At 38.9% G+C, this 144,179-nt stretch overlaps 7 protein-coding genes across 10 annotated transcripts in view; 4 read left to right on the top strand and 3 right to left on the bottom strand.

The window, feature by feature from the left end:
• Window positions 1-10,791, bottom strand: part of LOC106085737 (alpha-ketoglutarate-dependent dioxygenase alkB homolog 7, mitochondrial) — a 43,034-nt gene extending 32,243 nt beyond the window's left edge. The window contains exons 1-5 of one of the 2 annotated variants that reach the window (XM_013250126.2): window positions 10,627-10,791; window positions 9,970-10,142; window positions 9,739-9,906; window positions 9,504-9,679; window positions 9,255-9,429 (exon numbers count right to left, since the gene is read on the bottom strand). In XM_013250126.2, the coding sequence (XP_013105580.2) occupies window positions 9,312-9,429; window positions 9,504-9,679; window positions 9,739-9,906; window positions 9,970-10,142; window positions 10,627-10,774 (783 nt within the window). In that variant the 5' untranslated portion in view covers window positions 10,775-10,791 and the 3' untranslated portion in view covers window positions 9,255-9,311. Of the gene's footprint in view, window positions 1-9,254; window positions 9,430-9,503; window positions 9,680-9,738; window positions 9,907-9,969; window positions 10,143-10,626 lie in introns of those variants that run through there. The other variant, XM_013250128.2, reaches the window with a different exon arrangement.
• A 972-nt stretch (window positions 10,792-11,763) lies between these two features.
• LOC106085746 (pyruvate dehydrogenase phosphatase regulatory subunit, mitochondrial) lies at window positions 11,764-15,386 on the top strand. Its single transcript, XM_013250150.2, has 5 exons — window positions 11,764-12,848; window positions 12,906-13,478; window positions 13,543-13,840; window positions 13,917-14,400; window positions 14,470-15,386. Exons 1-5 carry the CDS (start codon window positions 11,861-11,863, stop codon window positions 14,926-14,928), a joined length of 2,802 nt encoding a protein of 933 aa, XP_013105604.2. The 5' UTR covers window positions 11,764-11,860; the 3' UTR covers window positions 14,929-15,386.
• Window positions 15,387-31,627: 16,241 nt separating this feature from the next.
• Window positions 31,628-60,057, top strand: LOC106085742 (interferon regulatory factor 2-binding protein 1). Of its 2 annotated transcripts, none has more exons than XM_013250141.2 (4): window positions 31,628-34,164; window positions 56,072-56,362; window positions 56,460-56,902; window positions 56,984-60,057. In XM_013250141.2, exons 1-4 carry the CDS (start codon window positions 33,390-33,392, stop codon window positions 57,122-57,124), a joined length of 1,650 nt encoding a protein of 549 aa, XP_013105595.1. In that variant the 5' UTR covers window positions 31,628-33,389; the 3' UTR covers window positions 57,125-60,057. The 2 variants fall into 2 exon arrangements, with proteins under 2 accessions (XP_013105595.1, XP_013105596.1); XM_013250142.2 differs by having other exon boundaries at window positions 31,629-34,164; window positions 56,261-56,362.
• An 8,346-nt stretch (window positions 60,058-68,403) lies between these two features.
• LOC106085733 (N-acetylglucosamine-6-sulfatase) lies at window positions 68,404-70,230 on the top strand. The gene is made up of 4 exons (XM_013250121.2): window positions 68,404-68,670; window positions 68,726-69,236; window positions 69,308-69,960; window positions 70,026-70,230. The coding sequence occupies exons 1-4, from the start codon at window positions 68,470-68,472 to the stop codon at window positions 70,179-70,181; spliced, it is 1,521 nt and encodes a 506-aa protein (XP_013105575.2). The 5' UTR covers window positions 68,404-68,469; the 3' UTR covers window positions 70,182-70,230.
• Window positions 70,231-73,561: 3,331 nt separating this feature from the next.
• Window positions 73,562-75,307, bottom strand: LOC106085732 (chromobox protein homolog 1). Its single transcript, XM_013250120.2, has 4 exons — window positions 75,169-75,307; window positions 74,777-75,027; window positions 74,592-74,712; window positions 73,562-74,520 (listed from the first exon to the last, which is right to left on the bottom strand). Exons 2-4 carry the CDS (start codon window positions 74,861-74,863, stop codon window positions 74,186-74,188), a joined length of 543 nt encoding a protein of 180 aa, XP_013105574.1. The 5' UTR covers window positions 74,864-75,027; window positions 75,169-75,307; the 3' UTR covers window positions 73,562-74,185.
• A 932-nt stretch (window positions 75,308-76,239) lies between these two features.
• Window positions 76,240-79,882, top strand: LOC106085740 (eukaryotic translation initiation factor 3 subunit C). Its single transcript, XM_013250138.2, has 3 exons — window positions 76,240-76,319; window positions 76,589-76,722; window positions 76,783-79,882. The coding sequence occupies exons 2-3, from the start codon at window positions 76,630-76,632 to the stop codon at window positions 79,462-79,464; spliced, it is 2,775 nt and encodes a 924-aa protein (XP_013105592.2). The 5' UTR covers window positions 76,240-76,319; window positions 76,589-76,629; the 3' UTR covers window positions 79,465-79,882.
• A 3,669-nt stretch (window positions 79,883-83,551) lies between these two features.
• On the bottom strand, window positions 83,552-101,170 carry LOC106085741 (uncharacterized protein CG3556). 2 transcript variants are annotated; one of them, XM_013250140.2, is made up of 8 exons: window positions 100,782-101,170; window positions 100,576-100,716; window positions 96,800-97,622; window positions 96,343-96,736; window positions 96,070-96,265; window positions 95,923-96,000; window positions 91,895-91,977; window positions 83,552-91,818 (listed from the first exon to the last, which is right to left on the bottom strand). In XM_013250140.2, the coding sequence occupies exons 3-8, from the start codon at window positions 97,616-97,618 to the stop codon at window positions 91,757-91,759; spliced, it is 1,632 nt and encodes a 543-aa protein (XP_013105594.1). In that variant the 5' UTR covers window positions 97,619-97,622; window positions 100,576-100,716; window positions 100,782-101,170; the 3' UTR covers window positions 83,552-91,756. The 2 variants fall into 2 exon arrangements, with proteins under 2 accessions (XP_013105594.1, XP_013105593.1); XM_013250139.2 differs by having other exon boundaries at window positions 100,576-101,170.
• Window positions 101,171-144,179: the final 43,009 nt, after the last annotated feature.

The following is a 144,179-nucleotide window of genomic DNA, read 5'->3' as shown; positions in this document are numbered from 1 at the left end:
TGTTTACAATTTAAATTTTATAGGAACTACTGTAACTGTCATTCATCAGCACTGGCATACAGACAGGAAGATCAGGACATAGCAATTATTTTAAGAAAAACTTAAATATGTTTGCGATTTAGATATTTTAAGGGAATTCAAGGGCTATGCTATACTTAGGCCATGCCTTAAATCTTTTTTATACCAAGGGAAAAAATTTACATATTTTCATTTTAAAGTTAAACCCCCGTTTACACTGCTTATTAAATCCGGATTTAAGGCTCTCGTCAGCTAATTTTATAAAACGAAAACAGATGATCGAGTCATTAAATGCGGATTTAAACGGGCTTTAAGCAACAGCCTTAAAGATTTATATATTTTAATTTTCCGAAAAGTAAACCAAATTTTGCTTTTAATAATTTTTTTTCATTGGTATCCAATCACCTTTTAATTTTAATTTAATCTATTAATCTTTAATTTGCTCTCCTTGTTTTTATGCCCATTGCTGCTTAACATAAACAACAACTAACAGCACACCTAAGCCTAGACAACATACGGCAACTCTTTCTCTCTCTCTCTCTCTCTTCAGTCATAAAGTCATTGCAAGCCTAAACAGTAGATGTAAAAATGTTACCTTCACATTTAACTAATACAAACACAATGAATGTATGAATGAGCTTAAATCATAAAGAGCAAAACAGGAGTTACGATCCAGGAGTTACGCTCCTCTTAACTCCTCAGTCATATTTTTCTCTTATCAAATGTAACCTTTCGTTTACGTGTTAAAACAAAATCCCCATAAAGTAAAATGAGACAGGTGGCAACGCTAACATCATATGGGTGACCATTCACAATAAGATAAGTCAGCTGAAATACTCAATGGCTATAGACATAAGGTCCCGTTAATAAACCATTTGTTTGGACCAGAAAAAGCAACTTCTTTTGGTTATGGCTAACAGACTTGGACTTGTAGTCAATCTGTAGCAGAGATAATAAAAAATCTTGTAAACATTTTGCCGGAGCAAGTTTTGTCAGTGGAGTCTACCGTGGCGCAGAGGTGGACATGGTGACCCGGCGTCAACATCAGAAAATTTTTCAGTGGTGCTTATCCCCTTACTAATGGTGGCTACATTTGTGAGGTATCCCACAAGTGGTGTCGCTATGCGACACGTCGTTCTGCATCGGCATAAAAAAGGAAGCCCCTTATCAATGGGCTTAAACTTTAATCGGACTCCACTCATTGATATGAGAGAAGTATCCCCCGTTTCTTAGTGAAATGTTCGTAGTATCTTGTGTCAGTGAAATTCTCATTAACAGGCAATAGATTTTCTTTCAAGATTACAAAGGTCTCGAGGTAATAGTATATGTAATTGTTTGCTTATTACAACAGAAGTTGGTTGTATCTTAAATTATACTTTGTGCGTGATTTCCTAAGGTACAGTGGGCTGCGTTTATGATGGGAGGATTGCCTATATGTCTCTTTATTGCAAAAAAAAGTTTCTTGTTGATTTCTACTTTTCACAGTGAACTAACTTAATACCTACATTAATAGACAACAAGAGGCTAAAAGCGACAAAAAGTGAATGCCAATCCACTTCGTAACTTTGATGTTTATTTACTAACCTTCCTTACGCCCTAGAGAATATCCTTTTGTCTTAAGACATTTAATTTTGTATTTGCTTCGTAAGCTTGTCAAACTGGTTGTTATTTACGTTTTTTAATTGCAGCTTATTGCATTTTTCCAGAAAAAAAATTATACTGACATTTGTTAACATTCACAATAGGCAGATTTTGACAATCCTTATGATGTTCATGGGGCCTACCCACTTTATGTTTTGGCAACCCTGTCCCAAACAAAGCTATAAAGCCACAAGTACTCAGATTAAGAATTTGTTGTTTGTGTTGGCATATCCCCGGAAGTCACCATAGTACATGGCCTATTTCAATCCGGTTTGGCGTAGTCTGTAATCTGATATTGTTGTAGTAGGCACATTCATACCAGAGAAGTGCATAAGACCCAAAATTTAGCATTCAATAGCCACATTGGCCAAAGCAATTGTCTGCTACGCATGCCACCTAAAAACAAAGTTGGCTAGAAACACTAGTGCTTATACTATTAAGTGTGAGATGCCTGATCGTTTTAGTATTCGTTCTGTGGGTGTGTTGCCAAAGCAAGCAGAGCAATAAGATATCAAGTTTTGTTAAGCGGCATAGATATACTCCGATGTTTTTTTGCACTCGTCAAATTCCATAGGTAAGCAAGATCGTTCTGGCCCATAGGACCGATCGCCGGGGAACGACAAAAATCCTTTTGAGAGGTTAAGGAGATTATGCGGTTAAGGAGATTTGCTGCAAATCTCCTCAAATAAGTAGATTTGCTCTCATTGAAAATGTATGGAAAACCTCGTTGTAAAACACGAGATTTCCGAAATCTCGTCGCAAATCTAGATTTGCTCCATTTTCGCCAGTACAGGTTGTATGTGGAATCGACTTCCGACTAGGGATGTTGTCGTAACAGTGTGTATTACACTGAGGCGGCAGTCCTTGCCGATGAAGGATTTCATCGGGTTAATCCGGTTCGTCTAACCGGCTACCATGAGATTGCCGACTAGGGATCTTTTACCAATTGTGGCGTCCAGAAGTCGAATTTCAATAAACACTATCGCCACTTGCTCTCCCATTGCTGACTTTCTACCAACGCATGTAAAGGAGACTAGGGGACGTCGCCTGCATATTGGTTGCGTAAAAAAATACTACCTCAGTTGATGGGTATACAAAAACTTTCAAAATTCTATTAATTCTAGGTTTAAGACGTTATTGACTGAATTGGACTTTGCTGTCCCAAAAATTCAGTCTTAACAGTCTGTTCGAGTGAGTTGAGTTAGCGAACTTGGGCAGGTTAACATTTACATTAAAACATTTAAAGTATCGACAAATCTAAGGGTTTCCAAGACTTTAAAAGCCATCCTTTCCCCAGTATGGAGGCCACCGTAGTGCAGAGGTTATCCCCTCCTAAGGGCGCCCCTGTAGTTGAATTGGTAGCGTACTTGGATTACCAGTGCAGGGGTCGTGGGTTCGATTCCCGCCAAAAGCCTTGATCTGTCGCTACTGTGGTATCAAAATGGACTTTAAATTGTCTAAGCGAGTCTATTAAGGACTGCCACTCTTTCCTAACCTAACCTATCCCCTCCTAATGCAGGCGACATTTGTGAGGTATCGTGCCATGTAAAAACATCTCCCCAAAGAGGTGTCGCACTGAGGCACGTCGTTCGGACTGGGCTATAAAAAAGAGGCCCCTTATCATTGAGCTTAAATTTGAATCGGACAGCACTCATTGATATGTGAAAAGTTTGCCCTTGTTCCTTAAAGGTATATACATGGGCAAATTTGCCTTTACTCTAGGTTTATTGCTAAAGTTGTTCAGCTTGAAAACCTTTATTGTTTTAAGAAGTCTTTACAAATTTTAAGACTAGGCCTGTGTTGCCCCCTGTATAAACCCGTTTTTTGTTCTTTCCTTACAAAAACTAGTTTTTTTAAATTTTGTTTTTTTTTTTTGTAATTAAAAAATATTCCATCAATAATTGCTATGTCTTGTAGTTTTTTCTTAAGTCACTGATGTACTCGAGAAGTCCATACTCTCGGCACCCAGTGTAGCCAGTGTTAATAAATATGTATATAAAATAGGAAAATTTCTTCTGTGCCTTCTTTTCCTTATCAAAAAATAAAACAAACAAAGCAAAAAACACAAAACTAAATTTTTATAAACCATTTAAATAAAAAAAAAACCATAAAAATCGAAACTATTTAAAAATCTTTCACTCTCTCTCTCTCTCTAAACTCACAATACTTCCAAATTTCCCTAACTTCTTCCCATTTTCTGCAGAGAAAATAAAAAAACGGCCGAAATTCCGTTGAGAAACTGTTGGTAGACTAATTCATAGGTTTTTCGCAGTGTCATTTTTGTCATTAACATTTAACTGCTACCTAAGATATTTTTAATTAGGAAACAAAAAATCATTGAACTTAAACATTAAATGTTTCCATTGATTACGTTTTTAAATATTACCCTACCTACCTACCTACATGGCATAGATACAACACCATATATGGTACGCATAGTTATTCATATGTATATCAGAAGCAATCATAAAACATCCCTGTTATATTTACATTTGAAGTTGAACACACCATAAATAAGTTTAAAGGCCTATTGTTGAATTGTTAACTAGATAACTATTAGGGGCCAGTGTACTATATCTAACTAACATACCTAACCAGCTGCATAGAAATGAACACACATACACACACACACATATGCTCATGCATATATCATTCACAATAAAGTTATTAAACTCAGGTTTTAACTTTCAATGTAAATATAACAAGAGGACAAGCCATCACATGTCACACCGACACCCCCACCACCACATTACAGACACTGTCTATCATTCGAACACATACATACACACATATGTAAATCGCTTAGTCTTGTTGATTATTTATTAGGATTATAACAAAACAAAACAAAACAAAAGCAAAGAGACCCGAATAATTATTAACAAAACAAAAAACCATAAAATTATTATTATTATTATAAACATAAAGCGAAACCACAAGAGCAAACATTTTAATAAACTAGTGACGAACAAAGTTGTATGTTTAAGTGATTAATTTAATATAATTTTTTAGTTTAGTAAATGAAATTGTTTAATTAGGAAGAAGAAGAAAACAAAACAAAAATTAAAAAAAATTGAACTACAAAAGAGACCCAAAAAAACAGAAACCAATTTCACAAATGAAAAGTATATACACATACATACATACTACATATAATCAATATTGAAGAGAACTTGTTAAATAAACCCAATAAACACAAAAAAAAGAAAAACAAATTAGAAGAAAACTTAAAATTTAGTAAATATTTTAGAATTGTACAAAAACCAAACCAAAAAAAATTAATATGTATTTCAAAAACTGAAAATGTCGAAATAAAATTATAAATGAAAAAAAAAATATAAAAAAAATAATAATTTGAACTTTGTTTGAATTTCAATGAAGCGAAGCAACAAAAGGTTACAACCCTAAATCTCCATGATTTAATATTGTGGTAAAAAAGGGAAAGCTTGGCCAAAAGAGGGTTTGAATATTCTGAAATTTCCTTTATGGCCTTAAGTTCAAAACTTAACCACCTAAACCGCCATGAGTTGTATTAAAAGATTTGAATCTCAATTCGCAATCGCCTAAAACGTAGGCCTATAGGTAACCAGTAACACTGAGCTGGCACCGAGATATGGAAAATAGTTCATGTGGTTTCTGTTGTTGTAGCCACATTTTTATGGGGAGGAAGCAATTCTCGTCATGCTCCATAGATAAGCAAGTTCGTTCAGGTCCATAGGACCGATTGCCGCGAGAACGTTATGGTCTTAGGTTATGTTAAGGCGCCAATAACTCGCCTTGTCACTCAGTATTAAAGCAAGAGCCGGTGCCACCCGGCTTTTTAGTGAAACTCTCCACTTGATATAGCTGATTGTCCGCGACTGCAATTGCAGTAACTACGAATTCGAAGCATTGCACTATCCTGTACCTGTGGACACGCCCGATATCTCCCAGCTGAGCTTCTCGTAAGACGATGAACACCACACAAATTGGAGATCAGAGTTCCAACCCGCCTGGTGCTCATAGTCATTCCATGCCGTGGGTACATGCACGCTTCTGGTCCGTGCCGGGACTGAAAAGAACCCGCGGCCCTGGTTCTGTCTGGGTTGCCAGAACCGCCTCCATCATCGGTCCCCCGACCTCTCCCGCGCGACAATATATGCAAAGGCAGCATCCTAGCCCCAATATTGCCAGGCCAGTGTCGGGAAGTGTATCATTTTTGCAACTAAACTGCAACGGTCTCTGTGGTTTTATGAGTCGGGAGAACATATTGGTCGCACCAAAACAGGATGTATGTCCCGATTGTATCCAGGGTCCGCACGATACACGCCACCTGTTTAACTGCCCAGCCAAACCCACTCAACTCAGACCTAGATCGCTGTGGACGCACCCCATCTTAGGCGCAAAGTTCCTGGGTCTTGACATTCAACAGAATCAAGCAGATGAAATATAGAACACAACAAACTGCTACAATAACAACCGGACGTGTCCAAAAAAGGTGGATAGTAGAACGCTCCATATATGGAGTAGCTGCAACTGAAGTTGCGGACAATCAGCGATATCGAGTGAGAGTGAAGAGTGGCAACAACAATATCATCATCACACATATCAGCTGCGGTTAGAACTATGCTCGTGGCCCTTCTTTCAAAGCAAATTGGTACGATGAATCACACACCACATTTTTCCAATCCTCCACCCATCTCCGCATATGAATATGTGACTAATACAACAACAACAACACAGACTCGACGAATAAGCTCACAAAAGTGCTCGAGAACAGTAAAACACCAAAAAATTGTGGACGTGATTCTCGACAATTCTTCTCAATGTCAGCCCAGGATAGTGCGGTTTAAAATAACACAAGAAACAAAAACAAGGTCCTCAAACCTTTTTCCGACAGCACTTAGGAAATTGATAAGGAAACCCTATTGACAACCTAGAAGGTCATTGACCGTCCGGTGATGATAACGCAGTTACAGTTTAGGCCGCAATACGAAGCGAGACACAATGGAAAAACCTACAGTCCTGTCATAACGCGGACATAAGTATCATCATAGGATGCCATAAGACGACAATCCCATGGCAAAAATGCAAATTTGCTTTCCATTAAGGAATAAGGGCAAACTTTTCACACATCAAGAGTGCTGTCCGATTTAAGTATAAGCTCATAGATAAGAGGCCTCGTTTTTATAGCTGAGTCCGAACGGCAGTCCGAACGGCAGTGCGGCACCTCTTTGGGAAGAAGTTTTAACATGACTGCTATACCATTTTTTCAAATGGCATAGTCCCTTACAAATTTCGCCAGCGCTAGGAGGGAATAACCACCGCTGAAAATTTATTTCTGATGTTCTCGGCAGGATTCGAACTCAGGCGTCATAGGCCGATATGATAACCTCTGCACTGGTGGCCTGCCAGTGCAGCCAGTTGTGCCTACCGGATATAACCGATGGAGTCCTTCATCAGCAAGGGCTGCCGCTTCAGTGTACAACAAGATGAAAAACATTGACCATCTACGCAAGAAGAACAAGATTCTTAAGGATCATTGTGAAAATCTGACCAAACAAAATTTCCTTAGAATCGCTCCACTCCCAGGGATAACAAGGTTTGGATGTTTAGTAGAAAATTCGTCAACACCGACCAAATAAAGTTCTTTGCGCAATCTCATGGCAGCTGGCTGTACGTACCGGATTGACCCGATGGAATCCTTGATCGGTAAGGACTGCCGCCTCGGTGTACAACACACTGTTACAACCACAACAACATAGTTATTTGCGGATGACCACCGCCCACTGCAGATAACGAAACTGGTGTAGCAAACTGAACTTGTATAGTTCCACGCTAGGCGATACTATCCATAACATCTGCCCTCCATGCAACAAAGGACCTCTGACACCAATCAATTATTTGCCCTCCCCGCGTAAGGCCTAATCGAACTACAGCGTTCTCCCAGCGATCGGGTCTATGCACCCTCACATACAAGTATATGGCAGAATCCCACGGCAGCCGGTTATACGTACCAGATTGACCCGATAGGGTTCTTCATCGGCAAGGGCTGCCGCCTCAGTGTATAACACACTGTAGACCGCTCCAATCAACCTTATACTTACAGCGATCAAGGCTTAAACAACAATAACTGATAGAGGCCACCGTAGCGCAGAGGTTAGCATGTCCGCCTATGACGCTAAACGCCTGGGTTCGAATCCTGGCGAAACCATCAGAAAAAATTTTCAGCGGTGGTTTTCCCCTCCTAATGCTGGCAACATTTGTGAGGTACTATGCCATGTAAGACTTCTCTCCAAAGAGGTGTCGCACTGCGGCACGCCGTTCGGAATCGGCTATAAAAAGGAGGCCCCTTGTCATTGAGATTTAACTTGAATCGGACTGCACTCATTGATATGTGAGAAGTTTGCCCCTGTTCCTTAGTGGAATGTTCATGGGCAAAATTTGCAATTTGCAACTGATGGGCCCAATGGCTGATGAAGTTACATTGGGTTAATCCGGTGGATAAAACAAGCTGTCGTGAGATAAATAGGGAAACAAGACCCAGCATCTCATTTTTTTCTTTAACACTTTGATATGTCTGGGAAATGGTCAAAGTGATTGTACTACTGAAGACAAATATTCGAGTAAAGTGGAATCGTACAAAACCAATTTCCCTTGTCTGACCAGTAGTTAAAACATTGGCAGCGCTACTTCTCCCCAGGAAGCTTTTTAACTGAAAACTATCAACAAAGATTTCATTTCCATTCATTTAAAAAAAGGAAGGAATGCCACCATTAAAAAAAGGAAGGAAGCTTAAGAACCTATACATGTTGCCACCATTACTGAAAAATAGCCACTGTTAATTTCGGTTTTTTTTTTTTTGGATGTACTATTCGGTGTAGTTTGAATCAAGGTATTGGATGCACTTAGGGAAGGCATACAACATGAGCCCTACCATGATGATATAGTTTAACTTAAAATACCTATATCTCCATAAGCAACTCACAATATATGTTGTTGTTAAGTGGAGCATTCCAAAATTGCCAATTTCTTTTTTTTTTTTTGTAAGGTCTCAAGTCAAATCGAAAAATCGGTTTATATGGGACCTTAATAAAGTGATAGATTGAGTTGGTCCATATTTGAAATGGATATTGGAAGACGTAAAGTATTTAATCGGGCCTCCAAATTGGATACGAATTACGCTTTTTAGAGGCTCAAGAAGTTAAATTGGTAGAAAGGTTGATATGGGTGCTGTATATGTAAAAACATGGAGTGATTTGGGTTTCTTATCCGAAAGTGGGCGTGCTTTCGACAAACGGACGGACGGACATATGAATAGATTTCACCAGACCGTCTTTACAAGTCTAGATGATCAAGAAACTACACACTTTATAGGGTCTAAGAACAATATTTCGATTTCTTACAAACGGATTGTTTCAATTTCAAATTGTTGGTAAAAATGTTTTTTTAAATCATAATAAATGAAAATTTTTTTTTGTAAAGCAGGCAGTTGGAAACCAAAGTCTTCCTAACCCTCGTTATGCAAGATGTTAGTATTATCTTGACTTGTCCATGATAAGTTGATTCTCTTTTATATAAACAATAATTTTATTTTTTTTATATTTACATTGTTTTTTTTTTTTTTTCATTCAACCAGGCACACCTGTTAACAATACACCGCCCTCGACACTATGTTAGGGCTCATTTCGGCAAATAATCGATAGGCGTCGGTCTTTTTTCACCGGCTGTCCCATAAAACACGACTGTTGGTTGGCCAAAATCTCATGGGTGAAGTCATAACGGGCATAGTGACTTTAGTTGCATATGTTTACATATATTAAAGGATATAATTCAAATTAGATAATAATAAAACCTTTAATACTTACCTCATTATATATAAAGATCTACGCGGCAGAAGAATATCTGCATAGAAGTTATTTTCTAATATGGCTTTGGGCTGGCTGCGATAATCGTCGGATTGCTCGACTTTATGGGTGGCATAGACCAAACGCATTACCGAGTCAGAGAGTAGACTTATGCCGGCTATAGTATGGCCACAATACTAAAAATTTAGAGAATTATGTAGAAAAAATCAAAGAAACTGAAATGTGTTAAACTCACCCTTGTACTGTCTATGTGAGGTTTTATTACACCTTCAGCAGCCAAATCCAATATGTGTATGTAAGGCATAATTTCCTCTTGGAAACCCTCTACTCGCACTCTTTCCAAAACCTGTCGATTGTGAGGATACCAATGTTTGCGTTCAGTTTCTCTAAAGCCATGAATGGCCTTAAAATACCAAAAAGGTAGACATTAAACTACATCTATAAATTATAGCTATGATTTACTTACATCATCCCAATGATCAAACTCATAACGCAAACGTTTCATATAGGGCTCAATTTCCTCTAGAAGTTTGGTTTCTTCTTCTACGGTTATGAAGTCAACCAAAACTTTCATATCACATTGGAACTTCTCTTTGTCTGCAGCTAGCCATTCGCCTCGAAAATCCAATAAACTGGGAACTGCAAAAATAAAATGGTCAAGATAGTGAATAGAAGACAAAACTGTTATGAACAGAAGGGCTTTCATGAAACAAGATCACCCTCTGCAAATAATATGCGGCGTAAAAAAACAGAACAAATCTTAACAACTCCCATTAGCTAGGAACAAATTCCAAATGGCTTTTTATTCTTGTTACAAGTTATTATTGTTGTTATGGCCTCACACTTGCATGTGAGAACAGTAAATCTTGGCGAACCTGTTGTCCTTAGAATCGACCGCTGGGAAAACGGTACAAGCTGTTCATTTTTGTTGCTAGAGTACACAATTAAGAAGTTACACGGAAGCCATACACATTTACAGGTATATACTACCAAATATTTGTCCAAGAAATGATATAAAAGTTGTAACTATGGATTTTAGAGCTTTCCAAAATTGTTCTAATCTTCCTGCAGAGTAGTGCTGCAAGCGGTTACGAAATCATGACAGTATTTCATCTTGACTCACCTATGGGACTTTTTTCCGGTCTATTGCTAAATCCGCGCAAAACATTATTCAGGCTTGGAACGGAAACCAAGCTTTTTCCGCCAATTCTCGCGAAACCGCTTCCATTTTTAACAAATACAAATAAAGAACTACGAGAAAGTGCCGCCATTTCAGCGAAGTCATATGAAAAATACACAACAAACATATGGCCTAATGTTCAGAGTCCAATTGTCAAAAACCAACGCCGTTGTCACAAAAGTATCAATTAGTAAAGAAGCAACGTTATAACGTAATAATGGGAACATAGTGAACGTAATGATTTTTTACAGAAAATGATTGCTAGAATAGAAATTGTTTCATTTTTCACTTTTATTAACCATTCTTTGTAATAGGAAACCTACAAAAAAAAATGCAAATTTTACCCACGAACATTCCACTAAGGAACAGGGACAAACTTCTCACATATCAATGAGTGCAGTCCGATTCAAGTTTAAGCTCAATGACAATGGGCCTCCTTTTTCTAGCCGAGTCCGAACGGCGTGCCGCAGTGCGACACCTCTATGGAGAGAAGAAAACCGACAAGGCTCACGAAAATAGTTAAATCTAAATCTAATATAAAAAAAATATTGTATTATGTTAACTATAGCCTTTACAAATTTGATACTTCTGTGCCCTGCCAGAGGAGATGTTGATTGTAGCCACTTGTTTGCTAAAACGACCAAGCTCGCTGGTTCAAAAATATCGCAACATCTTAAAGGCTTAAGACAGTGGCTGTAGGGTGTGAAAACAGTTATGCTGTAGCCGAATGGTTGTCAATTTACGGCATTTGCAACTCAAGGTAGTTTCGTTGGGTGTAGATTATTGTTGTTGTGCAAATGACACTACCTCTTAATTTTACGGTGAATTATGCATTGGCTAGCAATCGTGGCTTGTTTTTTGTTGCTCCAAATTGCCAATAAAAATTGCGCAGAACTAGTAATATATTTCTGGTTTTTCAGTTAATTGTTTCTGCCCTTGATTCCGAATTTAACGGTAAGAACTTTTGACATAAAAACAACCGCCTGTTTATGCCGCATAGCCGCCGCTTGATGGCAATTTTGTCACGGCGTCGGCAAATTCTTGCCGCCTTGACCCTCTTGCTAGCAACATATGTTTTTAGAAAAGTTATTTTTAATTGATCGAACGTAACAATCAATTGAAGTTACTTCTTACCATGATAATATAATATAAATTATATCATCAGAGCCTCGTTACAATGTACAAATATGGGAGCACACAAAGCGCTAGTGTACTGCGGAAACATGTCGCACGTAAACATTGGTTGGAAGCGGCAGCTGCATCATCAGCAAGGTATTTGCACAACACGGATGGAAATCAGGCAGAATCGAAACCAGTAGTCTTTCGAAAGCGAAAGTTCATACCACAAGAACCCTCAAAAGTGTCAGATGGCTGCCTTCCCCCACAAGTTGGGGTTATCATATGCGGTGGTGGCATTATGGGGGCTTCGGTGGCATATCACTTGGCCTTGCTGGGATGGGGAAAAAATACATTGCTTATAGAACAGGAAAGTATAGCAGCTAAGAAGCCTTGGAGTGGCAGCGGTTTGGTGGGACGTTTTGAATCTGGCTACACCGAGTTGAAATTATCCGAATATACAACGCAGCTAATCAAAGAGTTTACGAAAAAAGGCCTACGCACCGGATGGCGACAAGTTGGCAGCCTTAATTTGGCTCGCACTTATGATAGGATGATTTCATTTAAGCGTATGAAGACACAAGGCGTTGCATGGAATATACCATGGGAAATGTTGAGTCCGGAAGAATGTAAAGAGAAATGTCCTCTCATAAAAGTGGACGACATATTGGGTGGCTTATGGATTCCCGATGATGGCGTTTGCGAACCCCACCTGGTATGTGACTCATTCCTTGAGGAAGCCAAACGCATGGGCGTACAAGTTGTGGAACATTGTGCAGTGAAAAAGATACGCGCTACAGACGGCAAAGTGTCACAGGTGGACACTACATCAGGCGATGTGAAATGTGATTTCTTTGTCAATTGTACCGGATTTTGGGCTCGAGAAGTGGGCACACTTTCAAAACCAAAAATTAAAATACCACTGAGAGCGGTAGAACATCATTATTTGCGTACAAAACCATTCGAAGGTATAAGTCCCATGAATCCGTTTGTAAGGGATTTTGATGGGCGAGTTTATTTCCGAGAAAAGGAAGGTGGCGTATTGGCAGGTGAGTATTGGACGTTTATAGCTTTGAAAAATTATGCAAATAATATTCTCGTGACAGGAGGTTTTGAACGTGAAGCCAAAGTTTCTCTGGAAGATGGTGTTATACCTCTGTCACAAAAAGAACGTGTCTTCCCGCCCGACTGGGATCATTTTCACGATATACTCGATGAACTCCTAAAGAGAGTGCCTATATTGAAGACAGTTAATTTAGATAAATTGACAAATGTATTGCAAGCTGTTTCGCCCGACTGCAAGTGGATTATGGGGGAATCGCCAGAAATAGAAAATTATTACGTCTCAGCCGGCATGAAGACTATTGGCGTTTCCTCAGCTGGCGGTATTGGACGAGCTTTGGCTGATCTTATAGTAAATGGCTCTACCTCGCTGGACATACATATACTGGATGTTAGCCGCTTTCTGGGTTTGCACAATAATCGTAAATTTTTGACTGATCGTTGCAAAGAAGTGCCCGGAAAACATTACCAAATTGCCTATCCCTTTGATGAATTTAAAACGGGTCGCAATTTGCGAATGTCTCCCATATACCCAGCGCTGAAAGAAGCGGGAGCTGTATTCGGCCAAACCATGGGCTATGAGAGGCCAAGTTATTTTGATCAAAAAGATAAAAGAGGTGAGTAAAGCAGAGAGTACAGTTGGTACAGATGCACTTTTTTTAACCCCTGTTCTCTACTTAGACGAATTCGGTATGCCCAGCTTCCGCATTGCGGAGACTAATACCTTTGGAAAACCCCCTTGGTTTGATATCGTTGCTTCCGAGTACAATGCCTGCCGCGAACGTGTCGGATTGGCTGACTATAGTTCCTTTACCAAATACGATTTATGGTCCAAAGACAATGAAGTTGTGGATTTATTGCAGTATCTCTGCTCAAACGATGTTGATGTGCCAGTGGGTTCGATCATTCATACGGGAATGCAAAACGAATATGGTGGCTACGAAAATGATTGCTCATTGGCTCGCTTAACAGACACACAGTATGTTCGTTCTTTTGATGTTGTAGTAGTGCTCAATGTATTCAAAACATATTATGATGAAGTAAATCTTCTACAGCTATATGATGATTGCTCCAACTATTCAACAAACCCGCTCCATGAGCTGGATACGCAAGAAAATGCCAAGCCATTTACGATCTGGAGTTAGTATTTCCGATGTGACTTCCATGTACACTGCTATATGCATTATGGGGCCCTATAGTCGTGTTTTACTCTCGGAGCTTACAGACACTGACCTCTCACCCAATAACTTTCCCTTTTTCACCTACACGGAGCTGGATGTGGGCTTGGCAAATGGAATACGTGCCCTTAATATTACCCATACGGGAGAATTGGGCTACGTACTCTATATACCCAATGAGTATGCCCTGCACGTTTACGAGCGTCTCTATCAGTCTGGCCATAAGTATGGCATACAACATGCCGGCTACTATGCAACCAGAAGTCTGCGCATAGAGAAATTCTATGCCTTCTGGGGACAAGATTTGGATACCAATACCACACCCTTGGAATGTGGACGCAGTTGGCGAGTCAAGTTCAATGTTTGTATTTAGCTGTGTGTTAGGACACTTTTGCTATGTTAGTAAACCACTTTTCTTCTCTCCCCTCAGAAACCCATTGATTTCATAGGACGCGCAGCTTTGCAAAAGCAACGTGAAGAGGGTGTAAAACGCATGTACGTACAATTACTGCTCAACGATCATGATCACGAAGTCGATGTCTGGTGCTGGGGAAATGAACCAATATATCGTGATGGCAAATACTGTGGCATGACCACCACCACAGGATATGGATTCACGCTTGAAAAACAAGTTTGCTTAGGATTTGTACGCAATGTGGACGCAGAAGGCAACGAATTGCCAGTGACAAACGAATTTGTTCTTTCTGGCCACTATGAAGTGGAGGTAGCCGGTATGCGTTTCGAGGCCAAAGTGAATCTGCATTCACCCAATTTACCCACCAAATTCCCTGACAAGGAGCGCGAAGCGTATCATGCTACCCGTGATAAACCTGTACAGGCTGATCTGCTGTCATATACAAAACCTGTGGGCAGACACACGAATCAATGATCATATATTTAAGTTATTTATTTTTAGTTTTTGTTTGTTGTAGTATTAGTTTGTAGAATTTTTTGTTTGTTATTTTTCTCATTGGCTCATTGGAAAGAACGAATTGGTCTCACAATTGGCATTTAAATTCAAAAAAAATCTCATGTCCTCCATATAGCTGCTTGTGTTGCGTCAGCCAGCATAAGCGTCGCTCAAATTACCATCCATTTTAAATTGAATAACTTCTTAAGTTTGAGCATAGAATTGTTAATTTGAAGTGTCCTTGGATTATATATAGGTGATTTATTTAAAGTGTATGCATGTAGGGAACATTCATCATACTATGTAAATATATGAACCATCAATGTGATTCATATGCTCTTTCTTACTCAATTAAACAACAAATGACTGGTTTATACAAAAGTTGATATAAATAAAAAAAAAACAAAACATTTTACAGTTTACTAAAGTTGAACGAATTCTCTTTCTTAGTTTATTTTAACCCTAAAGTAGGGAAGGGAGTGGGCGTTAGGTTAGCATGCCCATCTATGTTGTTGGATCCACATATGTGCAAGTTAGCGATCCTCGTCGAGCACCAATAGACAAACTTACGACGAAAAGACCTTGCCTTGTGGCAGAGGGTATTACAGGCGCTGAGTACTTGAGCATGAGCCGGTATGGGCCATCCTCTCACTCAGACTCTTCAGTAGATATCGCTGATTTTAAGTGAGTGCAGTTGCAGATATTCCTACGGAGCATTCCACTGTCCACAACCTGTGTTTGGATTCAGAGGTTGTTTTTAAGTAGCATTTTGACCAAATTTGAAGAAAAATTGTACAATTTTACACAAGGGTTCAAGGTGACCGGTTGGTCTATTTAGGTACACGACTCGCATATCTCCGTTAAAAAAAAAAAACTATAAATGTGTTAAACATAAAGATTCCATCAATTTAGTAATGTGCGACATAATTTTTGAAACAAAAAAAACTATTGGAAAGTGAATTTAAAATGAATTTTAACAAGTAAAAGTGTGCTAAGTTCGGCCGAGCCGAATCTTGGGAACCCACCACCATGGATTCTGCTAAAAATTTATACAAAACTAGCCGAACCGTGCCCGTGCTCCGTTGCGCCTTCTTTAACTGTCTAATGTCTTTTTAGGGTGGGGACACTTCGCCCTGAATGCGGATATCGAATTCGTGTCATTGTAGCCTATGACGCTGAACGCTTTCGAATCCTGGCGAGAACATCGGACAAAGCGGTGTTTATCACCTCTTAATGTTGGCGACATTTGCGTGGTTCAATGACATGCATGGTCAAATAAAAAATTTCAACAAAGAGGTGTCGCACTGCGCACTGCACTCGGCTATAAAAAGAGGTCCCTTATCACTGAATCGGAAATCTCTCATTGCTGTGTGAGAATTTGTCCCTTCTCGGTTCCTGGTGGTAATATTCTCATTCGGGGAGGGATGGATCCTCCGGAATTTCGATTCAAATTCGTGCTGCACTTCTAAATCCCTTTAATTTGAGCCCAATATTTCCATGGCCGGTAAATATGAACCGTTTAAGTGGTGTTTTGGGTCTGGGGCGGACATCGGCACTTTGCACTGAAAATAGATATCAAATTCGTTCTTTATTCCCAACGGAATTGAAGTTCAGTTTAGGGGGTGCTTTAGGGCGTACCCCAAAAGACTTGGGGTACGCCCTTGGGGTACTCCAAAACTGGATATCAAATTAGTTTTCTACCCTCAAATACCTTCCATTTGAGTCCCATATTGTCATAATGGGTCAAATAACCCATTTGACGTATCTTAAGGAGGAAAAGCGCCACCTAGACTTGAACGCAAATTTTAATGTCATATTCGCAATCTACTCCCTAATACCTTTCACTTGGAGTCCCTTATAGCCTTGGTCGGCAAATTGGGAGATCGGTTTATATGGGAGCTATACCAGGTTATGGACCGATATGGACCGTTCTTGGCACAGTTGTTGGAAGTCATAACAGAACATCAAGAAGTCAAATCGTGAGATCGGTTTATATGGGAGCTGAATCTGGTTACAGTCCGATGTGGACCGTAGTTGACACAGTTCTTGGAAGTCATGACAAAACACTACATGGAAAATTTCAGCCAAATCGGACAAAAACTGCCACTTGTAGGGGCTCAGAAGTCAAATTGGGAGATTGGTATATATGGGAACTGAATGTGGTTATAGTCCGATGTGGGCCGTAGTTGACACAGTTGTTGGAAGTCAGCCAAATCGGACAAAAATTGCGATTTACAGGGGCCCAAGAAGTCAAATTAGGAGATTGGTTCAAATGAGAGCTATATCTAAATCTGAACTGATATGGCCCATTTGCAATCCCCAATGACCTAAATAAAATTTTAAGCGGCTAAATTTACGCGTTTGACCTCTACTGTGATTTCGACAGACGGACGGACGGACGGACATGGCTAGATCGATTCAAAACGATGAGAAGATCAAGAATATATATATGGGGTCTTAGAAGAATATTTCGAGGTGTTACAAACGGAGTGACTAGATTAGTATACTACCCTCCTATGGTGGTGGGTATTAAAATCTGTCAAAATGACCGATTGATCCTTCTAGTGTTAAAACGCTATCAACTTGGCAAACTACGCCCATGGCGCAGTCAAGTGGAGCACTGTTGAGTGCAGTTCTGTTATATCCTTTTGCAAGCCAACAGCCAGTTAAAATAATGCCTGGACATTTCTAATCAAACGTTGAACCAGCAATAACAATGTATCCCCATGGGTATGTATGTATGTGTTCTACATTTGCTTCTTCAACCATTACTGCACCAAATTTGCTTTAGCTGTCAGTAAACGGACATGCGCTCTGCTTAATAACTGCTTTTCCTGGTTCCTTGAAAGAAAAAAAAGCACGCTTTCCTATGTATCCATGTATAGATATACACACACAAAAAATGACTGCCTGCAGTCAGTGATACACATTACACAATTACATATAGACTCAGGGGAGAGAATGTGTAAAGGAACTACATTTGTGTGTAGTATCAGCAAAAGCTTTCAACTCTCTGCTAAGGTTAAATTCCCCATACCTCATGGCAATGCAGCTCAAAGCTTTTTTGGGATCACAGAAAATCCCGTTAAACTAGAGCAATGCATTCGCACAATTCTGCACGAAGCAGCACACACTGCACACATACACACCCATACGCAAGCATAAAAGTACATGTGTAAATAACAAAACAAAAAATGTGTAATAAAACCCTAACCTAAGCAAGAGAGTGTGAGAGAGAGAGAGAGAGAGAGAAAGAGCTCGGAAGGATGGCAGCATAATACCTAGAGAGAGATTGTGTCCTAAATAGTGACTCTGTAATGGCAACAAAACAAAAAGTATAGTGAGGTGGTTGAACTTGTAATGCCAAGATATAATAACAACACTAACCCATGTACACATGGATGCGGTATGTATACAATAAACAAAATAGCGACCTCTTCCCAAGATTTTGGCGCAATTTCCTCATCATTCTCTTCTTGTTTTTTTTTGTGTGTTTTTGCTTGCAGATAGTTAGGTATTTGATGGATATGATGTATTTGAGCTTACAGGAAGCCAAGAAAGGACAATTATTGTATATGTAGTATATGCATACACACATATATGGGGTGTGTGTAGGTACAAATTTTATATGGAAATGTGTATGTGTGGGCTAAAATATACTATAGACTTTTTTCTAAGGTTATGATAGCTATGTAGTCATGTACTTAGGCACTCATTGTATCATGACCCAAGATTCATGCATACATACGTATGATATGTAAAAACAAGGCATCTATTTGTGGCTGTATGTATGTATGTGCATACATACATATGTCAGTACGAACAAACATTTTTCGATCCTGACCCCTTTTTTGTAATAAAAAACAATTAACATGCCATTGCTATTGAGGGAGTGCAGCTTCAAAAACGATTTGAACGAAATGGGACACCAGATAAACACTCGCTTAGCGCATTAAGGAACTTCTCTTAAAATTAAGCAAAGTTAAACAAGTAAGAAGGCGTTAAGTTCGGCCGGGCCGAACTTTGGATACCCACCACCTCGGGTATATATGTGAACCACATTACGTCAAAATCCAGTGAAAAATGTATACCTTATGACCCATAGCAGCTCTATAGATATCATCCGATTTGGACCAAATGTTTATAAGTACAAGTCATTGTTCAACCGAGAGATCGGTCTATATTCAAATGTGAACCGATCTTAGCCAAATAGAAGATAAATATCGAAGGGCCCAACACAAGTCATTGTCCCAAATTTCGGCGACATCGGACAATAAATGCGCTTTTTATGGGCCCAAAACCTTAAATCGAGAGATCGGTCTATATGGCAGCTATATCCAAATCTGAACCGATCAGGGCCAAATAGAAGAAAGATGTCGAAGGGCCTAATATAACTCACTGTCCCAAATTTCAGCAAAATCGGATAATAAATGTGGCTTCTTTGGGTCCAAGACCCTAAATCGGAGGATCGGTCTATATGGCAGCTATATCCAAAACTAGACCGATCTGGGCCAAATTGGCGACGGATGTCGAAGGGCCTAAGGCAACTCACTGTCCGAAATTTCAGCAAAATCGGATAATAAATGTGGCTTTTATGGGCCTAAGACCCTAAATCGGCGGATCGGTCTATATGGGGGCTATATCTAGATATAGTCCGATTTGGCCCATCTTCGAACTTAACCTGCTTATGGACAAAAAAAGAACATGTGCAAAATTTCAGCTCAATATCTCAATTTTTGAAGACTGTAGCGTGATTTCAACAGACAGACGGACAGACGGACGGACATGTCTAGATCGTCTTAGATTTTTACGCTGATCAAGAATATATATACTTTATAGGGTCGGAAATGGATATTTCGATGTGTTGCAAACGGAATGACAAAATGAATATACCCCCATCCGTCGGTGGTGGGTATAAAAAGAGGATCCTAGAAATCGCCATTAAACCCCTATTATTAAAAATTTATTAATCAACATTATAATTATTCTGTCATAGAAGCGGAACACACTTAGGGATATAATGCGATTGCTTTCATTATGTATGTATATGCTGTGGAGAAGTGCGTTCATGGTCAGTATTGGTCACGAGAAGGTAGACATATTTTTGATCGCTGTGTAGAATGTACGGCCACATGGGCGATGGGCTTTGGCATCGGTGTAAATACATGGAAGACGGAACTCTGGTTGTTGTTGTAGCATTGTGTTGGGTTCTATCTTTCCTTTGCTTGCTTCTGCTGGATATCCAGATCCATGAACTCTTCGACTAATGTGGGTTGCGTCCAAAAGGAACTGATTCTAAGTCGAGTAGGGTTTGGCTGGGCAGTTAAATAGGTGACGTGTGTCCCTGGTTATAATCGGGACACACATCCCGCACGTTAGCATCAATCCTAGCTCTGTAGTAGTTGAGGTGGCTGCAGCCAATTTCAATTTCTTCAGGTACAATGTGTAACGGTCGTTCTTGAAGGACCATTTTTACCCGGTAGCTGTCCACCATGTCTGCATTAATGTTGTTTAAGCCCGCTTGATATGCCGCTTGATCTAGAGCGCTTAACCTCTCTCCCTCTCTGACGAGATCACGTAGCTCCACCTTAGGGCTTCATGGCGGTGAATGCCTATCCACAAGATGATGATTAGGATGGTCCATGCGATATCAGTCAATAAGGCATTGCTTAGACAGCTTGTTCTAGTTATGTCATCGCAAGGATGGAATGTTTGTCTCCTGCAGGAACTTTGGTTCCAGCCTGACAATGGTGAGGCCCCAGTGGGGAGCAACGTGGTGGCTGTGGTTTGTACCCAAATCGCGGGTAGAGCATAAGCTCGGCGTGGAGTTGCGTTTTCAACCGGGTGCCGTGACCCATAGATCGGAAGGAGTTAGGAGCGGAACACTACCCGCTCCTGACCAAGGAGGTGAACACGTCCAAATACGTGGGATCAAATTGGTACTCATGTGTGGGTTACCACATGGGGGGGTTGGCGCTTGTTGGCGATGTCCTGAAATAGTTTGGCATGGCTGACCGTGTCGAACGCTTTTAATAGGTCCAGTGCCACGATAGCCGACCTACCACATAACCTGGGCTGATTGAAGCAACGGCAAGTTTGTATGGTAAGGACATGCAAAGCAATCGTCTTGCTCTCCAATCTACCATGCTTTCTGATGCTCTCTAAAGAGACTCGGGAGGAGTAGTCCCTCTCTACTCTTGAGAGTAGAGAGTAAGATACTGTACGATCCCTTCTTATTCGGGTCCTTTCCAGGCTTTTATAGCGAGATCGCTCAGCTCATCTTCCAGATATCGGGTACCATAACAATACTCAAGAAGAGCTTGAGGACTGTTGTACGCGACTCCTGGTAAATGCTGGTTCTTCAGCATCCTTGCAGAGATTCTGTCGGGGCCCAGAGCCTTGTCTTAACAGTAGGCTACAACTTGCTGTTATCGGTCACTAAGTTGTATTGCCTATAGTGTTCTAACCACATATTTCGTTTATTTTCGTTGACTACCCCGTTTAATTTCTAGATTCAGCTCACCGTTTCTGGGGTCCGTGCAACGCCCTTGGGGTATTCGTCTGGCAGTTATAAAGCGAGCGGATGTTGTATTAATGATGTCTTGGAATTTCCTCTCAGCAACAGCATATTTGGGAGGGTCTTAACTTACTGAAGCGGCGATTAGTGTACTCTTTGAAGCCGACCCAATTGGGCTTCTTCTGATTGATTTACGCCAGGCGCTTACGTGTTTTGAAATCGGGTGGTCGGTCAATGGTGAGTATTAGGGGGAGTAGGTCTTATCCCAAAGAAATGACGGCTTTCCAGGATACGTCACTCAGGGGATCAAGGGGATGAAATAGAAATGTCTGGCAAGCTGCTGCACCTCCTCATGATCTCGGTGGGGGAAACTTCATTCACCGTTGTCAATCTGCTCCACCAAATCTATGCCCCTTTGGTCGTTAACTAGGGGAAAATGCCGCACAGAAAAAAAATTGTCCTAATTTTGAAGATTCGAGTCAAAGATTAGCAAACATAAATTAAAGATGATCGGAGATCAGCGTAGCGCAAAGCTTAGCATGTCCGCCTATGACGCTGAACGCCTGGGTTGGAATCCTGGCGAGAACATAAGAAAAAAACAGAGGTGGTTATCCCCTCCTAAAGCTGGCGACATTTGTAAGGAACTATGCCATTATATCATAACGCATAAAATCATAACTTAAGGTGGAGTTAAAGGTAAAGGCGCAAAATAGCCTTAAGGAGGTGTTACATACAACGCGCACGCATCAAAAACGCATTAAAAATGCAACTCTCCAAACAAATCCCACAAAAGTAAGCCAAAAGTAAAACAATTTTCAACTTTGACGCCTAAAAACACTACTTCACGCATGGCTACACTGAATGACGCTCGAGTTCAATCGGCAAAGTTGAAAATTCTTTAACTTTTGCGCTTTTGGGGGATCTGTCCGCAGAGTTGCATTTCTAATGCGAGGGCATAGTATGTAGCTCCAACTTTAAGTGTGGCAGCACAGAATGACGCTTTCTATCAAGCCTTAAAGTCCAACATTTTTAACTTTTCCGCTTTGCTTTTGTGGAATTTGTGTGCAGAGTTGAATTTTTGCAACGCGGCACTCAAAAAGAAAGCTCAACGCGCTCATTCTGTTAGGTTATGATTTATAGATCGCATTAAAATTGTTCGGTGAACAAAAATATTGGTGTGAAAATCAATACAATAAGGTTCGTGAATGTATATGTTAAAGGAAAGGTTGGAATACAAATTCTGCAGGTACTCGCGCTGACATTAGTATACCACATAAATTGTTCTTGTACTTGATGAGAGCTAGAACGTCAAAATTGCAGTTTGTGAATTAATGACTTTGAAAATATTCTTCCTATCATCTATAAGTTTCATTTTAAATATCTGGTAAACTTTTTTACATATTCTTTTTTATCTAATAGTCAATTGGAACCTTAAAAGCGTTTTTTTGCAAAACCAATTGTTTGAGTTATGTCACATACATGAGCGAAATGTTGCAATATTTGTATCTATGCGGTTTCATCATTGAGAGAGGATCTTGACAGATACATGTGGCGTATACGTGTGCGTAACGTATACGCTGCTATTTCGAATCGACTCACACTGTACATTGGAAATGATAAAAAGCTCACTTTAATATACACATTGTAAGTTATGTTCGGCCAGGCCGAACTTTGGATGCCCCTCGGGTAGATATGAAAACCAACTTTCGTCAGAATCCGGTGAAAAAAGCGAAATATAGTCCGATTTGGACCAAATTCGGCACAAGTACAAGCCAAGTTTAAAGCCTAACATAGGTCATAAATGCGCCTTTTATGGGCCCAAAACCTTAAATCGAGAGATCGGTCTATATGGCAGCTATATCCTATTTTAGACCGATCTGGGCCAAATTGCAGAACGATGTCGAAGAGCCTAACACAACTCACTCTCCCAAATTTCGGCGAAATTGAACAATAAACGCGCCTTTTATGGGCCCAAAACATTAAATCGAGAGATGGGTCTATATGGCAGCTATATCCAAATCTGGAGCGAACTGGGCGAAAATAAAGAAGAATGTTGAAAAGCCTAACACAACTCACTGTCTCAAAGTCCGGCGAAATCGCACAATAAATGCGCCTTTTATGGGCCCAAGACCTTAAATCGAGAGATCGGTCTATATGCTAGCTTTGTCCAAATCTAGACCGATCTGGCCCAATTTTATACAGGGATTTGAAAGGGCCTAACACAACTCACTGTTTTAAATTTCGGCGAAATCGAACAAAAAATTCGTTTTTTATGTGCCCAAAACCCTAAATCTTGAGATCGATCTATATGGCAGCTTTATCCAAATCTAGACCGATGCGGGCTAAATTGCGGAAAGATACCGAGAGGCCTAACATAACACACTGTTTTAAATTTCGGCGAAATCGGGCAATAAATGCGCCTTTTATGGCCCTCCTTATATTAACAGAGTATTTTAAATTGTAATTTAAAACATTCCACAAAATTATTGAATGCTGTCCTAATCTTTGCTCCCGTTATTAATCCAAGCATTACGAGGTGTAAATGATCTTAACATAACATACATAACTACAATATAACATAAGTAAACACATGAAAACTAGATTCTCCTGAAACCCATTCAGATCTTATAAACTCACAGTACCCAACGCAAAACATATGCGTCTCTCTAAAGCAGTGATGGACAAAAACACTATTGGACATTATTGTGTAGGTACAAAAGAACATAAGCTTATTCCCTGCAAAAATTTTTGATTGCCAAATAATCTTCAAGATCGCCCGGATCTCCGCCTGAAGGACCGTATTATGGTCAGGCAGTCTAAAACAGATTTCAGTCCCTGGGTTTTCACTTTGTCCTCTAGCTTTGATTCATCCGTGTAACATGATCTTCCAGATGGCAATACTAGGGTTCCGTCAATCCAAGACTATTCCGCGAATCTTCTATATGAGTTGCTAAAGAGTCAGTCAGAAGAGTCTTGGAAGATCTTAGAATCGCGCAAGAATCGTGGGGACCAGTAACAAATGAGTCTTTAGGAAGATTTATAAAATGAACTTCTAGAAGAGTTACACATTACTTGCCTGAACGAGTATCAAATGATTGTTTTGGAATATTTATTAAATATTTTGCTTAAAGAGTTGCGCGTTATATATGGAAGATTACAATGCAATGAGTTGCACAATAATCGTCCCGACGAGTTGCTAAAACTTACGCACACGCAATGGATTATCCAATGATAACCTAGAAGAGTGTTTCATTAATCATACGGACGATTATAACGCAATGGGTTGCGCAATTCGTTATTCGAAATACGGATTGGCCACAAAATTCGAAGTATTTGTCATAGGCAGCAATTAATACAACCTAGGATTTTGCGAGTAGTGGCTTTTGTCAAGCTCCAAGTTGAACAGCCATATAATAAAATAGATTTCAGACTAATGTTGAAGATTCTGACTTTTGTCTGACTTTTCTGTCTCTGGATCTTTGTTGGTTGTAAGAAAGGCGCTTCTAGCCTTGTTGATACGTACTTCTGCTTCTGATCCTCAGTCCTTTGTTATTTTGCTGCTAAGTTTCCTATCTTGCTTATCAACATCTTCAATGACATGGCCTATCGCAGCTCATGCGGTAGAAAAATTGCGTAAAAAATCTTCCTGAATATTGTTTTATTCATCGCGGGGACGAACGCTCTTCCAAAGTTATGACAAATTTTTGTAGGGTTAGCTTGAAAATTAAGCACAAATGTGTTAGTGTGCCCACCACTGGTCTAAAACAAACCCGCCGTACTTTTTCCTTAATTTTTTTTTTTCGTAATAAAACGTCTTATGTAAAGAATATCCACAATTTGCAATCATATATGTAAAACAGTGATGGGCTCACTAACACATGCGCTCATTATTTCCAAGCTCATGCACATAGGCATTTGAGAACGCACACCATCATGTGCTCATGTGTATATTTGCCCGCCGCTGTATTAAAATATCTGCATTGATGCAAGATGTCAAGTGAACTGGTTCAAGCTTTTCGTTGTAACTTCAATACCAGTTTGTTTTGGCAATATCTATTTGTGCAAAAAAACCTATAAAGCTAAGACATGATAATCTGGTTATCTTGGGATATATATTTTTACACATATATATTTATATACGCACATAGGCATTCATGACATTCCACCACATGTATCACAATGCATCCATCCATCCTTACTTAATGCAATACTGATTTGTTTATGTAGGCTTATTGTTGTTGTTTTAAGGCTTTCATACACCATACCAAACATTCGTGCTTGCCGATCTGACGTCACAGAGTTAACATACATATCTGAACGAGTACGCATGTTTATATATACACACACACACACTTCGTTTCAGTCGTTTATACTAGTTCTGAGAGACAGGTATTTTTGATTGTTGTTACTTTTGTTGCTATGAGATGATGATGATGATGATCAACAACAAACATTTATGAGATAAGTAGATATCAAAAAGAGAGAAATGTAAATCTGTCAACAGGTTCGTTTTTCTTCGCATGCCTGTTTTGATTTCGTTAAGCATACGACAGCAACCACTCCACCACACATCAGCTTGCCTATTATTTTTATGATGGTATATGTATGTACATGTATGCCTTCTTTGATGTCTATAAAATCAGGTTTCATACGCGACTACACTGGTGGCACACAGAAGTAGGATTATTTGAAATAGCCGTTACGTATTCAAGGTCTACCACACCACATCGTTCATCAGCAAGCACAACATGTTTCAATAGATAGATGATACCTACCTACCTATTTAAATATATAATATACACATACCATGTGGGTATATCGATATAGCAAACATACGATCACGATCGAATACACATGACTTTATTTAAATATGGTAGAATTTTTATTTTACCCATTTCATTAGTACAATAATAGCTATATTGTGGGGTATTTCTGTGGTTTTAAGAGGTCATTTACACTAACACTGGTGCTAATTACAAAAGTCTGAGTCCCTATGATGCTCGATATGACAAGGTGAGTTATTGGCGCCTTTTAATTACCAATGGCCGCCCTGTTACCGCGGCGATCGGTCCTTTGGACCGGAAGCCACATGAAAATTTGGTTACAAAAACAAAAACAACAACAAAAGTCTGGCAACCACATATATATTTTTATTCATTTTAAATCCAGAGTGTTATAAAACATAATAGTATTTTTTGTTGTTGTTAGAAATATGTATTGCAACGTGAAATTGTGGGACCAATAAAGCACAAAAACACTAGAGTCGTCGTACTCAATTAGTTTTCTAGCCAACATAGCTTTTTACTGAAATTTCGGACATTGACAAATAATATGACAAATTTATTGTAAATTTTTTCAAATTTGTTTTTTTTTTTGTCTTGAAGCACTTTCTTATGGGATAAATAAAAATTTTGGAAATTGCACAGCAAATGAACTGATCAGAGCACTTTTAGGCACAGATGTTCAATCAGGGTTGCCAGATTGATTTGGAAAAAAATCTGCACTTTTCACGAAGAAAATCGGCATTTTCGGCACATCAATTTTAAAAGTCGGCAAAAAATCGGAACATTTATTTTAACAAAAAATGCATAGTTTTGACAAAAAAAGTCTTAAGTTTCGCTGAAGTTGGGTATGAATCCACCATAACGGATTCATTTTAATCCAGGTAAACAATACACGTAATGTATTCTCCAACTATGACAATATTTATAGATATAGAGGGGTCCAATACAGTCCTATCTTCCAAATTTTTTTTTTTTGCGAAATCAGCTTAAAATGCATCATTCATGTAATCAAGCGGGAGATAGGACTAAATGATAAATATATCGAGATATGGTCGGATTATAGATATCAGGGATCTAATACCACTATATATATCGAATTTTTGCAAATTAAGCAACAAAACGTCTTGAATGAACTCAGTAAGTCCAAACGATCGGTTTTCATGGCATTATAGGGAGTTTATCTAGGGTCAAAAATTGAATTTTAAAGAGAAGGAAATTTTATCAGAAAAATTGGCAAATCTGGCAAAGCCGTTTTCAATATATAAAGACGTACTTTGCGACTCTTTCAATATTCGCTAGGTGCAAAGATTAGAAATAAACAAAGAACTTTAAGTGAAGATAGAATTTTGAGAGTACTTTGAATGAGCAATAAATGTGATTTAGTAATTTTTAATAGATTGTTTTTTTGCTTTTAAACATACAATTATTTAAAAAAAAACACATTTTAACTTTGTCGCAAGTTTCTTTTTGTTCATTTAATTGTGTTTTTAAAAGTTTTTATGCTCACTCATTTCCTTTTTTTCTCTCTTGAGTTCACTCTTACGAAAGCAACAAAAGAAAACGTCAAATTTCTAATCGTTGCACCTAGAAGTCATTATTTTGGGAGAGGAGAGGTTCATCTATAGGAGATCTCTAGTCTATGCTTTTAATGGCCTTTTCACTTACTCAAAGTCCAATTTTAATATGCTTCATATATAGGCATTTCAAGAGAGAAAAAGTAAGAGAGATATTTGCAATTCATGTACCTACATATTAGTCACTTAGGCAGTTAAATCTAACCCTCCAACATTTTCACCGGCACTGTATAAATTTTCTATCCACCATTTATGAATGAAAACGTCGTGTACAAGTGTAGCTCATGTTAACGTTCGGCTATGTATGCATGCAAGCATGCAATGCAATGATATATCATCATCATCATCACATGAAATTGTTTAGAATACAACAACAGCAACAACAACAACGTTTCACGTAATTATTGGCATGATGTGACTGCACTACGTATAGTCAGCCATACAGATATACTACAAACAGACAGACATTCATTCGAGCACATACCTATATAGACTTGGCAATACTACGTACGAGTTGATAGCTGTATATGTAAATGTGTGTGTGTGTGTATAAAAAGAAGAAAAACATCACTTGGCATTAAACCAAAATAATAATAATAGCAACAACAAAAAGTGTATACAACACTCCTCCATCGTAAACCAGAGCAAGAACAAGAAACGGCCACGAATAGGAATTTTAAAATTTTTTTTTGCATCAAGATCCGTTGGCATAATATACCACTAGCAACGGCAACAACAACAACAACAACAACGATATAATCATCATCATAACCACACATTCCAGTTTAACTATTTGTTTCTATTTTCTGTATCTTGCCTCTCTGCCTCTGCTTCGTTGCCAGCACCATGCTCTCTCGCTCGCTGTCTCTCTTTACCCGGCTTGCTGCGCCGATTGACGGTTTGTTTTGTTTTGTATGTTTTTATTTTTGCAAATTCTCTACACTATTCATCATCACACGCTTTCATACATACAATCTAGCCTAGAAAATGAGCGAGTATGCGTGTGAACCGTCAGTGATTCTTAGCATGTGTGTGTGTGTGTTAGTATATCCATGTGAAATTATTCGTCAGATATTCTCTTATTTTGTTTTTGTTTACTTTTGTCACTTTCCTCTTCGCATGCCCGTTCTCTTCTATCGTCCACACGTACGTTGAACGATATTACAGCATTTTTTAGATAAGACAGGGCGTGTGTGTGTGTACACAGTGCCTTTGAAATACTCTCGCGTGCTCTCTCTTATAACTACAGGCAGCACACGCAATATATTACTTGGTGCCGTGCCATCAAATATTTAAATGCCAAGACTCTCTTGTAGTTGGGACCACTACCTACCGGAGCTAAGTCAGTGCAGGGGTAACGTAGACCATAATAACCGGCCTGACAAGAGCCTGGGATTATAAGCTATCAGTTTAGTTTTGGCTAACTCTGCTGATATTTTTGAAGTTATTCTGTAGTAAACCTAAAGATTTGCTATATACTTTACTAAGTATTCAAATAGTACTATACCAACCTATATAAGATATAAAATCTTGCAGACCCTTAATGTTTTTTGCCTACAAACAGTTTAGGTTCTCTACCTACAACATACAGAACTATGGCAAATATTTATTCTTTGCGCCACAAGTTCTACTTTCGCCGAGATAACGGGTCAAGGAGCATCTTCGTCTCTTAACATTGTGAACTCTATGCGTGCCACACGCTCATCTCTCCGTTATCCCCTTTTCGAAGAAGTTGGCTCACACACCTCTATATCCACCACCCCCTCACTTGCCATCTTTCACTCTCTCTCTCTCCCTCTCCCTCTTAGGGTACCTTCTCGATCCTATATGCGACATTCTGGTTTGCTATCAAACTGGCTCTTTGGTATGTTTACATTTTTATTTCTTTATCGATTATGTTTTTTCCATTTGTTAGTATTGGTGTGATTATGACGCGCCTCGATTCGTAAAAATGAACACACACATCGCACATTCATACATATCTGGCTGGGCGGCCAATATGAAAACGAAGGTGCGGGATGGTTTGGGAGAAGTAAAAACTCGTTTTTGTATACATACATTTTTCGTACACTTATCCTAATGAAAAAATTACATTTCACATGCACACACACTTATCTGGGTCCATTGCGGTGTGTATCTGGTTAGCAAGAATACAAGAGCGTAACTACGAGGGGATCTAAAAGATCCCCTATTTAAACTTAATGTAAAAAATAGTGTAATTCTAGCAATAGACACCATTGGCGAAAATTTGCTTTTAAAGAAACGTTACATCTGAAAGCCACCTTATGGACTTAACGCAACACCTATTTAAGTTGGCCAAAAGTTACTTGAGGTTTTTCTAATTTGTGTAGTTCAATTCTAAACAGAGATGATGAAATGGGCGTTTAATAACCTCCTTCAAGCACTACCTGCAATTTTTCCAATATTTCGCTAACTACGCCCTTATTATTCAGTTTTTTAAGGCCAACAATATTTCTGCATGAACCAAGAAGAATATGATGAAATGAACCCTTATTACTGGTTATACTCGTCCATTCGCAGTAGACACGAATGATACCTGTAACGTTTTTAGCAAATGTACAATCCAAATATTTCCTAGTTGTACTATTGTGTGACGTCACATACGACGAGAATTCATAGCCACTTTTTGTTTTTAACGCACAGTGTTTTGAAAGAAATGAAAGAAAAAGTGAATAGGCATATATTTTTGCTATAAAGACAAAATTAACTTAAATTGACTTTTATTTATAGTGGAAATTGGAGAGAAATTAACATATCATAAGAAAAATGATTTTCGCCCTTAAGCTTAGTACTGACTTCGACTTTTCGGCCGAACAACTGTCAAAACCCATTATAAAAAAATAGTGACGAAGAACATGCGAACACATTTCGTAGAAGTGGTACTGAGTTCAATGAGCAAAATAGTAGCGACATGTTGCTGCGCCAATACAAATTTCGCTTCAATTCAATTCAATTGCCAATGAAATTAAACGCTCACGAAATGGGTACCAATCAACTCTGCTTCAATGCTTTTGTCTTTGTTGTTGTTGTTGTAGCAGTGTGTTGTACACTGAGGCAGCAGCCCTTGCCGATGAAGGACTCCATTGGGTCAATCCAGTACGTACAACTGCCTGTCATGGGGTTGTTTTGTCTTTGTAGTTTGTTGTTATTCGACTTTTATTTGTATTTTGGCAAAGAAAAAAGTCCATCGGATTTCGCAGTACTAGGCTTATCGGGCAAGTAAAATTAGAAAATTATTTTTGACAATATTTACATTTTTGTTCAAATTAAATATTTTTTCCCCCAAAAAAAAGGAAAAACAGCAAAATACCATTTAAATGGAATTTCACAAAAGTTTTAAACTTTTTTTTTAATTCAACGAAACATTTGTAATTTTTCTTTTCATCTCTCATGTCAAATAAACCGACTTGCAATGATTCAATGTTTTGCATTGTTCTGTTGTCCTTTAAGGCTTTTGTACCCATTGGTTAAATAAAACAAGACTTTTTAAATCCTTAATTTAATTATATATCTATAGCAGATGGATGGGTAATATTCTCAAAATTCACTTTTCTCTATGCACTGTGCAACAAAACTGTACTTTGTCATGCGCATTCCATTCTGGCATGTACACGTACATGACGATTGTTGTTACAGTGTCAGTGTGTTTGTGTGTGTGGTCATAGTCGTGTTTATCAGCACATTTCACGCACACCCATGTACAGGAGCTCGCACACGAACATTTAGTAGTATCTCATCGAATAAATATTCAGTAGAGCGAGCGAGCGAACAGTTCGCAACCATGTATTGGTAGGTGGTGGTGGTGCTAGCTAAGAAGTAGGATGATAATAATGTTGATAATGATGATGATGACGATGACGACTACTAAGAGATGGTTGTCAGAGCAGGGTCGGATGGCCGGTGGAGGGAAGGTATATTTGTGAATGGTGTATACACACAGAGGCGAGTGTAAAAATTCATGAGTGATTCACAGTGGTGGTGTTTGCCTCTATTCCGTTTTATTCGGTTGCAGACTGTCAGATACAAAGGTAGAGCGCGCGCGTTGAACGAACGTACGGATAACAATTTAATTGTGCTCTTTTTTTGATTTTCTATACTTGTACCAATTTATGTATATCGCGTCGTCTACGGCATTAAACACAGAGCTGAAAGCTAGCGGCAATGGTGGTCACAGTCAATATTGAGACTGCCAAGTTAGTAAACCACACTCAACAATAAAATTGAAACAGAACAGATCGTCATTCTCAAAACGTTAATAAATTCGTAACTTTTCTAAAAACGCATAGTGAATAATAATAGCAAATAAGAGAAGAACGAGAAAAGGAGAACAACAAATTAAAAAAAGAGACGAAAGGGAAAAAACCTCCGATTAACTTGTGCATTTCGGTACGAGAAAGAACTGTTGTGAACTGTGCTGTTCGATCTGAAACAAAAGGGGAGTGATTGTCTGTGTGTGTGTGTGTAGAGAGGACAACATTGAGATTTCGTGCGCCTATTCTAGTAGTACTCCTCTTCCTGTTCTTTCTCCTCCCCCCAAGTTAAAGTTAATGTTTGCTACGCATTATAATATCTAAAAAGCTACGGACGTACTATACATGTGCATATGTATGAGGTACATGTGATGGACAAAGTCCTATGTATGTGTCGTCGTCGTCGTCGTACACGGATATAGTGAATTCTCTTGTGTGTTTTGTTGTTCATTCCTCTTTGATTTCCTCCTTGCTTGCCAAATACACAAAAATCAATAAAGGACAATAGAGAGCAAAAGGAACAAACGAACGGAACGTAGCGCACGACTGTTGGTCGGTCGGTATACAAAACAACACATACACGTACAAACACGGCTGCACGGCAAGACACGGTCTTATAACGGACAACGGCCTCATGGATTGTGTTAGTACGTTTGCGACGTTACGCGAGTGCAGTTGTGGTGATGTATGTGTTTTCCTCGACTCTTGTCGTTGTGGATAATGCGCGGATGAACCTAGATGGGATTGTTTAAGCCTACCATAAAAGTAAACCCCAAATTGCATTTGCGGCAATCAGTAGCGAGAAGAACAGCAACATAAAATTCAGAATTCTTTTTAAAAAGAGTACCCTAACAATTAGTTTAAGTTCCCCCTCAAAATAAGTGTTCTAAACACCAATTAAGTAATCCAAGTGTAAATGTTCCAATCGGAATAAAATCAATTTGCTGCATCGCAAGCAAGCAAGCAAAAAAAAAAAAAGAAAAACAGGAAGAAAGAAGAAAAGTCCTTTGCGTGAAAATTTATTGTATGTATTGTGTAAACTTGTAGACTGGTGTAGCTACCTAGTTTTCGAAAAGAGAACAGGTCGTGTCGTATACCAGCAACGGAACAGAGCTGCGCTAAAACAACAACAAAAAACAAAACAAACTCAGTTTCAACCCCGTTGTGCAAGAGAAAAAAGAACCAACACGGAATATTGTCCAGAAAAAAAAACAGGCAAAGGGTGACCAAGCAATACCAAGCAACGAGCCCAGTGAATATTTCCTAGTAGGGGTCGACCACAGCTACAATCATCATGTCCCTACAAACAAAGCGCCAACACTGCTATTTGTGTGATCTGCCCCGCATGCCTTGGGCCATGATCAATGATTTTTCGGAGGCAGTGTGTCGAGGCTGTGTCAACTATGAGGGAGCCGATCGCATCGAGTTGGTGCTGGATGCTGCCAGACAAATGAAGCGTCTGCATCAGGCCTCCAAGCGCAGTCATGAGAACGGTGAAGTGCAGTCCGCCTCAGTTCAACCACCCACGCAAGGACAACACCGTGTTGCTGGAAGTGGCGGCGGCGGACCTATAAGTGTGGGAGTGGTGGGCCAGCAGCAGCAGCAACACCATCATGCCTATCCCTCACAACGCATAGGGCCTCCGCAGCCCACACTTATGGATTTCCCTGTGAAAATGGAGGCCCATGACGCCAATGTCAGACCCGTCCGTATTTCTCACATGGCCCCACATCACATGTCCATGTCCAGCAGAGCGGTAGCAGCCGCCGCTGCAGCAGCTGGCTCCAACCTAAATCCTGCTCAGGTGGGAGGTCCTGTGCCGCCTGCCTTGTCGGTTAATTTGAAAAGGTCGCCATCCGAAGAGGACGATCATGGCCACACAGACGGCGGTGGACCATCGGGCATTAAGAGACCTGCCTTGGATGATCCCTCAACACGCCCTCCCCTAACCAGAGGCGATTCATTGCCGGCCGCCGTATCATTTGTATCGGAACGTAATACAGGAATGCGCGAAAAGCATCAACCCGTCAGAGCGCCCTCATTTGATGCATCTACATTTAAACCAGGCGGTAAGTATTTGAAACTACCATACATGGCCGCCCTTTTCCCCCATAACACAAGCCTTATAACTTTTAACAATGTGACTACAATTGTTGTTGTTGTTGTAATAATTGTTGGTAGTGCTAACTTAGATCACAGTGACAAGATAATGATAATGCGCCCGTCTCAATACTCAACCATCCATCCCTTCTGGCATAGTGGGAAATTATTATCAGAATGGTGGTACTTATTTAGAGGTTGGTTTGTTGGCGGCTCAAGGTATTTGAATTTGTGCGACACCTGGAGAAGAGGACGACAACGAGGCAACGATGAGGGACCTCTTAACGAAATTAAATCAAATCAACACTCTTGAGTCCAAATCTTCATATCTTATCGGTGCGGATGGTGTTCACACATGCACATCCCCAGATAAGATAAGAATTTTGAATTTCTTTGGTAGGTGCAGGCAGAGAGATAAGGTGGCTGAAACCTTGTATGTGTTAACTAAATGGAGTACCCTATATGAGACCAAAAAGAACCACCCATAGATGGCTTCGCTCTTGATGCGCTTAAATCTCGGATCTGTGTAATTCACATTCAAGAGTTGTAGTAGATACAAATCCAACTTTTTTCTTTTCTCTTTATCTACACCACACACTTGTCTGGGTTTATTTAGAACGATTTAAAAAAATATTGGGGCGAAAAGCTTTTGCTCTGCTTTCAATTCGCACCGCTCCGCTCCGTCTTCTGGCGCGCGTGTGTGTGTGTATACCAAGGGCTCATAATTGTAACGGTTATCCTGTAAAGCGTTGTGTTTTTATTTTGGTACCCATTTGTCTCAATGTATGCATACACATACGTTAGTACTTCCCATATGTGCCTACCTATCTACATGCATACATACATACATATCAACATCATGTGTATTGTGTATCCATGAACTAACCCCAGACCAGTTTAGTACGCCGCGCGTTCACTAAGCCACGAAGAAATGTCATGCGCATTGGTCGAATTTTGCTAACGTGCCAAAATCGTTAACAATTCAACGCTCAGTTTCTCGGCTCACATGCAGACTACCCCTACATACACTGCCAAAACAAGTTTCATATCTATGCCCTGCGTTGTGTGTTTTGGCTGGCTTTGACTGCGGCGTTGTGTGTGTACCTGCTGCTCCATTCTCCATCGTCACCAAACATGTTTTCTCGATTTAACACACAATGTCGTCTGCCGTCTGCCATCCAAAGCCGCAACGGACCATCGACAAGCTACTACGTAATATATAGACAGGGACCTCAGCACCCCAATGACTTGCTCAGACACATCTCGTCCCCGGACTGGTTTTCCCAAGAAGAGAAGACGTGCGCTCGAGGGGTGCCAGGTGTGCAGTATGCGGCTATACAGACTACAAGTGTATAGAAGAAGCTTACTCACAAAATGACTTTTTTGGCTGTGCATCACCAGAACCGAGGAGCGCGAAAGGAAAGCGAAAAGAATTAAGTCGAAATACCAACAATTATTGCTTGCTGGCAACCACCCCTTGCATTCCTGTCGCTCTCCTTTTTCTTTCGCTCTACCTCTCTCAAGCTAGTTAGTTAGTTGCTCGCCAAAAAGCCTGTGTTACAGGTCGGCAGAACTCTGTGCTCAATTTTCTAAACAATGTAAATTACGAAAAAAAACAAATGACCATCACGGCATCCCAGCATACGACAGTAAGAGAGTATAGTCAGTAGTAAGCTCAGGGGGTCTGCAGGAATCGAGAGAAAGAGAGAGTACACGATGCACCATGAACTCGTTTTATTATGTATGTATGTGTGGTGAAATACAAAACAAAAAACTCCCAATGGTTACTAACTATCGGAAAGAGATGGATGTGTCCCTAGCACCAAATTTTGGCGCGTGCAATCTGTCTACATTGGGCAAAAGCGTACAGGCATGAGAATGCAGGCAACTACATAGATATTAAGAGCAAACAAGAAACATTTTCTTCAATATATCCATAAGCAGATGTTATGCCAGATAGTAAGACCCATTTTTGGGTCTTATTGAATATCCAATGAAGCACGAAATGAATAAAGATTTTTAGATTTTTCTTAATGAAATGCATTTCGTCTTTAGGCTAGTAAATGGCAAATTTCACCCATGGACATTCCACTAAGGAACAGGGGAAACTTCTCAGTTAGTGAAGTGGAGTATTAATCATCTATGTAAACCGACCAATGAGCTGAGAACACGATTCTCATAATACCGTGCTTTTCCTCTGTTGGAAGAATTTGTCATGTACCTACCTATTCAATAATTATGATGTGGTGCTCTAAACTTCCCCCCACCCCCATTCTGCAACCTTCATAAATAGCTAAACATTTTAAAACTGATTTACTCCCCAATTATACGCTTGAAAAAAAATTTTCATTTTAACTATTCCAAGTGCTATTCAATTGAAAAAAAAAACTTCTAAAAATATTGAAAATTATTTTATGGCTGAGTGAGTTTTCAATGTATTTCTTTTAATGGACAGATGCTGGCAATTTCTGGACTAAAGGAACACTTGTTAGCAAGATTCCTCAAAAAAAAACTAAGGTTAAGGAGTCCTATATAAAGGGTGTTCGTGTAAAAAAATTGACACTAAGGCAATTAAAACAAGTAAAAGCATGCTATGTTCGGTCGAGCTGAATCTTGGGAATCCATCAACATGGATTTAAAATATGGGAGCTATATCTGGTTGGGGATCGATTTGGGACATACTTGCCACAGTTGTTGAAAGTCATAACATAACTCTATATGCAAAATTTCCGCCAAATCGAATAAAAATCGTGGCTTTTAAGGGCTCACGAAGTCAACTCGGGAGATCGGTTTATATGCAATAGGAGATATATCAGATTGTTTTGGACCTTACTTGGCACTCTTGTTAAAAGTCATAAGAGAACACTATGTGCAAATCAGATGAAAAGTGAGGTTTCCAAAGGCTTAAGGAGATCGGTTTATATGGGAGCTATACCAAGTTATAGATCGATTTGGACCGCACTTAACACAGTTGTTGGAGATCATGAGGAAACACCATGTGCAAAATTGCAGCCAAATCGGATGTAAATTGAGGCTTCCAGGGGCTCAAGAAGTCAAACCGGGAGATCGGTTCATATTGGAGCTATATCAGGTTCTTCACCGAGTTAACCCGTACTTGACACAGTTGTTGAAAGTCATAACAGAACACTACATGCAAAATTTCAGCCAAATCGGACAAAGATTGCGGCTTCCAGGGGCTCAAGAAGTCAAATCGGGAGATCGGTTTATATAGGAGCTATATCAGGTTCTTGACCGATTTGAATCGTACTCAACACAGTTGTTGGAGGCCATAACAGAATGCTATGGGCAAAATTTCAGTCAAATCGGGTGAAAATTGCGGCTTCCAGGGGCTCAAGAAGTCAAAACGGGAGATCGGTTTATATGGGAGGTATACCAAGTTATAGACCGATTTGAAATGTACTTGACACAGGTGTTGGAAGTCATAACAAAACATTATATGCTTAATTTAAATCAAATCGGAAAAAAATTGTGGCTTCCAGGGGCTCAAGAAGTCAAATCGGGATATCGGTTTATATGGGAGCAATATCAGGCCATTGACCGATTTGAACCGTACTCAACACAGTTGTTGAAGACCATAACAGAATGCTATGAGAAAAATTTCAGCCAAATCGGATGAAAATTGCGGCTTACAGGGGCTCAAGAAGACAAATCCGGAGATCGGTTTATATGGGAGCTATATCCAAATCTTAACCGATATGGCCCATTTGCAATCCCCAACTACCCACATCAATATTAAGTATCTGTGCGAAATTTCAAGCGGCTAGCTTTACGCGTTCGACCGCTATCCTGATTTCGACAGACGGACGAATAGACGGATATGGCGAGACGATCAAGAATATATATACTTTATGGGGTCCTAGATCAATATTTCGAGGTTTTACAAACGGAATGACTAGATTAGTATACCCCCATCCTATGGTGGTGGGTATATTATTTCATTGAATATGTTGTCGTTCGCGTACTTTTGCTGGCTTTTTTAAGTGAATAAAATGGCTCTTAGCTTAGGTTTAAGTGGCAGTTTGCCATCAGACTCACTTAGGCGTTTTCGTCCATTGTGATACCACAGGAACAGAAGAAGGAAGATGCCTTCAAGTTCCTACCGTTGAACCATCCAGATCGCTTTAAAAAGCCCAATAACTTGCGAATGTTCACATCCGCTAAATCAGACAGGTACTCAAAGAAATGAGAACCTAAAGTGGAACTCTATCTGACTGCTAGTGCGGGACACACAAACAGAAGGTTTTCTATAGTCTCTTCTTCTTCGATGTCCTCACAGCTTCAGTCGTTGCTGGCAACCCTCAGTCTGTCAGCATATTTTCCGTTAAGACTGAGACGTCTGTTCTAGCCAATGACAGCAAAGCAGTAGAACTCTTCAAGTCTAGATTAGGCCACATGGTTTTGGAATGCTTACAGCCCTCTCTTTGCAAATATGTAAGCGAACAGACCTAATGTATATAAATTATTTTTTATGCATATTTAACTTTATTGCCACATTTCCTTGTTGTGATCCCAAGCCAAGATGAAGCGCTGGATCTAATTCATAAGCATTTAACCAAATTTTGTGAACTGAGTTCCTCTATCTAATAGATTTCAAATATATTTTCATTGGTGTTATAACGATCCTCAAATATAATCTCCAAGCGCTTTTCACAACCCGCAATATTTTGGCAAAACTCATGAAAAAAAAAATCATCTACATTTAATGGGCCGATTACCTTTGTTTAATAGGTTTGAAATATATTTTTTAATTAGTGCGATTACCAGCCCTAGTCTCTATCATCAAACATTTAAAAGTAGCAAAACCCATTAAATTTACAATACTCTTAACTATTGATAACAGATGTAGAGTGTATGACATAGGAGGTTTTGCTGATGTTAATTACGCTCTTAGAAATTAAAGGGAAAGAGCCCACAGAAGTAATAAAGTTGAAAAAAGATTTAATGACAGAGAGATGGATATTTCAAATGTTTGTCAAAATTGTCAATTTACATACGATTCGATTCATCATTTTTGCTATCACACCTGTATGTTATTTTCGCATGACATCACCTAAACATGTGAGCAAATTTGATTTTTATAGACCGATCTCTCGATTTAAAGTTTTGGACCTATAAAAGGCGTATTTATTGTCCGATGTCGCCGAAATTTGGAAAAGAACACCCTATAAACCAAAAAATAGCATGTGCTATTTTGAAAAGAGATTTTTATGTTAGTTTCATTTGTATCACACGACATGTACAACTCTACATGTGGTAAATTTGACATGTCATAAGACACCTATACAACGTGTAATAGAGCCTTTAACAACACTCTTGGAAATAAGAGAAAGCAAAAATAATCTAGGGAATAGTTATTCATTTTATTGAATAATATTCTGAATACCCAGGCAAGGGAAAGAGTCATCTGATGTTTAACTAAAATGTTGCCCTTTTTGCATAGCATTTTGCTTGCCATAAAGTAATTTGATTAAAAAACAAATACACTGCAGCGTATAATATTAAAAAAAAATACGTTCGAATACAAAAATATGATTAGATAAAAGCACATTTTTTAAGAAATACTTATATCCTTATCGTTCTTATAAGTACTAAATCGTATGATATTGTGAAGGGAACTTCCTATTAGAACTCAGACAATACCCTACCATATGCAGCTATAGATGGCTTTCTCAAATGATAGAGGCGAAACTTTACTGCACAACTTTTTTTTACAAGATTGCCTTATCGTCGGTTTAATGTTGTGGACTAGCCATGCGCCAAATGCAAATTTTGCCCATGAACATTCTACTAAGGAACAAACTTCTCACATATCAATGAGTGTACTCCGATTCAAGTTTAAGCTCAATGATAAGAGGCCTCCTTTTTATAACCGAGTTTGAACGGTGTGCCGCAGTGCGACACCGCTTTGGAGAGAAGTTTTACATGGCATAGTACCTCACAAATATTGCCAGCATTAGAAGGTGAAAACCATCGATGAAAATGTTTTAATAATGGTCTCACCAGGATTCGAACCCAGGCGTTCAGCGTCATAGGCGGGCGTTCATCGTCATAGGCGCGCGTTCATCGTCATAGGCGCGCGTTCGGCGTCATAGGCGGGCGTCCAGCGTCATACGCCATTTCCGATTTTTTTGAGTTAGCCACACTCTGATTGACATTACGGCTAGTGCTTCAAAGACAATTTGGCGTATCTCATTTAGTTTTCGAGATATTAAGTTTGCTTATTTGAAATGACGACATAATATTGCTTGTATGCATAATTTTCATCGAAAAACCAAAGGGATTAAACTGTAATAGTGGGAACTCTATAAATATCTGTTGACTAGAAACCCAAAATTGAATATCTCACGCACACTACTCTCCCTCTCTCTCTCTATCTCTCTTTCCCAACCAAGCTGTCATTTAGCAGCTCTAAACGAAAAACAAAAAACTATGCATAAGTAGGAGAAAACAGCACGTGAAGTTTTCATAATAGATTCTGAAACACACACATCGGGGTTTTGAACTGAACCGGTTAAAACTAGAAAAGCGATGTTGTGATGTCACATTCACACACACACACTCATAAAATTGCCAAGAATTGTGAGTAAACCAAGTGCTATAATAGTTTTGCACATCTAACACTTTTTCTATATAGGCTGAACTATATTCATTTTTAATTTCGAAACAAAACAAAAAAAAAACAAACAAACAAATGATCCAAATTAGAATACTTACCTTAAATAATTCATTCTTGAGTTCTGCAATCACACAAATGTCTTATCTCCACAGCCGTTTAAAGATTATAGTCGAATCAGTGGAAAATATGTACATATGTCCACCAATAATTGGGACCGTATCTTATCGCAAACGGAAAATTTGACTGATAATGCTTGGAGCGGTGTTATCAGACAGCTTCAGCAAGCACAGCAGATAGGGAGGACGGACGGCCGTTCGTTTGCGACGACTTGTTATTTTCTTATCAATACCAGTTGTTCTCGCTTACTCCTCTCAAATATTAATTTACAAATTGTATTTGCTTTTGATAGGTATGTACCTGCCACCTCCGTATCTTGGTCTATGGCAACATTCAGGCAGGCAAACAGACAAACAGACAGACGTACCGTATATACAAATAGTGATGAAGCTATGCATGAATGTACGTACATATCAGTATGCATATCGGCAAAGTTTATTTATTAATTGTATTTGCAGAGACTCTTTGTTGTTATTTTCATTTGAACTGATAAGAAGAAATCTTATCTCGCACTCAATACCATGCCATCCATAGTGATTTGAATTTCTACTCTATAAACGCACCGATATATGGGAGGATGGCAATGCGATCAACAAATGCAGTGTGTATATGAATGTGTGTGTGTGTGTGAGTCCTTATCGCGCGTTGACAAGTCAGTAATATAAATAAAAATCCAAACATGTACTTGTACACTCTCATTTTTAATTGAGCCTCTTGCGACAATAGCTATGTTTTTTTTACTGCAAACCATCGATTTCCATGAATAAAATTTCTTTTTGCAATTGGAAATATCTGTAGTATGGGGATGGGGAATTTCGATGATACATCAATTGTATCATCATTACTTGTATGTCCTGCAAACACTTAGATATGTGTATATCATTTTCGATCTCTGCAAACATCAAATAACAAATTTCTGTTTCAACCAAACTTCGGCTAACATAAATGTTAATGTTTAGCCATGATTTATGATCAGCATGTGTACATTTGATGCATTCACTTTCATTTTCATCATTTGCACTTATAAAGATGTATGTTTATGATGTACCACATATATCTTATATATAAAAATCAATTTGTGTAGATTTGTTTGTCTGTGTGTTTCTTATAGACTCAGAAACGGCTGAACCGATTTTCTTCAAACATTTTCGCATATTGATCCCATGGTGAAAATAGGGTAATAGGGTGCATTTTTTGATATCTGAAGGGGGGGCGCGGACCCTCCCCCTTACCCTAATTTTCAGAAACGCCAGATCTCGGAGATGGGTGATGCCATTTAAGCGAAATTTTGCGTGCTCTCATATAGTACCCTAAAAATAAAAATTTGGTATCCAATTTCGGATGGGGTACCTATGGGGTACCAAATGTCGGACCACGTTTCTGGGGGTCCACACCTTCCCCAAAACACCCCCAAACTGGACTTATTTACTGACCATGGGAATATGGGACTTAGATAAAAGGTATTTAAGTGTAGAATTCGAGTCTGATATCCAAAAATATAAGACCAAGTGTTTGGGGGGCTGCTTCTCCCCAAACACATCCCCCCAAAGGGGACAAATTTACGACCATAGCAATATGGGGCACAAATTAAAGGTCTTTGGGAGTAAAGCACGACTTTGATATCAATATTCGGGAAAAGTGTCTATGGGAGTAACCACACCCCCACAAAACCACCCAATTAGGAAGAATTTTCTGCCTATTGCGATATGAGGCTCAAATAAGAGGGTTTTTAAAGTGGAACACGAATCCTGTATATATTTTCAAGGCCAACTCACTGAGTGGCCGCCCATCCCCCAAAACACCCCCCAAATCGGTCATGTTTGCCGACTATGGAAATATGGGGCTCAAATTAAAGGTATTTGGGAGTAGACCACGTATCTGATGTCAACATTAGGGACCAACTGTCTAGGGGACGTGCCACTACCATAACAACCCCCCAAATAGGACGTATTTGCTCACCAAGACAATTTGGGTCTTAAAGAGCGTAGAATGTATTTATAGTTTTTAAGGCCAATACCCCAAACCGGACATATTTGGTGACTTTTGCAATAAGAAGTTCAAATGAGATTAGAAAACGAATTTGATATCCAATTTTGAGGCCAATGGCAATATGGGGTTCAAATAAATGGTATTTAGATATGTGAGAATAGAGCACGTTGCTGATATATTTTCCGGGCTTAGTGCTTGGGGGACCACCCCAATCCCCAAAACACCCCTAAATCGGACATATTTACTGACCATGTCAATGTGGAGCTTAAATGAAAGGTTTTGGGGCAAAGTGAGAATTGATACCCACTTTCGGGACCAATTTTCTGCTAAAGATCGGACCAAAATTGTGCCTTCTACAGCCTTAATAGGTCAAATCGAATGAAAGTTATATATGGGAACTATATCTAAATCTGATTAAGACGACTCACGAAACATCTCATGCTAAATTCGGTAAAGATCAGACTAAAATTGTGGCTACTTTAGCTTTAAAAGAGCATAACTAATGAAAGATATATATGAGAGCTATATATAAATCTGATCCGATTCTGATGAAATTTTGCACACATACTAGGACGTCAAAAAAAGCACTTCGTGCCAAATTTGGTAACAATCGGACCAAAATTGTGACTTCTACAACCTTAAAAGACCATATCGGATGAAAGATATATATGGGAGCTATATTTAAAACTGATCCGATTCTGATGAAATTTTGCACACATAATAGGGCGTCAAAAAAAGCACTTCGTGCCAAATTTGTTAAAGATTGGACCAAAATTGTGCCTTCTACAGCTTTAGAAGGGCATATCGGATGAAAGATATATATGGGAGCTATATCTAAATCCGAACCGATTTTTATGAAATTTTGCACACATATTGGGACGTTAAGAGAAACTCTTTGTGCCAAATTTTGTAAGGATCGGACCAAAATTGTGGCTTCTACAGCTTTAAAAGGGCACATCGGATGAAAGATATATATGGGAGCTATATCTAAATCTGAACCGATTTTTTTCAAAATCAATAGCGTTCATCCTTGGGCCAAAAAAGGGGGCTTATGCAAAATTTTGTGAAAATCGGACAAAAAAATTCGACCTGTACCTTGATTACAAGAATACATGGACAGGCAGACGGACCGACGGACAGACGGACATAGCTAAATCGAATCAGGAAGAGATTCTAAGCCGATCGGTATACTTATCCATGGATCTACCTCGTCTCCTTCTTAGCGTGGCAAACAAATGCACCAATCTATAATAACCTGTACCACAGTGGTGATGCAGGGTATACAAATTAATATAAAGTTGGAAATTTGTGTCAGTTGCAGTCAATATCAGTGTTTTGAACATTCAGCAATTAAGTAAATTGTAAAAAAGTATCCAATTCAATAAAGCAATAGAAATTTTTTATTACAAATTTGGCCGTTAGCCATTGAAGTTGGGTTGCTATCCATAATCGACCCCTAAGATTTTTTAGTTTGCCATGATGTTAGTATTTGATATCAGTAGGACCCCAGCTATAGTTAGAACCATAGAAGGGCACCATAAACATCCGCACATAAATGGTTATCCCAGCGGGCTTAGGCGTTTGGCTTTGTTCGGCTGCCTCTATTTCAAAGGGAATACATTTAAGTGAAGTTTGATCATACTCACACAAACACAGTTTGGTTTTTTCAACAGTGTTAGTGTAACCATCATTAGTTTAAACCCTGTTTAAGCTGGCAACATTTTTCAATATTTCTGTCTTGCAAATCTTCTTTAATCAAAACTGTCGACCTTTTTAGAAGTTGTAAAAGTGATTTAAAAATCACTTTTAACAACCCTTAAGGTAAAAAACCAATGAAGATATCTATACTTATTCCAAATGTTTAAGAAAAATAATTAAATTTTATAAGGTAGAATACAAAGTTCTTTGTTGCGAATGTCACAGTATGTTATCGACACATTCAATGATGTCACTGATTTGTAATCTTTACAATGATTAATTTTTATAGAAAATTCTTCAGAAAATAATTAAATTTTCAAAACTTTGATAACAAAGCTCAGTTTTTGCTTTTACAAATGATTGGGCAATACGAGTTCATGTGTACATACAATGATTATAAACTCAATGACCCTATATGTGCAGATCAAACGATCATATTGGAATCCTGAATATCATCATAACTTTTATTAATTTGTGCCACGAAGGATCTATGTTAAAATTTTATGACTAAATACTCCTCAGTTCGAATAGGAATATCATTTTCGCCAACGAAGGTCGAATCATGAATCCCGATGAGTACATTTTTTATACCCACCACCTTAGGATGGGGGTATACCAATCTAGTCATTCCGTTTGTAACACCTCGAAATATTGATTTAGGACTGCTTAAATAATATATATTCTTGATCTTCTCGAAATTTTGATTCGAATTAGCCATCCGTCCGTCTGCCCGTCTGTTGAAATCACGTTAGCGGTCAAACGCGTTAAGCTAGCCGCTTGAAATTTTGCACAGATACTTAATATTGATGTAGGTCCTTAGGGATTGCAAATAGGCCATATCGGTACAGATTTGGATATACCTCCCATATAAACCGATCTTCCGATTTGACTTCTTGAGCCCAGGGAAGCCACAATTTTTGTCCGATTAGGCTGAAATTTTGCACATAGTGTTCGGTTGTGACTTCCAATAACTGCGCCAAGTACGGTCAAAATCGATCAAGAACCTGATATAGCTACCACATAAACCCATCTCCAGATTTGATTTCTTGAGCCCTGGAAGCCTCAATTATCATCCGATTTGGCTGAAATGTTGCATATAGTGTTCTGCTATGACTTCCAACAATGGATCAAAGTACGGTCCAAATCGGTCTATAACCTGATATAACTCCCATATAAATCGATCTCCCGATTTGACTTCTTGAGTCCCTGAAAGCCGCGATTTTTATCCCATTTAGCTGAAATTTTGCCTATAGTGTTCTGTTATGACCTCCAACAACTGTGCCAAGTACGGTCAAAATCGGTCAAGAACTTGATATAGCTCCCATATAAACCGATCACCCGATTTGATTACTTGAGCCCTTACAAGCCGCTATTTTTATCCAATTTCGCTGAAATTTTGCATATAGTGCTCTGTTATACCTCTCAACAACTGTGCCAAGTACGATCCAATTTGGTCTATAACTACATATAGCTCCCATATTTTAGCTGAATCCACTAGATATAGCTCCCATATCTTAGTATAATCCCAAGATTCGGCCCGGCCGAACTTATCACACTTTTACTTGTTTTACATGTATGCTGCAAAATCAAGAAACAGCTGATTTATAAACAAAACAAGAAAAATATGTTTATTTGCTTTATGTCGCCATACAAATTTGTTCGTTTTTCAAATATATTTTTTGTAAAATATGCCTGCTGGCATGTTTCTGGCTTTGTTGGGCTTACGGTTTAGTCTTGGCGGCAATATAATGATTTTTGTTTTGTTGTACCATTTCGCACAGCTGGTCACAAACCTAAAAATGTGCGCACCATTTGTCAAAAATATTTTCTGCCAAAATCATACATTCATGCGACCACATTTAGAGTACGACCACATTTAAAGTTGAATCAAACTTTCCAATGGTAAACAAAACAACTTTTCTTATTTAGTAATTTCCAATTAATAAAGAACATTTTTATTACCATGGGAAATATAAATAAATCGGATACAGGGAACCACCACCATGGGTTCAAGGCCATAACTCGGGAGATTGATATATACATGGCAGCTATATCCAAATATGGTAGTATCTGCGTGGTATTCAGGGAGCATGTGTAAGGGCTCACTTCATTTCAGAAAAATCTGGTAGTAAATTGGTCAGTTTTTGGAGAAAGAACTTCAACCAGGAGATCAGTCTATATAGGGTATATACCCAAAACATATTCGCCAAGAACGTGAAAGACCAAAACATAGCTCACTGTTTCAAATATCAGCGAAATCGGTTAATAAATGCCTAAGTCATTAAAACTGGGGGATAAGTCTTTATGAGATCTACATTAACATAAAGTCCGATCCGCACTCACTGTGTTAAATTTCAGCAATATCGGGTAACAAATGTCGATTTTATGGATCTAAGATCTTAAATAAAGAGATCAGTCATATGGGGCTATATTTTGACATAGACCGATTTCGACCATCGGATGTTGGGGATCTTAACACAACTCATTGTGCCAAATTTCAATGAAATAGGCTAAAAAATACGGCATTTATGAGCCTAAATCGGGAGATCGGTCGATACGGGGGCTATATCAAGTTGTAGTCCGATATAGGCCATATTCCCAAGGTTTCAGCTTATTATCTACAATTTTCAATAGAAAGACAGACGGATAGGCGGAAGGACGGGCGGTTCGTCTTAGATGTTTGCCATTCTTCGTTAGTGAATATAAAACGGTAGAAATTATCTTAAAATGTAAACAGTCCATTACATTAGAATAGACTTTAGAAATACTAAAACAGATGACTCATTGTCAGGGTTGTTTGTTTACAAACAAAAAAAATGTTTTGCCATATCAGCAGTGGAAAAGTCGATTATCTGATGAGATATTATTAATGACTTGTGGGTGCATAGATCAGTTTGTTTTGTTTCAATAATGCTGCAACAAACATGGGTTCTAAGCATATTTGGCCCAATTTCCTAAGACTACTATAAACACTCACACACACACACACACTTTTTTATAGCGTATACTCTATTAAATATATGCATATGAACATACCTATTTAAATACATATGACTTTTATAGGCATCTATATAAAAAGGATGGCAGCTAGATCACCTATATTACTGTGTGTACATGTGTGCCTGTAGATTAGATGCTGGTTTTATGGATCGACAATCTGTCTGTGTGTCTCATTGCTACGCAGAAAGAAGCTTTTAGAATTTTAGAAAATCTTCATAATTCGTCATTTTCAAATGTAGGGTACATTTTGCCAATATCGAAATAAAACCTTATCACAATTCAAGGCAGCATTAAGTTGCCGTAATGATGATGATTGCTATGTGTATATACGTATGCATGAAATGTATGACTGGTAGTAGTGTTGGTGTTTGCTGTGATATGTACGAGGGGTGAATATAGATTGTGTTGCTGCGATGTTGTTGGCTTGTGCTCTTAGTCTAAAGTTATTGTTTTAATTAAATTTTCTGGTCACATACTCGTAGCCACCAACAAGCATTAGTAATGAGTTAGTGCGGGAGTTTGCATTGTGTATGCATGCCAAACACGTTCTTTTCTGCTCAAAGTGGTGTGGTTGGTACATGTGATGTCCAGACCAACAGTTTGACTGGGCAGGGAGACCTTTAATTTTACGGACATTCAGGAGCTGCAATAGTCTACCTATACATATGAGCAGGAGAAGGAGGAGGCGGAGTAGACCCCGTTGTTGGGCCCAAAGGAATGGATGAACGAACGACCAAACGGCTCGAACGTGATGACTTTGGCGACTGGTTTATTGTTGTTGAAATTTAAAGCCATAATGACGCTGGACAGCGATTGAGCACCGAGTAGGGAGCAGAACAGGTTTTGCAAGTGAATTCAACTTGAATAATTTATATTTGTGTTCGGATTTGAAGTTTTTCGCCTATGTGTTAGAATTGCGCTCCACCATGTACATGTGTATGTAGGTAGATATGTGACAAACACATTCATACCGATGTATGTGTTGATTCCATGCGTTTGTGATGCACCACATTGTTTTGTGCAATGTATGCCAAAAACACGAATACCAACCAGACTCATAATTTCCAAGCATCCGCTTGTGCTACCCCCTTTAGGCCCCAAAAGCCCCTGCAAAACCAAAACATCACTCTTTGGCAAAGTGTTGTCGTTGTCGTCGTCACTAAACCAAAAAAAAAACGAATTGCAGAAGAAGACAACAACGACGACAACATCTACGACGAACAAGAAGAAGAAGCAGAGGAGGAGGAGGAAGAAAAAATGAACTTGTATTCGTACATGCACGTTTGCATGGCCAACAGAGGCATACATACCAGCTCGCCGCAAACGCCCGGCCCTCCCCCAATTAACTGAGACACCATCAATCCACCACCATCGCCAGCCATTATTACTTTTTAGTACTACCACTCAGAAAATGACGTATGTATGCCTTAGTTGAATGAAAAATCATGCTGCTGCCTGCTATTTAGTCAGTCAGACGAAGAGCCAGCCAGAAATTGAACCATGCAAACGCACACACACACACGCGAGCATATCGAAAACACAGATACACGAGCCTCCTCTCCATGGCATGTCCCGCTTAACACCGTAAGTTGCTTGTTTCCACGCGATGACGGATAGACAGCGTGCACTGTGGTATCATCAGGCAAAAAATATTTGGCTTTTAAATAATCACCCTTATTCCCGTGGTCGAAGGCAAAAATCGACACCAGTCGTAGTCGAAGGCGAATTTCACAATTCATGGTATTCAGTAACTCATTCGCCTTCGACAGTTTGATTATAGAGAAATATTGTGGTAAATAAAAAAAAATTTATAACAAGTAGGTTCCACCCACAGAAAAAAATAAAAATCGGTTTCGATCACAAAATTAATTGATACAATAAATTTTTTAATCAAAACTGCTTCAATCATGAAAATGATAGCATCAATCAAAAAGTAATTGAAAAATTTTCAATTAAACAAATATCATATTCAATTAAAAATACAATTGAAATTTTCAATCAACTTTTTAATGTGATCGATTAAAAAAATTATTGAATTTTTTGAAATTTTCAATTAAATTTATGATTGGATCAATTAAAAAAATTATTGAAATTTTCAATTAATTTTTAATTGGTCGAATTACAAAATGATTGAAATTTTTTGAAAATTCAACTTTATTTCCATTTGATACACAGATGTGTACCTGGAACATGTACTTGAGGTGCGTTTTAAGGGCAAATGTCTTTGGCCACCCCCAAAAAAAAATCCCTTGGGGTTTTGTCAAAAAAATTTAGGGTTTCAGTTAGGTTTTTAATTAAATTTTTACTTACATTTTTCTTGTGAATTTTTTCTGTGTTCTCTTTCGACATACAGCCGCGCTGTAGTTTAGAATTCAATTAGCTTATTTGGCAGTCGAATTCGACTTAGGTGATATGAAAAATGTAAATGAATTTTCGTCTTCGACAACCATAATACCATTTTGTAAAAATTTCGACTAGGCCGTCGCCAACCGGAATAAGGGGAAATATCTATTACCACATGCATTCGCATAGTATCTGAGAAAGTACTATCTATCTCAGTATCACATTTTCGCAACGTAATGTAAAACAATCGTGGCTCGCCTGAAACGCCTAGTTTGGAATCCTGGCGAGAAAATAAAAAAACTCTTAACCAAGAAAAAAACAAGCATCAACATATTATAGCACACCAATGAGTGCTGTCCGATTCAAATGTAAGCTCAATAATAAAGGGCCTACTTTTTATAGCCGAATCAGAACAACATGCCGCAGTGCGACAATTCTTTTGGGGAGAAGTTTTTGCATGGCTGCTATACCATTTTTTCAAACCATTCTACTAAAGAACAGGAGCAAACTTCTTATATATCAATAAATGCTGTCCATCCAACCACCGCTGAAAATTTTCTGATGATTAAGGAACAGGGGCAAACTTACTACATATCAATGAGCGCTGTCCATCAAACCACCGCTTAAAATTTTGTCTGATGTTCTCACCAAGATTTGACCCCAGGCGTTCAGCGTCATGGGCGGACATACTTGTATGTGCATATATGCATACACGCATATGGAGGCCTCCGTAGCGCGAATGTTAGTATGTCCGTCCATGATGCTGAACGCCTGGCTTCGAACCCTGGCGAGAACATTAGACAAAATTTTCAACGGTGGTTGAACGGTTGTATAGACAGCACTCATTAATATGTAAGAAGTTTGCCCCTTTTCGTTAATGGAATGTTCATGACCACTTTATGTTTAGTTAAATTTGTCTATTCTGCCCCACTGTGCAAGATATACGATAAAATCCAAATGGAAACAAACACATCAGTGTATATAGTGTTGCCACTACTGTATTTTCACCCTGCCTTGGCCGCACACCCTAAACCTCTTAGGTCGTACTGTCGTCACATGAATAAAAATAATAACACTACACACATACTCGTGCATACACTTCAGAGTATACATACATACATATAAACATGCTTGACTTTGTAAGTATGTTTGATGTGTAAAACACATTTTTGCCATACAAATATGCGCCCGGCAAATGATCAAATATTTTTTTTTTGTATATTTAAACGTTGAATGTTGATTCTTGTACACATTGAAACAACAACAATATCTACGTACAAATGTCCGTCCGCGCATGAGTTCACACAGATACTGTGGTGCGGTCTTTTTGTGTATGGGTGTGTGTGTGTGTGTTTGGATGTTGTTAGACACACAAATTGGGCAGATGTTGGTTCTGACGTCGGTTAGTTGGCGTTTGTTTATGTTACCATTCCAACATTTACCATTTGTTCTTAGCTATTGAGGTAGTAGACACATTGTTGTTGTCGGCTTTTGACGCTGGCTATTATTGTGTGGTGCTGTAGTGTTGTATGAACGTGTATTCTTGTTGTTGCTGTTGTTGCTTTCGAGTTACCTCTCCTTTGTTGATTCTTATTTGGAAATGGTGTGAATGTGCGCTCATAGCAAAACAAAACAACACATACAACGCATACATACACAATAGGACGGACCAGACCACGCAAGAATGGAAGAAAGGAAAAATTCGTCAGAGCGGCAAATACGAAAACGGCACTAAAAACAATAACAAAAACGGGTGATTACACGACCGCAAAGTCTAAATATAGGCAAAGCATTTAGAATGAACATTTTTCACACCCAACACACCAAAGAAGTATAGGCATTTTTGTGTTCATCGTACAACAAACAGTCGTTCATTCAATTCCACCATCCATTCACTCATAAAAACTTTCCATTCATCCATCTTTTCTTATATGTAAGGTATTTGGATTTTCTCAAGACTAGATAACAAGAATGCACAGAACGTCTTTAAGAAGTAATGTCTCTCGATAGCGGACTTTTACATTAAAAGATTAGAAATGTTGCCAACTACAAATATCTTGCAATGGCTTTTAAGGCTTATTATCAAATATAAATAACTATTTTATCTAAAGTTACTTCTAAATTTTCCGAAGATAACGTGTGCTCATGGACATGAGTGCGTATGTTTGTTTACCTTTCAATAATTTTGCCCACCTATATCATACGTTATACGCCCCCTTGGTCACCTATATTAAAATACTTGACGAAAGATTATTTGCAAAAAACGTCAAATTATGAACGATACAAACTTTATGGAGGCCACCGTAGCGCAGAGGTTAGTATGTCCGCCTATGACGCTGAACGCCTGGGTTCGAATCCTAGCGAGAACATCATTAAAATTTTCAGCTGTGGTTATTCCCTCCTAATGCTGGCGACATTCGAGAGGTACCGTACCATTTGGTATGGCAGCCATGTAAAAACTTCTCCACAAAGAGGTGACACACTGCGGCACGCCGTTCGGACTCGGCTATAAAATGGAGGCCTCTTTTCATTGAGCTTAAACTTGAATCGGACAGCACTCATTGATATATGAAAAGTTGCCCCGTGTTCCTTAATGGAATGTTCATGGGCAAATTTGCAATTTGCATGTTTGCAAACTTTATGGCATATCTATTTATACCCTACACCACCAATGTGGCACAGGGTATTATAACTTTGAGCATTTATTTGTAACTCTCAGAAGTAGGAGAGATAGATCCATTGATAAGTATACCGATCGACTCAGATTAACTTTCTGATTCGATTCAGATATGTCAGTCTGTCCATTTTAATTTGTGTACAAACTACAGGCCGCAACTTCCATCCGAACGCCTTCAAATTTGGCACATACATTTTTTTGGCATAGAGACAAAGCCTATTTAAATTGGAAAAAATTGGTTTTGATTTGGATATAGCTCCCATAAATATGTTCGTCCGATTTGAAGTAATAATCCAATAAAATAGCCATTTGTTAACCGATTCTTTCGAAAATTGGCAGGAGGGATTTTCTCTTGACTCTCGATGGTGAATTGCTGGTGAATTTCATAGAAATCGGTTCATATTTAGATATAGCTGCCATAAATGTATATGCCCAATTTTTACTTCTAGAGCCACAGCAAGGGCATTTATTGGCTAATATTGCCAACATTTTGTACAATGCTTTCCTCGACGACTACCTCAATATGTAAGAACTTTGCTCGAAATCGGTTCAGATTTAGATATAGCTCCCATATATATGTGCGTCCGATTTTGAGAAATATTGCAATAAAGTTCTTATTTGTTATCTGATTTTCCCGAAATTTGGCATGAAGGATTTTTTATACAATAGCTCTTAATATTTCTGGTGAATTTTATAGAAATCGGCCCGGCCAGGTTTAGATATAGCTGTCATATATGTATTTTGCCCGATTTTTACTCCAAGAGCCACTGCAAGCGCATTTATTGACCAATCTTTCCAAAATTTTATACAACGCTTTCCTGGATGACAACCACTCTATCTAAGAATTCTTCTCGGTTCAGATTTAGATATAGCTCCCATATATATATTCAGTCAGATTTTCGGTAATTTGCAATAATGTTGCCATTTGTCAACCGTAGTTATTACAGTTTGAACATAATCCGCCGAGGTCCATCAAAATTGTGGGTGTAGGGTATTATACAGTCGGGACCGCCCGACTTTTGCCTTCCTTACTGGTTTTATTTTGTCCAAAGTTGTTTCTAAAGTTATCGAAGGTAACGTATGCTCATGTACATGGGTGCGTATGTTTACTTTTCAATAATTTTTCCCACATATACCATACGTTATACGCCCCCTTGGCCACCTATATAAAAATACATGGCAGAAGATTATTTTCAAAAATCGTCAAATTATGGGTGATACACGCTTTATGGCATATCTGTTTTTCATTGTAACACAGCCGTAGGATCTTGAAGAACGGCTAATACTCAATTTTGACGAAGTCAGATATAGATTTTTCATATTTACCACAAATATGGCAAAAATTATTTGGAACAAGCACACAACATCTCCTTTGCAAAAATAATGTTGAAAAAACACAAAAACTATTTTTTTATGTCTGGAAAAAAAAACAAAATGGTGGCCCCAGCTATATCTCAAAAAGAAAAGCTGTTGGAGAAATCACGTTTACGGATTTGCAAATAACTCGTCAATTCGAGATAGAAAAAAAAAACTAGTAAAAGCTTGCTAAGGTCGGCCGAGCCGAATCTTATATACCCTCCACCATGGCTCGAATGGCAAGTTTTTAGCCGATTTATATTTTAAGGCAAACAAGGGATAATGGATAAAAATTACAAAGCTATTTTGGGTTATCTACCGATTCGGACCATATCATCTAACATCCAAACCAAGGATGTTGGAGATCATAGTATAAGTCATTGTGCAAAATTTCACCCAAATTGGATAAGAATTGAGCTCTATAGTGGCTTAAGAAGTAAAATCGGCAGATCGGTTTATATGGAAACTATATAAAGTTATGGACCGATACAGACCACATTTGGCACGCATGTGGAAGGTCACAGGTAAAGTCGTCAAAAAAAATTTTAGCCAAATTGGATAACAAAACACTTCATGCAAAATTTGAGCCAAATTGGATAATAATTACGCCGTCTAGAGGTTCAAGAAGTCAAGATCCAAGATCGGTTTATAGGGCAGATATATTAAAACCTGGGCCGATTAACCCATTTACAATCCCAATTACAATTGTGCAAAATTTCTAGCACCTAGCTTTATCCCTGCGAAAGTTAACGTGCTTACGACAGACAAACGGACGGACAGACACGGCAAAATTGCCTTAGAAAGTCAAGAGGATCAAGAATATATATTCTTTGTTGGCTCTCAGATGAATATTTCGATGTGTTACAAACGGAATAACGAAATTAATATACCCCCCCATCCCATGGTGGAGGCCATAAAATAAGAGGAAACAGCAAACTTTTTTCATTTTGTTGACCTGTGCACCTGTTATAACTGCAGTGTTATGGATATAGGCCTATAATTTAAAAATTGCAGTGCCTGTTTAAAAAATTGCATTACTGACGCAAGTTTTCAATTTCAATTTGATTTGTTTGTTTCCCTTTCCCCCGCTGCCAAACTGCCAAAACACCATTATCGACATCAATCGATAAAAGGTTGTAATGTCAGACAGCTTCTTAACAGCAGGTTAGTTGCAATCCATAATTGACCCAAAGGCTTCATAGACATGGTAGCCATGTCTACCATGATAATGTGTGTGATATTGTAGACATTTATGTTGTTGTTGTTGTAGCAACACTTCTATGTGGAGTTGGCGATTCTCGTCAAGCTCTTATAGGCGAGCAAGCTCGTTCTGGTGTATACGACCATTCGCCGCTGGAACATGAAGGCCATTGGTTATTTAAAGGCGTATCGAGCGTTATAGACACTCAGTATTCAAGCAAGAGCCGCTGTCACCTGGTCTTTCGCTGAGACTCTCCACTCGATACCACTGATTGTCCGCGACTGCAGTTGTAGCTAATACGTATGAAGCATTCCACTATCCGCAATATTTGGACGCGCCCTGTAGCTCCCAGTTAAACTTCTCGTGATAACGAAGAACACCACACAGCTTGAAGTTCAAAGCTCCAGCGTGTGTGATGCTCATTGTTTTTGTCTGCTGTTCTCGCCTGGGTTCGAAAACAGGCGTTCAGCGGCATGGGCGTACATACTAACATCCGCGCTACGGTGGCCTCCATATGCGTGTTTACATATATGTACATACAAATAGGCCATCGTAGCGTAGAGGTTAGTGTGTCCGCCCATGACGCTGAACGCCTGGGGTCAAATCTTGTTGGCATTCACTCGAAAAATGCTGTTAAGCTTTTTTCTCTTGAAAGTCTCAAGTCATGGCTTGAAGTTTTGTACCTGTAAAATATCGCTGCTATTATCACTCTAACTTTCTCACTGTGTGTCACATTCGCTGTCATTTTGTGTTTGAAAAATGTGAATAATCTTTGCTTTTTTCCCTCTCTCTCCCTCTCTCTCTCACTCTGTTCTCTCACTTGGCGGTGGGGTGATATCCTTTGCATCGCATTTTTAGTTTTCCCACCATTGCCTCATCCGGCCGTTTCGCTGGGCAATTCGACGCCACCAGCACTACCAACATCTCAGCCACAACCTCTTCCACCACAGTCAATAGCACCACCATCTATGCCACAATTATCAACAACAGCCTCTTCAGTTACACAATTAGCTCAAAGTCCGATGGCTAATTTAATGTCAATTACAGAGACATTGCCACCAGGAAGCCCACGCAATGGACCCAGTCCACCCGGACCACCACCGCCAAGGACGGCATCCAGAGGCAGTCAACATTCGCCGAATAGTTCAGGTGAGCATTTGTGATTTCTTCAAAGTTGTATTTATGTTATGCCCCTAAAATTGTAATCGTTTTGTGTGTGTGTGTGTGTGTTTTTCTCTAATTGTAGCTGGTTCATCTTCAGGACGTCGGTCTTCTGGTTCTCGTCATGTGTCCAGCACAACAGTTACTAGTTCGGAAGCGCAGGGCAATCCACAACAACAAAGCACAGCGCCTCCAGTGGGCCCTGGAGCTTCGGTCAACAATCCCAATGGGGGTGTTAGCAGTGGACCCACTAATGGGCCCTTAGCATCGGCGGCACCCGGTGGTCCAGATGGTGTGAATGGGCCAGCAGGAAATAATCCAGCAGGTCAGCCCACAGCCGGTCTCACAAGTACAGGGGCCGCACCACCCGGTACAACAGCGCCTCCTCCAAATACCGCTCAAAACACCACCCTCAAGTGTACCCTCTGCCAGGAACGACTTGAAGATACTCACTTTGTGCAATGCCCCTCAGTGAATCATCACAAATTCTGCTTTCCCTGCAGCAGAGAGAGTATTAAACGACAGAATGTAAGTCTAAAAGCTGTCTGCGCAAAGTCATTTTCCATGTTTCATGTATTTTGTTGTGTTTATCTTTGCCATCTTCCACAGGGCCTTGGCAACGAGGTTTATTGTCCCAGTGGCGATCGGTGTCCCTTGGCAAACTCAACAATACCTTGGGCTTTTATGCAAGGCGAAATCACCACTATTTTGGGAGAAGAGGTTAAGGTCAAGAAGGAACGGGAGTCTTAATGTCCATTTTATTGCAAAAAGCTGAGGCGAGCTTTGGAAAAATACTAAACAAAACTCCAAACTATTTTCTCAAAAAGGACGAGTTTGTTCTCTCAATGCAAAATCGAACCGAGTTCGAAACAAATGAAAAGAAGAAACAATTTTTTGGAAACTACGACGCAGCTTTTGTTTTAGCGTTTGTGTGATTTGTATTCTGAGGATAAAGAGCTCTCCCAACCACCACCAACACCACCACCACCAACAACAACAACATCATCAACCACAACAACCACAACAACAACAATCTTAGTTATTTAAATATTTATTTTGGAAATCATTTCGAAAACTGAACTCGACGATTTTGTACGTGTGGGTGTGCCCTGGAACACCAATGTTTCAAGATATCAACCAACATTGTCAGGATATCAACCAACAGATGTCGTTGCAGGCATTCAAACAACAACAAAAAACAATTGTCTTTGGTCAACTGCTGCTGCGTTTGGAAGGAGGCAAGCAGTCCATCAGCAAACACACCAGTCGCCCGCCGCTAACGCTGCCGCCAAACACAGTGGCTGCGCATAATCAATATTGTAAATAATGGAATAACTAATTAAACATATAGAAAATATTTAATATATCCCTAGTAATCTATATAATAATACAATATATATTATAAATATGAAAAGCGATTAATGTAGGTCTAATTTATGTATGTATGTATGTATGTTATGTATGTAATATTCTAAAGTGTATTTGTTTTATCTTTTTATGTATTCTCGTACTTGCATATCTATTTATATCGGCGAATGTATGTGTGTATGTATGTGAGTGAGTGAGCATTATATGAAGGACTCTGCCTCTTCTCTATGTTGAAGATAATGGAAAAATGAGTCAATACTTTGTAGACCAGGAATCCGATTTGAATCCTGTGAGATTTTTACTTTTCCCCTTACCCACTTTTTCCCCTTTTTTTTTAAGTTACTGTGGGTTTATATAAATTTGTTTGTGTGTGTGTGTGTGTGTATATGTGCCAGTATACCCGGGTAACACCCACTTATATACATGCAACTCAGCTCTGCTCCATAAGAATATGTTGTGCTGGCCAAGATGTAGGTCAAAGTCAATGTGCTCCATGTATGCTAACGCTGCAAAAATATGAGTTTGTAATTGCCAGTTGATTCAATATTCTACCATCCACTCTCGGCCCACAAAAAAGGGAGCAATGTTTCAAGGATCCTTGGTTATTTATTTTGTTTTCTTTCTTTCCTTTTTACTGTTCTTATTTCAAATGCTGGCACATACATGCACCCACTATCAATCTAGCTACCTAACTAACTACTTACTTACATAGATACATACATAGATTGTTTTACAAAGTAAAAACCCCGATTTAAATAATATTGACTTTATGTTGTACACACATTTTATATAGCCATGTGATCATAGCCACAAACATACCGCGAAGAGGATGAAACTATGATCTAAATTTTGTAAATTCTTTTTTTGTAGTCCTGTAGTGTAGTAGCGATAAACAAATAGTGTAGTTGTAGTAAACACATTCACCAGGCTCCCATCCCCCAAGCAGCCCAGTCCACTTGAATGGTGGAGGCGTAGCCGGAGCCGGGAGACCAGTGATTGTAGCCCTAAGAAAAATCTAAACATCAGCAAACGATAATTGCTGTATGCGATGGTCAACATTTTGCAAATGACCCCATCATAATAATACACAAAATAAAATGAGAAAGAACATTTTCAACTATAAAATAGACGCTAAGTATTCATTTGAATTAGCCCAAAAACCCCAAGCAAAGGATAAATAACAAATGGACAAAAAACTCCACTAAACAACAACAAACATAAGTCCTTGAATACTTGAAACTTGACAACATCAACACTCACACACAGTACCAATTTGTTGGATTCTATAAGCGCACTCGCTATGATTTGGCGGGCAGTCTCAGATTCAAAATTACTTGGTTTTAGTATAGAATTTGCGACTCCATATGATAAGGCAGCAGCAGCAGCATATATGAATATTCTGAATGTTGTTTGTTTTGAATCTTGCTCCTATAATGGGTACTCTAATACATAAAATACCTATAGACATATAGTATACTTGAATTGATCCAACGCCATACTCCGGCTGAGACTCTGGCAGAAGCGATAGCTACGGAACGATTGAACGATCTTCAATTGCTCAAACTAGGCAAGAAGACGACGAAATCAGTCCAAAGGTCCTCAGCTAAGCAGAACCCATAATTGTGGCATAATAATCTAAGAGATCAAAAGGCCATCAATATTGATAGCTTGCGGGTGTCTGCCTAATTTCAACAAAAAAAAAACAACTAAAATAAAACAAAATTTTTTCTTGTGATATTCAGCGTCAGTTTATACAAAAAAAACCAAAAAAAAAAAAACAAAAATCAAACCTTCAAATGAAACAGACCACAACAATTGTTCAGTTCACCATCGCTCGCCTTGCGAGGCAAAATGAATTGAAAAAATGTTACTTTTTTACTCGAATAACTCGAAAATTATACAAAAAAAAAATTAGCTAATAACAAAAAATAACTAAACAATTGGAAATCATTTTGAAACACCCGTTAGGGAAGAAAACAAGTATTACGCCTGTAACCCATCCTGCAACATCATTACAGGTAGCAAATGTCCCAAGTGTGGGACAAAAGGAGCTCTCTCTGCATAGAAACAAAAACCATAACAAACGCAACATAGAGAACATTTAAGGACTATACAACATTTTATTAGATACCCAATATGAACGACACACACAATTACACGCAAGTGGGCGTTCAATACTGGGATAACAAACAAAAAACTAAAATTTTCTCACACCAAAAAAAAAAAAAAAACAAAGAAAATGAAATTTCTAAAACAAAACAATCGAATGTTAAATAAAGGATAATTGATAATTTATCGATACATGCCAAAATCAATCATTCCATAAGAGCTTTTATTGGTCCACAGATGGTAAGTAAAAAAATCGATTGTTTTGATCTTCCACAAGGGTGACAAGCACCACTCAGTGTAAACACAAATTAAGAAAACAAAAAACAAAATCACTCCTCTTATTCCCGTTGTCGTTGGCAAAAATCGACAACAGTCGTAGTGGAAGCCGTAGTCGAATCCGTAGTCGAAGGCATAGTCGAAGACATAATCGAAGACATAGTCGAAGACATAGTCGAAGACATAGTCGAAGGCATAGTCGAAGGCATAGTCGAAGGCATAGTCGAAGGCATAGTCGAAGGCATAGTCGAAGGCATAGTCGAAGGCGTAGTCGAAGGCATAGTCGAAGGCATAGTCGAAGGCGTAGTCGAAGGCGTAGTCCAAGGCGTAGTCGAAGGCATAGTCGAAGGCATAGTCGAAGGCATAGTCGAAGGCATAGTCGAAGGAGTAGTCGAAAGCGTAGTCGAAGGCGTAGTCGAAGGCGTAGTCGAAGGCATAGTCGAAGGCATAGTCGAAGGCATAGTCGAAGGCATAGTCGAAGGCATAGTCGAAGGCATAGTCGAAGGCATAGTCGAAGGCATAGTCGAAGGCATAGTCGAAGGAAAAGTCGAAGGCATAGTCGAAGGCATAGTCGAAGGCATAGTCGAAGGCATAGTCGAAGGCATAGTCGAAGGCATAGTCGAAGGCATAGTCGAAGGCATAGTCGAAGGCATAGTCGAAGGCATAGTCGAAGGCATAGTCGAAGGCATAGTCGAAGGCATAGTCGAAGGCATAGTCGAAGGCATAGTCGAAGGCATAGTCGAAGGCATAGTCGAAGGCATCGTCGAAGGCATAGTCGAAGGCATAGTCGAAGGCATAGTCGAAGGCATAGTCGAAGGCATAGTCGAAGGCATAGTCGAAGGCATAGTCGAAGGCATAGTCGAAGGCGTAGTCGAAGGCATAGTCGAAGGCATAGTCGAAGGCATAGTCGAAGGCATAGTCGAAGGCATAGTCGAAGACATAGTCGAAGGCATAGTCGAAGGCATAGTCGAAGGCATAGTCGAAGGCATAGTCGAAGGCATAGTCGAAGGCATAGTCGAAGGCATAGTCGAGGGCATAGTCGAAGGCATAGTCGAAGGCATAGTCGAAGGCATAGTCGAAGGCATAGTCGAAGGCATAGTCGAAGGCATAGTCGAAGGCATAGTCGAAGGCATAGTCGAAGGCATAGTCGAAGGCATAGTCGAAGGCATAGTCGAAGGCATAGTCGAAGGCATAGTCGAAGGCATAGTCGAAGGCATAGTCGAAGGCATAGTCGAAGGCATAGTCGAAGGCATAGTCGAAGGCATAGTCGAAGGCATAGTCGAAGGCATAGTCGAAGGCATAGTCGAAGGCATAGTCGAAGGCATAGTCGAAGGCATAGTCGAAGGCATAGTCGAAGGCATAGTCGAAGGCATAGTCGAAGGCATAGTCGAAGGCACCCAGAACAGTGAATTTTGAAATTGCTCAGCCATCTCGTTGAGAGATCTGCGACAGTCGAGGATTTAATAGCTGCCTGGCTGTCTGAGAAGATATTTATGCCAATCGTCGTAATGACATTGTATCTTTGCCATTCCACAACTTCCTTAAGGATCTCTGCTTGATACACACTGCAGTGGTCGGGTAACCTTTTTGATATGACTAGTTCTAGATCTTTAGAGTATACCCCAAAGCCCACCTGGTCGTTTAGTTTGGAACCATCCGTATAGAAATCTTTGTAACTTTTGTTACCAGGGATATCGTGGTTCCAATCGGTTCTATCAGGCATAGTGGTACAGTAATTTTTAGCAAAAATCCTACGGTGTTAGAATCGTGGCAATTTGTCACCGCGAGCGACAAACCTTAATAAAAGTGATAGTGTTATTCCATGTAAGGAACGAGAACTGGGACCGGTCCCTATTAACAGAGGATCTATCCCGCGACAGGTTTGGGACCTGTCCCATATCTCGTAAGGTGGTTATAGACCGATTTGGCACAGTTGTTGGAAGTCGTAACAGAATACCGCAAGCAAAATTTCAGCCAAATTGTACAAAAATTGCGGCTTGTCCTTACAAGTCTCAAGAAATCAAATCGGGAGATCAGTTTATATGGGAGCTATATCAGGTTTGCCCCTGTTCCTTAGTGGAATAATCATGGGCAAAATTTTCAATTTGCAATATCAGGTTATAGACCGATTTAAACCGTACTTGGCAGACTTGTTGAAAGTCATAGACCGATTTGGACCGTACCTGGCACAATTGTTAGAAGTCATAACGGAACACCACATGCAAAATGTCAGCCAAATCAGACAAAAATTGCGACTTGTAAGGACTCAAGAAGTCAAATAGGGAGATCGGTTTATATGGGAGCTATATCAGGTTATAGACTGATTTGGACCGTACTTGACACAGTTGTTGGAAGTCGTAATAAAACACCGCGCGCAAATTTCCAGCCATATCGGACAAAAATTGCGGCTTGTAAGGACTCAAGAAGTCAAATCGGAGATCGGTTATCTAGGGGCTCAAGAAGTCAAATCGGGGGATCGGTCTATATAGGAGCAATATGGACCGATTTAAACCGTACTTGGCACAATTGTTTCACTTGGCACAAAATTTCAGCCAAATCGGACAAAAATAGCGGCTTCCAGGAGCTCAAGAAATCAAATCAGGAGATCGGTTCATATGGCAGCTATATCGAAACATAGACCAATTTGGCACATTTAAAATGCCAATCGACCTAAACTAATAGAAAGCATTTGTACAAAATTTCAAGCGCCTAGCTTTACGCGTTCGACCGATATCGTGATTTCGACAAACGGACGGACGGACATAGCTCGATTCGACTTACGTGGTACCAAAGATGTAAACCTATTTTTGTCTTTCGTCTATTGGCAAAAAATTCAAATCCAAAAATAGGGAAAAATTTTAATTTTTCTGAAAACGAAAATTCAGATTAAAAAAATTGTACGAAAAAACGAACATTTTGTAAATCGGACCACAAACATAGATTTGGCAGCCCCCATAAATTTTGGAAATACTGAGGTGACCAACTTTAGGGGCCAAAATGTGCCGGGAAAACCTAGAAACTGAAATTTTGCACACGATCTCGCTAACATTTCAGCGCCAAATTTCGAAGAGATTTATTTACACGTTCTCACACATTTTTACTCATTTTTTTCCGTTCTATCCCACTGTGCCTCACCTGTTCATCTGCTCAACCAATCTTATTCGAATTACTATTAAGATCACAAAATTAAATCTGTCCCTCACACGTGGAATAGGGCCATGGCCAATCTAAGAGGATTTAAACATCAGTCATACAATACTATATGGTGTTGTGGTTTGATTTTGGCAATTCAAAAATCAACCTATTTTTCAATTCAAAGCCTGATCTCCCTGGTAATTGAAGGACTGTATTAAATGACAATGTGGGCTTTGGGATATATTCTAAAGAACTGAAACTAGGCATAACGAAAATTTTACCTGGGCCGAATTTCTGGGACCCACGTCTGTGGGCATTAATATTTCTCAGGCTGTCAAGCCGCGTTGCCCTTCGAAATAGGGCTCAAAGGACAACGATCGAAGGAATGGCCCAAATCGGTTCATAACCTGATATAGCTGCCTAGTAGCCAATCTCGGCTCTTGGCTTCTTGAACCTCTAGAGGTCACAATTATTATCCGATTAGGCTAAAATTTCGCATGATGTGTTTTGCTTTGAATATCAATAACAGTGTCGAATAAGGGCCCAAATAGGTTTATAACTAATTATGCTGCCATAGAAACCGATCTCGGATATTGACTTCTTAAGCCTCTAGAGGTCGCAATTATTATCCAACTTGGATGAAATTTCGCATGATGTGTTTGGCATTGAATTTTAATAACTGTGCCAAGAGTGGTACAAATCAATTCATTGCCTGATATTGCTGCCATACAAACCGTTCACGAATCTTGACTTCTTGAGCCGCAAGAGGTCGCAATTATTATCCGATTAGGCTGCAATTTCGCATGAGGTGTTGTTTTGCTTCGAATTTCAATAACTGTGCCGAGAATGGTTCAAATCGGTTCATAACCTAATATAGCTGCCATAGAAACCGATCTTGGATATTGACTTCTTAAGCCGCTAGAGGTCGCAATTAGTATCCGATTAGGCTGAAATTTCGCATGATGAGTTTGGCATAGAATAACTGTGCCAAAAATGGTGCAAATCGGTTGATATAGCTGACATAGAAACCGATTTGTATCTTTACTTCTTACTCCTCTAGATATCGCAATTATTATCCGATTAGGCTGAAATTTCGCATTAGGTGTTTTGCTTTGAATTTCAATAACTGTGCCAAGAATTGTCCAAATCGGTTCATAACCTGATATAGCTGCCATAGAAACCGATTTGTATCTTTACTTCTTGCTCCTCTAGAGGTCGCAACTATTATCCGATCTGGCTGAATTTTCGCACGAGGTGTTTTGCTTTAAATGTCAATAACTGTGCCAAGTATGGTCTAAATCTGTTCATAAACCAATATAAACCCCGTTTACACTGCTCATTAAATATGGATTTAATGGCTCTTTCATCTGTTTTCCCTTTATAAAATCAGCTGACGAGAGCATTAAATCCGGATTTAATGAGCAGTGTAAACGCGATTATGGCTGCCATATAAACGGTTGAAAAGAGGGTGCAGATATTAATCCGGCTTGTTGTGCGCTCCAAAAACTATAAAGTAACCTCTGAAAAGAAAATTTTAAGTTAGGAAATCCGTGCTACTTACAAAATCGTTAATTGTTTTCAATACCACTCCCCTAAGTTTGTTCATGTCTGCTATTGTGTCTCCATCTAAGTACCGGTATCTGTTGGATGCAAAAGCCGGACAATGACAAAGGCTTTCGCGTCCAACAGATACCAGTACTTAGGTGGATACACAATATCAGAAATGAACCAACTTATGGGAATGGTATTGAAAACCATTAAGGATTTTGTAAGTCCTCCAATTTTGATTTAAATATCAGAAGTTGTGGTAAATAAAAAAAAAATCTTTTATTTATTTCAAATGCATCAACTGAAGGTTTACATAAACCATACCTCTACAGACATTGGACCATTTTCTATTATCCCGATTATGGAATTGTGGATTACAAGATAAAATAGGTTCAATAGGTTATTTAAATGTTTATGGATATGACCTATATACATACATACATATGCATGTATGTGTATAGATATCTCACAGTATGATTGTGATGTAATTTTTTTATTATTAACAAAAAAATCAAATGTCTTATCATTAGCGAATGGAAAAGTAGCTTTAAGATTCCTATTTGCAGTTATATACAATAAATTCATTTCGTTTTCTCTTCGAAGCGTTGGGATTCACTGATAGCCTTATGAATCAATGTCATAACAATAAAAGTAAGTTAAATCAATTAATGGATGAATATGGGTATTTCCACCGAATGTTGAACATTTCGAAGAGATTTTTCTTGTAGCAGTGCGTTGTACACTGAAGCGGCCCTTGCCTTGAAGGAGTCCATCGGGTCAATCCGGTACGTACAACCGGCTGACATAGGATTAGCCTCGTACATTCATTCATATGTGCGTTTTATCAAAACTCGTCGGCGAGTAAATTCGTTCTTACTCTCCTAAAAGTTTTTAGTGGAAAAGTACACAAACACACCTTATGTAAAAACTGAAACAGTTAACCACAAAATCATATGGTCTTTAAATATGACTGAAGAGTATGAGGAAGTCAGTCGGATAGCGTACGAATATAGAATCAAGTCAAGTGGCTTCTGGGGTCTTAAGAAGTCAAATCGGGCGGAGGTTTATATGCGTTGAAGGTGTTGGAGAAGAAAGGTGTACTTCACAAAACAATGTCAATCAATCAAATCATATAAAAATTGAAACCTCTGTCGGGTCAAGAAGCCAGATTTAAATGACAATCATTTATGAAAGGCTCTAGTTTACATATCAAATTTTATTCGAATTGGTTAAAAATTAAGATGGAAGAACTTAAAACGGGAAGTCGGTATATATGCGCGCTATATCTATGTATAGACCTTACCTGGGCAATATTTTGGGTGTGTATTGAAGGCACTGTGTGCGTTTCACAAAACTAATAGTTATCATATCAGGCAAAAATTAACGCATTTAGGGGCCAACACATTCATTGGCCCACATTTTTCTGGCCAAAAAATGTATTTCTAATTAATATTGGGGATTATTTATACTCTCCGTTATGGATCCAATTTGTCAAGTTCTTTGCCTGGTATCTCTTTATAGGCAAACAAAGGATAATGGATAAAAATTGGCATGCTATTGGAGCGATATTAGGTTATAGACTGATTCGGACCTTACGTGGTTTGCATGTTGGAGACCATAGTAGAAGTCATTGTGCAAGATTTAAACCAAATCGGATAAGAATTGCGCCCTATAGGGGCTCAAGAAGTAAAATCCCGAGATCGCTTTATGTGGGAGCCATATCAGGTTATGGACCGATTCAGACCATTTTGGCACGTATGTCGTTGTACAAATTGGATACGAATTGCGCGCTCTAGAGGCTCTAGAAATATAATCAGGATATTGGTTTTGGGAGCTATCTTGGGTTAAGAATCGATTTAAACCATACTTGGCAATGCTGATGAAAGTCAAAATAAAAACACGTCATGCAAAATTTCAACTGGATCGGATAATATTGGGTTGCCCAAAAAGTAATTGCGGATTTTTTAAAAGAAAGTAAATGCATTTTTAATAAATCTTAGAATGAACTTTAATCAAATATACTTTTTTACACTTTTTTTCTAAAGCAAGCTAAAAGTAACAGCTGATAACTGACAGAAGAAAGAATGCAATTACAGAGTCACAAGCTGTGAAAAAATTTGTCAACGCCGACTATATGAAAAATCCGCAATTACTTTTTGGCAACCCAATAGTTGCGCACTCTAGAGGTTCTAGAAGTCTAGATACGGAATCGGTTTATGTGACAGCTATATGAGGTTATTAAATCATTTGGACCATACTTGGCACATTTGTTGAAAATCATAACAAAACTCCACGTGTAAAATATCAGCCAAATCAGATAAGAACTGCTCCCTCTAGAAGCTCAAGAAGTCTAATCGGGAGATCCGTTTATATGGAAGCTATATCGGTTATGAACCGATGTAGTTCATACTTGGCATAATTGTTGGAAGTCGAAACAAAACACTTCATGCAAAATTTCAACTGGATCGAATAATAGTTGCGCACTCTAGAAGCTCAAGAAGTCTAGATACGGGATCGGCTTATATGGCAGCTATATTAGGTTATGAAATCATTTGGATCATACTTAGTACACTTGCTGATGTTCATAACAAAACACCACGTGCAAAATTTCAGCCAAATCAAAAAAGAACTGCAACTTCTCAAGAAGAAGCTTAAGAAGTCTAATCGGGAGATCCGTTTATATGGAAGCTACAAACCTATTTGGCCCATTTTAAATCCCAATCGGCCTACACTAATAGAAAGGATTTATGCAAGATTTCAAGCTCCTAGATTTACTTCTTTGATAGTTAGCTTGCTTTCGACAGACAGATGGATCGCCTTAAAACCTCATGACGATCAAGAATATATATACTTTATGGGATCTTTGACGAATATTTCGAGGTGTTACAAACGGAATGAAGAAATTAGTATGCCCACATCCTATGGTGGAGATTATGAGGCCGAATTACCTCATACATGATTGAGTACGCTTGTCTTTAATGAATGTTATAACCTTTTTACGAAGGTTGCCTTTTATATTTCGGGATTGCACAACCCTTGTGTCGAAATCTACCAACCAATAACAGCTCTATCGTAAAGCTTGACATTTTTGAGGTTATACGTACTCAGAACGTTTTGACATACGAGCGCTATTTGTGTTGTTTACAGTAACTTAAAAAAAAAACTTCATCTCACCCAAAAATGGAATCAAATAGTGAACATTTTAGTGCGATTAACTCAACAACTGTGCATCGATGAACTTAATTCAAGTTTTGATGGTGAAGCTCCATCAAGGACCAGTGTTTATCGATGGTATGATGAATTCAACTGAGATCGTAGTTCACTCCAAGACGAATTTTCTGAAGGTCGTACAAAATCAGTTGTTGTTCTAAAAACCATTAATGCTGTGCGCCAACTGGGTTCCCTTTGGTGAAGTTGCCCAATGTTAGCACTGCAATGTTCGTCGCATTATTCGTGGTGGACACCCTTACTAAAAACCCCAAATATTAAAAAAAAAATATTTTATGCCAATTACCTGTTTATTGCCGCATGAAATTCGCCATGCCGTGTAAATACCCATATTTACTAAAGAAGAGCTCACTTCATTCGAACTTAGCAGCATATATTTCGGTTTGTAGCTAAACAGCTGTTGAATCGAGAGCTGTAGTAGTCCATAAGCGATGAGACGACTGGCCTTTGTTTACATTTTCCTGGCTTTCATGGCCATCCAAAGCAATTTAGCATTTGCCAGCTTCGACCAAAAGTCGCCAAACATAGTGATAATACTAACCGATGATCAAGATGTGGATTTGGATGGCTTATTTCCCATGAACAATGTTAAACATTTGATTGGTGAGGCTGGCGCTACATTTGAGAATGCTGTAAGTAAAATTCAACAACCAAATAAATGAATGAATCTATGTAAATATATTGCAGTACACCTCTTCGCCGCTTTGTTGTCCCTCAAGAAGCAGTCTGTTGTCCGGCAAATATGCTCACAATCACCATGCCCGCAACAACTCTTTAAGTGGTGGCTGCAATGGACCTTTTTGGCGTTCGAAAATCGAGCTAAATCAAACCATGGCCACTTTACTGAGTGCAGTGGGCTACAACACATTCTTTGCAGGAAAATATTTAAATGCTTATCAAGGCTCGGAAGTTCCAAACGGTTGGCAACAGTTCTATGGGCTTCATGGCAATTCTCGGTATTACAATTACACCCTACGCGAAAACGATCGCAATGTCAGCTATTCCGATGTGTATCTAACAGATTTGCTAAAGGACAAAGTGTTGAACTTTTTCAACGCAAGGGACAAATCTTCACCTTTTCTGGCTATGATAGCCCCTCCAGCTCCCCATCAGCCATTTACTCCAGCTGATCGCCATAAGGGGGCATTTAAGGGCAGCACAGCCAAAAGAACTCCCAGTTACAACAAGCCGGACAGGGGTAAGTTAGGATAAATTTAAAAAAAAAAATTAACATTACAAAGCGAGGAAACTGCGGTGTGTGTTTTGCAGAAAAACACTGGTTGTTGGCTGAGTCCAAGCAAATATCGCCAGCCACTCTTAAGCTTATGGATTCCTTCTTTCAACAACGTTGGGAATCTCTATTGGCCGTAGATGAATTGGTGGCAGCAGTTGTTGAAAGCTTAAGCAACTCGGGTGAATTGGACAACACCTATATAATCTATACCTCGGATAATGGCTATCACTTGGGACAATTTGCCCAGCCTTTTGATAAACGTCAACCGTATGAAACAGATATTCATATACCTTTGTTAATAAGGGGACCCTCCATAAAATCTGGAGTTAAAGTTACCGCACCCACATTGCTAATCGATATCTTACCCACCATTATGGAGTGGACAAATTTGCCATTGGACTCACTTATGGATGGCCAATCGTTTCAACCTTTTCTCACCAATGCCGATGGATATGATGCTTCCAGCGATCCTCTTTTTCGTCGTGGCTTTTTGATACAACACTTTGGTGAAGGCAATTTGCAAACATATAAACCTGAATGTCCCATGTGGCAGCCTGCTGATCGCCTCGCCGAATGCACTTTGGAAGCGGATTGTCATTGTCAGGATTCATGGAACAATACCTATGCCTGTGTTAGGAATTTTGCCCATCGCATTAATCATTTGTATTGTGAATTTCATGATAACGAGGTAAGTACTGCACCATCAACTCATCTGGTATAGAGTATTAAATTTTTGTTTGGTATTTCCTAAAGGATTTTATAGAATTCTATGATCTGGATGAAGATCCACACCAGCTATACAACACGGGCCAACAAATGTTAATTATTGAGAGAGCACTTTATAGTTTGGCCTTACAGAATTTGACCCAATGCCAAGGGGCATCATCATGTTCAATTCATATATTCTAGATCAAAGATTCTCAGACATTAAAACTTTAAGTATGTATATATGTAAATATCTAAAAATGGGACAGATGCACACATCATAAACATATCGTTAAGCTATTAAGGAAGAATACTAAAATTGGTTTTACTACTGAGTCTATCTGAGGGTGAATTACCACATACGTGAGTACACTTTTATATTGAATGAAATTTCATATCGACGAAATTTGTAAGATTATTGGCAGATTTTAAAATGAAAACCAGTCGGGCGGTGCCGACTTTATAATACCCTACACCTTCCCCATAGGTACAAAGTGGGAGCTATATCTTATTCTGAACCAATTTTGACGGACCTCGCCGGATGTTTTCAGATGGATTATTAAACTATCCGTATCACATTTCGAGCAAATATGCTCAAACTGTAATAGCTACGGTTGACAAATGACAACATTATTGCAAATTACCCAAAATCGAACGAACATATTGGGTTGCCCAAAAAGTTATTGCGGATTTTTTAAAAGAAAGTAAATGCAATTTTATTAAAACTTAGAATGAACTTTAATCAAATATACTTTTTTTACACTTTTTTTCTAAAGCAAGCTAAAAGTAACAGCTGATAACTGACGGAAGAAAGAATGCAATTACAGAGTCACAAGCTGTGAAAAAATTTGTCAACGCCGACTATATGAAAAATCCGCAATTACTTTTTGGGCAACCAAATATATATGGGAGATATATCTAAGTCTGAACTGATTTCGAGCAAACTTCTAAGATAATGTGGTAGTCTTCGAGAAAAGCGTTGTGCAAAATTTTGGCAAGATTGGTCAAAAAATGTGCTTGCATTGGCTCTAGAAGTGAAAATCGGGCGATATACGTATATGACAGCTATATCTAAATCTGGGCCGATTTCAATTAAATTTACCAGCAATGTCGAACGTCATGAGAAAATACTTCTTGCCAAATTTCGAGAGGATCGGTTGGCAAATGAGCGTTTTATTGCAATATATCTCAAAATCGGACGAACCTATATATGGGAGCTATATGTAAATCTGAACGGATTTCGGGTAAACTTCTCTGATATTGTGGTAGTTGTCAAGGAAAGTTTCTACAAGGTTTTGGCCAAATTGGTCAATAAATGCGCTTGCAGTGGCTCTAGAAGTGAGAATCGGGCCATATACGTATATGACAGCTATATCTAAATCTGGGCCGATTTCATTGAAATTTGACAGTATTGTCGACAGTCATAAGAAAATACTTCCTGCCAAATATCGAGAGAATCGGTTAACATATGAGCGTTTTATTGCAATATATCTCAAAATCGGACGAACCTATATATGGGAGCTATATCTTAATCCGAACGGATTTCAGGTAAACTTCTCAGATACTGTGGCAGTTGTCGAGGAAAGCGTTGTGCAAAATTTTAGCAAGATGGCTCAATAAATGCGCTTGCTGTGACTCTAGACATATATATATGGCAGCTATATCTAAATCTGAACCGATTTCCATGAAATTCGCCTATAATAACAAGAGTCATAAGAAATTCCTTTCTGCCAAATTTCGAGAGAAACGGTTAGCAAATGATCATTTTATTGCATTATTACTGCAAATCGAACGAACATATTGGGTTGCCCAAAAAGTAATTGCGGATTTTTCATATAGTCGGCGTTGACAAATTTTTTCACAGCTTGTGACTCTGTAATTGCATTCTTTCTTCTGTCAGTTATCAGCTGTTACTTTTAGCTAGCTTTAGAAAAAAAAGTGTAAAAAAAGTATATTTGATTAAAGTTCATTCTAAGTTTTATTAAAAATGCATTTACTTTCTTTTAAAAAATCCGCAATTACTTTTTGGGCAACCCAATACTACAACAATAAGCAATACCTTTGAGGCTGTTATCTCAGAAACCATCCAAATCATCATCTTGTGGATAGATATCCACCGCCCAGAAGCCTTAAGGTAGATCTACACGATCTAGAGCGTGAGGTTCAGCGCTACAAGAGAGAACCTCTAGATCAAGCGGCTTTAAACAACATTCATGCAGACACGGTAGCAGATGCGATAATTGCCTTCCGGGTGAATGTAGTCCTTGGAGAACGACCGCCACCTATTGCACCCGAAGAAATCGACCTCCCCCGGCAAACCAGAGTAGTTCTGGCTCAATTACGTTCCGGCAGATTCAGCCGCCTCAATTCCCACAGAGCAAGGATTGACGCCGACGTGCAAGACGTATGTCCCGATTGTAACCAGGGACCGCACGATACACGTCACCTGTTTAACTGCCCGGCCAGACCCACTCGACTCAGACCCAGATCCCTGTGGATGCACCCCATCTTAGTCGCAGAGTTCCTGGGTCTTGACACTCAACAGAATCAAGCAGACGAAAGATAGAACACAATATACTGCTACAACAACAACTATTTTGGCTCCAAAAGTCTTCTGCATCTCAAATTTAAAACAGATAAATAATGCGAGAGATTTTCCATTCAACGCATCCGAGCTAGGACCTTCCTGGTCAACAACGACTGCTTCCCCTCCACAAATCTAACAGTCATCCATTTAGAATATGTTCTCTACTCCCATAGGCAGGAGGAGGCAGATTTTAAAATGATCTAAACTTCAACTAGCTTGGGTTTCATTGAACCGGCTATATAACATTTTTAAGATATCTTTTTACTAAATGAATAATAATCGGCCACTGGTGGCAAATATACGTTTTCGTATGAATTACGTTAATGGAGATATTAACCTTTTAATATCTTCAGTGACCATAAGGAAAATGTGTTGTTATACTTACCATTGACTTTAACTGACTCTAAGGGTGAATAGTACCATCGTATGACTTGCTTATTTGATAAGTTTTCTTAAGCGAAAGGGCGTAATAGTTGAGTATACGGCATTCATTGATTAAGAAATTTGCCAATATTTGATCGTTCCAATTATTTTGGTACATATTTTGAAATGATGATGTTCATAAATGACACTACAAGAACAATTTAGAAATTAGACAGGCTTTGATATGAGGATTTGATTTTAGCAAGTGTTGGAATAGATTAGGATGAAAAGAGGATGCGCATATTAATCCATCCCATAACACTATACACATACACCTAAGCCATTAATCGGCATGTTGTGCGCTCTAAATACTAAGAGGTAACTACGAAAATGAAAATCTAAGTTAGGAATTCCGTGCTACTTACAAAATTCTTAAAATTCTTTTCCATACAATGCGCCTGAGTTGATTCGTGTGTGTTATTGTGTCCCCACCAAAGTGCCGGTGTCCGTTAAGTGTTGAGAAAACTTTTTTTCATAGAAATGCAAAAACCACAACTTGTAAGGTTTATACACTGTTAGCAATACGAGCTCATTTCTCCCTAGAAGTGCATTTTTGGGCACATACACCACATAATTCCGTTTTTTTTGTTTTTGTTTTATTTATAATTATGAATTGCTAAGAACAATCTTATTGAAATCGTCTATCAATTAGAGTTCCTTTTGAGTGTGATTCAAATTGAGTGACATGTTCTCTGCGTAATTAAGTGTTTACAGCTCATGTCAGTTTCCTTGTTTTTAAACGAATGAAGAAAAAAAAAGTTGACAAAATGTACATTGCTTCGCGCAAAATATTACAAACTAAATCAGTCCATTAGTGGACACTAGAAATTTACGTCTTCGATAGGAGACGAATGCTTATTTACCATATACATATCTGTTTGTTTGCGTTTGTTTGTTTTTAAGTAGAAAATAAGAATGGCTTTAAAGCGTAACTTCTTTTGTCATTAGAATAAAATAAAAAAAAAAATTCATTGATATCTATTGAACGTGGGGAAAATGAAGGCAATTAAACCAAGTTTTCAAGTTTTCCTTTTGGGTTAGGTGCCGTTTTGAATTTGGATTTTCCAAGAGAACTTCATGTGTGGTTGGTTGGCTTGTTGTCGTTTGTTGGTATTGCAAATATTTATGCACTTAATACGATGCTTAAAAACTAATATATGTGTGGATGGTGGTGGCCTCCTGTTTTGCTTCGCTTATTCTAATCTGCAGCTGCATTTTCCTTGCTGGCAGAACTTTTGTCCTCATCGGCACTGGGAGTATGCCAGGTTAGTCGCTCCTCGTAGAATTGTATAACAACCTGTGGACAGCGAACATTGGCCTGTTTGGCTGGCACCAAATCGGCCTCGTCGCTGCCCTTCCATTTCATAAGGAACATAAGTTCACCCGAAGAATCGGTGGCGCCCAGTATTTTGGAGGGTTCAAGACCACGGTCAAATCCAACCGTCTTTCTGTTGTCCTTGTCCTCTTCAGCGATTTTTCGCTTAGTCTTGGTCTCGCTGCCCGTTGCACTTGATGTGCGTTTCTTTGCCTCGGCTTTGGGTGGATGAAAGAACATTTGAGTTTATTATTTTTCATATTCTCTAAACAAAGTAAATAATACTTACGTTTTTTCGGTTTGATCGATTCTTCGTAAGCAGCAATCAAGTCAGGACAGTCGAGATTCTCTTCTGGCTCCCATGTGTTTTCACTACGCGGATAACCTTTCCACTTAAGATAGTACTCAGTCTGCAAGAATATTAAAAAGATATTGAAAAAAAAATCAACAAAACTTGAAAAAGAGTACTTTTACCTTGCCATTAATAACACGCTTGTCCTCAATGCGCTCCACGGAGAACTCCCCGGCGTCTGGCTCATTTTCGATCGCAGCATCGGCCATGTCGTCTACGTCGTTGTCGCTATCTCGCTCACGCTATATTTACCCGCCGCTTCTGGCTGATCTTATTGTGTGTAGTTTTGAATGAGGACTTGATTTTTACAGCGTGCTTGAAGCTTAATTACTGTTACTCACTATTCTTTTCTGTTCCGAACAAAACTGATTACCTGAAATTTGGCAACAAAACAATGGCCAACATGATGATTGGGGAATGGTGGATACCGAAAAAAAAGCCCACAGCCACATGAGAAAAACTATGCCTAGCCGGTGGTCAAGCTATGCAATGAAAATTGACTTTGCCAACTTACCCGTGATATACTGAATCTCGCAAATACATTTAAATCAATTGTGCTTTAATTTAACTAATAAAAAACTGGCAATATTGAAAATTATTTTTTATAGTTCCCAGCGTCTAATTTGTTTTATCAAGGTTGCCACTGGTTTAAAATATATGGTGTTGAAAGGGTGTTCACACCGCTCATGCGGCAAAAGTATGAACCTGCCCTAATTACACTTTAAGGGTCGTTCACATCCACAGGTTAATCCAAAGTTATGCTTTAAGGCAGGTATTATGTTAATTTTGTAGCAAAGTGGATTTAACAAGGTGGTCAGACTTTTGTTTTCATTTTCTTTGTTGTTATCTTCTTTCTCGCAAACTCTGCTGCATATTAAATGGTGGCAGATGATTATAGGTAGGTATATACCAAGATATATTAATTTACAGGTAGTGACAGTTGCTCAACAACAACATAATGAGTACACTAGTTGTCACAATCAGTGACTAGTGCAACTCTGATTTTGAGTATGTTACTAGTTGGCGCCATTTTTCGTTTTTTGTGTGCATAGTTCTTAACTATAATACACACACACACACACAACCAAAACTCGTTGACAGATAGTGCACTTCGTAATAAGAAATTGTATTCAGCTGGTAACGGTACATATATTCTTTTACAAGTAGAGGCAGTTGCCCAACAACAGAATATTGAGTGCTCTGTCTGTCAAAATCAGACTTTGGGAGAAAAAAATGTACTCAGCTGTTTACGGTACACTTCCTAGTGATTATGTCATGGTATATACATTCTTATAGAACATATCATCAAAAGTTGTCGAAACAAACTTCTTTTGGGATTAGATGGCCATTAGGTGCATTCATATCTAAGTTTTTTATCCTTACTTCTAGGCCAAAGATATTTTAAAGGTGCCCAATTTTAATGAGTCAAAAAACAGAATCTGAATGGAATTTCTTTCTTTGCCATATAAACTCCACATAATGAATTGGTTAGCCTGTCTGGACATGCAACTATCGATATATCGAAAAAGTCGACAATTAGATTTTTTTAGCCACTAAAAGTCGACTTCGATTTTTTACTCAAATAGTCGATTCATCGAAAGTCGATTTTTAGATTCCTTTTCTACGCGACTTGGAAGTTGTCAGCAATTTTGCAATTTTCGTACTGTAAGTTTTGTTTTATATTCCAAGTTTTTCGCCTCTACTTCCTATAAAAATCGAAACTGTGAAGTTCTAAGTAATGTTTTAGTTGTGGGCAGTAACTAGCATTGAGATTTCTATGTGTTTGAGCCTTTGCAAAAAAGTTGTGGTGTGGCACCAGCAGCAGGCCCAGCCATGTTGGCCGCAAAATTTATATGCAAAGACCTAACCTCAAATGAAAGTGAATGAGTAGTATTTAAAACAAAAACATTTCTCCGTTTTATATGATTTTTCAGGTAGAAGATACGACGAGGACAAACTAAGGTAACGCGCCAGCATGTCAAGATTCTTTGCTACCGGTTCTGACTCGGAATCCGAGTCCGGAGAGGAAGAGGTCCAAATCCAAACACAAAATAAAGCCACTGCATACGTAAGTAAAATCGTTGCTTTGTTGTAATTGTTTTCAATACGTACTGTTTGTTCTATACAGCAATTCAGTGATGACGAAGAAGAAGTCAAGCGTGTGGTCCGCTCCACAAAGGAGAAACGTTATGAGAACATCACTGCACTTATTAAAACCATTCGCAATCACAAGAAAATCAAAGATATGGCGAGTATACTGACAACGTTTGAAGATTTAACCCGAGCGTATCAGAAAGCTTTGCCGGTTATCTCAAAGGAGGAGAATGGAATCACCCCCCGTTTCTATGTGCGCTGCTTGGCGGAGCTGGAAGACTTCATCAATGAAGTGTGGGAAGATAGAGAGGGGCGCAAGAATCTGTCCAAGAACAACTCAAAATCTTTGGGCACTTTGCGCCAAAAGGTGCGCAAGTACATTAAAGACTTTGAAGAAGATTTGTCCAAATTCCGTGAGAATCCAGACCAGGAGAGCGAAGCCGAGGACGAAGATGCTGCCGAAGATTCCGACAATGAAAAGCAGGGAGATGACTTTGGCACTGGTGCTGGTCGTGATTTCAAACAACAAATATCAGCCGAACAAAAGTCAGCCAAATCAGCGCCTGCTAAAGCCGAACCTGCGGACGATGAGTCCGAGGATTCTATCGATTGGGACTCCGATTCCGAATCCGAGTCTGAGTCTTCCGATGATGATAATCAGTATATGAACATTCGTGATCGTTTCTTGAAAAAACCATCCGGCAAGGAGGACAAAGAAGACCGTGAGGAACGCAAAAAGGAAAAGCGCACCAAGGAGCCAAAAGTACGTCGCAAACAAGAAGAGGACGATGAAGATGGTGAGTGGGAGATTGTTGTTAAAGGTCCTCTGGTCGAGAAGCCCAAGATGTTCGAAAAGGATGCAGAAATTGATGTTCCCCTGGTTCTTTCCAAATTGTTGGAAATTATGTCGGCACGTGGTAAGAAACGTACCGATCGTCGCATGCAAATCGATATGTTGTTCGAGCTATTGGAAATCGCCGAACAACATAATCTTGGCGTTGCTGTTGCAGTGAAAATCCACTTCAACATAATTTCGGCCATTTACGATTACAACCAGAAGATTTCCGAGCCCATGAAGTTGGAGCACTGGGCTAAGTTACTGGACGTCATGCAGAGCATGATGAAGTTGTTGCTGAACAACGAAAACATTACAATGAGCGAGAATGTATCGGAAGAGAATGAAGAATTCATTGAACCCACCTACTACATTCGTGGCTGTCCCTTGGCTGCTGTGGAACGCCTGGATGATGAATTCACCAAGCTGCTTAAAGAGTGCGATCCCCACTCAAACGATTACGTCATTCGCCTGAAGGATGAGGTCACCGTAACCAAAATCATTGAAAGTGTTTTGCAATACTTTGAAAAGGTTGGCAACAACAATGAACGTTGCCGCATCTATTTGCGCAAAATTGAACATCTCTATTACAAATTTGACCCTGAAGTATTGAAACGCAAACGTGGGGAGTTGCCTGCCACCACCGCTACTTCGGTAGAAGTAATGGATCGTCTGTGCAAATTTATCTATGCCAAGGATGATACCGATCGTATTCGTACACGTGCCATTTTGGCTCATATATACCATCATGCCCTGCACGACAACTGGTTCCAGGCACGTGATTTGGTTCTGATGTCCCATTTGCAGGACAACATTGACGCAGCCGATCCTTCCACCAAAATCCTGTACAATCGCATGATGGCAAATTTGGGTCTGTGCGCCTTCCGCCAGGAAAACGTTAAAGACGCCCACCATTGTTTGGTCGATCTCATGGTTACTGGCAAACCCAAAGAGTTGCTGGCCCAAGGATTGCTTCCCCAAAGGCAGCATGAGCGTTCCGCCGAACAGGAAAAGATTGAGAAGCAACGTCAAATGCCCTTCCATATGCACATTAATTTGGAATTGTTGGAATGTGTTTATCTCGTCTCGGCCATGCTCATCGAGATTCCCTACATAGCAGCTCACGAGTTTGATGCTCGCCGTCGCATGATTAGCAAAACATTCTATCAGCAACTGCGCTCCTCCGAACGTCAATCACTGGTCGGTCCGCCCGAATCCATGCGTGAACATGTGGTGGCTGCCGCTAAGGCTATGCGCTGTGGCAATTGGCAAGCCTGCGTCAATTTCATTGTGAACAAGAAAATGAACACCAAAGTCTGGGATTTGTTCTACGAATCTGATCGTGTACGCGAAATGTTGGTGAAATTCATAAAGGAGGAGTCATTGCGCACCTACTTGTTCACCTATTCGAATGTCTATACCTCGCTGAGTATTCCCTCGTTGGCTCAGATGTATGAATTGCCATTGCAAAAGGTTCACTCCCTGATTAGCAAAATGATTATTAATGAAGAGCTTATGGCTAGTCTTGATGACCCCACCGAGACTGTGGTCATGCATCGCTCGGAGCCCTCGCGTCTACAAGCCTTGGCTATGCAATTTGTGGACAAGGTCACCAATCTGGTAGATGTCAACGAGAAGATCTTCGATATGAAGCAGGGCAACTTCTTCCGTGGCAACATGGGAAATCGCGATCGTGGCTACAATCGCAATCAGAATAACCAAGGCTCCAACTGGGGTGGCCAAAGACGCGATAATCGCAATCAGCGCAACCGTAATCAACGCAATCAGCATCATCATCATAACAAACAGCAGCATCAGCAGCAGCAACAACAACAGCAACAGCACGAGCAACCCCTGCAACAAGTCATCGAAGAGGAGTAAAGCGCCAACAAGGACTAAAGGTATAGGTAGAAGAAGAGCGCGTTTATCAACACCACCAACCGTTGCAAGTTCCGTTCCCCTGCCGGTATTATGGACAATTTAGGCTATGTTTGTGATCTATGCCGATGTGCTCCCGGCCACATTGAATTTCCATATTTCTTTGTGGCCGGGGGGAGCTAAAGTTTGACTATATTTTTTTTCTTGTTCGTTGGTATTTATAACAGTAAAGTAAAACACTTGCAAAAGAAGGCAGACAGTTCTTTTTTGAATAAGCAAAACGCGTTATCCTTGTCCCTCATCGTGTTGTAAAGTAGGAAAGTCTTTTTTTACTAAATCCATTCAATTTAAAATAATATACAAACTTATATATATTATAATATATTCTAAATAAAAACTAAAAACAAACTCTACGAACAAACTGGGGCTCATGCTAATTATTTATGTGTCTTTCAGGTTGACACAATGGGGAATAAATCAAGAATTTCTGAATGGCTATTAAAAGGAATCCGGATTATTTAAAAAGAAGTTTTAGTTCAAAGAAATATTCAAGAAACCAAATAGGAAAAATATTCAAGATACCTTAATGGAAGAACTTTTCCACATACTTTTATGGAAGAACAATTCAGGATATGTTTATGAGAGAAAAAAAAGTTAAGCAACTATTTAAGATTTCAAGAACTTTGTACATGGAGGCAGGTGGTAAGTCATTTTTGTAGTTTGCCATTCTGAATTAAATTGTTTTGGATTAATATTTTGTTAGGTAATCGTAGAGAGTTGAAAATGTACGTACCAGCTAACAAAAAAAATAGTTACAACATTTAGTTGGAGCGTAGGCAAAAAGACCTATACCAGGCTTCATCTTGTTAAGAAGGTTGATCTAAAATGATTGCTCAAATTTTGTCATGGTATTAACACCTAAAGAGACAAAATATCGAGAAATTGTCAAAGCTTTATTTCACACCATAACTTGGCAAAGCGGTCATATAAATTACAGCGTGTAAAACTTTAATATCACTTTCCACAGCTGTATTTCTGTTACTTATAGTCACTTTGTAGCTCATACTGAGCATATGCCACGGTCGTAAAGACAATATATCTCTAGTAACACTGGCAAAGGCAAACTACTGTTCTGATTTTGCTACCGCATGATTTTTCTTTTTCATGGGATAGCTGTGAGCATCACGCAGGCTGGAACTTTGAGCTCCAATTTGTGTGGTTTATCACGAAAAGCTACCGTGCACGTCCATGGGTTGCGGGTATTGGAATGCTGCATAGGCATAAGCTGTAACGGCATCAGCTCTTGCTTCAATACTAAGTGCTTATGATGCTCGATATGAGAAGGCGAGTTATTTGCGCCTTTAAGTAACCAATGGCCATTAAGCTTCCTCAGCATTCGGTCGTATAGACCGGAACTAGCTAGCTCTCATATAAGAGCTTGACGAGGATCGCCACCGCCATATGCCAATGTTTTTTTGTTTGTTTTTACCAATATGATGTCACTAAAATATACCCACAAGGGAGGTTACAACTATACTGCGGGTGCTTAGTCCAACCCCCAGAGGCCTTTCTACCCTTAACCCAATGTAAGTTGCGTTGTCTACGTTGATAAATTTGAAGCTCGAACAATGTTTGCGATTTTGTTTCTACCAGTGGCTTATGTTTGTTGCTGTTGTAGCAGTGTGTTGTGTTTCGTCCATTCGTCTGCTCGGTTCAGTTAACTATCCAGGTATAGGAACTCTACGACTAATTTGGGGTGCGTCCAAACGGATCTGGTCCTGAGTCCAGGCTTCAATGGGCAGTTAAACATGTGGCGTGTGTTGTGTGGTCCCAGGTTACAATCGGGGCATACGTCTAAAACGTTAGCATCAATCCTATCTCTGTTGGAATTGTGGCTGCTACTCTGGTTCGCCAAGAGAGTGGCTATCTTCTTTAGGTGCAATAGGTGGCGGTCGATCTCTGAGGGCTGGGTTCATTCTAGCTGATAGCGTGTCTGCGTGAATGCTATATAGAGCCGTCTGTAACGCCGCCTTATTTAGAGATTCTCAAGGTGAGCGGATTTGAATTCGATTCCACCAGTCTTATGCCTGTCTATGCTTTTGTTGTTTTAGCAGTTTGGTGTTCTTTCTTTCGTCTGCTTGATTCTGTTGAGTGTCATGACCCAGGCATTTTGCGACTAAGATGGGGTGCGTCCACAGGGATCTGGGTCTGAGTCGAGTGGGTCTGGCCAGGCAGTTAAACAGGTGACGTGTATCGTGCGGTCCTTGGTTACAATCGGGACATACATCTTGCACGTCGGCATCAATCCTAGCTCTGTGGGAATTGAGGTGGCTGCATCTGCCGGAACGTAATTGAGCCAGAAACACTCTGGTTAGCCGGGGGAGGTCGATTTCTTCGGGTGCAATGGATGGGGGTCGTTCTCCAAGGACTACGTTCACCCGGTAGCCAATTACCGCATCTGCTACCGTGTGTGCATGAATGTTGTTTAGACCCGCTTGATATGCCCCTTGATCTAGAGGTTCTCTCTTGTAGCGCTGAACCTCACGCTCTAGATCATGTAGATATACCTTAAGGCTTCTGGGCGGTGGATATCTATCCACAAGATGATGATTTGGATGATTTCTGCGATAACAGCCCAAAAGGTATTGCTTGGATAGCATGTAGTTATGTCTTCGCACTGGTAGGATTTTTGTCTCCTGATGGTGGTGGTCCACATGAGAACTGAGGAGACAGCCCCTCGCAGTTCGGAACTCGACATTCTGACAGATCTGAATATTATTCCACTGCGTGTCACAAAGTTGACGAGACCACACTGGCGCTGCATAACTTACCACAGACCGGCCAATTGCTTTGTACGTGGTTAACAAGGTTTCTTTGTCTGCACCCCAAGTGCTGCCAGCAAGTGACTTGAGGACCTTGTTTCTACTTTTGACTTTATCGCAGATTGCTGTGGCATGTGGGGAGAATGTGTAAGAGCTGTCAAATGTGACGCCAAGTATTTTGGGACACTTGATGGTCGGAAACATTTCTCCATCGACCATCACAGTCAGCTCAGTATTTAACTCACGCGTATTTGTAGTGAACAATGTGGCTGAAGATTTGGTGGCGGATATCTTCAGATTTCTTGCAGCGAAATATGAGGCAAGCTCGTTGAGGTAGACGTTCAACCTATCGCAGATGTCATCAATGGGTGGGGGCCTGATGCCATGATCATACAATCATCCGCATATGATACGATCTCTATGCCGTCTGGAGGGGGTGGAATGGAGGATAGGTAGAGGTTAAACAGTGCCGGAGATATCACTCCACCTTGGGGAACTCTATGTTTCACTCTACGGTGTTTCGACTTCTTATCCCTAAATTCCACAAATGACTGGCGACCACACAGATAATTTGTGACCCTTCGTTTCAGGCCTGGCTGGAGGGACGTGTTGGCGATGTCCTCAAATAAGGTGAAGGGTATGTAAGATTCGGTCTGGTCGAAATTAGTCCGCTTTTACTTGATAAGCATACAAAGCATAATCATTAACAAACTCGTTATGCTCAAGTATTCGTCACTCTTGATGAGAAATCTGTGGGCTAGAGGGAAAATGAATCAATGTTAACAACAATGTCCGTTGAAAACGGCACATGTTTTTCCCCTTTTGGTGACTAATCCCACTGTGGGACAAAAGTTGCATAAAAATAAAAAACTTGCAACTTATGAAATATTTACCGATCACGATAACAAGAATATAGCCTAGTTTTATTACCCCTTTTGTAATTATTTGCAATTGATATTGGTAATTGCTTTGTAATAATTTAATTTGCTATAATAAATACAAGTAAACCTTGCATTTTTAAAATCAAAAGCACATGCATTGCGATAGGCTAGTTCTATAACGCGTTTTCATTGTAAATGACGCGCCATCATCCCATTTGGCTTCGAATGTACCATTCGACTCCCATTAAAGCTGAATGGTGCTAAATTTAGTTTTTGGCAAACCCTTGGTAGCTTTTTTTGCATCAATTAAAGCACATGCACTCATAATTTGTAATTAAAGCCTGCTTTATTATTTAAATAAAATTATTTTGATCTGTTTCATGTTTTGGGTTTAGGTTTGGGCTGTTTTTGGGTTTTTGGGATGTTTTGTCTGGTATTTGTCTTCAATAAACATATTCAAATGAATAGGGACATCATTATAGCATTATTATTTTAGGTTTTTGGTTTGGACTTGTTATTTCTTTTTTGGTTTTAGTATATTTTAATAATAATAATAATAATCTTCATAATAATAATAGTTGAGAGTATTTTTGTTCTAGTTTGGGGTTTGTTGCCTTCAAAATATATGCATGTATGTATGTAGGTATTATTGAATGCCTTTATGCAGAAAAATATTTAAAAAGCAAACCTGCATAAAGAGAAATTATAGAGGCTGAGCAGTTTGATAATGCTCTATTCAAGATCTGGAAAGACCAAATGGGCAACAGGAAATCACTGTTCAAGATATAATTGTTACTAAATGCCATTAGGTCTTAGATTATAGGCATGTGCACCAAAACAGTTGAAAATACTAAACCTTGAATCTTGAAGCCACGCGAAGTTTTCTTCGTGTGACTTCGTTCAGTTGACACAGAGTGGCCATTCCTTTAAGCTACTTCATTTCGTTGATGAAACTCATGCAAAGACAGTTTAGTATTCCTCATTCTTGATTACCATATTATATTAGTGATGTCCGTTCATCCTTCTGTCTGTCGAAAGCAGAGTCACTTTCAAAAGAATGAAAATGGATTAGGTTATATAATAGCGAAAGTCAGTTGCAGACACACTAAGACCATTTGCTATCCATTGGACCTTCTTTTGTTCATTTTTACCTCGGTAGCGATAGAACAAAGCTTTTGGTGGGAACCTATTCATGATCACCGCACTGGTAAGTGAAGCCATTGCCTAAGCCACCTCAATTTTTAATTAAACTCTAATTAAAAAGTATATTCCCAAAATGCCAGTAACCGATTTGATTTCTTGGGCGTTATACTTATCAAATACGGCTATAATTTTTATACTGAGTTCCCAAGATAGGTACATGCTTTGTGAAAATTTGCCCATGAACATTCTATTAAGGAACAGGGGAAAACTTCTCACATATCAATGAATGCTGTCCGATTTAAGTTTAAACTCAATGATAAGGGACCTTCTTTTTTTAGCCGAGTTCGAACGGAGTGCCGCAATGCGACACCCCTTTGGGGAGAAGATTTTTACATAGGCGCGACACCACTTGGAAAAGAAGTTTTAACATTGCAGGATACCTCACTAATGTAGCCGGTATTAGTAAGGGGATAACCACCGCTGAACATTTTTTTAATGTTCACGCAGGGATTTGAACCCAGACGTCTGTCGTTTTAGGCGGACCTGCTAACTTTTGTGCCACGTTGGTTTACAGGCACAAAAAAAAAACAACAAGAATTTCTGAGGCACATACATTGGTTGTTTGGTAACATTTACGCGATAAAGAAATATCCATCCCAAAGAAGGTATTTAAATGTGCGAAAACAACAACTCCTATATGTGATTTTTGTTTTATTTATAGGATAACGAATACAGCATCGAAGATGTCGAAAACATTAGGAGAGTATCCTCTCCAGCGCTCAAAAATGTTCTTATTTTCTCGCCAGGATTCAAACCCAGGCGTTCAGCGTCAACGTCAAACGTTCTATATTGACTTGAATTGTGACAAAATTATTGATGAAAATCTTATCAACTTATTTTATGAAAATCAAATATTGACTAAAAGTCCAAAAATTCTGGTATGTCCAATGACAAAAACCATTAAAGCAACACATAAATGAAACCCCGAATAACATATATCAAGGATGAAAGGTATTGCTTGAGTAAGCAAACATTATATTTGTCACAAATTCTGGCAAGAGTTCATCGCAAGAAACAAGTAATTTTATCATAAACAAAGTGCAACGTTTTTCAGAAAAGAAGTTTACTTGGAGAAATTTTCCTTTATGCTAAACGAATTATTTTTTTGCATGTACGGTGCCTCACAAATGTCGCCAGCATTAGGAGGGGGTTCTTGCCAGAATTCGAGCCCATGCCTTTAGCGTCATAGGTTGATAGCCATGATAACTTCTGCGCTACGATGGCCTACAATAGCAATAAAGGCTAAAATTTCTTCGGGGTCTCCGATCCTTCTACCAGGCAAAAAGATGAAGAGATGGAATCCCATAAAATGGAGTCCGGTTAGGTTAGGTTAAGGAAATGCTCCAGCGTCTCATCATCTTCCCCGCATGCCCTACACATGCTATCACTTGCCGTACCGATTTTACATAAGTGAGCCCCTAGTCCTATGTGTCCCGTTATGATACCAATAGCTATACTGACCTCCTTCTTGCTTCCTTTCAGTAATAACCTCGTCTTCTCACGATCTGGATCCCCCCCATAGGATTTTCGCCGTCTTACCGGCCGTTTCGCTGTTCCACAATGTTGCATGCGCATTCGTCGCCCACTCCCTTAACTCCGACTGCGTCGACCCGAAAGGCTTCGGGATAACCAAGTTTATTGACGGCAGTCCTCTGGCCTTCACCGCCAAATCGTCTGCCCTTTCATTTCCCCTTACTCCGTTATGGCCCGGCACCCAAATGATGCGGATTTTGCCAACCTCAGAGAAGGCGTTAATCTCCTTCTTAAACTGCAATACTGTTCGTGATCTTACCGTCCTGGTTGTTATTGCCCTTATGGCAATTTTAATGTCGGTAAAGATGTTCACAATCGACGTCCTCGCGTTAGCACCACACCACTTCACGCATTCCGTGATCGCCCGGATCTCCGCCTGCAGGACCGTATTATGGTCAGGCAGTCTAAAACAGATCTCAGTCCCTGGGTTCTCAATGGACAACCATTGGTTTTGTAGTTGTTGTCAACTAATAAATAAGTTGGACAACCATTAGTTTGGTAGTTACCGCTGTGGTAAATGCCAGCCAAAAACAACTGATCTTGAACGCATAGACTACAAAAAGAACTATTGGTCATTCCCTCATGAAATGCTAGCGTCATTTATGAGTATTAAAAACTGTCATCGCAGGTACCTTATCATTGAGATAACATTTTAATAGGACACTAATCAGTGATACAAGAAAAGAGTCTCCACAGTTCTCAAATGTGATATTTCTGAGATTTTTTGCAACACTCACCAATTAAGACCTATTTTACTAATTAGGAGAACTTGGTGACTTTGATTGCCAAAATATATTTGATGTCCTTAACATAAGACCTAATTCTACGAAAAGTGAACAATATTTAGACTCCTGTGGGGAGAACATTTGCATTTCAGCTTAATAAATATGGTCGTACATAAGGCATATATGGAAAAGGTTTAAAGAAAGTGGAAATATAAGATCAAACCCACTGATAAGGCATCTTTTCGTTACAATGTTTGTCATTTTAGTAGTTGAAGTTCACATTTTTAATAACTATTTCAATTTTAAATCTTCTTGTAGGTAAAAGCTGACAATTTAAGGACGCTGAAAAGTTTTTGGAAGAATGTCAAAGGATGAAGGAGTAACTTGACTTGTAATTATATGTGAAAATATGCGAAGAAATCTTCACTACTTGAGAGTGTCTATCATCACAGGAATATAGTCAAACAAGTAAGTGATATTTTTTTAAAACTTATACTTTTATGAATTGCCAATTATACTATCCTGGGCCCGAATTACTTCAACCGTGAACGAGTACAATCGTTCGAAATCTCTGTATTCTGAATTATGTATTTCTTTATTGAACGTGAAGTTATGAAATGTAAGAACGCGAATGTTTAAATGGATGCTAGTTTATAACAAATTCAATGTTACAGTGGGTTGTTGTTGTAGCCGTGTGATGAAGAACTCCATCGGGGCATTCCGGTACGTACAACCGGCTGCCATTAGATATACAAGTGGCATAACACCCATTAAATTCGAGATGAAATTCGATACGAAAGTGCACTTGATCACTGATCTGATGAGAGCTTATCCCTACTTCCGACTCATAGGCAACTAAAATCTTCAGAATTGTAACGAAAATTTGCCTTCACAAGGGAAATAAAGAAAAGATTGGGAGGGAGCACTAGCCTAAACAAAAGTGTAACAGATATCATAGGGCAGGATAATGGTATGAAAAAAAGAGTTTTGCCTTTGATGGTAAGAGGAGCATAATATAGGAGCTATTAAGTACAGTTATTTTGCTGACAGACTGGCTAAGGGAGTATGTATATTTAAGAAGTGTTTTTATAGGATCGTTATATCGATAGTATAATTATATATGTGTTTCTTTTGCAGTAGTAGTAGTAGTTGTGGAGTGTTGGAGGAGGGCATACATATGCATTACATATATTACTTAAATATCTCTTCATTCATCATATCGTTATTTTTGTTTTTTTTTTTTGGTTGGTTTGTATATATTTATTAGTAATCGTATATCAAAATAATATTTGATTTAGTCGCAAAAAATATCTACATTGTATGTTACTACGTACGTAATCATACAAATATGATTTACGTACGAATGCTTGATAGTATTTATGTAGGTAGTATTATTTATGGATGTATGTATGTATGTACTATGTATTATGAATATAATGGATGTAAATATTTATGCTTATTTTTTAGTGGTATGATTTATAATCACTTATTGTTACGAACGGTGTCTTGACGGTCTTGTGTGTAGTATCTCTTCGGTTCGTCCGTCCTTGGGATGTCGGTCCATTATTATTTTTGTTCTATTTGTGGTATATTTCTTCAGTCATGAAGTCTATCCTGTATATATACAGATATATTCGTCCAATATATCTTTGCTATCTAAAGTGATGTCAAAGTAGGGGGAGAGGCATGAACAGGATGAAAAAAAGGTAGAGAAAATGGTCCAACAAATTGGAATTATCGAAAAACCTAAGTAAATTTACATACTTCAAAAATCTTATGAAGAAAAATACTATTCCAAACTCCAATGACTTAGTGAAGTGGTCAATGACTTAGTGAAGTGGTTCAAAATGTAAGCAATCTTTAGAGAACTGACAAAATATCCCAACTCAACTTTTTTGCTTGATCTGTGATTAACTTTTCCATTAGTTAATATGATAGATTGTTGCTCTTCTTCTCCTAGAACACCTACAAATTTTTGCTAAATAGAGAAAATATTAGGGAATACTAGATATTGAATAGAAAACTTCGGCATCTATAGAAGGGGAATTACCCCAGTTCTTTGGTTAGCTTAGAATCTAGGTTGCCGGACATGACGATTAGACGTTATTTTGTCGATTTTTTGTCCAAAATTTGGCACTTTGACGCTTGACGATTTTCGCTGAGTCCCTTTATGAGTTGACGTTTTTTTCCCCGGGATTTATTTGTATTGAAATTAACCTCAAATTAGAGGACGAAATTTCAGAGTTATGGTTAACTATTGATTTTGAATAACTCTAACGCGTTGCTCGATTGTGTATCTTTCAATCATTACAATTGGGTTAGTCTGAATTTGAGAAATGTCAAATGAAATGCAGAAAAAAGCTTGACCGCTAGGTTTGGTTCACTTTCAACATCGGCTCTTAAAATTTAACCACCCTTTATATAATGAAGCATTTAAATGTTATTAGCCCTCAAATCATATTAGAGTTTGTGTTCCAAATTGTTTATTTGGGTTAGGTTAAGTGGCAGTCTGCCACCAGACTCACTTAGACGTTTTCGTCCATTGTGATACATCAGGAACAGAAGAACGAAGATGTCTTATATTTAGTTCCTACCGTTGAATCGTCAAGTTCGCTTGTTTGGGTTGCTTTTAGAATAAAAATTATACACTCATTAGCCCTTAAATCATAATAAAGTTTGTGTTCCAAATTGTTTGTTTGGGTTAGGTTAGGTTAAGTGGCAGTCTGCCATCAGACTCACTTAGACGTTTTCGTCCATTGTGATACACTAGGAACAGAAGAAGGAAGATGCTTTCTAGTTCCTACCGTTGAACCATCCAGATCGCTTGTTTGGGTTGCTTTTAGAATAAAAACTATATACTCATCACAAAGCAGTAAGGAAAGGCAAGAGTCGGGCGGAGCCGACTATATAATACCCCACCTGGTGTGCGTAGTACTTTTTATATGTAGAACTTATCTCGAAATCTAGTCAGACTTTAATTTGGATACCTATTGAAATATCAAATAGAACCTTGTATGATTTTCGTACGATGGAACAACAAATTTGGATTTCCACATCCTTAAATAGACATATTGGATAAAAGATTATATGGGAGTTATATCGAAACCTGTGCCAATTTTGATGACACATACTGGGAAGTCAAATAGAACATCTCACGCCCTATATTGAAGAGATGTGACCAAAATTGTGGCTTTTACAGTAAATGTTTTTAACTAAGCGGATTTGATATCGTGAATTGTGACTTCTTTGGCATAAATTTGTATTTCAGTTAAGCGATTTTTCAATTAACCAGTTTTTCAATTAATGGGTTTTTCAATTAACCGGGTTTTCAATTAACCGTTTTTTCAATTAACCATTTTTCAATTAAGATGAGTGAAATGTGTTAAAAAGTCTTTAAAATCAATTAGTTCAAGTGATTTTTTGCAATTAACCGATTTTTTTCAATTACAAGGTGTTCAATTAAGCGGTTTTGACTGTTTTCATATCTGAGTAGAATGAGTAATGGCCATTATAATATCAATATATCATTCAGCATTGCTTTGAAATGGTACATATCCATTTATACTACTCCATTTTGAGTAGTATGGGTTGGTATATTCCACTCAAGTCATGTATTTCTATATTTTTTGAAATGATTCATACTCATGCTACTTCAATTTGAGTAGTATGAGTTTGTAGGTCCTGCTAGCAACATTTCAAGCTCCGAGAATATCTTGCTACAGCGCTTTGAAATGATTTCAATTCGAAATATTTTATATGCTTTTTTGACTTTTAAATGATACACAGCAATTTATACTACTCCTATCTGAGTAGGTTGAATTGTTATGTTTTTCTACGACCATTTTAAGCTAAGAAAAGACCACTCGCCCAAGACATGAAACAACTTAGGCGAGTGGTATGGAAAACAATTAAGGGTTTTGTAATTAGCACGGAATTCCTGATTTAAAATTTCTTTTTCGAGGTTACTTATTTAGTTTGTAGAGCGCACAACAAGCCTATTAAGTGTATGTCCATAGTGGCAGGGGGCGGATTAATATCTGCACCCTCTTTTCAACCTAACCAAACATCATTGCTTTGGTATGGTACTTATCAACTTGTTCTACTCTTTTATGAGTAGATTGAGTTGGTATGTTCTTCTAAAAAGTGAATTATGTTTTTGATCAGTATTAACAAAGGATTATTTTTGTATAGAAATCTTTCATTCTCTTTATGGACCATTTTCGTTTTTTCCACCCTGTCATAGGAGTTATTATATTTCCCAGAATTTTGTGTGTGTATGTATGTAAGTGAATAGATGGTATAAGTGAGTGGTTCTTGTGAAGTAGAAGGTATCTGTCCTTGGTGAAGCCTTTTGTTTTAGTCCCTTGGCATTATTTCGATGCATTCGATGGAATGTTGTTAAAGTTTGTGTTCTCTTTTAGTTTTTGTTTTTTTTTTTATTTAGTTAATATTTATTGTTATCTCTTTATTAATAATATTTATTATTATTACTTTGTTTTGTTTTTCTTCATTGGTTTGGTTTATGTTTAAGCGATTTTCCATTATTTATTCGTTAAGTGGGTGTGCCTCACAGTAGGTATGTATGTATGTCTGTCCTACGATGCCAATGCTGTTTTTGTTAAGTAGTCAACGAGACTTTGTTGCTGTTTTTCTTCTTGTTCTTCTTCATTTTTGTTTTTAGGGTTTTAGTTCCAATATCTAAAGGAATGCAAGCGTTTAAACCACACTGCAAACGTTGTTGAATGTTCCGTATGTCACCTCAGGTTCTTTTGTTTGTTATTTGTTCGAGTGTGTGTGTGTGTTAAGATGTGTATGTATGTTTGTATTATGTATCGCAGCTGTAGAATTTGCAAAATTTCAAATAACGCTTTTACTGAAAATCATATGGTTATGACTAGTAGATAATGTAGGATATTCTTCATCTTGGACTACAACGACAACGACGACGAGATGGTCCTGAAGACGTTTACTTCCGTTTAGATGTGATTTAACAAAAATCTTATTAGAGTGATAGAGAGGGAAAGGGAGAGAGTCTAGAGTTTATAATGGTTGAAATTTTTGGTATGAAAATGTTGACGACGGAGAATCCTGGTTGAAAAGCTTCATGTTATGCTAATTTGTAGGCGGCCATTTAAAGTTTCTTGTACCAATACAAATAATGTTCACCATCTTCAACCATCAGTTCATCGACACCTAAGAGAGACAGAAATAAGAAACAAAAATTAATAAGTGGATAAGTTTTGTTATGCTGTATGTCTTGTTTACTTACCCACTGGAGCTATAAGTTGATTTCCTGGTGCATTATTTTCATCGGGAAGTTCGGGCAACCGATAGAGAAGCCAATAGTTGTAGCTAGATGAACAAATATTGAATACATGAATGAATCGAAAGATATTATTGCGAAAAATTCTTGAGCGACATTATTGATAACCAAGAAATAGAATATAGTCATAGAGTAGATATAAGTCGATGTGGTGTTAACTTAGACCTAATTTGAAAATGGATTTTAATCCATTGTATTGTATGTCAACCTGCAACAATTGCCGAATCCAAGCAATATTAGATAGATTCATTACAATAAGCAACACGATAATGTTGAACAAGATCTTAACCAATATAAGATACATTATTTGCAATGAGCAATGAAATGTATCGCGAATAATTATGCACTGCGTGAGTATTTATTGGATATTTACCCAATGAATACCTTTTTTGGGTATTTATAAATTTTCAGATATTTTGGTAACTGAAAACATTTTGTACCTTTTTTAATAATTTCCTATTCTTTGTATATAAACTTCTGAGGCAATGAATTGCTAATTTTCATCCGATTTCGATGAATTTTGGCACAGTGAGTTTTGGTATACTTCTACCCCTGTTAGTTGAATGTTGTCCAGATGGAACGATATTCAGATATAGCTGCCATATAGATGGATCTCTCGATATAGAGTGTTAACCCAAAAAAAGAACATTTTTCATCCGATGTCGATGAAAATTGGCACAATGAATTCGGGAAGACACCTTCCCATTCCTAACAAATGTGGTTCAGATCGGATGTTTGGATATACAGCGGTCAAAAAAGTATTCATCATTAGCAAAATTGATAATAAATTCACTTATTTTGGGTAATTGAAGAAAATTTAAAGTAAACAAATAATGCAGTTTTATGCAATAGTTTATTTTTCGTAATATGTTTTAAAATAAATTCAAAAAATAAATTTAATTAGCACAAAAAATGCAATTTTATATAATAACACCAAAAACAGAACAAAAAAAGTATTCATCATTGATGTGCTATCATCAAAGTCAAATTCAAATATTATTTGGGAATCCCCCTTTTCTGTTTTATTTAGTAAAGGAGGCTTTGCCCTTGACAGCAAATATTTAATTTCATTGAAAATATAGTTTTTGTCAAAATGGGTCGTAAGCAAAACGAGGTTTCTGATGAGGTAAAAGTTTTGATAATAAAACACCACAGGAATGGTTTAACTCAAAAAACTATCAGTGAAATATTAAATAGACCACGATCTACTATACAATCCATCATCAGAAAGTGGACAGAAACGAAAACTGTTGACAATAAACCAAGATCTGGTCGACCAAAAGCACTTTCAGTTGGAGATGTGCGTTGGCTAGTGCGGCAAGTTCAGAAAACTCCGAAGACAAATGCGACCATTCTTCGTAAAAACACTATGGAATATTTAGGGAAGGAAGTTACTACACAAACAATTCGAAATATACTCAAAAGGCATAGTTACAGAGGAAGAACTGCACGTAAGAAGCCCTTTATAAATAAAATAAACCGAGTGAAAAGGCTAAACTTCGCAAAAATGTATGTAAAACAGCCCGAATCATTTTGGAAAACAGTCATTTTTGCAGACGAGAGCAAGTTTAATCTTTTTGGGTGCGATGGAAAGGTCATAGTGTACAGAAAACCAAATACAGAGCTTGAAGAACGAAACACAGTTGCTACTGTAAAACATGGTGGAGGTGGTTTAATGGTTTGGGGGTGTATGGCGGCTTCAGGAGCGGGAAATCTTGAAATTATTAATGGAGTAATGTATCATAAGTATTACATTGACATTTTAAAGAGGAATTTAAAAGATAGTGCTGTAAAACTTGGGCTTGGTAATAACTTTCAATATTATCAAGATAATGACCCCAAACATTCTGCTTTAAATACCAAGATGTGGATGCTGTATTACTGCCCCAAAGTCATTAAAACTCCTCCTCAAAGTCCCGACTTGAACCCAATTGAACATCTTTGGGAACATCTCGAACGCAAATTGAGAACGCGCAATTTTTCGAGCAAGAGTCAAATGCAACAGGTGATAATGGAGGAATGGACTAATATAGACCAAAATATAACCGCTAAATTAGTCCAATCGATGTCAAACCGTTTAAAAGAAGTTATAAGACGCGGTGGTCGAATAACAAAGTATTAATTTTTTTAAATTATGTTATTTATTTTTTTGTTTTTTTGCAATGATGAATACTTTTTTTGTTTAATTTTTTGTGTTCAGCTGTAAAATGGCCCTTTTTGTTCCAATAAATACTATTTTTTTCTTTAAAAACAATGAAATTGTGTACATATATATCACACAAGCACTACTGCATCATTAGTTTAATATGTTTTTATTCCAATTGTCTTTTGTAGACTTATTAAAAAAAAAACATTGAATGATGAATACTTTTTTTGACCGCTGTAGCTGCCCGCTGGATAGACCCCCCGCTCTCCCGGTATTGAGTATTAAAGCCATAAAAATCTATTTATTACCAAATTTCGATGGGTTCAGTGAGTTCGGAAAGATCCTTTCTCTGTCTACATGAAAGCTATATTCAAATATTGTCCGATTTGGACTATAATAGGTGCGAGTAGTAGGGTAAAGTGCAACGACTGTTCCGAATTTGAGCTAAATTGGGTAATAAATACCGTCTGTTAGTGACTTAAGACCCTTTACCGAGATATATGCCTATATAGCAGCTATATGGGCCGAGCTGGACCGTATTCGGCTCAGATATCTAGGGGTGGGGAGGCAACCGTAGCGCAAATGTTAACATGTTCACGCATGGGTTTGAATCGTGACAAGAACATCAAAAAATTTTCAGCGGCGGTTTCCCCATCCGTTTGGACTGGGCTATTAGAACTTGGTCCCTTAGCATGTCCGCTTATGGCGCTGAACGCCTGGGTTCGAATCCTGGCGAGAACATCAGTAAAAAAAATTATAGTGGTGGTTATCCCTTCCTAATGATGGCTACATTTCTGAGGTGCTATGCCATGTAAAAACTTCTTCCCAGAGAGTTTATCGCACTGCGGTACGCCGTTCGAACTCGGCTATAAAAAGGAGGCCCCTTATCATTGAGCTTAAACTTGAATCGTACAGCACTCATTGGTATGTGAAATGTCTGCCCCTGTTCCTTAATGGAATGTTCATGGGCAAATTTGCGCTTGAAGGGACTTAACTTGGCCGGAAGCTGTTAAAAAAAGCGACTGTTATCACCCCGAGATCGGTCCATATGGTAGCTATATCAAAATCGGGTCCGTTCGGAATCATAAAGGATATGGATAACGACGAGCTCCACACAACTCGCAGTTTTAAATTTCAGCGAAATCGGAGAATAAATGCTCCTTTGATGGGCTCAAGAGCCTAAATCGCCAAATCAAGTATGGCAGATATATCTAAATATGATCAGATTTTGCCCATTCATTAACTTAACCTGCATATGGAAAAAACACGGGTCTGTGGCAAACTTCTCAATTTTTAAAGGCTGTAGCGTGATTACAACTGATGGACACACATACGGACGGATGGAGAGATTTTACGAAGATCAAAAATATAATACGCACGTACTTTGTAAGGTCGGAAATGGAAATGGAGGTGTTGCAAACGGAATGACTTAATGAATATACCCCCTATCCTATGGTGATAGATATAAAAAACAGATTTGCTACCCGACCCAAAGAAGTGTCGTACTGCGGAACGCCGTTCGGACTCGGCTATAAAAAGGAAGTCCCTTATAATTGAGCTTAAACTTGCATCGGACAGCACTCATTGATATGTGGGAAGTTTAGTGGAATGTTAATGGGCAAATTTGCATTTTTGAATCCTGTATTGGCCATCTATGATAATTTGCAGAATATAACCTTCTAGAAAACTATTCGTATTCCTCCGAGTTTTTCCAAAATAAAAAAAACCCCGTAATTGGTAATTTCTATATAAAGTAGATGATTATTCCCTCCCCCCCCCCCACACACACAGTTAAATATATGTTTCATCGGTATTTTTGTTAACTTACCCTCTGGGCTCCTCTTTCATGCCGGCTAAAGTATGCACATAGTGCCCATTGGGCCATTCTCGAGCTTCAAATGCAAATCTAAACATTTTCCCAAAAAAAAGTGTATCAGATTCAGATCATGTAAAAGTTTTTACTTTCAAATCATACCTTGGATCCATTTCTGCTGCTTGTGTCATGGCCTTAAAGAAACTTGTGTTTTTCGGGGACACCAGCGACAATGTAAACGATTGCGTTACATTTGAGCCCACCCACAAGGTGTACGTGTATGAAACATTTCTGGAATCCGACTCCTCCGCCGATGAAGTTAGTCCATAGGGCACTGCTAATTTTTGTTCGCCATTTTCTAATAGTATTTCATTGTTTGCCAAGTGGCCTGTTTGTATAGCACAACCAAAAAAAAACTTAAAAATCTAATCTTACCTGAAGTGGGATCACTGTTTTCACGTATAACGTGATCACATTGAAGAGCTCGTACAGCGCCCAAGCCCTTCCAACCCAAGGCCAAAACGATATCGGCAGTTAGACCTACACCGATATCGGGATCCTGGCCATCCTGCAGGGGTTCCTCAGTCCAGCCTCCTTGAGGGCCTTGTCTGCTCAAAATCCATCGTGAAGCAGCTGTCCTATTCCATGTTCCTGCGGGATCATTTTCCAGATCTTGCAAAGCCTGCATGGCCAAGGCGGTGCTGCGAAGTGAACCGAAACTGCCACGAGGATCTTGGAGGCTTGCAAGACCGCGGGCAGGTCTTCGCACAAAATGTTGCAGGTGGCGATGCCTGTGGTCAGTTACAATGCAGCGTAATGCCAAAATAACCTATGTAGATGGTTTGGATTAACTACATTACAATAACATTTCCATTAGACTTATTGTACTTACCATAGCATTAGTATCCACATTTTGATCCGCTACTCCACTGGCTATATCCAACAGCCTACGTATTTGCCTTTTGCGCACATGAGCCGCCGAACTACAGGCTGCTAGTGTTGTCAAAGCAAACTCAATGTCTTGCGTGGGCTCATGGTGCTGCAGAGTGGCCACCAAATCATGACCATGAAAATGCTTGGGATCCTTACACAGCGAACCCAAAGCCAACACATAACGTGCCAATCTCTCCAAATTTAAAGGTTTGGGCAGCGTATGATGGCGATCGAGCATAGCCAATATCTCAATTTCCATTTCCTTCACCGACAACATGTCCTCCAGCTCCTGTATTTTCTGAACATGATCATCGGGATCCGAAGGATCTCGTGCCCCAGACAATTCCTTGGAGAGTATGACAACATGTGTATCATTTCCCCAACCATAGTCGGCGGCTCGTTTCTCTTTTAACCAATCCAAGGCTTTTTGTATGGCCTCCTGTTCCTTTTTATCTGGTCCAGCCGAGCCAATAATCTCGTGGACAGGTGCTGTAGTTGCCGGTGTTGATGTGGTTGGCTCGCCTGTTGTCATCTCGGCCGTATCGACTTGTACGGCTTGCATTGAGACAACAGCGGTTGCCGGCGTTTCAGTTGTGGCCGCGTTGACTGTGGAAACATTCGAAGTTGGACTCGTTGCTAAGTTAACCTCCACGGGTGTGGCGGCAGTACCTGAATTTGTGGCATCGACGAATTTCGGATTTTGTATTAACTGTAGGCTTACGATAAAGAGACTTAGAAACAGCAATCCACCGCTTGATCTTTTATTATCCTGAGACATTTTGCTGAAATGTGAGATGAAAAAAAAGACAAGTTGTAAGTATAGATTTGAGTGATAAAGGTGTGAGTATTTGAGGCAATCCCAGTGTTCAATTGTACGTGCTTTCTAAAATTATTTGTTTAGTGTATATAATTCAGGTAACAGTTTTCTCAAAAAACCTATCCTTTTTAAAACTGAGTGTTATAGGAGAATATTACATTTTTTTTAAACCCAAGATATTATTTTTGGATAGATGAAAATTGGAATTCCAATAACAAAGGTTTGAGTATTACACTCAATTCTTCATTTGAACTTTTGTTCTAAATTTTTTGTAGGTTTGAAAATAGACTTGATTTTGCATTTACTTCATGACAATTTTTATACAAAATTATTTTTTCATATTTCAACTTTAAGTTTTAAAATTGATGTAGGAATAAACGGGATCTCGTATGTGAGACGTGTCGTTAAGGAAGTACACACATTTTAAGTTTAAAGATAAAGAGTCCAGGGAACACCCTGTATAAGAAGATTATTATTGCTCTGGGGAAGTATATTGCTTCCGTATAACATGTAGATAGAGGCCACCGTGGCGCATAGGTTAGCAAGTCTGCCTATGACGCCGAACGCCTGGGATCAAATCCCGGCGTGAAACATTTTCAGCGGTAGTGATCCCTTACAATTGGTGGCTACCTTTGTGAGGTATCCTGTCATGTTAACACTTCTCTTCCAAGTGGTTTTGCTATGCCGCACGCCCTTCAGACTTGGCATAAAAATAGGCCCCTTATCGCTGTGATTAAACTTAATCGGACTGCCCTCATTAATATGAGAAAAGTACTCCCTGTTCCTTAATTGAATGTTCACGGGAAATTTAGAAGTTAGTAGTATAACATTGGTATTATCCGATTGCCACATATTCTTAATTCACAATAAGTAGGTTTTCTCCCGAAATGCCGTAAGGTTTGATGACGGTCCAAATAGGTCCAAAATTTTAAGGACAGGCAAATTTCTCTAAAGACTTGCATTTTGAATATATAAATTTTAACAAACTAGATCTATGGTTCACCCTTGAGAATATGTCGTCTATACATTTTGACTCCTGGGGAAAAGCCATGGCCAAAGTTATTCAACGAGTTCGATTGAAATATGCAACCCAGAAAAATTTATAAATATCAGAAAGTGGGCCTTTTAAATGTTGTTAGTGCTTGAATCCAAAGCAGTGCCCAAAAATGACTTAGTTTCTCCAACTCACAGTGTTGTATGCAAACAACGATGAACGTTGGGTACTTCTTACTTGTTGATTATGCATACATGCACATATAAAAACACCCTACAAATTGAACGCGTGGACCTTTCTTGTTATGATAGTGGTTTCTTTGTTTCAATTTATAAGGAAACCACCCTATTCCATTAGTTTTGTGTGGATATTTGCATAAATTTATCCTTTTCTTTGTCCTTCCACATGTAGTGTAGGGGGAGAGGGTTTTTTTTTATGGGGGTTAGCCAATTCCGGTCTATCATTTCCGTTGCCATACTCGAATGCATTTTGGCCATCGTTAGTGATAGCTAATACTTAGTAACAGCTTGACAAAGTAAGAATGACTACTATTTTTGAAAATTTGTTGCTTTGTTGCTTTTTGAGCCAAGAAGTGTTGTCACTTTGTTTATTTAGGCAATGTTGGGGTCATACAAGTACAACACCATTGCCACCACCACCATGATGACGAAGACAAGTCAGAGTCCTTTTAAGTTTTGTTTTTGGTTTTACTTGTAAGGGTCGTCGGAAATAAGTGCGTGTGTTGGAGTGTGTTTGTGTGGGTCTGAGTGTTGGCAAGGAAGTGATATCGATTATTTTTTATTTCTGTCCCAATAATAATTATTCGGCGTTCTCAAAAGGAAAGTGTTTCTTTTTTCACTTTCGTAAGAACTGCAAAACAACAAAATCCCCCAAAAACAACCTCCGATGAACTCGAGAGGCGGTGGCAGTGCCAACGGCTGCGGCAAGGATACTCAAACAAAACAGCTGCTAATGAATTTGAACTATTTTTATTTGTATGTCCTCCAAGATGAATAATAGATGTATGTGGTTGTAGATGACCGACCAATACCCATACACAAAGCCATGTCCTTTACACACATTTGGGGAAAATATTTATAAACTCTTTTTTTGTTTTTAAATATGGATGGTAGGGGTGTTGTATAAATGACGCTTATAGACATATGGAGAATCCTTTTTTTTTTGTTTACATACATATGCACAAATTTTCTAGGATGTAAGCAAAGGGATTTCATCTAATATAGGTATAGGTATATGTACGTGTATGTGTACATATACATATGTATTCTGTGGTATTTCATTAACTTCTTGTCGTCGTCCAAGTTCACAAAAATTCGAAAATTTTCACCAACTCTATACTACAGATGTGTGCTTGTATGTGTAGGTACACATGTACACACACATCTACATTGCTTCATACATACATATTATGTGTTTGTATGTGTATATCCTTTATATGTCTTGTTAAAGGCAGAGACAAACAACAATCAGAAGATAACAAAAATAACAACAATTTGTGCACCTCAAAAGTGGAGTTGTTACAACAAACACAACAAATGTCAAGTGTTACATAATTGTTAAAATTGCCATCCAGATGACAATTTTGGGGCCCATCCCAAGAGACCCATAAAATCCCGTCTATACCGAGACCATCTGTTTCTTTTTTTTTTGGTTTGGTTTGGTTTCAAACCCCAGTCAGACAGACGACCGGCCGTCTGTCACACCCACCCAATGCAAATGATTGCCTTGTGGGGCCATTCGAAAACTAGTTATATGAGTGAGTAATCATCATTATCATCATCATAATCTTCATGCTGGGCGCCACCAATCAGCAATTTCCCAAGTAATGACCACTAAAAAGTGCGTCCGAATTTCGTTCTCCTACCTACTTTGCCTGCAATGTGTGAATCATTCTGCGTCTTACCTGTGTTACACTTGGCTTTGTTGATAATTTTTGGGGGATAATCCAAACTGGGGACTTTTTGCGGGTTTTCCTTGCCGCTTTCAGCAAAAAAGGATTTACCAAGGAGTAGAAGTTGCTCACTGTTGCTTGATGGGCAATTCTCTGCAAGAGTTGGATTGGATTTGGTTTTTATGTAATCGTTTATGAAACATGGATGATTCGCTCACAGGCTTGTCGAGTTAGCCTCATTATTCCATTGATTGGAATACAGTGAAATAAAATCTGAGCTGTAAATTGCAACCGCTTTTAAGGTTACTACACTGCTGGGATACTTTTTCGAATAAAAAAATAAATCAAATCCTTTTTTCACTTTATTGCTTAACACTGTATTTTTCCTTATGGCTTGACTATTGGTTGCTAGATTTTTTCACTTTTTTCCCAGCAATTTCTTTGTGTTAAATTTTTGGTTTAATTTCTTTTCGTTTTTTGGGATGTGGTAGTTGTGGCTGGTTCTATGTCCTTTTCTTATACGATTAGGCAATATTTTCTAATTGCGTCTTTTCCACACTGCTTCGTTCACAGTTCGGTTTGCCTTTGACGTTTACGAAGCAATACTTCACAATTCTTGACATTTATTTTTCTATTTATGTTGTCTAAGGACCAAACAGGACATAGAGCACTAGACGAGTTGGTGCTACTCTTGTCAGCTGTTGTCATTTTTTATTCTGACAGTTTTCCAAACGCCTTACATATGTTTTCAAATGTCCTGTATGGTTGTAATTATCCGTTTTGGAGCTAAAATTGCAGATGTCCTTCTAGCTATTGAGGGTTGTTGAACAAGCTAAAGGAAAGTGTTTAGTAAGATGTATAGCCGTCAGGTGGGCTTCATGTATTTTAGGGTGAAATAAAAAAATGTAATAAATATATAGTGGAGACTTTTGTAGAGTTTTTTTTTTTTTTAAAAGAGTTCATTTTTAAGAAAACTGTCACCGAACGGGAAAATTTATTGTCTAATAACAAATTATTTAATTAAAATGTATTTTTTAACAAAACTCCAAATGGCCATAAATCCAAAAATTCAATAAAAAATGTAAAAAAAACAAAATTTTAAAAGGACATAAGTGCCTAAACTGTTCTCCTAGCACAAAAGTAAGGATTTTTCGTGACAAATTTTGAAGATTTGTTAAAGGCAGACAGATTTAAATTTAATTTTTAAAAATGATCATAACTTCCAAAAATATAGAGCAAAATAAGGTTCATTTTGATTACTTCTAAGAATTTTATATATTGAAGAAATCAGCCAAATATTGAAATTTTATTTATTATGTTCGCCGGTAAGGCTTGGTCATTCATTTCATCTAGTTTGCATCAATCTTCCAAAGGGAAAAGACACGGGTTGATTGACCATGAGAATGAATATCACTAAAATGAAAGGTTTTTATTGACTTCAGAAAAGAAATTGTTAGGTACGGAAACAAACGCAGCATTAGAGGACGTTTCGGTGGTTGGTTAGACCACACTCATCGGCAGTATCGTGTTTTTCTCTGGGCTCCCGTCTGTTAATGTTCGATTATTTTTAATGGCTAATCTAGGGCATATACACATATTTTCCCATAAACATTCCATTAAGGAACAGAGAAAACTTCGCTCATATCAAAAAGTGCAGTTTTATTACAGTTTTATGAATAAAATGATATGGACCTCCATTTTTAAGCAGAGTCCGAACGGCGTGCCGCATAGCGACACCAATTGTTAGAGAAGTTTTAATATGACTGAATACCATACAAATGTAGCCAGCATTTGTAAAAGGTTTACTACCGCTGAGATTTTTTTCTGGTGTTCACGCAGGATTTGAACCCAGGCGCTTGCGTCATAGTTCGGTGACCTTAATTTAAAAAATATTAATATGTCCTTTTCTTCTAGACTAGAGCACCTAGCGTAAAATTAAACTTAATTCGTGATCACTTCCAAAAATATTAAAAAATATTGACGAAACTATCAAGCTGCAATATAGTCAGAATTAGTTTTTTATTATACCCACCACCGAAGGATGGGGGTATATTAATTTTGCCATTCCGCTTGCAACACATCGAAATATCCATTTCCGACCCTATAAAGTATATATATTCTTCATCAGCGTAAAAATCTAAGACGAACTAGCCATGTCCGTCTGTCTGTCTGTTGAAATCACACTACAGTGTTAAAAAATAGTGATATTGAGCTGAAACTTTGCACAGATTCTTTTTTTTGTCCCTAAGCAGGTTAAGATCGAAGATGGGCTATATGGGACTATATCTTGATATAGCCCCCATATTGACTGATCCGCCGATATAAGGTCTTGCGCCCATAAAAGCAACATTTATTATCCGATTTTGCTGAAGTTTGGGACAATGAGTTTAGTTAGGCCCTTCGAAATCCTTCCTCAATTTGGCCCAGGTCGGTTCAGATTTGGATATAGCTGTCATATAGACCGATTCGTCGATTTAGGGTCTTTCAGTCTTGTCTGGGTTAACATTAAAACACCTGGGTCTAGCCCAGTCCTATGCCATATGCAAGACCCTACGACCCTTCTCCATAGCTGTTTCGGATCCTTACTCCTAAGAAGTATTGTAACATAGTCTGCATAGCAGACTAGACGCCCCTTGACGTTAATGCAAACCGCCAATGTGTACGCCTTGGATTCCTCTTTTTTATGCACAACCTGGAGACTGCCCTGCCTCCAACGACCGTCCCCTGACATAGGCATGCTGTTTGTATTTGAACAGTTCGCTGGATGTCCTACTCTTATCATGGTATCCACCATAAAAAATGAATAGAAAGGACGTAAGGCAGATAGGTCTGCAGGCCTTTGGTGTCGTATAAATTGCCTTGCCAGGCTTGGGTATAAATACCACCCTTGCCTCCTTTCAGACTTTCGGAGTAAATGCTAGTCATAGGCACACTATGATAGTAGTGTCCTGATGAGGCGCCATATAGTCGACCTCCTTTTGTAGTAAAGCCGGAAATATTCCATCAGGCCCAGGTGACTTAAATGGTTTAAAGCTCCTTAAGGCTTCCTTGACTATAAATTCCGTATTCCAAGATTCGGGTGGTCCCTGAGTCCCATCGTATCCTGTGGAAAATACATTTTCATCAAAAGCCTCAACATCTCCTCCGTTGTCTCTGCTCTCACTCCCATGTCGTCTAATAACTTTTTAGTTTGGATATGGGTTTTTGAGGGAAACTTTTTCATCTTGGCGGCGTTATTAACGTATTGGCCTGCTCGCAGAAAATCTTCCAGACGGCATGTTTTGCCGCTCCGGTAATCTTATTGTATTCCTTGAGCCGTATGTAATGCACATCCCAATATACTTCCGCTTTTTTACTATTTGCTCTGTTATAAAGTCTGCGGACTTCTTTCCCAATGTTGCGTATCTCCCTGGCCATCCAGGGTTTTTATTGGGCTGATTTCCTTTCTCGAAAAGGACAACCACTAGAGCAGTCGTTATTTTGTTGGCATTGTCGTCAATGTCTTCTATGCTTGGACAATCTAAATTATCTTGCCCAAGTCTTCTTCTCAGTAGCATTCCGAATTTGGCCAAATGGTTTTTTAACTTATTCCGGAAGCTTTTCGGATTCGGCGCTGGCCGTGCTATTCTATACCTAATGTAGCGATGGTCAGAGAAAGAGTGTTCCATGGAGACCCTCCAATCCTGAACCTCATCGATTAGATTTTCCGAACATATCGTCACATTTAATACCTCCTCCCTAATCCTATTATCAAAGGTAGCGGTGTTGTTATTAGGTCGTTAGTATTCAAGAACTCTGCCAGGGCTTGGCCCCGCTTATTAGTGTTGGTACTATCCCACGAAATGTGAGAGTTGGCATCGCACCCTATTAGTACCTCATATCTTGTCTGTCTGCTTTCCCCACCAACCGTTACAGCTCCAACAGAGTTGGCGGTATCGGGCAGTCGAAAGACAGATAAGTTATGCCAGGTATGCTCCACTGTCTCCCTGTCTCTGAAGAAAATACATAATTTAAATTTTTATGACAAATAACGCAGGTCCCCGGCCGAATACGAGTGTTAGCATAGAATAATTGGTAGTTTATATGGTTTAGTCCAGAAACTTTGTTCTGGGTCATCCATGGCTCCTGAATTAAGGCAATATGAATCTGGCCCTTGCTGATTTTCTCCATCAGAGCTTGAGTAGCTGTCTCGCTCCGGTGGAGGTTAATCTGAATGACCTCAATCATTGGTGCTCTATTAGATGGGCTTCTTGGGAGTGGGTGATGATCTCTTTTCTTTAGGCTGTTTTGAGTTTCTTGTCACTGCACTGCCTGATGTTTTAATATTAGGATCTTTGCCTATCCTAGTCTTCCGAATCCTGAGAAAGGTAATGTTTCCATCATCGGGTACCTGTTGATTAGGCTGTATTGAGTCTTCCGTTCCCGCACTGCATGATGTTCCAATATTAGGATCTTTGCCTATACTAGTCTTACAAATCTTGAGTAAATGGGCTTCTTGGGAGTAGGTTATGGTCTCATCGTTGACTACCTGTGTGTTAGACGACATTGAGTTCTCTGTCTCTGCACTGTCTGATGTTTCAGCATTAGTATCTTTATCCATCCTAGTCTTCCTAATCTCGAGAAAGTCGTTGATGGTTCCGTCGCCGGGTCCCTGTTCATTAGGCTGTGTTGGGTCTCTCGCCCTGCACTGCCTAATTTTTTAGTATTAGGACCGAGCTTATCCTAGTCTTCCCAATGTTGAGAGAGTCGGTGATTGTCTCGTCGTCGGCCCCATGTCCGTTAGGCGGTATTAAGTATCCCGCCACTGCACCGCTTGATGGCTCAATATGAGGATATTTGGCTATCCTAGTCTTCGGTCTAGTCGAATTTAAACGGTTTGAATTCGAATCTGTTTAACTTTCGACACAGGACTCGGACATTGATACATGTTGCCATAGATATTGTTCATTTTATTATCCATCCATTTTTGTATGGGAAAGATGGAGTTGTAGAATTTTAACATCTTTAAATAAGCCGCTTGAAATTTTTATGTTTTAAGGATTTTTACATTGATTTGATTGAGACGACATGATAAAGGGTATCATTAAATGAGACACTTAACTCTGTCTCTAATCGATCTCTCTTATCTCAAAGGAGGAGGTATCCGTTCTGGTGGATTTTTGTTTTCTGGTCTTTTACCGAGGGAACTTTTGATGTTGATCAAAGATATCCTGTGTAAGCCTCTTAATGTCAGCCTGCAATTGTTTGAGGTGAGCTGCAAATATTTGGTTTGGAGTGTTTATTTCCTTGTTTTTGGTGTAGGCGATTTGTCAGCAGCAGTCCTTAAACAGTTGTGACGTTTAACAATGAGCAGGGTACCTGTGGGGAATGGGTGATTTTTATTCTGCAAATCGTTTTTGGTGTTCTTTGTTGGAATCTCCGTTTCCTATCAGATGTTAAACGGATTCTGAATTTGTATTTGGTGTGTGTTTGGCTGCGATTTGAGTTCAAGTCATAGTCAAAGGATAATAACAGAAGTAGTTTTTACTCTTTTAGTCTTGTATTCAATCGGCAGCTCAAAGTGAAGGATGTTGGTTGTGTGTGTGTGTGTTTGTGTGTGCGAGTAATGATTGCCCAATTTTAGGTGATGGTTGATAATGTGAAGGATCATCATCAACATCGTCTGTTAACAAGGATCCTATGCTTGGTGATTTAAATATGCTACTGACAGTTGTTTTGCTACTTATTCCTCATTGTTGTTATTGTTCCGCCTGGATAATTTGGTGGCTGTTGGCTCCTGGCTATAGTTGTTGCTGCTGCTGCTGCTCTTGCTTCCTTGTTTATTTAAGCCGTGAGCTATGCGTAGTAAAACAATAATTGCCAACAATCAGATGTGTTGTAGTCGTTTGGTTTTCCAACAAAAGGATGCACCCTTGAGCTGTCTGTCTGTCTGTGTCTCTGTATCTCTCCGAAGAGCTCATCGGTGTTACTCATACGCAGCCTCATGGGCTTTGTTTCCTTTCTTTTCGCCTTCCTGCCATTGTTTTCCTTGGCATTGATTCACTTTTTGCGTAATCGAAACGGTGAAAACGTATTTTCAAAGCATTCCAAAATGGAAATGGAAACAGTTGAGCACTTTTTATTGTTGTGTGTATTTCGTTTTGCTCTTCCATTGTATTTACCTAGGGTGGTATATGTTTGTTGGCTGTTTTTTTGTTGTTGTTGTTTTGTTTTATAGTTTATTTATGCAATTGCTGATGCTGCGTAAAATCTCCAAGCTGAGATAAAAAATCGCTGGCAGGCATTTCTAAACGCACAAAACTTCATTCAGACTAATAGCAGATGTTAATGTCGAAAAATAATGAAATCTAAGGTCCTTTAGAGACAAGAACAATTTCATATCAAATTGAATCATCACTCGAACTGCATGTTATTGCCTCTATCCATCACAGTGGGTTAGTTTGCAATTTGCAATAAATTATAAGGTAGACAGAATTTCAATAACTCTGGCATACAAATTTTTTCTAGCACCAAATTTTGACAAAATTTTCAAGGAAACACAAATTTCGAAAAAATTAAAAAAATATATATATTGGCGAAAATCAACAAAATTGTCAACAAAAACTACATTTTGAAGAAATTTTCATAGAAAATCAAATTTCAACTTAATTTTCTATGAAAATAAAATTTTGCCAAAATTTTCTATGAAAATCAAATGTCGACAAAATTTTGACAAAATTTTCAAGGAAACACAAATTTCTATGATAATCAAATTTCCGTGGTTTTTCAAGTGTGTGCTGTTTCTCAAACACTTTGACTGGCATGGTGGCGTTTTTTGATACGCTATGTATCACCCTTGTCAAATTGCTCTACATACCCAACGACCATTGAGTACGGTGTACAGCCCACTTTTGTTTTAAGACAGGGCTCAATAAGTGCTTCAAATCTCATGAGCAGAAAGCATTGAATATGATCTTGAGCTAGATTATGTTTGAAAAATCACGAAAAGGTTTTAAAGATAAAAATATAAGAGCGCAAATAGACTAAATCAAAATTTGTGTTTTGCTGGACAGGAAATTGGACTTTAAATCCAACATTTTGGAAAGGGCAACTCTTGCCCACCTCCAAGAAAGCCATTAGCATAAGTTGGGAGTTTAGACCGCGTATCGTGCATTGGGTATATACTGCAGTTGTCAGACCTATAATGCTATATGGTGTTGTGGTCTGGTGGACTGCGCTTCAAAAGTCCACCTATTGTTCAATACTCAACTGGGTTTGTTTGTGCATCATAGCCATACTGAGGACGACACCATTTGATGCTCTGAAGCTAGACTAATTGCTGCGACCACTGTCTTGAGGATAAGGGAGCTTTCTCTTTAGTCATGTGCCGGCTACGGACACTGTTATCCCTCATACAATGTCAGATGTTCCAGGCTGTGTGGATTACACCATGCTAGAGACGCTTTTGGATAAAAAGTATTGTGCCACTATTCCTGATAGAACCGATTGGAACTTCGAAATCCCTGGTAAAAGAATTTGCATAGAATTCTATACGGATAGTTCCAAACTAGACGACCAGGTGGGCTTTGAGGTGTATTCTAAAGATCTGGAATCGAAAAGGTTACCTGACCACTGCAGTGTGTATCAAGCGGAGATCCTTGCAATAAAAGAAGTCGTGAAGTGGCTTTGAATTGCGTCAATTTAAGCGGGCTCGTCTGTATAGACAGGAGCTTAAATATAGCCCCACAAAAATAGTCTAAAGATGTAAAACGTACAATCTAGACTGCAAATTGATCGGTCCCGAACGTGAAATAAAATTTTCACCGAACTCGCCTCTCAATAAGTCCATTATTACGCGTGCTGTGTGGCAAGTGGGACCGTCTTGTTGAGACCACATATCATTCAAGTCAAGCTCTTGCATTTTGGGCAAAAAAAGTTGGATATCATCTCACGATAACGCTGACCATTTACAGTTACATTACGATTCGCATCATCTTTGAAGAAGTATGGTCCAATGATGCCACCAGCCCATAAACAGCACCAAACTGTGAGTTTTTCTGAATGCATTGGTAGCTTTTGCAGTGCTTCTGGCTAATCTTCACTCCAAAATTGACAATTCTGCTTATTTACGTACCCATTGAGCCAAAAATTAGCTTTGTCGCTTGAATGGAAGAAGCGCGCGTTGAACTTTCTTAACGGAGCACGCATTGTGATAATGAAATTCAATAATTTGCAAGCGTTTTTCGTTTGTAAGACTATTCATGATTAAATTATAGACCAAACTGAAGATGTTTGTCAGTGAAACAAAACACTAAACGTGCGTGAGCTTTTTAAATCAGTGTTGCCAAAAAGATAATAGCTAAAAAAAAGGTCCTTTATTTACAATAGAGAGTAAAATAAAACCCTTTTTATAAAGGTTAAGGCATATGTGGTGTGCTATAAGTGCATTGGGCAGGCTATGGAAATCGAGATTTCGAATTTTGGACAAAATTTTCTATAATAATCGAATACCTACGAATTTTTATACCCTCCACCATGGGATGGGGGGTATACTAATTTCGTCATTCTGTTTGTAACTACTCGAAATATTTGTCTGAGACCCCATAAAGTATATATATTCTTGATCGTCGCGAAATTTTATGTCAATCTAGCCATGTCCGTCCGTCCGTCTGTCTGTCGAAAGCACGGTAACTTCCGAAGAAGTAGAGCTAGCCGCTTGAAATTTTGCACAAATACTTCTTATTAGTGTAGGTCGGTTGGTATTGTAAATGGGCCATATCGGTCCATGTTTTGATATAGCTGCCATATAAACCGATCTTATTGAAGGCGCAAATCTTATTCGATTGGAATGAAATTTTGCACGACGTATTTTGTTATGATATCCAACAATTGTGCCAAGTATGGTTCAAATCGGTTCATAACCTGATATAGCTGCCATATAAACCGATCTTGGGTCTTGACTTCTTAAGCCTCTAGAGGGCGCAATTATCGTCCGATTTAACAAAAATTTTGCACGTAGTGTTTTGGTATTACTTTCAACAACTGTGCTAAGTATGATTCAAATCGGTTCATAGAGGGCGCAATTCTCATCCGATTTGGCTGAAATTTTGTACAAGGGCTTTTCTCATGACCTTCAACATACGTGTCTAGTATGGTCTGAATCGATCAATAGCTTGTTACAGCTCCCATATAAACCTATCTCCCGATTTTGCTTCTTGAGCCCCTACAAGGCGCAATTCTTATCCGAATGAACTGAAATATTACACAATGACTTCTACAATGTCAATCAGCATTCAATTATGGTCCGAATCGGACTATAACTTGATATAGCTCCAATAGGATAACAGTTCTTATTCAATATTCTATGTTTGTCTAAAAAGAGATACCGCGCATAGAACTCGACAAATGCGATCAATGGTGGAGGGTATATAAGATTCGGCCCGGCCGTACTTAGCACGCTCTTACTTGTTCTATTTAAAAATAAATTTCAGCGAAAGAAGTTTTTTTTTTATGAAAGTCCATTTTTTGAAAAAATACTTAGAAAAATTCAATTTCGATGAAATTATCTAGCGAATCCAATTTGTGACTATATATTATCGCCTAACAAAATATAGTTTCGACGAGATTTCTATAAAAATGTTCCAATTTTCGACAAAATCCTCTTTAAATTTCAACGAAATTTCCTATGAAATTAGATTTCCATGAAATTTTCTTTAAAACTCACGTTTCGATTAAATTTTCTTTGAAACTTAGATTTCGACAGGATTTTCTGTTAAAATGAAATTTGGACAAAATTTCCTAACTTTTCCATGCTGACTTCTACTTCTTATTAGTGTAGGTCGGTTGGGACTCTAAATGGGCCAAATCGGTCCATGTTTTGATATAGCTGCCACATAAACCGATCTTGGAGTTTGACTTCTTGAGCCTCTAGAGGTCGCAATTCTCGTCCGATTTGACTGAAATTTTGCACGTAGTGTTTTGATATCGCGTCCAATGCTACATATGGTTCAAATCGGTTCATAATCTGATATAGCTGCCATATAAACCGATGTTGGATCTTGACTTCTTGAGCTTTTAGAAGGCGCAATTCTTATCCGATTTGACTGTAATTTTGCTCGTGTTTTGGTATCACTTCCAACATTTGTGCGATGTATGGTCCAAATCGGTCCGTAACCTGGTATAGGTGTCATATAAACCGATTTGGCATTTTGCATGAGTTGTTTTAATATGACTTCCAAAAACTGTGATGAGTATGGCGCAAATCGGTCCATGTTTTGATATAGCTGCCACATAAACTGATCTGGGGATCTTGACTTCTTGAGCCTCTAGAGAGCGCAATTCTCATCCGATTTGGCACAAATTTTGTACAACGGCTTCTTCCATGGCCTTCAACATACGTGTGCAATATGGTCTGAATCGATCTATAGCTTGATACAGCTCCCATATAAACCGATCTCCCGATTTTGCTTCTTGAGCCCCGAATCGGACTATAACCTGATATAGCCCCTCCTCCTTCTCCTTCACATTCTCCTCCGTCCTTATTCATTATTCTTTGTTTGCCTAAAAAGAGATACTGCGCCAAGAACTCGATAGATGCGATCCGAGGTGGGGGGTATATAAGATTCGGCCCGGCCGAATTTACACGTTTTTACTTGTTTTAACCTTACCTTTAACCCAATGTGCTCTTGACTGTTACTCATCCAGCCGCCCAGTTTTCCCTAGAGAATATTTGTTTTGAAATGCGTATGGCAAGTAGTTAAATACTAGGAGACAAAGCATTGCAATATTGTTGTCATCAATTTCATCCATATTAAAACCTCTAACGATTGTTTGTGTGGCCCCCTCACTGTTCACAGTCGGACTTATAAAAGCAGGGCTAAGAAGCAAATAAGCATTTTTCAAACTAAATGGCATGGCAAATCACAAAATGGCCTTATGGCTTAGATCGGTCTCAGCAATGGCCTCGTCTACGACATCGTCTTCCTAGTCATCATCATCATCATCGTAATCATGATGTAGTATTTGCCAAGTCGCTGGTTGCCGTAGTACTGTCATCATATTTGAAGAGCCTTTGGGGGAGATAAACGCAAATTAAAAAGACAAAAGTGAAAAGCTTGTCACTCCAGCAAAGTCACACAAAATACCCAACAACTACAACAACTAATGTATACTCATTCAATAGAACTCGGGTTGCTTGCTGTGGGGTGGTGACGACGGCAATGAATTCACGGTGGTGGCTGCCATGGCGGCAAAATAAATTCCACACGTAAAGTTTCACGACTTTTCGAGTGGTGAGATTCAACCACCAAAAAATATCCTTTTTTGGGGTGGTGCTACACAGCCTGCTTCCTAGAAGGAGGATGGCAACCAAAATGATGATGATGGCGGTAGTGGCATTGTTTGTTCTTTGTGTTATTTGTTTCATCTCCTTAGGTCTCTAAATGTGTGTGTGTGTGTGTGTATGCGCATTTTTCGTGTACATAAGTGCTTATGTACAAATATAATTTGGAGTATAGACAAGAAATGAGACCCAAATATATGTGTATGCTTACATACACACCCACACAAACAACCAAAAGTCGCTGGGGACGAAATTTTTCATTTTGTCTGTCAATAAGTAATGTCTTATACAAATTGATATAAAATCGATATCTATGTTGAGAAATTAAAGGGATTCTTTAAAAAAGAATCTCTATTGAGAGGAGGGAAGAATTTAACTGCATAAATTTTCTGAGCAGAACATTTTTTGATGCTCAAACGATGCTCTGATTCGAGCTAGCCATGTGCATCCCTCCGTCTGTCGAAATCACGATAGTGGTCGAACGCGTAGAGCTAGCTGCTTGAAATTTTGCACAGATACTTTATACTGATGTAGGTCGTTGGGAATTGCAAATGGGCCACATGGGTTCAGATTTGGATATAGCTCCCATATAAACCGACCCCCCGATTTGACTTCTTGAGCCCATGGAAGTCAAAATTTTTGTCCGGTTTAGATGAAATTTTGCAGATAGTGTTCTGTTATGACTTCCAACGACTGTGCCAATCTACGGTTTTAATCTATGTATAACCTGATATAGATCCCATATAAACCGATCTCCCGATTTGATTTCCTGAGCCCCTGGAAGCTGCAATTTCATCCGATTTGTCGGAAAGTTTGTATAAGATGTTCTGCTATGACTCCCAAAAACTGTGCTAAGTACGGTTCAAATCGGTCAAAAACATGATATAGGTCCCATATAAACCGATCTCCCGATTTGACAATTTTCATCCGATATGGCTGAAATTTTGCACATAGTGTTCTATTATGACCTACAACAACGGAGCAAAGTATGGTCCAAATCGGTCTATAACCTGATATAGCTCCCATGTAACCGATCTCCCGATTTGACTTCCTGAGCCCCTGGAAGCCGCAATTTTTGTCCGATTTGGCTGAAATTTTGCACATAGTGTTCCACTTTGACTTCCAACAACTGTGCCAAGTACGGTTTAAATCTGTGTATAACCTGATATAGATCGCATGTAAACCGATCTCCCGATTTGACTTCTTGAGCCCCTGGAAGCCACAATTTTCTTCTGATTTGGCTGAAATTTTGTACATGGTGTTCTTATATGACTCCCATCAACGGAACCAAGTCTTTACAAGCCGCTATTTTTTTCGATTTGGCTGAAATTTTGAACATAGTGTTATATTGGGTTGCCCAAAAAGTAAATGCGGATTTTTCATATAGTCGGCGTTGACAAATTTTTTCACAGCTTGTGACTCTGTAATTGCATTCTTTCTTCTGTTAGTTATCAGCTGTTACTTTTAGCTTGCTTTAGAAAAAAAGTTTTAAAAAAAGTATATTTGATTAAAGTTCATTCAAGTTTTATTAAAAATGCATTTACCTTCTTTTAAAAAATCCGCAATTACTTTTTGGGCAACCCAATATTTTGACTTCCAACAACTCCCATATAAACCGATCTCCCGATTTGATTTCTTGAGCCCTTACAAGCCGTGATTTTTTCCGATTTGGCTGAAATTTTGCATATAATCTTCTGTTATGACTTTCAACAACTGCGCCAAGTACGCTCCATTTCGGTCTAAACTAGATATAGCTCCCTTATTTCAGCAGAATCCATGATGGTGGGTTCCCAAGATTCAGCCCGGCCCAACTTAGCAGACTTTTATTTCTATAAAAAATTTTGCCACAACATTTTAGTAAAGGTTCCTATTTCTGTAGAAAAATGTGTCTACATTTAATTTCTATGAAAAATTTTGTCCAAATTTTACTTCTGTCGAGAATTTTTTAAAAAATCTTTTTTTTCGGAGATAACTTTTGTCAACCTTTTTTTTTATGGAAATTATTTTTGTCAAAGTTATAATTCTTTAGAGAGTGTGTTAGGGAGTTTTATTTGTGGTACGAAAAATTGGGGCCATTTTTACAGCTGGTATCTTTGTTTTCCCTTCCTTTAAACAGGATATTAATGTTTTCATTGTATAGTGTCAATGTTAACCGCCTGTCAGGGTAATTCATTTTCCTTCGGCCCTCCGTGGACATTTAGAAACCGCAGCGGCAGTAACATCTAATAATGTGCCATGTGATTGGTATTTGCTTTCGCCAACTTCCTTGCCATGGGCAACAGCAGGAACATTACCAACAAAAACAAAAACAGCAAATTTTAATTTGATCACCTTTGTATGTGTGTGAGTGAGTGTGTATGAATATATGAGAGTAAATACATAGCAAAAAAGGTAGACGAGACTGCCGAAGCCAAGAAGCTTGTAAGTAAAAGTTCGTTGTTGTTACGGCTTTTCAGGGCGGCTGGCTTTCAAGTCTGCCGAAATGTGTGTAGGTCCGTTTGTCTTTCCATTTTTCGCTTCGAATGATATTTGAGGGGGACGCGCGTCATAATTATGTGAATTCAAGACAACAACAACAAAAAAGTGCTCTCGGCAAGCATAGAGGTGTGTTTGCCAAGGAACAATTGGCCAGGAGTTGAGACTTGATGCGTATGCGATTGTCTGAATCTCTGTATACACTGTGAAGCCGAGCATCAGGCTGCTGCATACTGTTCTCCCTTGTCCTCGTAGTTTGATTGAAAAAAAAAATCGCCAGGTTTATTTTTATTTTTGGTTTTGATTCCCGTAGTCCTTGTTCTTTTCATTATAGCTAATCTTTAATAGCTAATCACAAAGTTCGTCCAGGCGGCATATTTGCACAATGGAAGCATATCGTATTTCAAAGCGGGCGATAAAGACCGGTGTGCAAACGACCACAATGCCATCCATGGTATCAATAACACAAGTTAAATTTTACTGCCCGAGATAAACAATAAAGATAACAACGTCCGTGATGAGGGGGCTTAAACATTTTTGTTGTTGTTGTTTTTTTTCTTTTTTTTAGTTTGCAAACCAATGAAACGTGAAAAATGAAAGTAAAATTCCTCTAGCCAGCAAGGATGCAATTGCCTTCGGTGTATGACAAACAGTCAGGATGTAATACAATCCTGCAACTGCAACGCCTTTTTCCATTTGTCGAAAATGATGTAAATATAGGAGAAGGTCCATGAAATATTTAATGCTGATTTTTAAAACTTTTGTGATTGAAAGAATGTCAAAAGGATATTATGTAGAATCTTGTCTCTTAAGGAAAAAATTGTTTTATTTTCGTTTAAAAATGGGAAGTATCAAGTTTAAAAAGATACATATATATTTAAAATTTTAAAAGAAGTTTTAGAAATAGATTGTGGTTTTGTGAAAGGAACATTTCTTTTATTTCAATAAAAAATATTATCAAAATTGATTTCTTCATTTTTCAAGTTTTAGCCTGTTAGGGCGATCTATCATTAAATTTTACAATTTTTGTTTGTTTCTCTTTCGAGACGAGCTCAATGATCGGAGATGCAAATGGAAAAGGAAAGCCAAAGATCGCAACACACACCTACCACTATAAGACGCGTTTCGTCTTTGGTTAGAAGACTTTTCAACCATGTTAGGTGTGATGGCTTCAAGGGCCGTGCGTTGGTTTGTTGTATTTAAATCGTACTAATAGCGAAAACGCATCTATGATATAATTGCCACATTAACCACACTCGACAACCCTGTCTATTAGCTGTACTTTTTCCAATGCATGTATTTTTGTGTAATGACAGACATTCTTTCTGTGACAAATTACACTTCTTCCATACTACACATGATTTTGTGCATCTGTTGGAAGTTGTATTGATGGCTTCAAACACTAAGACAGCGGCAATGGCTCTCGCTGTTGCTCCGTGTGCCCAGGTTCGAATCCCGGCCGGGCTCTGCCGAATTTTTCATTTTTCAAGTTTTTGCCTGTTAGGGCCAAGATCATTAAATTTTACAAGTTTTGTCTGTTTCTATAGAAAATTTTGTCATAATTTTATATCTATAGAAAATTTTGTCAATATTTTATTTCTGCAGAAAATTTTGTCAAAATTTTATTTCTATAGAAACCTGGCCAAACTGGGCCCACACCGCAGCTCCTTTTTTAAAGCTCTTATACCTTTTATTTGAACCCTATATTGCAATGATCGATATATTAGTCCTGTGGATATCGAATTCGTGCCATTGAAGCGTCGAGGTAAGCAAGTCCGCCAATGATGCTAAGTGAGTGGGTGCAAATCCTGGCGAGAACATTGTAAAACATTTAAGTGGTGGTTATCCCCTCCTAATGTAGGCGACATTTGTGAGGTACTATACCATGCAAAGAAGTCATCTAAAAACTTCTCCCAATAGAGTTGTCGCACTGTGAGACGCCGTTAAAACTCGGCTATATAAAGGAGGTCCTTTATCATTGAGCTTAAACTTGAATCGGACAGCATTCATTGATATGTGAGAAGTTTGCCGCTGTTCTTTAATGAAATGTTCATGGCAAATTTTTTTTCTACTCTCTTATACCTTTCTTTGGACTCTTATATTGTAGTGGGTAAAAATGTCCGGTTTGGAGTGTATTTTGGGAGTAAACCACTTTGCCCTCAAAAATCGGTATCAACTTCGTTATTTACTCCCAAAACCATTTCATTTGAGTCCCATATTGATATGTTCGGGAAATAAGTTCAGTTTAGGGGGTGATTTGGGGCTTACCCACAGACACTTGGCTCCAAAACTGGATTCCTTTTCTAATGAGTCCCATATTGTCATGATGGGTCAAATGAGGTGTATTAAAGAGGCTAAGCGCCACCTTGACACTTTAATATTTTTATTGTCCACTTGAACATTCTTTGAATGTCAATTCAAAGAATGTTCAGGTGGACTACAAAAAGAGTTTGGCAATGTTTTGATGATTAGTTTCTATCGGAATAGTGGAAAATAAGGATTCCTTCTCTCTTACTGCGCTAAGGAGAATTAGAGGACTTATTGAGCCCTGTTTCAAAACAAAAGCGTACTCTACTCCCTACTCAATAGTTTTTGGATATGTAAGGCACCACAAAAAATTCGTTAAAGGAGTTGATGAAGATACATGTCGTATCAGAAATCGCGATCCATGCCAGTCAAAGTGTTTTAAATGACAACACACTTTTGCCCAACTTTTATAAGTTCTTTGCCATGCTATTGTTTTAATAGCAAGCATTGAATATCTCTAATCTCGAGCTGGAAATGTTCGAAAAATCAGGAACATTTTTTATTTGTATAGAAAATTTTGTCAACATTAAATTCTATGAAAATTTTTTTCAAATTTTTTTTTTTTAAACATTAAAATCTGCTAGAAGGCTTAGAGGTGAAGGAATCGCTTAAGACATAAATACATGACATATACTTAAGCAGGGCGGGTATTTATCTTTTCAAACAGTGTGGCCCCCACTAAATCTCAGGATATCGTATTTCTGAATACAAATCCGGTTTTGTTTGATGCAGATCTCTCCAATAGGTCTCTGAAAAGTAAAATATCCAAATATTCTGGGTGTCAGGCCTAAGGGAATTGTACAAAGTACGAGCTTGTAAGACTAAAAATGCCAATTAAATGGAATTTGTGGATATGTCTCTAGCATACACTTGATCCTCTGAGATAAGGCCCGAAAGGGTGCTGTAGAAGCCCCAAAATTATCTGGTTCTGTCTAAAGACTTACTGTTGTTGGCTAGTATATGATCGTACCTGTCACATGACAGCTCAATGACAAATTGAAAACATGCTGAACAACGGATGCAAGCGTTGAGCTCTGCCGAATTTCTCAGGATGGTGGGCAAGAGAAGACTATAGAACATCCATTGCTTTTGTGCGTCGCACACTAGCAAGTAAAACAGATACCCCTTTGATTATTAAATCTTTAAAATATGTCTTAAATCCTTGGCATATTATGAGGCCAAGGATTAGAAACTAAACAGCATCCTTTCTTCTCTGGTAAAGTTAGTTTGCTTACAGGCTGCCGCAATAACCTAACCTAACTATTAATGGTCGATATGTGAGCCAAACCTAGTTGATTCTTCCCAGAGAATCTGTAGGATCGGGGACGATTACAACTTCTTGACTATAAACAATATCAAAGTGCATCTTCGGTTTAAAAATCTGATTTCGTTCCTTAATTTCTTATTTCAAATACATATTTGTCCTTAAAGTTAAAACTCATTTTATGCGCTATGAACCTTAAATTTGACACATTTCCCATACATTAACATAAGAGCAGTTAAAAGCTAACCAACACAAAACTCTATAATAAGAAGGGATAACAAAATTAACTCTTAAAAGCGTTATGTAGCAATGTAGCAATTTAGAAAGAGTTTCTTTAATCTCCCCCCACTCGTGAGTAGATAATTTCACAAAAGTTTCTTCAAAATACTTTTATCTCTGTGACAATGCCTTTCGTTTGGCAATTATTATGACTCCATGGTGTGTTGCACTTACATATCTCATACGCAGTATTTGAAAGGATGACAAAGGATGCATGCATCATGCCCTAGTCGTTGTTGTAGCCATCATTAATTCGCCTTATAAGTACAGTTCGTCAAAAGCGTTAAAAAGCATAAAAGTGTAGCCATGTGTGTTATAAGAAGAATTACCTTTGTGTATGTATGTATATAAGAGTGTATGTTTTTTTTTCATAAGTCTGTGTGTGTTCTCATCTTCATTGATGTAATCAGCATTTCATCCGTCATAAGAAGTAGAAATCTTTGAATTGATATTTATTTCTCATATTGTTGTTGTTGCCGTTGCTGTTGTACAAATGCAAATCAACAATGGCAAGCCAACAACCATTATCCAACCAACTACAACAAGGTATGACTGACATGAAGTAGCAGTCGTCGAAAGGTACACCTAAATCCGCCATTTTATCTTTCTCCCTTTTTCTAAATCCTAATGTGAACTTAATACGAAGTGTACACACAGCCATACATACAAGCTGCTGCTATAGCCAGCCACCATAGCCACAATCAGCGTCACGTCACTCCAGTCACTCAGCCAGTCAGTCACTCACAAGTCATTCATTCATTCAAGCAACACAAGCACCAACAACACCAAAGGCAGCCTTAGTCCTCAAATCAAAATGGTTGACAATTTGTGCAGTGCCAGCTTTCTATTAGGGAAAATGCGAGTTCACCTCATCCTACCCAACTTTCAGAGCCAACCCACCTTTCAATTTACCTTTTCAGCTTATGCACAAATAGACATTCCTTCTTACCATACACCAAGTACTACAACACAGTCATTCGCATTTGTATGGCCCATAGTATTCTCAGCCAGACTGGGGTGGTTGCAAATGCAAAAATCCCTTTTATGGCTGAAGTGTTTGGACACTAGGGTGCGCTATGTTGTGCAGAATAGATAGAAATTTGCAGTTTTTTTATTTCAGTTTAAGAAGATAAGGAGAAAGGTTTTAAAAACAAATTGAGGTCTAGAAGAATTCAACGGGGGGGAGGACTTTTTCTTTAAAGTTTTTAATGATTTTTCTCAGAACACTTTACTATATGCTGTCCGCGGAAAAGAAGCCACAAATCTAGTTTAATTTTTTCAAGTTTTGTGTAACTCAGTTTGCTACCACGAGTGGCACGAAGACTGGGACTAGCAATTACGTACTTGTTAGAAATAAACTTGGACTCTTCTTGTTAAAGAGGTGGAACCAAAATATTATAATCTAATGGCATTCTAACACGAGGTCCCGGGACTTTAAGTTAATGTAGAGAATTGGTTTGCCATGCCTACGCGCGAGTGCTCTATTCCAAATTTGTCTATCAACATACCGTTAAGGGGCAGGTGAGTTTATCATGTCCGCTTATGACGTTGAACGCCTGGGTTCGAATCCTGGCGAGACCATCAGAAAAAATTTTCAGCGGTAGTTTTTCCCTCCTAATGCTGGCAACATTTGTAAGGGACTATGCCATGTATAACTTCTCTCCAAAGAGGTGCCGTGCAGTGCTATGAGGTATAGGTATAGGTATATTGGGGAGAAGTTTTTACATGGCATAGTACCTCACAAATGTCGCCAACAGTAGCAGGGGACAACCACCGCTGACAATGTTGTCTGATGTTCTTGACAGGATTAGAACCCAGGCGTTCAGCGTCATAGGCGGACATGCTAACCTCTGAGCTAGGGTGGCATACAAAGGCAAACGTATTCGCAGAATAAAATGGTTTTGTCGAAAATTCGTCTAAGTTGAAACTTGCTTCTGTCAGTGGTATATTTCCCTACTCGGGGTGATCGAGTGAGAAAAGTCGTCATGTCACCCGTGAATCACATGATTCCTAGGTGATATTCAAACCCGATTACTTTACTGTGCATTATCGTGATTAAACACAAAATCTTTTTTACATGACCGTGAGTGACTGAAATCACACTGACGACAATAATAAGGACTCATTGCGCACAAAATCGAGGCTTACGAAAAAATGCAGGGTTGCTAGAAAACTCACAAAAAACCACGAAACTCAAAAAATCGCAGCGTACCCAGAGCAAAATTTTGTCCTAACTTTAAGGATTTGTCAAACTAAATTTAAAGATGCAAAATTTTTTCAATTTCTTAGGTAAAAACAAGTAAAAGCGTTCGACCGGGCCGAATCTTACGTACCATTGATCGCATTTGTTAAGTTCTTTGTCCGGTGTATCTTTATAGGCAAACAAATGATAATGGATAAGAATCAGTGCCATACTTGACTAGAATGTTGGAGGCCTTAGTAAATACCTTTGTGTAAAATTTCAACCGAATCGGATAAGAATTACGCCCTCTTAAGGCTCAAGAAGTAAAATCGGCAGATCGGTTTATTTGGGAGAAATAACAGGTTATATACCAATTCAGACCTTATTTGGCAGTCATGTTTAAGGTCATAAAAAAGTCACTGTTCGAAATTTCAGCCAAATCGGATAGCAATTACCCCCTCCAAAGGCTCAAAAGGTAATATCGGGAGATCGGTTTATATGGGAGAAATAACAGGTTATAAACCGATTCAAACCATATTTGGCACATCTCCTTCAAGTCATTGCGCAAAATTTTAGCCAAATCGGATTAGAATTGTGCCTTCTAGACGCTCAAGAAGTAAAATCAGGATATCGGTTTATTTGAGAGCCAAATCAGGTTATGAACTGATTCAGACTATATTTGGCATGTATGTTTAGCAAGAGCTTTGTTTGCCTTAGCTATGTTTAGCAAGAGCTACCAATACATCCAGAAAAAGTCACAATTTGGCGCGGTTTATGGGCTGTTAGCATCATTGGGCCGTACTGCTTCAAAGATGATGTGAATCGTAACGTAACAGTGAATGGTGAGCGTTACCGTGAGATGATATCCAACTTTTTTTGTCCAAAATGCAACAGCTTGACTTGCATGACATATGGTTTCAACATGACGGTTCTGGACCGATCAATTGGCCGCCGAGATCGTGCGATTTAACGCCTTTCGACTATTTTCTGTCGGGCTATGTTATGTCTATACAGGCAAGCCCGCTTCAATTGACGCATTGGAAGACAACCTTGAAGCATTTATTCGTGAGATACCGGCGGAAATGTTGGACTCAGCGGATGGACCATTTGAGCAGTCACGGTCAACATTTTTCCGACCCTACAAGTATATATATTCGGATCTTCGTAAAATTCTAAGACGATTTAACGATGTCCGTGTGTCTGTCCGTCCGTCTATTGCAATCACTCTAGAGCCTTCAAAAATTGAGCTATTGATATTTGGCACAGATACGTCTTTTTTATGCAAGCTGTTAAGTTCTTGAACGGGCCAAATTGGATCATGTTTTGATATATCTGCTATATAGACCGATTTTCCGATAAGGGGTCTAATGCCCATAAAAACTTTATTTTTTATCCGATTTTGCTGAAATTTTAAACATTGAGTAGTTTAAGACTTCCCGACAACTGACCCAAATATGGTTCAGATCGGACTATATTTAGATATAGCTACCATATAGACCGATCTTTCGATAAATTTCGCTGAAATTTGCAAACAGTGGGTTATTTTTAGCCTCCCGACATCTGACATAAATATGGATTAGAGCGGCCCATATTTAGATATAGCTGCCATATAGACCGATCTCCCGATAAAGGGCCTGAAGCCCATAAAAGCTTTATTTATTACCCGATTTCGCTGATATTTAAAACAGTGGGTTATCTTAAACCTCCCAACATCTGACCCAAATATGGTTCAGAGTGGACTATATTTAGATATAGCTGTCATATAGACCGATCTCCCGATAAAAGCTTTTTTTTAACGGTTTCGCTGAAATTTGAAAGAGTGAGTAGGTTAAGACCGATTTCACATCTTTATCCCCTTGAAGCCACAATTTTTGTCCGATTAGGCTGAAATTTTGCTCGTGGTGTTCTGTTACGACTTCCAACACGCTCCAAATCGGTCTTTAACCTGATGTAGCTCCCATATAAACAAATCTCTCGATTGTCCTTGTTCGTTTCCTAGAAGCTTACATATTTGCCTGGTTTGGCAGAAATTTGGTACGTAGAGTTAAAGTATGTCTTTCAACTAATTTTATTTTGTGCCGATTTTACGCAGAATTCATGGAGGTGGGTTTCAAAGATTCGGCCCGGCCGAACTTAGCACGTTTTTACTTGTAATTTTTCTCTGACAACATTTTAAAATGGCCAACTTGAAAACCCTGAATGTGATCCAACCTCAATTAAACTCTCCAATGCATTACACCCCAGTATCCCCAATAAAGCCAACCTGGATCTCTTTTGCACAAAGTCAAATGATTCGATGCCTTGGTAAACACCCATCACCATCAACAGCACCCCCTAACCATCATCAACACATCAATTTCAGGGCATGAATGTCACATCGTTCGTCGCTTTTGTTCTTGTTCTTGTTATGGCTCAAATGAATGTACCATTCCGTAGCCATATTCAGCCATGATGATGATGATGATAATGATGATGGAAGCCATGTACAATTGCAGGCCCAGATCTACACGGGAATGCTGAAGAAAATACGAATTATTTCCACAAGACTTGAGGTTGTTAATGAATTGTGGGATCGGATCGGGAGGATTTGAATAAAAATGTCGACTCGAAAACGCTACAAAAACAAAAAAAAAACCAAGCCTCGAGACCCCAACTGAATGAATATGAATAGCTGAGCGAATGAATGGAGATTCAAAAGGAAAGTCGAGAAAAAAAAATACACAGAACAACGACAAGAACCCCACAACTACTTGCCTTGGAAGCACACAAGGACTAAATGACTGCCTATGTATATGCAGGGTGAGTGGGAGTAGTAGGAGGAGAATGGATGGATGACAGCATGGTTTTGAATAGCTAGAGGATTGACGCTCTCAAGTGGCACAATATGACGGATTTCTGATTTTAATTACTCGAAACTCTTGAACGTGTTCAAAGGTGGAAATGTGCGCAATATGCAAATTAATCTACTTCCTATATTTATGTGAATTATGAACGCGTCAAGGACTTCTTTCTAAAGGCATGCAGCGCGGCTTCTTGTACACCTTAAAACCTTACGACGTCTCCTCATCTCCCCCACACAAACGAAAAAAAAACGAGAAGAAACCCAAATTAAGGCATGCATACCAAGCTTTGATTCTTATTTCATGCCATGGCAGTCAATCATCAATGCTTCCGTCCTTCCTTCCCTATTTAGATCCTTGTCAGATTTCAATGGTGCACTTTTGCCATCCTCTTTAGACAAGGAAATAAACACTAGAGCACACACTTTGGCAAAACGTCAAGTGCCGCCCTGCCATTCGTTAGCGGATTTGTTGAGGGTGCCATTGTATCGCACACAGCCCGCCATGGCATGGCACAACACCACTCTGACAAATCTACTCTTGATTTGTCGACACACGACCAGGCGACCTGGCTGATGGATCGCATCTGCGAGTGTGCATAACACCGAGTGTGTGCATTATTTTGCAAAAACGTCAATTAGAAAACTTGAGGCGTATTACCAATTCTTTCATTTTTGCATTTGCAGCATGCAATTCTCAATTTACAATTTGCAGTTCACAATTCACTTGAGTTAAGCGGCATCCAGCCAGTCAGTCATCATCTATCCATGAGTCGAAGTGCCACATAACCACCACACAAAACTCTTGGCCTAAGCCAACAAAGACATTAAAACCACGATGACGACTACGTCTACGAAGGCAACGACAATGAAGTGCCACAATTGGAGGCATACTATATACCTTTGTTGGGCCTATGCACATGCCTTCTTGTGTCACCTCTCCATATGGCTAAAGACTTGCCTACTCGACAATGGCGCAGCACGATGATGGCCTCCATGTCTCTGTGTGACGAAAAATATGAAAATATGACTGACTGACTGGTCTGTGGGCCCCCCATCAATGCTGTCATTGTCATCAGCATAGGTATTTGCTCAATGGATTTTCTATTGCCAACAAAGACACCAAGGAAAAACATGATGAATTCATCAAACATTCGTCCATCCATCCATCCATCCTTTATTGAGAATTCATCCATTGTGTTTATGCGAATCCACACACAGACACACAAATCGCGTTCATAGACATAGACTTATGGGCTTGCCAACAACTCATAAGTCCCAGCATTTCTAAAGCTCCACCTTGGAATTGCAGAGGCCAAATGATTTGGCATACTGCTGGGGTGGAGGCAAGGTTCCAAGTGCTCGACCACGAAGCACAATGGTGTCTTCTGGATAAACTTTGGCAAATTATCCATTAGTTCCTAGAAGTTCTTGAATAGAAAAATGTGACTGTCATTTGATATTTATTTGTTTCTCTTTCGAGACGAGCTCAATGATCGGCGATTTTCTTTGCAAATGGAAAGGGAAAGTCAGAGATAGCAACACACACCAACCACTATGGGAAGCGTTTCATCTTTGGTTAAAAGACTTTTCAACCATATTAGGTGTGATGGCTTCAAGGGCCGTGCGTTGGTATTTTGCATTTGAATCTTATTAATTGAGAAAACGCCTATGATACAATTACCACCTTAACCACGCTCGACAATCCTGTCTATTAGCTGTACTTTTCCCAATGCATGTGTTTTTGTGCAATCATAGACTTTTTTCTGTGACAATTACACTACTTCCGTGGTACACATAATTCTGTGCATCTGTTTGAAGTTGTCTTGTTGGTTTCGAACGCTAGAGTTTTGATTTTTATTTTGAAGCTGGATCTAGAAATTGGAGAAGTATGGAAGTGGGATTATGCTATGCAAATGCAAATTTGCCCATGAACATTCCGTTAAGGAACAGGGACAAAGTTCTCACATATCAATGAGTGCTGTCCGATTTAAGTTTAAGCTCAATGATAAGGAGCCTCCTCTTTATAGCCGAGTCCGAACGGCGTGCCGTAGTGCAGAAGCAAGTAGCTTGGATTTTTGAAAAGAAAAATCCAACTTAGCTACATAAAAGGAGAATGTCGGTGTCTTGTGAATTACAAAATGTATAAGCTATGCGTCAACATTGAGAGTGGAAGAGAAACTCCAGCCGCCATAATTTTTGTAGGCCACCGTAGAGCAGAGGTTAGTATATCCACTGAACGCCTGATGAGAACATCAGAAAAATTGTCAGCGGTGGTTATCATCTCCTAATGTAATGGCAAGATTTGTGAGGTACTATGCCCTGTAAAAACTTCCCCCCAATAGGGTGACGAGTGCCTTTCGGATTCGGTACCTTAACATTGAGCTTAAACTTAAATCGGACAGCACTCATTGATATGTGAGAAATTTGCCCATGTTCCTTAATGGAAAGTTCATGGGCATTTGTATTTTACCCACGGTTAGCAGGTCCGCCTATGATTCCGAACGACTGGGTTCGAATCCTGGCGAGCACATAAGAAAATTTTTCAGCGGTGGCTATCCCACCTAATGCTGCCTACATAGGTATAATGCCATGCATTGAATCCACGTAAAATCATCTCCCCAAAGAGGTGCCACCCAGTGGCATGCCACTTGAACTTGTCTATAAAAATAGGAGATCCCTTATCATTGAGCTTAAAACAAGAACCGTACAGCACTCATTGATATGTAAGAGGCTTGCTCCCTGTTGCTTCACCCATTAACGCCTGCCCCTTGATTCCTTACCCGATTTTGATGAAATTTCATACATTCATTACTTAGAGAATATAAATATATTGCAAATTTTGCCCATGGACATTCCACTAAGGAACAGAAATACTACTCCAGAAATACTACTCCTTACAATTTCGAGAAAATTTTTTGTTTAATTTTTTGGATATCAAAAATTGTCGAAATTGAATTGAAAAGCCAATTGTCCCCCAAAAAACTACCTTATTACACCAATCCAAATTTCATTAGGATACCTCTTTCCTAACTCGAGCTAGAATTTTTCCAAGACAACTCTATTCTTGGGTATGTTTGTGGGCAAATTTCCAATTTGCATTACCCATGAAAAGAACAAATAAAGAAAAACCTGGTGTTAGATATTGGAAACATATATCCCCCACCTATGCCAGTAGAAAATAAAAATGGAAATACCACATTTTAAATTTTACATTTTCTAAAAACTCAAAATTTTTACAAAAAAATCCACTGTGTCTAACGACCATTGCGGTATAAAAAAACATCGTCAGCAATTTTATGCATTTTGTCAATTGATTTGCGACCTGTGCTTTTCAAATCAGCCTACTTGAGAATTTTTATGTTGCTTTCGCTAACAATGATGTGGCGGTCTTTATGTAAAAGGTAGGCCTTCTCCTGCGGCGGCGGAGTGACTGGTTTCTTTTACATACAGCCAAGGTAAGCCTGCTTTAAATATGAAAATTGTTTATTTGCTGCCACTTGATTGTTCCATTTCATGCCATTAAGTAACGGAAATGTAAATAAAATGCCCTCGTCCAACAAACAACAAACACTCGCTAAAGTACTTGTAAGGCGGAAAGGACCAAGCGAGGATATTTAAAACCACCACCCTATGACGCCATCGCAACAAAATGTTTAGCTTTTGTTGTCCTGCAACACAATAAAATATACAAAATTTTAAGCGAATGCCCCATGAGTGTTTGGAGATGAATTTGAAGTCCTCTTCCTCCTCTCAGTCGACTTCTTGCCTTTTTCAAAAGTATCCATGCGACCATGACTTGGTGTGGTAGGCATAGGCCTACAACCATTTTCGCTGACAATGTTGATGGCTGCATTCGCTTAACTAATTGGAACTTCTTAAGAGGCACGTAAAACATCACGTTTATTAAATACTGAACGGAGTGTTTAGCTTTTTTTTCAATAATATTTTTGAGTGGCTTGACAGACAATGGAAACACATTTTCTTTGATCCCAAAGTACAGTTGATATACAATGTATGAACTATGGGAGGAGATGATAAACAAATTTTCTCGGAACATCATCGACCTTTTTTAATCTTTGGGTTTTGAAAGATTCTTCTATGTCCGGCCCATGTCGAGATATTACTTCCATAGAAAACGATCATCTGATTTGAATTTTTCAATATTTAGAGGGCATAATTCTTATACGTTTTGAAAGATTCTTTTGTATTCGGCCCATTTTGAGATATAGCTTCCATATAAAACGATCATCTGATTTGAACTTTTCAATATTTAAGAGCACAATGCTTATACGATTTGGCTGGAATTTTGAATGTGATCTTCTATTATGACTTTCAACATCCGTAAGCCATAACCGTAAACCGAGCTTCCGATTTGGCTTCTTAAGCACCTGTAGACCTGTGTTGCTCTAATGCGATTAGGCTTAAGTTTGTTCATGTCTTGTGCTACGACTTCTAGCAAAATGCAAATTTACCCATGAACATACCACTAAGGAACAAGGGCAAACTTCTCACATATCATTGAGCGCTGTCCGATTCAATCTCAATTAAAAAGGGCCTCCTTTCTATAGCCGAGTCTGAACGGTGTGCCGCAGTGCGACACTTCTTTAGGGAGAAGTTTTAGCATTTCTGAGGTACTACCTGTGTCAGTACTGCTCTTCTGGGACTCCCTGTTGCGAGTCTTTTTCTTCACAGCTTTTTACCATAACAGTGCCTCATGTGTCAATACTCACAAAAGCCTTCTACAACCTGTAAATCATCTTCATGCTTATCAACCATTTCCTACTGAACAAACTCCTGTAGGAGTAGAAGACGCAAAGCGCTTATCGGTTTTTTCTTTTGTATTCCTCTTCCAGTACAGTTTCGAGTCGGGGACTAGTCCCAGTTATTATGCCTCCTTCAACAACTGCAGGGTGTTAGGGTCAAAAGACGGAAGTCTGAAATATATCTCATATCTCAGAGTGAAAAGGATCAGCTCCGTCTTCCCTGGGATTGTCGTTAACCCTTTTATAGTGGCCTATAACGATAGTCTGCACGGTGACTTAGATCTTGCGGACCTTTGAGAGTAATTGGGTTTGGATCAGTAACACGATCTCTACCGCATATGCGACCAGTTTCGCGCCATCTTTACTAAGTTCAAATAGGATTTCATTTATCAATAGGTTCCAGAGAAGCGTCGAGAACATCAGCCTTGCGATTAAACTATTTCCCACGTCCTCATTTTTAATCCTGTTGCGTAGGATAGGACTATCGACCTTATATCCACCCACATTTGTTACAGCCCAACTCACACCCTCCTTTTGGTCACACTTTTTACCAAATCCGCGATTAAAATTCTGCTGCGTAGCTTGCAATCCGTTACCGGGAGATATTCAGGTGGACCCCTGTGCGCTCCAGGGCTTCTAACATTGACCCTATCTCCACAATGTTAAAAAAAGGCACCCATGATAAGAATACACCGACCTTAAAGTGATGAAGCCCTCATATAAACGGATGATCTGATGTGACTTTTTGAGCGTCGTCAGAGAGTAGTTCTTCCGAACTGGATGCCATTTCTCACATGGACTTGTTTTTGAATACAAAAAACATGATAATTTTGGCGGAAATTTGTAAAGTGGGTTTGTGCTAATACCAGCCCTGCATTTGTGAACGTACACACGGATAGTCATATGGCTATTAGGGCTATAATGGGCAGGGCGGTAAAGATAAAGACTGTACTAGATAGAGGTTTTCGCTACATAAGGTAGTTGCCGAGCTACTGTGGGGTAGAAGCAAATTACTGTTCGGACAACCCGGCAGTAAGACCCAAAGGTTTACCGTTGATAGACTAAGAATAAACTAAATCCTATGTGGCAACTCGATTCGAGCTAAGACCATGGAAGAAAGACTCACACGTGGAAAACGAGGAAGTTGCCAGCATGGCAGCAAATAATCTATAGGGAGATCCAGAACGTAACTATACGGGAGGATTCCTGAGAGAGTATAGAAAGCAGACCAGTCTGGTTTTCGGCATTAACATCGGAAGCGTGGGAAGAGGCTTTTCGAGATTTCTTTTAGAATTTTAAGTTAGGTTAGGTCGAAAATGGGGCGCGGATATTAATCCATTCCATGCCACTATGGACATGCACCTAAGCCAGTAATCAGCTTGTTGTGCACTCTAAATACAAAGAGTAACCTCGAAAAAGATAATAAGTCAGGAAAATCGTACTTCCTACAAAACCCCTGATTGTTTTCCACACTAGGCCCCAAAGTTGGTTCATGACTGGTATTGTGTCCCCACCTAAGTGCCGGTATCTGTTAGACGGGAAAGGCGGGTAATGATATAAGAAATGCACCAACGTCTCAGCATCTTCCCCACATGACCTACATATGCTATCAGTTGCCGCACCGATTGTGCATAAGTGAGATTGTAGTCCTATGTGACCTGTTATGATACCGAAAACTATACTGACGTCCTTCTTCTTCTCTTCATTTATAGCCTCGTCTTCTCACGATCCGAATCTCCCCATAGGATTTTCGTCGTCTTACCGATCGTTGGTCGCCCATGCCTTAACTAGGACTGTGTGACCTGAAAGTCTTCGGGTTAACCAAGTTTATTGACGGCAGTCGTCCGGCCTTCACTGCCAAATCGTTACTCTCTCATTCCCTCTTGGTCCGCTATGGCTTGGCACCCAAACGATGCGGATTATGCTATCCCATTATCAATGAACTTAGACTTCAATTAGGCGAGATGGATATGAATAATCTCTTCCTTCATGTAACGTTCAGGATACATCTACATTTTATTGAAAGTATGGAGAATTGATGAAATGAAATCGTTTGGGCATTTAATTAAAGTTTTGCCTTTGGAAAGGGGTTTTTTGAAATCAATCAAAGCCTAACATAGCTAAAACAGAAGGCAGGGGAAGGTAATCCTAAAAAACCCTTGGATATGAGGGATAATTAACATTTAAAAGGATGACAATGACAGCAGTTGTGATAGAAAACAGTTGAGAGGTATTGTCTGCTTTTGAGTGTGGGCAAATCGCCAGGGACATGCAATTGAAGCCATATGCACACTTATCAATGAACAGGGGTATATACGCATACATGTAGTACATATTTATATACACAAGCGCTCATACATATTTATGTACGTATGCCTAAATGTATATGCAAATCTCGTACCATATATGACGAAACAGCATTGGGTATTTGATTGAATCAAAGTGACAAATGTGTGCATATCCCTCTTAATTGACAACTCAAGTATGCCCCTTGGGGTTTTTCCGAAATAAAACAACAAAGACCAACGACAACGACGACAGAACACCACAACGACAACGACAAATAACAACAGACAGCCGCCTCTCGGAAACATTTGGCATTTTGACAAAAATGTTAATGCTGCATAAATTAATAAATCGGATGCCTTTCATTACAGTTGAAGGGAATTAACACTCCCATACACTTCAATGAATTCATAATGGCGTCGTTGCTATTCTACTGCTGCTCCTCCTTCCCTTTCACTTGGTTGTGGATGTGGATGTGGCTGCTGCTACTGCTCCTTTCCTACTCTGTGACGCCTTTGTCCTTAACGCCGTTGTAGTTTGCATTTTTTCAACCCTGTGGCAGTGAATTTTAGCGACATGTTGAACGTGTTATTTACCAAACACGTTCGTTCGACACACACTTCCACTCACACACACACACACACGCTAACCAACAAACCTACACAAAAACACTCGCCTGTAGATATAAAAACATACGCACACACAGCCAAACACTTTGAAGTACATATTTATATAGCCATACACAAATGTCTCTTGGCTGTGTTTAATGCGAATGCGAACGAGGACGACGATGATGAGTACATACTGTGCTAGTATTTACCTAATTACATGCCCTTCCCTTATCGTTTCGTCGTTCCCTGCTGTTTGCCACCAACAAGTCGTCGTCCCCCCCCCTTGCTTGGTGATGGCTCCATTTGCTTGGTGATGTACTACAGTGATAGGGCCTCAGCTGTACAAGTTTGTGAAAAAGGAAAGCGTTGTGTTATAATCTCCAACAGACTCAGAACTATACACACTTATATACATGCATACAATATATACCTATGTTAATGTGTGTGGAAAGTAAGTATGTTTTTATACCCAAGTGGTCCATAACAGATCTACTGGCACTCACTTGCCTCTCTTGAAAAACCATGACGAAAAGGAAAACGATATGAAACCATACACAACCATCCAGGCGTTCGCTCCAATGATAGCTAAGTGGGTGAAAGGGAGGATGATTGCCTTGATGTTACATATTCGCATTTTATTCATTTAGAAACCAGGGAGTATTTTCAAAAATTGGGTTTTAATTTGAAATATTTTAGTAAGTAGGTCTGTTTTTAGGGCTTTTTGTAAAAACTCTTAACAGAATTAACTCAAGAAAGACCAATCGGCCAATTCGACCAATTTTTGAAATTCATTCGAAATTATCTTTGAAGAAATTTTTTTTTTCTTTGAAAATTTATGTAGAATTTTTATTAAATTGGTGTAATTCTTACGTTTTTTACTGATATAACTATGTGGTATAGATTATAGATATATAGATTTACTCACCATTTTGCCAAATTTAATCAAAATAATACTAAAACCCAATTTGCCGAAGAATGATAAACCCTTTGAACAAATGGAAGCACATTTGAATGGTATTTCTTCGAATAAACGACTCCAAACTTTTCTTGGGATATTTATTTAATTTTTCTATAATAAATATGAAACTTTAGTAAGAATACATCTTTTAGGTGAATTTTAGCGGAATTCGGGCCGCTCCTCTTCGCCCTCACAAATTTGAACATAAATTTTATTGTCATCTTTGTAATCTACTCCAACATAGCTTTCATTTGAACCCCATATAGCCATTTTTGGCTATTGGGACGTGGATGAGACGGCCCCTTATTATGATCTTATTTTTAATGTCATATATGTAATCTACTCCCAAATATCTTTTATATGAGTTCCATATTGATATGATCGTGTAATAAGCCTATTTGGGATCGGAGAGGCCCCCTAGGTAGTTGGACCTAATTTTTAATGTAATTTTTGTACTCTACTCCCAAATACCTTTTATTTGAGTCCCATATTGTCCCCAACGGTCCACTTTTGATTTTGATTTTCCAATATGAAACAAATAAAAAGGCATTAAGTTCGGCCGGGCCGAACCTTGGATACCCACCAACTTGGGAATATTTGTAAACCCCCTTTCGTTACAATCCGGTGAAAATTGGATAGCTTCGGCATGAACATTGAGTGGTCTAATAAATAGAAGTCAATGCTGAATTTTGTATTTCAAGTTTCAACAAAATCGGGTAATAAATAAAACTTTTATGAGCTTCAGACCCTTAATCGGCAAATCGGTCTCTTTATCAGGAGATCGGTCTATATGGCAGCCATATCTAAGTATAGTCCTACCTCAACCATATTAAGCTCGGATATCGGGAGGCTCAAAACAACTCACTGTTTCAAATTTCAGCGAAATCGGGTAATAAATAAAGCTTTTATGGGCTTCAGACCCTTTATCGACAGATCGGTCTATATGACAGCTATATCTAAATATAGTCCGATCTTAACCATATTTGGAGCTTATGTTGGGAGGCCTAAAGCTACTCACTGTTTCAAATTTCAGCGAAATCGGTTAAAAAATAATGCTTTCATGGGCTTAAGACTCATTATTTGGAGATCGGTCTATATGGGAAATATATCTTAATATAGTCCGAGGTAATCCATATTTAGATCAGAGGTGGGGGGGCCTAAAACGACTTACCGTTTCAAATTTCAGCGAAATCGGGTTATAAATAAAGTTTTTTTAGGCTTCAGACACTTTATCGGCAGATCGGCCGATATGGCAGATATATCTAAATATGGTCCGATGGACCATATTTGGGTCAGATGTCGGGAGGCCTCAAACTACTAACTGCTTTCAAATTATAGCAGCTATATCCAAATATGGTCCGATTTGGCCACTTCAAGAACTTAACCAGCGTGCATCAAAAAGATGTATCTGTGTCAAATTTCAGCTCGAACGTGAAATAAAATTTTCACCGAACTCGCCTCTCAATAAGTCCATTGTTACGTGTGCTGTGTGGCATGTGGCACCGTCTTGTTGGAACCACGTGTCATGCAAGTCAAGCTCTTCCATTTTGGGCAAAAAAAGTTGGATATTATCTCACGATAGCGCTCAGCATTCACAGTTCGGTTACGATTCGCATCATCTTTGAAGAAGTACAGTCCAATGATGCCACCAGCCTATAAACCGCACCAAACTGTCACTTTTTCTGGTAACGTTTTGTTGAAACCACGTGTCATGCAAGTCAAGCTCTTCCATTTTGGGCAAAAAAAGTTGGATATTATCTCACGATAGCGCTCAGCATTCACAGTTCGGTTACGATTCGCATCATCTTTGAAGAAGTACAGTCCAATGATGCCACCAGCCTTTAAACCGCACCAAACTGTGACTTTCAGGATGTATTGGTAGCTCTTGCAATGCCCAGAAGCATTGAAGAAGAAGAAGCGCGCGATGAACTTTCTTAACAGAGCATGCATTTTGATAATAAAATTCAATAATTTGCGAGAGTTGTTCGTTTGTAAGACGATTCATGGTTTAATTATAGGCCAAACTGAAGACGTTCGAAAGTTAAATAATACACGAAACGTGCGTGAGCTTTTTAAACCAGTGTTGCCAAAAAGATAACAGTCAAAAAACCACCTTTTATATCTATTGGGTTGCCCAAAAAGTAATTGCGGATTTTTTAAAAGAAAGTAAATGCATTTTTAATAAAACTTAGAATGAACTTTAATCAAATATACTTTTTTTACACTTTTTTTCTAAAGCAAGCTAAAAGTAACAGCTGATAACTGACAGAAGAAAGAATGCAATTACAGAGTCACAAGCTGTGAAAAAATTTGTCAACGCCGACTATTTGAAAATCCGCAATTACTTTTTGGGCAACCCAGTATATTTTCTTCAACCGAAAAGGAGCATAATTTAAAAAAAAAATTGTTTCAATATCAAAATTTTTCAGCTAAAAATGAACCCTATAATTTTGACCGGTACACAAGAAATCTTGGTGTTTCTAGTGTTAAAAATTTCCGAAAGAAAAAATCCTATTTTGTGGACCTGAGTTATAGTTTTTCTGAAAGAAAGCCCTATTCCTATGTACTGAAATGCAGTTTTCTTACAGAAACCCTCATTCAACAGGGCTGAATTGAAGTTTTCTTTTTCCTTGGGAAAACTAAATTGAAGTGTTCCTTGGGAAAACCTCATTCAGCAAGGTTGAGTTGAAGTGTTCCTTAGGAAACCCGTATTCAGCATAGCTGAATATAAGTTTTCCTAAAAAAACCCCATTCAACAGGCTTTCTTAGGGAAAACCCCATTTAGCCGGCTGAATTGAAGTTTTCCTCCGAAAAATCCGAATTGAAGTTTTTTTAAGGAAACCTCTGTTCGGACGGACTGAATTGAAGTTTTTCTTGGGATAAACATTATTTGTCCGTCTGAATTGAAGTTTTCCCGAAGAAAACTCATTCAACTGAACTGAATTGAAGTTTTCCTCTGTAGTCAGTTGATTGAAATAAGGTTTTCCCAAGGAGACTCCTATTTAGCTGGACTGAAGTGATATCATCCTGAGGAAAACTCTAAACAACCATGTTGAATTGAAGTTTTCCTAAGAAAAACTCCATTAAGCCGTGCTGATGTGAAGTTTTCCTAAGGAAACTCCTATTTTGCCATGCCAAATTAAAATTTTTCCAAAAAAATTGTAGAGTGAATTGGAGTTTTCGTAAGAAACCCCTAATTCGGCGAGACTGAATTGTAGTTTTCGTAGAAAAATCCAGGCTTAAATGAAGTTTTATCGAGGAGAATCTAATTCAGCCAGACTGAACAAATTTTAGAGTGCTTGTTCGATTACATTCCACATTCTATTCTTGTTTTTGTTTAATTGCTTCTCAAAGTTTCAAAATTGAAACTCTAACAAATGCCTCATGTTTTGATTTAAGTGATTGGCGGTAGTAAATGCTGTCTAAACAATTGCCAGTACTAATTGCAATCAGATAAAACAAACGATCCTTGTCAGACAAGGATCGATGCAAATAAAAACAAAATTAAATGGGTTTTAAGTTACACTCAAAATGCCTGTAGGGTGAAATTTCTAACAATTTGAATTCCTTTCCGTAAAAAAAAACTGTAACATACCAAAATCGTAATAAAGTCCTTGGCTCAATGTAGTGTTTATAAATGCAAGGATACATTTCTATGTGTAGTGACTCCATGCATGTATAAGTGCGCTTTGGGAGCAAATACTGTCTCGGATGTGATGAGTGGTGTTGCCGAGTGTTGCTGTTATTGAATGAAGGGATCTTTTCTTTTTTACTCTCCATGGGTGTTTATATACTACAGTGTGTATGGCTGAGTGTGTGTCTGAGCGAATGTGTTTGTGTGGGTAAATAGATTACAAACGACAAAACAGTTTCCGTTCCTTTGCTTTTACGTTGGCGAGTCGTTGCTGTTTGTTTTCGTTTTTGTTCTCATGGTCCTGATTGTTTACGTTGTTGTTGTATTATTTTGCCCTGTTCGTATATGGCGGTACTTATATTGCGAGAGTGCTTTTTTCTACAATTCTGACATTCACGAAGAGTGTCCCTTGCGTTTACATTTCGCATTCAGAGATGAGCTTACTTACATTCATTCGCATATACATCCGAACACATATGTTTCTATTCATATACAAGGAGAGTGGCTGTGTAAGTCTGCTGATAATGCCAAAAGGCAAAATTGGGTTTGAGTTGGGCGATGTCCTTCGTGAGGCGTGTTGGGCTTAAGCACACATACTACAGTGTGGTGTGTATTTTTAGCCAGTGTTCATTGAATTGTGACAAGGTTTCGATGATGCTGTCCATTCCACTGTCGAAAACACTTAATGGGTCAAATAAAGCTATGCATTTAAAATTTTCGACAAGTACTTCTCATTAGCGTAAATTGGCCCATAAATCGATATAGGGCCATACATACCGATTCGACTTCTGAGAACCTTTAGGGCACATTTCTTATCTGACTTAGCTTAAATTTTGTAAATAATGACTCTGTTATGGCTCTTTGGAAGATCCATTACTGGAGCTTCTCATATGGTCCAAATCAATGCACAACCTGATATAGGCGCTAAAGCAACAACAACAAATCTAAAACAATGATATGTTGTCGAAACTTAAGACCCTTTTGGACGGCACGTCATGATCGTACTCATCGTGTGTACGTGTTGATTACAGCTTTTGCCAAAAACGGTCAACCTTAGGTAAGGTTAGGTTGAGTGGGTTGCTCACCAAAGGTGAGTTCACTCGGAGGCCAGTCTGGCCCATTGTGGTACTCTAAAAAGGAAAGGGAAGAGAAAGAAGATGTGAGACCTCGAACTAGAGGTTATACACGAATAAAAGAAAAACAGGAGTAATGGAGAACCCGAGCGGGGGGTGAGAAGCGTCCATCCCCACGCAAGCACGGATGAACCTACTTCGGAACTTATGGCACCCCCCGTCGAAACCATCCTGTTCCTTCAACAATTCTCAGGAGACCTACCAGAAGTACGTTACCAATTTCACCAAGATCACAGAAGAAACGGCTTCCCAGAAAGGAGTGCCTACGTCTCTGTAGACACGGACATGAACACAGCAAGTCAAAAGGGAAGTCATTGTGCGGTATTCACATGCGCGCCGCCATGCGGTCTATGGAACAGTGCCCGGCTATGACCCCTTTTAAGGTACTCATCGACCTCTCTTTGAAAGCCAGAAACTCCCTCGTCCTCCTCTGATCGATGACAGGCCATAGCGCCTTTGCACTCCGGCAACCATCCACCGAGTCCCATCTCGCCACCCTGGCCATCCCCTCTACGGTTTTCAGTAGCTCGACAAATGATACGTAGTCAAGACGAAACTCTCCTGGTTCATTCGTCTACGCTCTCATTTCCTGGAATCCCCTCATGCACAGGAACCCATGTCAGCATCACATCGTGTGCTGGGAGGCAATCCAGAGAATCCAAATAATCTGTCACGCATATCGACCTCAAGGCCTTGAGCGCCGCCATACTGTCCATATAAATTCTGAGTTTTGAGGGTGGTAAATCGCTTACCAGAATTGCGCTTATGGCCACTGCAATGGCACAGACCTCTGCCAGAAAGACCGTACACTCGTCCGGCAGTTTCAGAGATATATCAATATTGAGTGCGTCAGAGTAGCCCTCCAATTAATCCATAATCATCCTCCTCAAGTACAGCATTCGCCCTCCATTCATCCCTCCCAGGAAAACGGATCGCGAATGCCCTCACTCCAGTCGGCACTGGTGCCAGATTTTCGGAAATCTTCCTCAGTCTACCCTCCGCATCCATAACACCCTGAATTAAACTGTGGCCGCAACCATCCTCCTTCGGCATGCAGAGCTCTCTCAGCTTTAGCTCAACCTTGGCGGCGCAGTTCCGAATATAGGCTTCAATGCGCTGCATATCGCACGCGTCCTCTTCTCTACGGCATTCCACCATACCAGTGCTCTATAGGTCAGTACTGGTCTCACGATGGCCGTATATATCCAATAAATTATCTTTGGTGTCACCACCCACCACCTTCCTACCGAACATCCATCCTTCTGCAGGATTAAAAAGCGCACAGTGCCTTACGGCTTCTTTCCTCGGTGTTCCTCTTTCAGGACAGTTTCGAATCGAGGACTATGCCTTGGTTCTTCGCCTCTTTTGCCAGCCGCAGGGTGACCTCGTCCAATGACGGGAGTCTGAATTCCGGCATCTTGAAGAGCACCAGCTCCGTCTTCCCTAGGTTGGTTCTGAACCCGTTACTGGTAGCCCATCGCTACAACCTCCTCAGTGGCCCCTCCATGATCTCAAGAGGTTCCATAGAATCGGTGAGGACACCCCTTCTTGGGGCGTTCCCCTTGTCACCCACATTCTGACCGCATTATTTCCCAGGTTCGCATTAATAATCCTGCCATAAAGGATCCAGTGCATTGACTATCGATCCTATCTCCTATCTCTATTGAAGGCCCCCTAAATATCCAAGAAGGCGGCCAAAGTGTACGCCTTCTGTCGGAGAGACATCTCGATCTCCTGTACCACCTCGTGAAGGGCTGTCTCCACCGACCTGCCTTAGAGGTATGCGTGTTGTACCCCACTGAAGTTTTTCGGTGTCAGTTCCCCTCTCACCTACAGGTCAATCAGTCTTTCCAGTGTTTTCAGCAACAACGATGACGGACTAATAAGCCTATAATCCTTCGTCCTACTGTGGTTTATTCTTCCCGGCTTGGGGATAAAGACCTCCATGATCTCCCTCCATGCCCTTGGTATGTAGGACCATGCCAGGCTCGCTCGGAAAATCCGCTCAATCCAGGGCAGGGTGACTCCAAGGGACTCCTGCAACAGTGCCGGGATAATTCCGTCAGGTCCGGCCAACTTAAAAGGCCAGAAACGGAATGATTACACATTTTTTTAATCAATAGATGCCATTCATAGAAAAAAAATCAAATGATTTTGGTTTTTCAGCCATGACACCAGATGTACCATGTAAACGGGCCATAAGCAAGAAGCGGAGCAATTTAGAGGTTTATGGCGTTTACTACTTTTTATACTTTTTTTTTACAAGTATATGACGTTTACAACTTTTTAACCTAAAAAACCGACATACAGACCATCTCTATTCATATCGCTCCCAAATAAAACGCCTTTGGTTTTTGCTTATGGTAAGATACCTTCTCGGAATCGGCCTGGTCAAACATGAACACTATACGAGTATACATGTATTTTTATTAATTTTTTTTTTTTGTAAAATTTAAGATATTTTATTTTATATCAAGTTTAATTTATTTTGTTTTATTTTATTTTCTTAATTTTATTTTAATTTATTTTTTCTTTGAATATAGTAATAATTCAATTACCTTAGGCTGTAGTTCAAGTAAGTGTGTAAGTTTGAACAGTGATTATATTATAGTAGAGAAGAAAATCATACATGGCTGTCTGTGTGGGTGTGTGTGTGCTGAACGAGCTTTTGAACATTTGGATCGATTTCAATATCCTCTCCGCCACGACAGTTCCGACCGGGACTTATACGAATGTTTTCATTATTTTTCCACTTGGCTCAACTCCTTGTCTGTTTGATTTCCGTTGATGATTACACTCCAAACGCCACCATCACCAACTGCCATGAAAACCCGTGATGGTGATGGCGACGAGAGGACCAGGGCAAGTACCACGATGATGATGTTACGAAAGCCAAGCAAGAGGGTGGTAATGGTCTTGGTCATGGTGATGAAGCTGGGTGGTTTTGGTGATGAAGCTTGCTTAGTGTCTTCCAAACAATGGTGTATTGGCTCTCTGGCTGAGGGGGTGGTGGTGGTGATGACGGTGTTGTTGTTGGCTTTTTTCAGCAGCCTTAGAAGTCTACGTTATGTGTTAAGGTTTGTTGGTAGTTTTTCGGTGTTGCTAGCACTTCACATCCACGTTACTGGAGCAGCGTATGTTTTTGCCCAGTCACCCTGTATTGGATGGGGTGATGTAGACTTCTTTCTTTGGTCTTTGCTTTTGTGTTGTTGTTATTGTTGTTATTATATATACTATCTGTGTTATATACTCGGCACCCTCTTTGGTTTATGGCCCACCAAGCACTCCAGTGGGAATTTGGCTTTGGCAATTCATTTGAAGTCTTAATAATCACGCTCGAATAATAAAAACATGTCGGCGACGGCATTGAGAGGGCTTTTTTTGGGACTGGCTGGCGGGTTGGACGAATGGATGGATGGCTGAATATATGGAAGGATGTATGGGCTTGCACATGTCAGGGATTGATTAAAACGCTCAAAAATCAATTTTGCCAAAGCGCTTAAAAAGGGATAACAACAAGGCTGGTGCTGAAGCCGGTTGGTGGTGATGGTGATGGCAGTGATGGCGGCAACAGCCGCGAGAGTATCTGATAACAAAAAGAAAAAAAATTGAAATTGGGTTTTTCTCGTTCGCTTCGTTTGTACGTATGTTTTCGGCATTTAGGTTAAATATGCCGCCGTTGCTTAGATATGAGATATGATGAAGATGACGCCGATGGTCGTCATTTAATTTGGAACGAATGTATGTATTTGATTTGGGTGAATTGTCTGCCCTGTGGGAAATATCCATATCCATATCTTTAGCGAATAAATTTACCCGTGGTCGTCATCGTTGTCGTTATGCCGCTTTGATTTAGAGCCTTTTGCCACAATATCAAATTCAGGACTTCGAGTCCTTGGTTGTGTTATTTAATGCATTCATTAAAAACGAAAAATTATTATAATTTTAATTAAGCAATTACCTTGCTTGCCACTTGTAAGTTTGGAGGAGCTCTCTCCCGTACCTTCTTTTTCGCCTCCTTCGCAAGGGGTTCACAAAAATTTGTTTTGAAGTATCCCATTGAGAAAATAAGCATCTATCGATTGCCATATACAATCGAACTGTGCTTGCTGCGGTTTTGAATTAAAGGCAAAGAAAACTGAACTTCTCTTTAACGCCCCCTCCTAACCCACTGTTGTGGGGCTCATTGGCTGCCTTCCTCTGTTAGCTGCCTTCACATTTTCTATGTTTTTTTAGAGGGTGTTTCACATTTGTAGCAGTGGAGAAAAGAAGTCCTTGTGTTTATTTTTCGAATTAATTGGAGCTGTTGACATTTTTTTTCCTCCTCGATTCTTCTTGAGAATACAAAATGGACTTTCCTTGAAAGGTTGCCATTACTGCTGCAATGGCAATAAAAATTATAATTATTATTCATTCATTAAATTTAGCTGTGGTGGGGTTTGTAGGTAATGACCGTATAAGCATGACTAGTACAATTGATGTGCTTATTATACTCGTAGCTTTAGAAGTGGAGTAGGAAAAACAGATTTAATTGCAAATGGTCTAGAAGTCAAGTTAATGGAGATTTGAAGTGTCGCAAATTGTGAATAAAAGACATTATTCATTAAAATTATATAATAACAAAATACCTGAAGAAAAGAATTTTTGATTATTTTAAACTACAAATACAGGGAATAAAGGGCAGTAAATAAAGGATTTAAACATAACATAGATAAGATTTTATCTCGTATTGAAGAGATTCCCAGAATTAAACCTTTATAGTGATGCTATAAGAAAGGAACTTGGTAATCGGGCGTAAGCTTCTCCGAGTTCAAAACTCAGCTAATTCGTGTAAACTTTTTATCTTCCATGAGAAAATCCGAAGAACGGTTTATAAGAATAATATCACAACGTAGAGCCATATTTTATATGAGTAATTGACAACATTACACCACTAATAACGTCAATTTTCTACGATCGATTGTTTAAAAAAGTATGGATTTTAGCGTTTGTTTGAATTATAAGTACATCCGTCTTGATAAAGTTATATTTAGTTATATAATGGTATATTGAAAGACAAAGATACACCTTCTAGTTTGTCTCTTTAAACAATCAAATTGTATTAAAATAGACATTTGTGAATTCGATTCTGCATAGAATAAATCTTTCAAAGAAATACCAGTTCTTCCAAGAATCATAGATTTTATTCATCAATACATACATCTCCAACAATCAGTCTTCCGCCGCTACTTTATTTCTTTACCAATTAAAATAGAGTTCAGTTTTACTAACCACCTCTTAATATGAGAGAAATGTCTTTCCGACGAAAAGTCAGTAGTCAGTCAGGATCCAAATCTGAAAAATGCGTTGGATGTTGAATCAATTAAAACTTGAATTTAGTCAGCTTGTCATTGTTGTTGTTGAATGAGAACGTGTTCTTTAGTTTTTTTATTATCTTTAAAACCAGTATTGTGCATTTCTTCAATTTTATTTGACTTTTGTGAATTCTGCATCGCCAGTGTCTCCACGACCACTGTAGAAGCAAGCATATTTAGTTAGTATAAAGTTTTAATTCAATGCAGAATATTGAGCACTGGCCTATTTATTGAACACTAAATATAAATTAAGAAAGACATGCTAGTAAGTGTTCCTCTAGAAAACATGATATGCTTCTGTAACATTTATGAGTTTTTAAACGGCAGGGAACATTTTTTGGCATTTAGTGAATTTAACAGTTTGAAATAAGATTTTCTCTCTGTAGTCAAAAAAGGTGTACACATACTGAAAAAAAGTTGGTCCAAAATTTAAGATTTTTCCTTATTCGTAGGATTTTAGCAATGAAAACGAGCCAAAGAACCAAAACTTTAAAATAAAGATACTTTCTTTAAATTTAATTCCTCATGACACGACCATCCGTTTCAAATTTTGATCGCTGATTGCTTCTTATTTAACTGCATAGATGACTGTCCAATATTATATTTCGAAAAGTTCTTTTTTTTAAACTTAGCATCGTCTTGCCCCAAGGTAAATTTTCTAACATTCATCGACATTTTGACCCACATGTTAGGTTTTCGTCTATAATAACATGACGCAAAGTTAGGGATTTATTAACCTACCATTTAAAATTAAAAATTCTTAATATGAAGGAAAAAATGTTTCACCAAAGGGGATGTTCCCAAAAAAAATTGGAAAATTGATCATCTTTAAATTAAGTTTGCTAATCTTGACTTGAATCTTTAAAATTAGAACATCAATTTTTTCAGTGTAGAAGCTACATTTATTGGAATATGGAACAATTCAGCCCGAACTTAGCATGAATATTGGATGTCATATCAGAACTCAAAATGTGAAAGTTAAATCCCAGGAAGTCAAATCTGAGTATCGCTTTATATGGTAACAGAATATGCCAAAAAATGCCAATTGACCACTAACATTCTATTAACCCATTGACGATGAATGGGTAGAAGAATCCCAAGAATAGAGCTTTCTTAGAAAAATTCTAGCTCGAGTTAGGAAAAAGATATTCTAATGAAATTTGGATTGACGTAAAGCAGATGAATGAAACTTGTTACAAAAAATTTCCGTTATATAAGGTCATGCTTTAGGGGAAAATTGGATTGTCGAAAAATGTTAAAAAAAAAATCAAACAAAAAATCTTCTTAAAATTTGTAGAAGCCAGATTTCTGGAAACTGTTTTAGAGTCTTGTTGTATTTGGTGGTTTTTATATTAAAAAAGAAATATGGCAATAAGCCTACAACTTTTGACAACAGAGGCGATTTTATATCAAAGTCATTAAAATCCACTCTTCTTTGCCAAATGCACATAAAATATAAGGAATATGATTTTTAGTTGTAGTAGAAACATAGGGACTTATTAAATAAAAAGAAAATTTTTCAAAAATTCGTCTTTTTATTCAAACAATTTTTAAAAACTTAAAAAAATTTAGTTCAACAAATTTAAAAAATTACAACGTCAATATAGATGCTCTAAATAATGACTACATGAAATTTCATCAGAATCGGAGAAGGGATGGAATCGATGATCAGGCGTTAATGGGTTAAGGAGCAGAAGGAAAACTTTCACATATCAATGAATGCTGTCCGATTCAAGTTTAAGCTCAATGAATGACCTCCATTTTGCAGCCGAGCCTGAAAGGCTTGCCGAAGGGTGACATCTCTTTCGAGAAAATTGTTTACATGGCTTCTATGCCATTTTTTTTCAAAACCTTACAAATTTCGCCAGCAGTAGGAGGGGATAATCACGGCAGACAATTTTCTCGAACGTTTTCGTCAGGATTTGAAGCAGGATTACACCATAGGATTGGGGTATGCTAACTTCTTCATTCCATTTAACACATCGAAATATTGGTCTTGGACTCCATAGAGTAAATTTATATTCTAAATCGCCATGACATTTTAAGTCGATCTAGTCATGTCCGTTCAACTGTCTGTCTGCCGGAAGCACGCCAACTTTCGATGAAGTAAAGCTGGGCGCTTGAAATGTTGTCCAAATACTTTCAATTAGTATAGGTCGATTGGGATTGTAAATGGGTCATTTCGGTCCATGCTTTGATATAGATGCC

This window comes from Stomoxys calcitrans, chromosome 4 (genome assembly GCF_963082655.1).
Source record: "Stomoxys calcitrans chromosome 4, idStoCalc2.1, whole genome shotgun sequence".
NCBI classification, from domain to species: domain Eukaryota; kingdom Metazoa; phylum Arthropoda; class Insecta; order Diptera; family Muscidae; genus Stomoxys; species Stomoxys calcitrans.
This window is presented reverse-complemented; position numbering and strand designations above follow the sequence as displayed.

Bases quoted from the DNA above. Each gene is read 5' to 3' on its own strand.
- LOC106085746 (XM_013250150.2), top strand. From the start codon at position 11,861: ATGTACAAATATGGGAGCACACAAAGCGCTAGTGTACTGCGGAAACAT. The intron at 12,849-12,905 runs GTGAGTATTGGA...TTCTCGTGACAG, and splicing joins GGAAGGTGGCGTATTGGCAG to GAGGTTTTGAACGTGAAGCC. The intron at 14,401-14,469 runs GTTTGTATTTAG...CTCTCCCCTCAG, and splicing joins GTTGGCGAGTCAAGTTCAAT to AAACCCATTGATTTCATAGG.
- LOC106085742 (XM_013250141.2), top strand. From the start codon at position 33,390: ATGTCCCTACAAACAAAGCGCCAACACTGCTATTTGTGTGATCTGCCC. The intron at 34,165-56,071 runs GTAAGTATTTGA...TCGCATTTTTAG, and splicing joins ATCTACATTTAAACCAGGCG to TTTTCCCACCATTGCCTCAT. The intron at 56,363-56,459 runs GTGAGCATTTGT...CTCTAATTGTAG, and splicing joins ACATTCGCCGAATAGTTCAG to CTGGTTCATCTTCAGGACGT.
- LOC106085733 (XM_013250121.2), top strand. From the start codon at position 68,470: ATGAGACGACTGGCCTTTGTTTACATTTTCCTGGCTTTCATGGCCATC. The intron at 68,671-68,725 runs GTAAGTAAAATT...AATATATTGCAG, and splicing joins GCGCTACATTTGAGAATGCT to TACACCTCTTCGCCGCTTTG. The intron at 69,237-69,307 runs GTAAGTTAGGAT...TGTGTTTTGCAG, and splicing joins TTACAACAAGCCGGACAGGG to AAAAACACTGGTTGTTGGCT.
- LOC106085732 (XM_013250120.2), bottom strand. From the start codon at position 74,863: ATGGCCGATGCTGCGATCGAAAATGAGCCAGACGCCGGGGAGTTCTCC. The intron at 74,713-74,776 runs GTAAAAGTACTC...ATATTCTTGCAG, and splicing joins AGCGTGTTATTAATGGCAAG to ACTGAGTACTATCTTAAGTG. The intron at 74,521-74,591 runs GTAAGTATTATT...ATCCACCCAAAG, and splicing joins ATCGATCAAACCGAAAAAAC to CCGAGGCAAAGAAACGCACA.
- LOC106085740 (XM_013250138.2), top strand. From the start codon at position 76,630: ATGTCAAGATTCTTTGCTACCGGTTCTGACTCGGAATCCGAGTCCGGA. The intron at 76,723-76,782 runs GTAAGTAAAATC...TGTTCTATACAG, and splicing joins AAAATAAAGCCACTGCATAC to CAATTCAGTGATGACGAAGA.
- LOC106085741 (XM_013250139.2), bottom strand. From the start codon at position 97,618: ATGTCTCAGGATAATAAAAGATCAAGCGGTGGATTGCTGTTTCTAAGT. The intron at 96,737-96,799 runs GTAAGTACAATA...CCATCTACATAG, and splicing joins ATGTGGATACTAATGCTATG to GTTATTTTGGCATTACGCTG. The intron at 91,978-95,922 runs GTAAGTTAACAA...TTGTTCATCTAG, and splicing joins ATGAAAGAGGAGCCCAGAGG to CTACAACTATTGGCTTCTCT.